This window comes from Lepidochelys kempii, chromosome 9, assembly GCF_965140285.1.
Source record: "Lepidochelys kempii isolate rLepKem1 chromosome 9, rLepKem1.hap1, whole genome shotgun sequence".
Lineage (NCBI taxonomy): Eukaryota > Metazoa > Chordata > Testudines > Cheloniidae > Lepidochelys > Lepidochelys kempii.
Genome location: NC_136388.1, coordinates 59,614,302 through 59,755,585, shown reverse-complemented (window position 1 = coordinate 59,755,585; position 141,284 = coordinate 59,614,302). Strand labels below are relative to the sequence as shown.

Below are 141,284 nucleotides of genomic sequence, written 5' to 3'. Positions count from 1 at the left end.
ACGTCCCTCTGTCTGCCCCCGCCATGCGGTCGCTAAGTAGGAGCTCTTGCACCCCCAGGAAGGGCAGAGAAACGCTGTGTCCCCCAGGACTGCTGGTGACCCCACAAAGGAGAAGCCCCCTTGCAGGGGAAAGGATGTGCTCACACTGCTGCACTTGCACTTCCCGTTTGTGCGGCGTGCCCCCACAGCGTTGTGCTACATTGACTGCTGCCCCTCAGTGCGCGGGGAGCCTCCCAGGAGACTGGCACTACGTCACGAAAGGACAGCTCAGAGAGGTCCTGCCCAGGCCAGCATCCACTGGGGCTGCCTGCTCTGTGAGTCTCCACCCAGACACCAGACAGCGCTTAGCCCACTGAGTCACCCTAGCAGCCAGCTGGGGTGCTTGTTGTAGCCAGCCTTTGTGGTGTGCCCTGGGCCAGGCTCTCTGCGTTTAACCCTAGCCATGGGGAGTTTCACAGTTGACCACTTTCCACTAACACTTTCACCGTAATACCATTACAGAAATACACCCATCTGGTTTCTTCAGGCTTCTCCCATCAGTCTCCCTCTGTCCACACCACCACTCTGAGTCCATACTCTCAAAACCCCGCAGGAGAGATTCCCAATACAAGTGGGCAGGGATGGGGGAGCTAACCAGTCTGCTAAATGGGTGAATGCTCTTATGGCCTATTGGGGAGCATTTCCAAGAGGGCCTATGTGATTTAGGAACCTACAAATTGCAGAAAGTCAGGGGGCATTAGACTCCTCCAACACATAGCCACTTTAGAAAATGTGGCCCGTTGACACTGTTTCCATTCTAGATTGTGGATCCGAGAACCAGCAACACAGATCCAAAGTGGGGATGGACACCATGACCTTCATCGCTAGAAGTCTTCAGAAAGTGCCCTGTCCTTATGCTCAGGGTTGGCCCACGCCCTGTCCGGCAGCACTGTGCTGATCATCACCTTAAAGGTTCATGTTCATCCTCCACATCTGAAGCCACAGCTCCTTTGCTAACGTTAATCCCAGCACAGTCAAGTAGCTCCTGTTAAGCAGTTGTGCCAGTGAGTGCCTTCCTGGGAGTGGATTAACCTTGCTATCAGGAGGCAGCGTCTGCCGCAGGTTGGGATTGATAACAAGAGCCTTTGATTCACTCTTCAGACCCTGGCTGAGCCTTGGCAGCTCTGAGATGGGATTAGCATGGACAGCATCCTGGTCCCCGCAAGCTGAGATCCTTACAGCCCCAGCTTCCCGAGCAGTCCTGGAGCTCCTCGTGCTCCTGCTTCAGAGAGGGCCAGATCCTCTCTGTCCGACAGCCTCCAAATGCCACAGAGGTGAGTAGGGCTGGCCACAATGCCCTGGCTCTGCTGTGCTCATGGAGGCAGCTGGGTGGCTCCAATGGCCTATTGGGCCTTCTCTCTCCAAACCCAATGCTGGCTCATTCTCTCCCTGCACCCAGGGTGTGAGGGTAAGGGTCATTGGTGGTGGCTGGAGAACAAGCCCGCCCCATGCTCATCTGGCAGATATGGCGCCTGTCCAGTGGGGCTGGGGCTGGCTCCCCACTCCAGGCTGTACTAGACGGTGACCTAGCGCACAGGATGCAGTGCCACGTCACAACGCCGAGAGTGGGGCCCCAGCCTTTCCCCAGGGAACAGGAGTCGTCCCTGCTGGGTGAGTGTGAGAACTTGCTCTCCAGCCGTCACATACACCTAAAGGCTGTTTGTGGGGGAGGGGGGGGAGGCAGGGGAGTAGTCACACCCCATCCCCACCTGTTAGCTCTGCCCCCTGCCCTGTTACACAATGTAACAGGATTGGCAACCTCAAAAGATCAAAAATCATGAGTCAGATGCCAAAAAATCATGAGATTTTAAAAATATATATTGTGGGTTTTTTGGTCTATTGTTTGATTGCTGAACTCCCCTCTGTCCCCCCGCTCTCCCAGCATGTGTGTGACAATCCGTGCTGCCCACTCTCCTACATGTATTGGGTAGGGGATTTTGACCCCTGCTGCAGGAGCTCTCACCCCACATAAGTGAGCAGCAGACACCACCGATTTGGTCAACTTAATGTACCCTCTCAACACACATGCACAATGATACATCATTTGAAAGCTTGTTATGTCTACTTTAAGTTGGGGTATGGTGTGGAGCTGTCAACTGGTGCCATTACCATAGAAAGGAGATAAACAATGACACAATCAACACATTAGAATGACCACTTTGAAATATTTGCATTAGTTTCTGTTAGTTTAATGAGCCTATGAATTATTTCAAGACATAAACATGTAACTGCTATAATATTTGTGCTTAATGCTAGTTGTGCTTGATGCATACTAATGTATTCATGACATGAATGACGCATATTATTAATATGATATATATATGCTAGCCAGCATATATTGGTCAACCTGATATTGGCTCTCCATTGTAACATGAATGGAACAAATGTGGATGATGAACCACTTCTTATATTCTTCAACAAGACCTTATTTGTGACGGTACCACTAGGGATCACTGTGCACAATCAACTGTGTCTGTAGCCAGAACAATCTTCCCTGCACAGCACTGTGTACAGGGCAATGAATACGGCAGTAACCCACACTCTCTCAACAGAGATCTTAATGATGAACAAGGTGATGATAATGATGTTGACTAGAAATGTTATCAGTGCTATTACATTTCAATGATACCTGTACACATTATTGTAAAATTTTGTTTTACCCATTAGATTGTTGTTGTGATGCTTTGAGGTCACTGCCCACTGCCTCTTGAGTACTGTACAAGCCTTGGGCTTCTTCAGCAGGTCTACTGGTGATAGATTTTGTTACTTCACCACTAGAAAAGTCTCCAGCATTGAACTGAGTCATTGAATTGTAGCTCCCTTGCTGGACAATGGCTACTGATGGGTTGCTTGACACCCCATCCAGGTGTTGGTTACTTTCCTTGCTGTTGCCTCTGGGGAACTAAAATCTGGCTGATTCCCCAATTTACAGCATGTTTCAGTGTCAACCATACAACACAATTCTCATAACTTCATATACATTAATGATATACATATATGGATAGAGAAATGACTTTCAGCAGATCATAACCTTTCCCCCGATACATATAAAGCATGCCTTGTAAGGTAAGATCATGATTATATGAAAATGAGGAATATGGGGGTTACATCATGCTCCCCCAAGGTATAGAATGTCACACCTCCCCACTTAGTTTACTGCAAAAGGGTTAGTCACTGATTAACTCAAAAACAGTTTGTATTATAGTTCTCTTGGCATCCAGCCATCAAGGCCATGAGGCGGTGTGCCTCATTTTCCCCATTCAAACACAGAAAACCAGGTTTGATATGGTTTCTCTGCTGTAATAAGCTTTAAGTCTGTTTACAGGTATTAACCGAGAAGTAGCATTATCATAAGGTTTAACATCAGTATCAGAATCCTTATTCCCAAAACTTAACATCAATACCAATTTTTTTTAATCATAGATGTGCGTTTACAAGTATCTTGATGATACCATGCCCTCTGTTCAGACAGTTTGGTTTGAGGGTTGGTTTGCTTATTACCCATGGTGTCCTTTGACTGTCTCCCATGTAATCAGTCACTGGCTTTTCTTTCCCTCCAGTGTTCCCTTCTGTCTGGGCTCTTGATTTAATCAGGTGTCTGGAATTTTGATACCTCAGGGTCTGGCAAGATAGGTGTTTAGGGGGCTCCTGCACATTGGTTGGCCCTTTGGGGATCTGTCTCCCAACCCCAGGATTGTACATATGCAAAAAATCCCGCTCCCTTTTTGTGGTTACCCTTTTTTTTCTCCCTCCCAGCACTGAGTCTTACCCTGACCCCTTTTCCTAGAGTACTGTGATCTTTGATCTCTGAGCTGGGTGTGTTTACCCTTTGATCAGATGCACCTTTCCCCAGCAGCTTTTCCATAACTGCTCTCTGTGTCTCACCAGCCTGGGGGAAAACACCCCCTTCTCTGTCAGTTGGGTCATTCGCACTCTCACAAACTACCATCTGGCAATTTCCTGGTCTCAACTCCTCTGCTACCACAGGCATTGGAGCTGCATCTTGGTTTAAAGAGACACAATAACTTTCCAAAAACTTATCAGAAATAGCATCCTGAAAAATTGGGACCTGGATTGGGGTACCATCCGCCACCCCTTTTTCTGTCCCTGAGAAGTCAGCTGTGTGACTGCTCCCCTCCAGGAGGTCAGTTACACAGTTCCTTCTCAAAACCTGGGCCACAGACTGATCAGATGCTGACTCACCCATTCGGTCCTGGGCATCCTCTCTCAAGTGACCAGTGAGGAGACATTCCTGAACTCCCACTAGTCCTTCCCCAGTTTCCTCCTCTGGGCACCCCTCTAAGACACATGTCTCTGTGCTCCCTGAGAAGGGGTCCGTCCCTTCTTCATCTGAAAAACCCTGCCTGCTCACAACTGGGAGAGTTTTCTTCATCCCTGACAACACCTCTCCTGCCCCTGAGGCATGCTGTCTTCCATTGGAAAGGAGCTAGTCTCAGCCCCTCCCATACTTGGAAGCACTCTGCTTCCCTGTTTTACAGAGTCACAGGAATCCTCACCCACCTCAGAAACAACAAGGAGTCCTTGTGGCACCTTAGAGACTAACAAATATATTTGGGCACCCACCTCGGTGGTTTCTGAGATTCCCTTCCCCTTCCCTTGGCTCCCCTCTGGGACACATTTCCCTATGCTCCCTGGAGTGGAGTCTGTCTGTAGTTCAGCTGCAATTGCTGGCAGCTAACAACCTGGACAATTCTCTCCACGGCAGGGGTGACAGTGCACTCCATATGATGTTATGAAAATATGCTAATGAGTGTGAATGAGATGTAACTGAAATATGCTTCATGCAAAAGGTCTCTTGTGAGGTATCATTACAAAGCTTATAATCTACTGAGTGTGGTCATCCTATTTGTATAAATATATCATTCTTGTATCTGAAACTAGAAATATGAACTATAACTCTGAGGGCTTATTGTAATCATTCAAAGTGTGGGCCATTAATGGTTGCTTGGAATCTTGATGGCTCCCATTAACCAGGACAACTGGTTGTAAATGGCTCTGTTTCCTTGGGGCTTGGCTATACTTACATTTTATAGCGCTGTAACTTGCTGGCTCAGGGGCGTGAAAAATCAGCCCCCTGAGCGCAGCAAGTCAGAGCACTTTAAAGCGCTAGTGTAAACAGGCTCCGAGCGCTTGGAGCTAATCCCCTTGTGGAGGTGGATTACCAGGAGAGCTCTCCCAGCGCTTGCACGCAACCACGCTCGCACTTCAAAGCACTGCCACAGGTGCGCTCCCGCAACAGCGCTTTGACGTTTCCAGCGTAGACATGCCCTGGTAAGTCTTCCTGTGCACCTGCGTGCCGGCAAGTGGGTAACGAAGTCTTACAGTGCCATGTGACCATGTCACCTGAACTAGAATCCATCTTTAACCTGGTGCTTTTCCATTCAGAAGGAGGGGTGGGAACCCAGAGAGGGACAAAGGATTCTCACCTGGTGCAAAAGATATATAAGGGGGTAGAACAGAACAAAGGGGGCTGCAGTCATGAGAAATCCCCTAGCTACCACCTGAGCTGGAACAAGGGCTGTACTAGGGGAAAGGATTGGGCCCAGACTAGAAAGAAGTCTAGTCTGTCAAAGAAGCTTATTGAAACATCTCTGAGGGTGAGATTTACCTGCATTTAGTTTCCTATTGTATTAGGCTTAGACTTGAGTGTTTTTGTTTTATTTTGCTTGATAATTTACTTTGTTCTGTCTGTTATTACTTGGAACCACTTAAATCCTACTTTCTGTATTTAATAAAATCACTTTTTACTTATTAATTAACCCAGAGTAAGTATTAATACCTGGGGGGGGGGGCAAACGGCTGTGCATACCTCTCTATCAGTGTTATAGAGGGCAAACAATTTATGAGTTTACCCTGTATAAGCTTTATACGGGGTAAAACGGATTTATTTGGTGGTTGGACCCCATTGGGAGCTTGATATCTGAGTGCTAGAGACAGGAGCACTTCTTAAGCTGTTTTCAGTTAAGCCTGCAGCTTGTGCGGGAAGTGGTTCAGACTTGGATCTGTGTTTGCAGCAAGCACGCGTGTCTGGCTCAAACAAGGCAAAGTACTGAAGTCCCAAGCCGGCAGGGAAAACGGGTTCTGAGGTAGTATAGGTACACCAGGTGGCAGTCCCAAAGGGGTTTCTGTGATCCAACCCGTCACAGCAGGCATTACACCTCCATCTTTTCCTGATGTGGTGTTGCCTCCAGCTGCAATGCAGGAGCTGGTCTCAACCACCTCCACACCTGGAAGCATGCAACTTCCCCCTGCTGCAGAGGAATCAGGGAGGCTCTCTCCCATTCTCTCAGCAGTTCCTGAGACCTTACCCTTTCCCTTGGTGGGTCCCAGCATAAAACTCCCTCCTGCTGCAGGCAAATACCTTAACCTGAGCTACATGAAAAAGATCATTACCAAGGAGCAGGTCAACTAGGAGATGTTCCATTACCCCCACAGCCAAAATGCTCTCCAAACCTTCCCACACCACATGGATTTTAACTAGTGGTACGAGGAATCTGCTTCTGCCCAACACCACAATCTCTGCCATTTGGCCAGGTAACATACTGGCCTTTGGGACCACTGTGACATTGCACGCCATATGTTCATGGAAATCTGCTTATGAGTGTGAATATGATGTAACTGAAATATGCTTTACGCAAAAGATCTCTTGTAAGGTATCATTACAAAGCTTATAATCTACTGAGTGTGGTCATCCTATTTGTATGCATGTATCATTCTTGTATCTGAAGCTAGAAATATGAAATATTGCTCTGAAGTCCTATCGTAACTATGCAAAGTGTGGGCCATTAATGGTGGCTTGGAATCTTGATGGCTCCGATTAACCAGGACAATTGATTGTAAATGGCTCTGTTTCCTTGTAAGCCTTCCTTTGTTCATGTGAGTCAGGCTGAAAAGAATGGAGGCTTGGGGTCTCACAGGATATGTGACCATGTCACCTGGTACTGGAATCTATCTTAAATCTGGTGCTTTTCCATTTAGAAGGAGGAGTGGTGACCCAGAGAGAGAAAAGATTCCCATCTTGTGCCAAAGCTATAAAAGGGGTGAAACAGAATAAAGGGGGCTGCAGTCATGAGAAATTCCCTAGTTATACCCTGAGCTGGAACTAACAAGAACTGTTGTGATACATGGAGGGGGGAAGTAGCTCCATTTGATGGACACCCAGCCAGCCAGTTAGCTGTAAAATCCCCCTTGGTCTGTTCTCTGCTTGCTTTACCTGTAAAGGGTTAACAAGCCCACTGGTAAAGGAAAAGGAGTGGGCACCAGACTAGAAGAGCCAATGGGAAGGCTAGAACTTCTTAAAATTGGGAAATAAACTATCCCTTTGTCTGTTGTTCGTTGGGCTGCAGGGACAGAGCAGCAATGCAATAAACAGGAATGCTGCGTAAGGTTTGAACCAGGTATGAAAAATTATCCTCCATACCGAGAAGGAATCATTTGGATAGGGAACGTTTAGATAAATGCGATCAGGTTTATTCTTTATTTTGGCTTGTGGATCTCCTTTGTGCTAACCCCAGATGCTTTTGTTTGCTTGTAACCTTTAAGTTGAACCTGCAAGAAAGCTATTTTGGGTGCTTAATTTTTGGAATTACTCTTTTAAAGTCTAGCAACAACCTAAATTCCAGATGTATTTTCTTTCTTTTTGTTTTAATAAAATTTATGTTTTTTAAGAAGGATTGGATTTTTGTGTCCTAAGAGGTTTGTGCATATGCTGTTTGATTAGCTGGTGGCCACAGATAATTTCCTTTGTTTTCTTTCTCAGCTCTTCCCTGGAGTGGGGGGTGGGGGGGAAGCCCAGACATTCAGCTCCATGATGGAAATGAAGGGAGTGGATGGGGGAAAGGGCACTTCCCAGAAGAGAAGGTTCAGCCTTCCCCCAACTGAGATCCCGGTGCCAGGATGGAAGGATGCCTTTAACTCAGGCCGAGTTCTAACTCGGGCAGAAAGAAATTTCTTCCTAGAGATGAAGTGTGCGGAAACAGAAGTGGAGGCAAAGCACTTGGAAGCGGAAGAGAGGAGAGAGGATAAGCGCTTGGAAATGAAGTGCTTGGAGGCGGAAATGGAGCTGAAGCACTTAGAGCTGGAAAAGGCTAAGCTGGATCAACCAAGTAACCCTAACAGTCCTTCTCAAGGTACTGCTCCCCATTTTAAGAAATTCCCCACATACAAGGCAGGCGATGATACAGAAGCCTTCTTAGAAAATTTTGAAAGGGCCTGCCTTGGGTACAACACCCCTATAGATCAGTATACGGTGGAACTAAGGCCGTACCTCAGTGGATCCTGAGCAGAGGTGGCAGCTGAAATGCCTACTGAACACATAAACAAGTATGAACTTTTTAAACAAAAGGCCAGAATTAGGATGGGACTAACACCTGAGCATGCCCATTGGCGGTTCAGAGCCCTAAGGTGGAAACCAGATGTGGCATTTTCCCGACATGCCGACCACATTGTGAAACATTGGGATGCCTGGATATCAGGAGCAAGCGTTAAATCTCTGGAAGATCTGTCTCTCCTAATGCAAATGGAGCAGTTCTTAGAGGGTGTTCCTGAGGAAATAGAAAGGTACATCCTAGATGGGAAGCCCAAAACTGTAAGCAAGGTGGGGAGATTGGAACCAAATGGGCGGAGGTGGTGGAGAAGAAGAAAGCTAGTAGCAGTTGGAGCAGAAGGGGCAACCCGAGACAACACCCCACTGTTGGGGTCAGCCCAAAACCCCACCTTGCAAGGAGGAACCCTCCACACAGCCAGGGAGACCCCAGATGCCCTCTCGTCCCACCAGCCCACTCTCCGATCACCCACCTTGTCCCAGCCCACAATCAGCTGGGTGATGCTTCAAATGTAATGAGCTGGGGCACGTGAAGGCCAACTGCCCCAAGAGCACCAGCCAACTGCAAGTCATCACCCCAGGGTCCCACCAAGAGCCTTCAGGCCCAGATGCCTCGCAAATACCCCCAGAGCGAAGGGAAATGGTGAGTGTGGGCGGGAAGAAGATTACTGTGTGGAGAGACACTGGTGCACAGGTATCAGCTATCCACCAATCCCTGGTGGGCCCCAAATTCATCGACCCAGAGGCCCAAGTGATGGTGCAACCCTTTGAGGCCAACTTTTTTAACTTGCCTTCAGCCAAGTTGCCTGTCCAGTACAAGGGCTGGTCAGGGATACGGACTTTTGCAGTCTATGACAATTATCCCATTCCCATGCTGCTGGGAGAAGACTTAGCCAATCACGTGAGGCTAACTAGTAGGTTGGAGCTTCTTGCACTGGGCTCCAGCCCCAGCCAAAGGGGCAGTTCCCTGTGCACACATGGGGCAGAACCAGTGCTGCACTGCAGCCATAGCAACTTCTGCTGCCATCCAGCCTCCCTCCAGGCTGGTGGGGGAGGGGAGCTGGGGAAAAGCACTTGTGCACCCAACAACTGAGAATCAACCGCCTGTGCCTGTCCTTCCCCCCATCTTCCCCACTGGGCCGCGCGTCCTCTGTCATGGCTACCTGTCCTTTTCCCCATGCCACATGCTCTCCCCCCCACTGCCTGCCCCCACACCAGGCCACCTGTCTTCTCCCCGAGACTGCCTGTCTGGCCCCCCATCCTCCACCTGGGCCATGTGTCCGCCCCCCAGGCCCAGGCCTGTCCCCCCACCGTCAAGCTTTCTCTCTTCCCCAGGCTGCTCCAGCCTCCCCATGGGCTTTGTCCTGAAGACCCGACATGATTTGCCCTGCTTCACCCCGCAGGGCCTGTCAGACAGTGCCCGTCTTTTGCCTCTTGTTTGTGGGGCCAGGCCCTCACCCGTTAACACCGTGGACAATGGATGGGGTGTTGCAGTCACACCACTCTGTATAATCTCCGACTGCTGCCACCTGGACTCTGAGCTCGCCTGTGCTTCCAGCCCTCAGCAGAGCACCGAGCAGCCAGCGCCCCATGGCCATGGCGACCTGGCCAGCTCTAGAATGAATGGAAGTGGCAGCTGGGTCTGGGGCACACAAAGTCCTAACTCACATGGCCATGGGAGCAATGGGCATCTAGTACTGACTGGACCAGCTGTCTGGACACCAGCATTGCAAGGGTGTTACCAGCAGCAGAGCCAGCCATGCTGCCATGCAGTCTAGAGCACCAGGGTAGGCTGGCAGCTTTTGCAGCCACGCTGCCTGGCAGGAGCTGGCAGCCCTGCCACCCAGAGCGCTGGCATCACGGCGAGCTGAGGCTGCGGGGGAGGGGGGACAGCAGGGGAGGGACCGGGGGCTAGCCTTCCCGGCCGGGAGCTCAAGGGGCGGGCAGGACGGTCCCGTGGGCCACGTGGTTTTCCCACCTCTGATTTAAAAACTGAACACTCCACCAGGAGTGCTGGAACCTCTCCTTCCCTGCCCCTTCCCTGAGTCCCCACCCCTATTCGGTTCTCTTTTCCCCTGCCCCCATCTCTTGCTGCTCTTCCCCTCTCTCCCCCACCTCTGCCTGGGTCAGGAGGGACTTTCCTGTGGAGCCAGGGTTGGGAGCTGCGATGACTCCCCACCCATCATAACCAGACTTTGGGTGTCCAGTCAGTAGATCTGACTGGACACTATCAGGTCTCCTTTTCAACCAGACTTTCCGGTCAAAAACCGTGCACCTGGCTACTCTAGCTGGCACCTGAGTCCCCTGCTGCTCTTTGATACCACTGGGAATTCGTGGTGTTGGGAGACCAGCTCCCGTCAGTGCTCTGTCCCAGGTAGGGGCTCTGGTGACTGCCCTCAGCAGGCAGGAAGTTGCACAATGCTGACCCCACCAGCCTGTTATGGAGCAGGACAAGGGGAATCCAGCCCACCCCTCCTTGCAGCTAGAGGGGGCGGGCATGGGAACCCCTGGGGACTCACAAGAATAGGGAGGGCTCTGGGATGGAGGGCGGGCTCGGAAGGGAGGAGGGAACAAGGAGGCCTGTGCTTCACCCTCAGCTAACTGGTCAGGCTAGTTCAGCTGCAGTGACCTCTACAGGGAGGCCGGGGGCAGAGGCAAGGTTGGGTTAAAAAGCAAAGGGGCTGGCTCCCTGGTCACACTCCTCCGCACACCCTTCTGCTGCCTCCGGGGGGCGATGGAGGGCCGCACGTGGCGCTAGCTCACGGAACGTTCACACTGCGAGAGGGAGGGTGAAGGGGAGAGGAAAGGCTCGCCAAGTAGGTCACAATCTCCCTCACCCTGCAGGACAGTCTAGGCTCTGAAGCGTGTGACTGAGCAGGAGGGCGCAGAGAGCTCCACAGGCCACCTGGCCTGGTTCCTCTCCAGTGCTGCAGCTAGGAGTCAGCCCCAGGGAAGGACAAATGGGCAGCATGTGCTCTGGTGCTCTACTGAGAGCTTGGGAACTGTTGTTCCAGATCAGTGCCAGCAGAGGATATTCCTTCTTCTGACCCCTCTCTGCTCAGTAGACAGTCAAGGGGCTTTTCCTCCTGGGCTGTGAGCCATCTCCATGCTCACTGGCCTCCACAGTGCTGCGCTCCTCTTCAGTGGGGTCCTGGATCAGGGGTCAAACAGCTTGAGGTCAGATTTCCAAGCCAGGATCAGTGCCAGAGGTCAGAACTTGGGTCAGGTTCCAGGTCCAGCGCAAGGAGCAGAATCCGGGGCACAGCCAAAGTGGATGCCCGGAATAGAGTCAGCCATGGCATCTTACAACAGATCCTCATTTTTGCTTAGACACTTCCTGATATGCTCCATGGGCTTTTATGGGGTCAAGGGGCCAATCTGGAGCCTCCAAGGAGACTGCCAATTGAGCCTTTCGGTCAGGACTTCCCATAGCATATATCTGCTATGGTTTGTGAGTCACAGGGAGTTACCAGTTTACAGCTGCAACTGAGTGATGTGGGGGCCTCCATGGCCTGATAGCTCTGCTGACCTGAGTCCTGCCAACCAGGGCTTAAATTCTCAGAGATTATTTCCTGGATCCCCTCTCCCCCATTAGGTGTTGGGGGGACTTGTGGCTTTACCCCACAAGCAGGGAGGTGCCAGGGCTCCCATGGATTTGAAAATATTTACTGGAGGTCTGCTCTAGACGGCTCCCGCTGAATGTAAGCCCTGCTGCCAACCCTTCCAAGGATTGTGTTGCAGACCGTGGGAACTCCTGGTCCCAACGTGCAGGGCTGTCTCCTTATCTTACTGCACACTGGGCCTAGAGCCTGCATGGTGAAGCTGGGGACAGCTATGGATGTGTGGGAAGCTGTGGATGAGCTGAGCCCTGGTGGCATGTCAAGGTGACTGCGAATGAAGCAGGCAAAGGAGTCAGCAGAGATGGTTACCCCGAGGGCCCCCACCCACCCCAAAGTGCACAGCACATGCTCCCTGGCTGCCTACAGAGTCCCACAGTTATTGTGGGTGTCTCAGTACGGTGACCATGCGCCTGCAGGCAAAAAGCTGCCCAGACCCTGCAGCCCTCGGCACCTGTAGGAAGCAGAAGAGGGAGAGCTTTTAAAAGACAAGGAGAATTGTGGCATTGGGTCCTGTGGCAGAGCTGCCCAGGATTTCCTAGGCTGGCCAGGGTGCTCCCTGCAGCCTAGGAAATCCTCCATACCAGACAGATTGTTATTATTATTGTTTGTGTTACCGCAGAGCATGAGAGCCCACCTGAGTCATGCAGGAGGACCCATCGTGCCAGGCGCTGCAGGGCAAACCCAGTGCCCCACGCACGTGTGGGATTCCCTGCGAGCTGGGGACCTGGCACCTGCAGGACATACACCAGCGCTGCACCTGGCTGTGTGCTCTGGTGCCATCTAGTGGACGTCACCACAATCGGGACCTATTGTAATAAGGAGGAGGATATGGAGGTACTGTGGGAGGGAGGGGGCGTTTTTAATTGCATGAGATTTAGAACCATCTGTAAAGGAGACACTGGTTTGCTTTCTGCTCCCTGTGGATAGCCCACTGATGCCCCTAGTAATTGCACACTCCCTCACTGTGTGCCCAGTGCTGTGCTGGTGCTCTGCAAGCAGCAAGTGTTTGGCAGCATTGTTGGTGAGGTGCTTGAAGCAACTGCACCTGTGAACTGAGCCGGGGAGCAGAGCAGGGACCCACTGTGGCCCTAACTGCAGCCTGCCAGGAGCAGCACTGGTGTGTGTTCTGTAGGTGCAAGAGTCAAGGAGCCTGCGGGGAGACTCCTGGGTGGGTCAGCATTAAACGCCTTGGGCTCTTGCTCCTGACTGTCGAATCCCTTCAGAGAGGGAGTTGGGCCCAGATGCAGACAGAGAAGCAGAGGAGAGGAGGTGTGCTGGGGAAATGGGGCTCCCATGGATGACCTGAGAGTCCCAGGATTTCCCCACTGATCCCAGGATATCGGTGGGCTCAGAAGGCCATGTCCCTGGGTTGGCTAACCCCATAGCCTTTCCTTCAGGAGGGTGAGCTAGGAAATCCAGGGCCTTCAATGCAAATTTCCTGCTTATAATGGCCCCTCCTGTGGGTGAGGACATGGGAGTTTCGCTGCCATCATCACCACCGTCATCATCCTTCGGTATCGTCACCTTCAGTCCCCTTCTTCCAGAACAGCTCTGCATGTCAGAGCCAGGCAGGTGTAGCAGGAGGCCCCAGGCCCATTGCACCATGGCTATAGCTGTTACCTAGGACAGTGCTCTCCAGACACCCCAAAAAGCCCAGTGGCCGTTATGTGTGTAACCCTTCTGCCCGTCAGAGTTGGCAGCAACAAGGGCCGGGTTCAATATCTAGGGGATCCATTCCAATAACACAATGCAAACCGGCTCGAGCCCCCACCCAGTGACCTGGGACACATATATACCAGCCCCGCTGGGCGCCTCCAAGAGGCAATACTTCCCCTCTCGCAAGCACAGAGTCTGAGTGTAGCAAAAAGCCTTTTAATAACAGAGAGAAACAATGTGGCATTATGTTGGGGAAACACCACCAATGGCATTCATAACACAACCCATGAGCAAAAAACCCACCCCAAGCAAATTGGGGCATGCCCCTTTCCCTTTGGTTCTTGAGTCCAGCAACCCCAAATCACCCAAAGTCCCAAAAGTCCAATGACCCAAAAGTCTCTGTCCCTGGTCAGGGCAGCCCCAGAGTTCAAAAGTTTATCTGCAGAGCTTTACCTCCCAACCTGGGTGGAGATGGGACGGGGGTAAGAGGCACCTTACATAATCTGAAGCTGACTGCCCCACAGCTCCATAGGCCTTCGCTTCGCCAGCCGCCCCATGAACTCCTTTGCTCAGCTCCACGGCCCACAAGCAGCTCCCACCATCCTATGAACTGCTTCACCAGCCTGTCCACCAGGCACTCCAGCCGTCCCGCAAACTGCTCCACAATCTATCTTCAGCCTCCCCCCCTACTTAACACAACACTCAGTGATTTCAGCTCTTAGTCAGTTCAGCTCTTTGGTGAATTCAGCTTGTAGTGGGGGAGTCTCAGTGCTGGTGCACCATTAGCCCAAAGTGAGCTCAGCAGCCTGTAACTAGACTCCTAATGGAATCAAAATTAGCTCTGATATTCCACAGTGGAGAGAGGAGGAAGTGCAATTAGCATGTAAGACCCTCACCAAGGGACCCATACCACCAAGTATTAATACTTATCCCTAGCCTCTTTTAATTCACAGAGTTTTAAAACCCATGACCCTTGCCTAGCGAGTGCTACTTAGTTGATGGTGAGTCCCTCCATCATAACAAAAGGCCAAGTACAGTTCTAAGCACAGTTCCCATAATCAGGGTAATAACAGTTTATTCTTCCTGCCCCAATAACAGAGACACTGGGGATCCCACAGCAGCCAAAGTGACCATTTGGGCAGCTATGGCCTCATTCTAGGCAGGGTGGGTGTGCCTATGCAAATGAGATCAGCCCCTCAAGTTCTTTTCCACAACTTGCCACACCTCACCACCAGATATCAGGGTGGAGCTCACCCTGACATTGCTTACATCTGCAAGAACATGGCTGCCTTGGTAGCTCAAGCGTAAGCAGAGACACTGGGCCAAGTTCTGCCCTCAGCTACGTCCGTGGCAGCCGGCAGGAGCAGAGACTGAATATCCCAGGGAAGAATTGGGCTCAGAGGTGTGGGATGTGAGGGGCGCCATTTAAGGAGGATCGGGGGGGAAGATACCCCCCATTTCATACCATATTTGGGTGAAGTTTGCAGCAGGAGTGAAGATGCTGCCCCTTCTCCCCCTGCTGCCCTGCTCCGCTGCTGTCTGCAGCTGCTGCACTGCCTCTTCCCCCCACACCATGGTCCGACACTAGGTACCAAGCGCCTGCCTCCTGATCTGCTGCACAAAGCCGGGCAGGGGCTGATGTTGGGGTGTTCTTCTCCCACTGCCCATCGTGTACCCAGGTGGGCAGAGCGCGCTCCTCACCCAGCCCCTCCCGCACAGAGATGGTGCCATTGAGTCAACTAGGGACAGAGCGTATGGCTGGCCACACAGCAGCAGCATCGCCTCGGACACAGCCCTTCCCTGCACCCTGAGCTACCCACCTCGCTACACACAGCACCTAGCTACCCCCTGCCTGGACCCTGAGCTACCCCCTCCCTGCACACAGCCCCCAGCTACCTTCTGCCTGTACCCTGAGCGGTTTCAAATTTTTTGAGCTGAGTTCCCCCTTGGAGTTATAATTTTGGTTGCACCCCTCCCCTGTTATCTGCAAAACCCCCGAGTTTTCAGGTGCCTAAGTAGCCTGTGGAATCACAGTTAAAATTGCCCCCCCACTCTGATATGGCCCCCCCCACAGGATGTCTGCCCTGGAGCCCCACAGCTCCATGACAGTGAGGCTGTCCAGTGCGTCTGCTCCCCCTGCCCAAACAGATGAATTCTGCTTGGTGCTGCGGAGTGGGACGGGCCCAAGATCCTGGCTAAAACCCCAGAGGGAGGGAGGGAGGGTTTCATGCCTCAGCCCAGGTTGAGAGTTTAGTGCTGGGCATGTGGCTCAAGTCACTGGTGCTACTTATGCCTCTGATCCCACTAATACCCCACAATGCTGCTGGGGACCAAGTCACTGTCCATGTTTTCCTTGTGTGCCACCTAGGATGGCTCTGCCAGCCCCTCATGGCGGAGGTGGGACTTCCTCCCTCGCCCAGGAAAACGGCCCAGTGGTGCCATCGCTCATAAGTGTATTGCGACTCCCGTTCCTGCTGTGGGAGCTCATGTGATGATCCCTGTGGGCAGCACCCACCTGCACTCAGCTGCCTCCCCCTCTTTGCTCCCTGCAGCACACACCTGCTTCCCCATTCCCCCAACCCCTTCCCTCGCGACTGCCCCCACCCCAGCCCTATTCCTGGCTCCCTTGGGCTCCTGCTTCCCCACCCTCCTGCTGGCTCAGACCTCGCTGATCATCCCCCAAACCTCACCTGATCCCAGTTCCCACCTCTCCTGTACCTCACGCTGACCCGGCCTAGGCAGGCATCTGCCATCTCCTGCAGCAGGAGCCAAAATCTTCTTACTTGCAATAACTGTGCAAGAGCTGGCAGCGTTGTGATTGTGGCCAGTGGCAGATTAATGATTTTGCCGCCCCTAGGCCCTGAAATAATTGCTGCCCCCCTACAGCAGCTCCCCGCCCCAGCTCACCTCCACTCCGATTCCGCCTCCTCCCCTGAGTGGGCCGCCAGGTCCTGCTTCTCCCTGCTCCCTGCCAGTGCTTATGCATGAAACAGGTTTGCGAAGGAGGGGGCAAGAGGGGAGAATGCAGCGCGCTCAGGAGAGGAGGCGGGGCCGGGGCGGTGATTTGGGGAAGGGGACCAATAGGGGCAGGGAGGAGGCGGAGAAGGGGTGGAGTTGGGGCGGGGCCGGGAGCGGAGGGCACGAACTGGCACCGAGGGAAGCAGCCTTTGGCTGCTATTATAAATTTGCCGCCCTTGGCCTAGGGCGTGGGCAAGGCATTCAAACATCCAAAAACAGACTAAAAACCATGGTTTGATTTTTCTCAAGAATCTCAGGATTTGGGGTGGTCCAGCTCTTGGGGCAGGCTGTACTGAAAGCTCCTCTGTGAATCTGGTCTCAGCATCAGGACAGTCTGAGGCCCAAGGGAGTCCATGTTCTCCTGCTGCTTCTCCATCTCCCAGCCTCTGGGATCCTGCCACCCCTTCTCTGCACTGTACAGGCCAATGGCACCTGGGGGTTTCAAAGCCACCACTGGCATTTTCACTCTGCAAGCTCCCATCACTCCACCAGGGATACGCCAGAGAGAGGGCTTGATGGAGGCATCCTACTTAGGGTGACCGGTGTCCCGATTTTATAGGGACAGTCCAGATATTTGGGGCTATTTTTATATGGGCTCCTATTACCCCCACCCCCTGTCCTGGTTTTTCACACTTGCTATCTGATCACCCTAATCCTGCCTCCTTGGGGGGAATCCACCATCATGACAAGATTGACTTGGACTGACTATAAGAGGGGTGTGCTAGGGATGGTGCAGTGAGCTGAGAATGTTATCTACCCCTACCCCCGACACACACTCTGCACTTTGCAGGGAGGAGGGTAACGCAGGACCTGGATCCTACCCGCCCGCCCCCCGGGTTGGTGCCTCTGGTGAGTCTGTGGGGACCATGCCGGGCACACACTCAGTGGTCAGAGGGAGGGAAGCAGCCCTAGTGCCGAGTGCAGGCAGGAAAGTCTCTCAGCTCCTCCATTACTGTGGTTCCATCTACTAACTGCAGCATCTGCATTGAGCCCCCTACCCTGCCAAGGCAGGACGATTCTCCTGGTGCAAGGGGGTGGCTGGCGGTCGGGTTGGCAGGAGCCACGCCACAGTTAAGGCTCTAGGAGTTTCTGTTAAAGCCACATTTTCAGCGGGCACTAAAATCCACACAGCTCAGGGTGAAAATGGCTTGGCCAGGTGATACCCCAGGGTAGAGCTTGGAGCAAAGTTTGAGGTCATTCAGTTAAGCAGTTTCTATGATCCAGCCCCCTCCCAAGGCCTGTTTTTAAAGAGGCCTAGTTTGCACAGAGGTAGGGGGGAAAGCACCAGACCCTGAGAGTTGGCAGCATCACCAGGCAGAACCCTGCTGATTTTGGTGGAAATTGGAAAATCAGAAATGCCCAGTTTTCACGGATCCTGCCCACTGAGTGCCCATTTGGCACAGAGGCTGCAGGGGTTCTGTATCGCCCCCTGCTGACATCTATCCATATCACAGGCAGTCGCTCAATACAGCGCTACCTCTTTTTGGGTGAGTGGCTCGGCAGTTTCCACTGACCGGAGACATTTGTACCAACGGTACAGAGTACTAAGCAACACAGCCTGGGTGGTGGGCAAGGAAGAGACAGAGGGGGCAGGAGGGGATCCAGGCAGCTGGACCTGGCTGAGATGATTCCTGTTGGCCCGGGGGCGGAAGGGTGGGTCCCCTCAGCCCCCACAGACTGGAGACTGCTCTGAACTCTCCAGCTGGCTATGATGCCATAGGGAGTCAGTGGCAGCGGAGATGAGAACACTTTGCATGGGTCGCTCTTCCCCTGCCTGGCCTCCTAGCCCCTGGAACTGAGGGCTAGAGGGAGAGGGGCCGAGCAGCTGTCTACAGCTGGGGAATTACACCAGGGGCAGAACAAGCTAGAGAAACTCACCCTACATTTCTACATTGGATTAAATTGGCATTTAAATAAAACTGCCTTCCCAGCTAATGATAACTCACAGCCTGCCCTCGATGTATTCACAGCTCTGAGCACACCAATAGCACACTGTCACGGGCTACCCTCAGCACTGGGGCGCCTCCTCGTGGCACATCTGGGGATTAGCTCTCGACTGCTCTGATGTCCCCTCCTTCAGTCGCTCGCCCTGTGGTATCTCTCTCTCTGCCACCTGTCTGTCTCCCTGACTCAGCCCTGCAGCTTGGTAACTATATAGCCCCACTTTGGGGGATCAGAGCTATTTTGTAGCTGTTCAGTGCTCTGGGAAGCAATAGTGGAGACAGAGCTGCCGGGATCCAGCCACAGTTGGCGAAGAGCTGCTTCAGAAAGGGAACACACAGTGCCTATTAGATCCCCTTAGTCCCCAGAAATCTCCAGCAGAATGGCCCTTGTGTTCGCCCTCTCCTGTCTGAGATCCCCAGGCCCCTTTCTTTTGCCCAACCTCCTACGACCTCCTCCTCTCCGATCCTGGGCTAGTCTCTGCCTGGATGTGGCTGGTTGGAGCACACAAATTCGCCTCTTCCATGTAGTTAACAGCCTCCTCTTCTCCCTCAGTGATGGTCCCTTCTCTCTCACCTGCAGCTCTGGGCAGCTCTTCAGCACCACCAACCTGTTCGGTCCCCGAACCTGCTTCTGCAGCTAAGTGGTCTTCTCTGGGTCCCTCCTGTCACAATTTTGTGCCTCCCTATTAGCCCTGTCCAAGTCCAAGGCATGGCTTCTCCTCTGGGGCAAGGACCCTTGGCTGTTACACCGCAGAAGGCCCATCCTCGGGCTTCTCTTGTCTTTTATCCCTTGTTGTCACTAGTGCACCAAGGATTCCCCCCTCTACAGCCCTGTCATCACCTTGGTTGACTTGTCTTTTATCTGTATTGACTTCCCCCTGATACCAGAGAAACTCCATCTTCCAGTCCCCAGATCCCTGGCTTCCATTTTCAATAAGCAAGAGTCATTCCACCCCAAGATGGAAGCTGCAGGTCACAAAGCACTAAATACGGAATTGGCAGGATTTTGGGAAAGCCCCATTGGCGGGGAAAAGGTGGTAAGCAATGATTCAGTAGCTTATCCCCCCTACTGTAAATAACGGTCACAGGCTATAAATAGAATTGGCAATTAGAAGCAAGTCTAAAAATAGAATCGACCATTAGGAATAAGGGCTGTGAGTTTAAAAAGAGAATTGGCAATTAGCCAAAGAAGGGAAACAAGGGTGGTGTCATGGATCTAAAAATAGAACTGAGAGACTGGTGTAAAGGTCAGCTGTCAGCGGACAGTTGAGTTGAGTTGGCAGTTGAGAAGAACAGGCAAAGGACTGCAGAGACACAGGCGGCCATGCAGGGAGAGAGGGAGAGAGAAGGAGCAGAGGCCCGAGGAGAGACAGTGCAGCACAGGCAGCATAGGATGTCTATCCGACACAGTTAGAGGTCTAGTATCGTGTTAGCGTGTATGCGTGGGGTAATAAAGATGTGTGGGTGTTAAGTGTGAAAGGAATTTATATACATAAGACCTAAAGACTATTTAAAAACTGCTGTCTGCACCCTGGGACCAACTGATCAGCGTAAGCAGGGTGCATCACTTAGGATCATCTCAACTGCATGTCATTGTGGTCTGGGGTGCTCTTTAACTTGTTGTAAGGGATTTGTGGATCATCAGGGGTTGTTATTTGCACCAATAAAAATGTGCCTTGTTTTGGAAAGAATGCTGCTTGTGTCAGTCATTCCGTGTCATCCACGTATTTCCCTAACAGCCTGGGGACCCATACCTAATGAGAACAGATTAGTTATAGACTGGGAGTACCCTAAATCTGTTTTTGGGGTAACACCCTTTCTCCACCCTCTCCGTCAGCCATGGCCAAATAAACGAATGCCTTCTTCTGACCTTCCTTCAGGATCTGAAGGTCTGCTAGAGAGAAAACGTTCTCCTGTGCACAGAGCCGTCCCTCGGTGCGTGTGGGGCCTGGGACAGATCAGCCTCCCCGTTAGACTCCTCGCCAGCCACCCGGCACACACCCCTGCCCGCCCGCCACTCTCCTCCTTGCCGTCTGCCCACCTGCCTTCCGCTTGCCTCCCCGCTAGTTTCCTCACCTGAATATTGGAACAAATGGCATCCCGATCGTACATCGCTCAGGATGCTGGACAAAGCAATAAATATTGGGACAATCCCGATTTTACCGAAGCATGGGGCCCCCCAATGCACGGGGCTCAGAGCAGTTGCCCCGATTCGCCCTACCCAAGGGACGGCTGTGCCTGTGCATCTCCAGCACATGTACAAGACTTGTCATCAGCATTTTGCAGGTTAAAATGTTAATAGGGAAGCTGTTCTTGGGTTTTGGCATAAGATGGGCCTAGTGACCTGTGATATATCAAAGACAGACAGCTAATATTTAGGGCTCCAGGTTGTGATTAAAAAGATATAAATTAGATGAGATGGAACAGCTAAAATTTAAGAGCAGGGGAGGGGAGTTAATAAATAACTTTCTAGAGAGCCATCTAGGCAGGATTTATGGATGTTCTTTAAAAAGGGAATTAATACCACCTCTGCCCAACATTAGTGCTTGAATGGTTTATCTCGTTTGCCCATCTTTGGAATGTTTTATCTGTTTAGATTGCAAACTCATTAGGGTTGGGCCCATTTCTTCTTATGTACGTTTGGATAGTGCCTAGCAGCTCGATGGGGTGGATTGGAGCCTTTGGGTGTTCCTGAAAAGCATACATCAGTAGCAGTCAGTTGTGCAAGTCTATTTCTGAACTATTAGCTAAATAAGTGAGACAGTCAAACAAAATTTTGGAGTGGTACCTCTATTTATGAGAATGTATTCTCTGCTGAGGGTTGGGGAGAGCAGCTGCACTTCCTCAAAACCCACAGGCGCTAGGGCCTGGAGTCCCAGGCCTCTCCACCTTCCTCGGGGGTGAATGAATAATACCCTCCAGGGTGTTAACAAATTGACTTTTTTTTTAAATTGTAGTAATTGATACTTTATTAATAATTTACTTATATTACAGTAATACCTCAAGGTCCAAGTCAGGTCTGGGTCCACTGTGCTAGGCACTGTACAGATTTGTAGTGATTGACAGTCCCTGCCCCAATTGAGCAGGATCTCTGTTCAACAGAATGCAAAAGGAAAAAGAAAGAAACAGAGCATATGAGGGAGTCACATAAAACAAAAGGGAAAGTGAATTTAAAAAAAACCTAAATAACAATCAAGCCAGAGAGATTTGAGCATGAAAGTGAACAAATAGAAAGGGGAAGTAAATATTCATTGGTGCTAATGATGAACAAAAGGAAACAATACTAAAAAGGATGCAGGGCATATGGAAGTCACCAACAGAGCCATGCAAAACTTTTTGTAACTACAGGAACCTTTCATAAACTAAAGCTGAATTTTTGGCAAACCAGGGTGAGGTTTTGAGTTAATCTATCAGTCCACCTACCTACACACATGGTAAATATGCCTTCGCTTTCATAAGCAATGAACCTCATAGTCTGCAGGTCCTGCCTTGAACTGGGAACTGTGTTGTGGGGGGAGGATAGCTCAAGGGTTTAAGCATTGGCCTGCTAAACCCAGGGTTGTGAGTTCAATCCTTGAGGGGGCCATTTAGGGATCTGGGACAAAAATTGGGGATTGGTCCTGCTTTGAGCAGGGGGTTAGACTAGATGACCTCCTGAGGTCACTTCCAACCCTGATATTCTATGATTCTAACTGGGAAATAACAGGAGCACCCGATGTTCTAGTGGAAACTCCCTAGCCCTTTTATTGTATTGCTGCACCAGAGCCCCCTGAGCCCAGGACAGATTGCTATGTGCTCTACCCTTTCTCTCACCTAGAGAACTTACTGGGGGATACTGGTAGTGCGCATAGGGTGTGCGTCCCAGGATTCCCTAACCAAATCTAGCCCTGGGGCTGTCTCCCAGAAAGGAGCTCAAAAATGAGAGAAACTGGTGGCACCTCCCAATGGCACACAACAGACAGGGGAGCAGTCAGGCCCAGTCTTTAGCCTCTATCCCTGCAAGCACATTTATCATTGGCTTACACATCTTGTTGAACCTTTCCACCACTGTCTGCGCTGCCAGATGGAGCTACGGAGAGGCTTTACTTTCAACTATCAGAGGGGTAGCCGTGTTAGTCTGTATCCACAAAAAAAACCGAGGAGTCCGGTGGCACCTTAAAGACTAACAGATTTATTTGGGCATAAGCTTTCGTGGGTAAAAAATCCCACTTCTTCAGATGCAACATACTTTTAACCTCTCTGAGTATTCGAGATATGAAATTAATTCCCTGGTCGGTGAGGACCTGAGGGAAGGTCAACCCTGGAAAATAGCTGGACTTGTTCCCATGCCACCACGAAAGCTGTGGTATGTTGTTAGAGAACCATCTCAGGATACCAGCTGGCATAGTTCAATGCTTCTCAATCAGAGGTATGTGTACCCCTGGGGATAGGCAGAGCTCTGCCAGGGGGTACCTCAACTCATCTAGAGATTTGCCCAGTTTTACAACAGACTACATAAAAAGCACTAGCAAAGTCAGTACAAACTAACATTTCATACAGACAATGACTTGTTTATACTGCTCTATATACTATACACTGAAAAGTAAGTACAATATTTATATTCCAATCAATTGATTTTATAATTACACGGTAAAAATGAGAAAGTCGACAATTTTTCAATAATAGTGTGCTGAGACACTTTTGTATTTTTATGTCTGTTTTTATAAGCAAGGAGTTTTTAAGTGAGGTGAAACTTGGGGTATGCAAGACAATCAGACTCCTGAAAGGGGTACAGTAGTCTAGAAAGGTTGAGAGCTACTGGCATAGTCAACCAGGACCAGGATGAACTTGTGTCCTTCGGTGCTCTTTGCTAGGGGCCTCCTATATCAATTCCCACCCTCCCAAAGGGGATTGCAAAGAGTGGGTAGGGGCATAGGTGCCGACTCTGCAGGTGCTCTGGGGTTTCCATGGGGAAAAGAAGAGAAGCAGAGGGGCTATGACCAGCTCAGTGACCACCAGAACAGATACCAGTCAGGTTAGCAAAGCCCAGGGTGCAGCAGGCTGACCTTGCACCTAGCACAAGCACTAGTGACAGCACCAGGGGCAAGAGGTGGCCTGTTTGATACTGAGAGACCAGGGTAGGAGGCTGTATGGTCTCTTAAGCAGTCTAGAGAACATTAGCCTATAGGCCTAGGCACTGGGCACTGGGGACTGTGACAGCTGGACAATTTCCTGCAATATCATAATGAAATGTATTGAATTAAGTTCCGTCTTCTTGAATTGGGTTTAATACCTTTGGGGTCCATTGTATTCAAAATGCAGTTGTGAATGTTATGGTGGAATTGTGTGTAATTCCTCTAGGAGGAGGCGCAGGGCTGGATTTCCAGTTAGGCAGAGTAGGCACGTGCTTAGGGGCACTGGCATTCTAGGGGCACCTTACCTCTCTAAAACCGTGTGCAACATGAAGGTCAGCTGTAGGTAGGGGAGGCGCTGAAGATGCTGTGCCTAGGGGCGTGTAAAGTGTAAATCTGACCCTGAGTGGGGGGTTACTAATGTAATTCCTCTGGTTATCAGCCAGGCCCGGAGAAGTTCCCATACTCTAGTTCACACTGGATTCTCCAGGGGCCAACACACAAAGAGGATTTGGGAGAAATAGTGTGAGTTTAAACTGACTCAGGGTCTTCTTTCTGATATAGCAAATAGAGAGAACCCCAGTCCATGGAGGGGCCCCGGGATGAGTTGGAAGGTCTTTGGCCAACAGAAGCCCCAAACAACTGGGTGCTTGTTCTGAACCACAAGGACACCTCTTTGGTGGGGTGCTGGACCGCTCCTCCCAGAGCCCATGTTAGGGCTGGGGTGGACGCTGGGAAGCTTATTAGCATGCGTGTTGGTTTTGATTGTTTCTAACATGTTTTCTCTCTATGTAGTGCTTTAACCTTAGGAATAAAATAGGCTTGCGTAGGAAGAGCTGTGTGGTGTCTGTAACTGCAGGCAGTCACACTGGTAGCGGTCTCTGATGGGAACCAGCAGGTATGCTTGGGTGGACTGTCTCTGCAGGAATAACCCAGTCTAGGCAGGGGATGGTGCAGCCTGGAAATACTCTGCTCAGAAGGGGGAAAGATGCGGGCATCAGAAAAACTGAGACTGGGTTCCTTTGCTGGGCCACTGTGGGGAAATACAGGTGTAGGTGCCCTGAAACCAAGGCCCCTCCATGGTAGAAGGGAACCCCAGCAGGATTTTCGCAGGCCTATGACTTGGGATTTGGGAACCATAGAACCAGATCTGGGGTGCCCTGCCCACAGCTGGATCTCTAGCCCTGTATTAGGGGAGAGGAAAACCCCTTACAAATGAACACAAAACCACACACTGGCACTAGGGGCTGGTCCCTATGACCCAAAACTGTTTCTAACTCATTGACTGGAGTTCAGGTCCAAGCTGAGGGCATCTCATTAGAGTTACCATAAAACAAGGAGAGGGAGAGGAAAGCCCTGGGGTGAAGGCACGGGAAAAGAGGTTTTCTCTGCTGGGACTCAGCACAACCAGAAGAGTGGATGAGGCAGAGGTATCAGAAAGGCTGTCCCGGGCAGCCAGAGCTGCAGATGAGGGTGTCCCAGGCTGGAAAAGGGGTTGGCTCTCCTCTGAGCTCTGCCTCCTAGTGGTGCCTGGGCAGCCACTTGCCCGCCTGGGCAGCCGGCCCATGTGGCTATGATTGAATGTATGTAGTAACTGCTCCGGTGGTTCTCCATAAGATGAACATCCCAATTTGGATGGTGAACCCTCGTTGTGATTGGACCAGAGGGAACTGCCCTGGCTAGCTGCCTGGGGACAAGGTGAGGGCCCTATATGCATGCACACACCCTGCCTGCGTCTGGCAACATCTGGGAGTCTGGATGCATTGCATTCTTGCATTGGCCAGTGGCTGCTGTGTTCTCAGCATTGCACCAGGTGGGGCTATTGCTCCAGGCTCTGCTGGTGCCTGCTCCACTCAGTGCCCAAGATATGCCTATGCTGGAGCGGGGAGATGTGTTTGCCACTCGAGGAGATGTGCCTACATGAGCTCACACGGCTGGATGGGCTCACCACCCCAAGTAGATCTCCTGTGAGCCCCTAGGGACACACCCAGAGAACTACCCAAGCAGCCGCCCGTGCCACGCAGCTACGTGTCTACTTTTAGCGCGCGAGCTCACTGAGAGCTTGAATGGGTCTGTCTCCTAGAGCTGGGAATCATACCTCCAGCTCCAGCACAGATGTACCCCAAGGAATGGGGATGCTGGCAGTGCTGAGGAGGCAGCCCCCAAGAGCCCAGCAGGGAGATCCCTGCCGGGGGAAGTGATTGGCATGTCCGTGCCTGGAGGCGGCAGCACGGGGAGGGGAACCTGGGGATGGGTACTGAAGAGGGTTACTCTGCCAAAGGGGAAGGAGAGGCCTGGGTGGGGGCAGCAGCACTGCACTGGGTGCAGGGAACACAGAGCAGGGTTTTGGAGGGAAAGGGGGATCCAGGACTCAGGTGGTGAAGAGGAAAACAGGGATGAAGAGACTCAGAATGACCCCTCCGAAGGGGCAGGGGAGAAGGGAATGGCAGTACCCCGTGGCCTTTCAGAGGGCAATGATGAAGGCAGCTGGCAGGATGATGTACCGTTTTGAGAGCTGAAAACTGTTACCTAGTCGGTGCCCCTTTCCCCTCTGTCAGCCATCCCCTGGACCCGGGGAGAGGTGAGTGCCCTGTACCCTTCTATCACCTGTCCCCTGGGCCAGGGAGAGGTGGGTGCCCTGTGTCCCCCGTCACCCATCCCCTGGGCCAGGGAGAGGTGGGTGCCCTGTGCCCTCCTGTCAGCCGTCCCTGGGCTGGGCAGAGGTGCCTTTCTGTCAACTGTCTCCTGGGCCCAGGGAGAGGTGGGAGTCCTGTGCCTTCCTGACACCCGTCCCCTGTGCCAGGGGGGAGTGGAAGCCCTTTGACCTTCTGTCGCCCATCCCCTGGGCTGGGGAGAGGAGGGAGCTTGTGCCCTCCTGTCACCCGTCCCTGCGCCGGAGGGAGGTGGGTGCCCTGTGCCCTTCTATTACCCGTTACCTGGGCCGGGGAGAGGTGGGTATCATGTGCCCTCCTGTCAGCCATCCCCTAGTCCTGGGGGGAGGTGGATGCCCTGTGCCCTTCTGTCAGCCGTCCCCTAGGCCGGGGAGAGGTGGGTGCCTTGTGAATTTTTCACACCCAGAGCAGCGTAGCTGGGTGCACTTAAGTTTTGAGTGCAAACCTGGCCTAAGTGATGTCAGCTAAACCCACAAATGTGTGGGCACAAACCAGGAGTCCATTTCATTAAAACACAAATCAAGCCCTGAGTATATTATCAATCCACAAATGCTGGTCAGATGCCTCCTAGCTGCAGGGACACTCTCCAGAAGAACAACACCCCAGCAGGTCAGAAACTTTTCCAGTAGTGACTTTTGATTTTACTACCCCTCTCTTTAAGACACAGAATTGGAGAAAAATAATTAATTTGCTGATGGTTGAAGAAGTGTCGCACTGAGTTTCCCAATTGGCCAAGTCACGGCCTTGAGGGAGTTTGAGAGAATTTTGTCTGTAGCCACCATATCTCTCTGCTGGATTCTAGAGGTGACAAGCACTTTGTCCAGAGAACAGGCTTAGGGAGGGGCAGGGAGAAATGACAGGGCGTGTGTGAAGAGAGGAGAGGAATTTTTGTAGTGCACTAAGTAACAACTTGACTATACTCAGCTAGGGTGACCAGATGTCCCGATTTTATAGGGACAGTCCTGATTTTTGGGTCTTTTTCTTATATAGACTCCTATAACCCCCGACCCCCTGTCCCAGTTTTTCACATTTGCTGTCTGGTCACCCTATACTCAGCAGAGTAGGAAATATGCAGCCCAAGCCCTAGCACAGTGGGGGACAGCAAATGGGCATACCAATAGTGAGCAGAACACAGCACTAGCAGACAGAAATAAGAGCATTGCAGTGACAGCAAATAAAGCGAGCCGGGGAATTGACTCCCAACACAGAAATTGCCTGTATGCTCTTGAGGCTCTAGCATACCTGTTTAGCATTAGTCTAACCATTACCTTGGTTAACCTCTGATCTAAGATCTGGAAAAGCAGGTGGTCTGGGAGAGAACACACTTAAAGAAGAACATCTGAATTTGCACTGCTCCAGCCCCAGATTAACTTAACTGACTCAGGGCTCCCAAATGATGTGCTGTGTAATGTTTAATACCTGGTCGGTAGCAGGTCTAGAGTTGGTCAAAGTCTCCTTTACAGATAGCAGGCCTGAGTCTCCACTCATGTACACTGGTGTAAATCAGGAGTAACATTACTGAAGTTAATGGAGTAACATTAGTGTCAAATCTGGGATGAAGGCAGAAGCAGACCATAAAATCAATACAAGTGTGGCCCATCTTTTGGTCTGAGAACCTCTCAGGGACGGGGCCTGACGCTTGTAAATACTTGCTGAGCAGTGCGCACCAGTCACTCAGAGCCTGTATGATGTGTGATACAGCATGGCCAGAGGGCAGCAGGAGCGGGCTAGAAGGGAGCCTTATTCCCTGGAGACGGAAGGAAGTTTGCTATAGATTAATTAGAGCACCTGAAGCCAGTCACATAATAAAACCCCCCTGCTTCAATCAGACAAGAGGAGGAGTTGAAGCAGAGTGGATCGGTGTTGGAGCAGAGAGCAGTTTGGAGGAGTTGAAGCAGAGTGGATCGGTGTTGGAGCAGAGAGCAGTTTGGAGGAGTTGAAGCAGAGTGGATCGGTGTTGGAGCAGAGAGCAGGTTGGAGCAGTTGAAGCAGAGTGGATCGGTGTTGGAGCAGAGAGCAGGTTGGAGCAGTTGAAGCAGAGTGGATCGGTGTTGGAGCAGAGAGCAGTTTGGAGCAGTTGAAGCAGAGTGGATCGGTGTTGGAGCAGAGAGCAGTTTGGAGCAGTTGAAGCAGAGTGGATCGGTGTTGGAGCAGAGAGCAGGTTGGAGCAGTTGAAGCAGAGTGGATCGGTGTTGGAGCAGAGAGCAGTTTGGAGGAGTTGAAGCAGAGTGGATCGGTGTTGGAGCAGAGAGCAGTTTGGAGGAGTTGAAGCAGAGTGGATCGGTGTTGGAGCAGAGAGCAGTTTGGAGGAGTTGAAGCAGAGTGGATCGGTGTTGGAGCAGAGAGCAGGTTGGAGCAGTTGAAGCAGAGTGGATCGGTGTTGGAGCAGAGAGCAGGTTGGAGCAGTTGAAGCAGAGTGGATCGGTGTTGGAGCAGAGAGCAGGTTGGAGCAGTTGAAGCAGAGTGGATCGGTGTTGGAGCAGAGAGCAGGTTGGAGCAGTTGAAGCAGAGTGGATCGGTGTTGGAGCAGAGAGCAGTTTGGAGCAGTTGAAGCAGAGTGGATCGGTGTTGGAGCAGAGAGCAGTTTGGAGGAGTTGAAGCAGAGTGGATCGGTGTTGGAGCAGAGAGCAGGTTGGAGCAGTTGAAGCAGAGTGGATCGGTGTTGGAGCAGAGAGCAGTTTGGAGGAGTTGAAGCAGAGTGGATCGGTGTTGGAGCAGAGAGCAGTTTGGAGGAGTTGAAGCAGAGTGGATCGGTGTTGGAGCAGAGAGCAGGTTGGAGCAGTTGAAGCAGAGTGGATCGGTGTTGGAGCAGAGAGCAGTTTGGAGCAGTTGAAGCAGAGTGGATCGGTGTTGGAGCAGAGAGCAGTTTGGAGGAGTTGAAGCAGAGTGGATCGGTGTTGGAGCAGAGAGCAGTTTGGAGCAGTTGAAGCAGAGTGGATGGGTGTTGGAGCAGAGAGCAGTTTGGAGGAGTTGAAGCAGAGTGGATGGGTGTTGGAGCAGAGAGCAGTTTGGAGCAGTTGAAGCAGAGTGGATCGGTGTTGGAGCAGAGAGCAGTTTGGAGGAGTTGAAGCAGAGTGGATCGGTGTTGGAGCAGAGAGCAGGTTGGAGCAGTTGAAGCAGAGTGGATCGGTGTTGGAGCAGAGAGCAGTTTGGAGCAGTTGAAGCAGAGTGGATCGGTGTTGGAGCAGAGAGCAGTTTGGAGGAGTTGAAGCAGAGTGGATCGGTGTTGGAGCAGAGAGCAGGTTGGAGCAGTTGAAGCAGAGTGGATCGGTGTTGGAGCAGAGAGCAGTTTGGAGCAGTTGAAGCAGAGTGGATCGGTGTTGGAGCAGAGAGCAGTTTGGAGCAGTTGAAGCAGAGTGGATCGGTGTTGGAGCAGAGAGCAGTTTGGAGGAGTTGAAGCAGAGTGGATCGGTGTTGGAGCAGAGAGCAGGTTGGAGCAGTTGAAGCAGAGTGGATCGGTGTTGGAGCAGAGAGCAGTTTGGAGCAGTTGAAGCAGAGTGGATCGGTGTTGGAGCAGAGAGCAGGTTGGAGCAGTTGAAGCAGAGTGGATCGGTGTTGGAGCAGAGAGCAGGTTGGAGCAGTTGAAGCAGAGTGGATCGGTGTTGGAGCAGAGACCAGGTTGGAGCAGTTGAAGCAGAGTGGATCGGTGTTGGAGCAGAGAGCAGTTTGGAGCAGTTGAAGCAGAGTGGATCGGTGTTGGAGCAGAGAGCAGGTTGGAGCAGTTGAAGCAGAGTGGATCGGTGTTGGAGCAGAGAGCAGTTTGGAGGAGTTGAAGCAGAGTGGATCGGTGTTGGAGCAGAGAGCAGTTTGGAGCAGTTGAAGCAGAGTGGATCGGTGTTGGAGCAGAGAGCAGGTTGGAGGAGTTGAAGCAGAGTGGATCGGTGTTGGAGCAGAGAGCAGGTTGGAGCAGTTGAAGCAGAGTGGATCGGTGTTGGAGCAGAGAGCAGGTTGGAGCAGTTGAAGCAGAGTGGATCGGTGTTGGAGCAGAGAGCAGTTTGGAGGAGTTGAAGCAGAGTGGATCGGTGTTGGAGCAGAGAGCAGGTTGGAGCAGTTGAAGCAGAGTGGATCGGTGTTGGAGCAGAGAGCAGTTTGGAGCAGTTGAAGCAGAGTGGATCGGTGTTGGAGCAGAGAGCAGTTTGGAGCAGTTGAAGCAGAGTGGATCGGTGTTGGAGCAGAGAGCAGGTTGGAGCAGTTGAAGCAGAGTGGATCGGTGTTGGAGCAGAGAGCAGGTTGGAGCAGTTGAAGCAGAGTGGATCGGTGTTGGAGCAGAGAGCAGGTTGGAGCAGTTGAAGCAGAGTGGATCGGTGTTGGAGCAGAGAGCAGTTTGGAGCAGTTGAAGCAGAGTGGATCGGTGTTGGAGCAGAGAGCAGGTTGGAGCAGTTGAAGCAGAGTGGATCGGTGTTGGAGCAGAGAGCAGTTTGGAGCAGTTGAAGCAGAGTGGATCGGTGTTGGAGCAGAGAGCAGTTTGGAGGAGTTGAAGCAGAGTGGATCGGTGTTGGAGCAGAGAGCAGGTTGGAGCAGTTGAAGCAGAGTGGATCGGTGTTGGAGCAGAGAGCAGTTTGGAGGAGTTGAAGCAGAGTGGATCGGTGTTGGAGCAGAGAGCAGTTTGGAGGAGTTGAAGCAGAGTGGATCGGTGTTGGAGCAGAGAGCAGTTTGGAGGAGTTGAAGCAGAGTGGATCGGTGTTGGAGCAGAGAGCAGGTTGGAGCAGTTGAAGCAGAGTGGATCGGTGTTGGAGCAGAGAGCAGTTTGGAGCAGTTGAAGCAGAGTGGATCGGTGTTGGAGCAGAGAGCAGGTTGGAGCAGTTGAAGCAGAGTGGATCGGTGTTGGAGCAGAGAGCAGTTTGGAGCAGTTGAAGCAGAGTGGATCGGTGTTGGAGCAGAGAGCAGTTTGGAGGAGTTGAAGCAGAGTGGATCGGTGTTGGAGCAGAGAGCAGTTTGGAGCAGTTGAAGCAGAGTGGATCGGTGTTGGAGCAGAGAGCAGTTTGGAGGAGTTGAAGCAGAGTGGATCGGTGTTGGAGCAGAGAGCAGTTTGGAGGAGTTGAAGCAGAGTGGATCGGTGTTGGAGCAGAGAGCAGGTTGGAGCAGTTGAAGCAGAGTGGATCGGTGTTGGAGCAGAGAGCAGGTTGGAGCAGTTGAAGCAGAGTGGATCGGTGTTGGAGCAGAGAGCAGTTTGGAGGAGTTGAAGCAGAGTGGATCGGTGTTGGAGCAGAGAGCAGGTTGGAGCAGTTGAAGCAGAGTGGATCGGTGTTGGAGCAGAGAGCAGGTTGGAGCAGTTGAAGCAGAGTGGATCGGTGTTGGAGCAGAGAGCAGTTTGGAGGAGTTGAAGCAGAGTGGATCGGTGTTGGAGCAGAGAGCAGTTTGGAGGAGTTGAAGCAGAGTGGATCGGTGTTGGAGCAGAGAGCAGTTTGGAGCAGTTGAAGCAGAGTGGATCGGTGTTGGAGCAGAGAGCAGTTTGGAGGAGTTGAAGCAGAGTGGATCGGTGTTGGAGCAGAGAGCAGGTTGGAGCAGTTGAAGCAGAGTGGATCGGTGTTGGAGCAGAGAGCAGTTTGGAGGAGTTGAAGCAGAGTGGATCGGTGTTGGAGCAGAGAGCAGGTTGGAGCAGTTGAAGCAGAGTGGATCGGTGTTGGAGCAGAGAGCAGTTTGGAGCAGTTGAAGCAGAGTGGATCGGTGTTGGAGCAGAGAGCAGTTTGGAGCAGTTGAAGCAGAGTGGATCGGTGTTGGAGCAGAGAGCAGTTTGGAGGAGTTGAAGCAGAGTGGATCGGTGTTGGAGCAGAGAGCAGTTTGGAGGAGTTGAAGCAGAGTGGATCGGTGTTGGAGCAGAGAGCAGTTTGGAGGAGTTGAAGCAGAGTGGATCGGTGTTGGAGCAGAGAGCAGTTTGGAGCAGTTGAAGCAGAGTGGATCGGTGTTGGAGCAGAGAGCAGTTTGGAGGAGTTGAAGCAGAGTGGATCGGTGTTGGAGCAGAGAGCAGGTTGGAGCAGTTGAAGCAGAGTGGATCGGTGTTGGAGCAGAGAGCAGGTTGGAGCAGTTGAAGCAGAGTGGATCGGTGTTGGAGCAGAGAGCAGGTTGGAGCAGTTGAAGCAGAGTGGATCGGTGTTGGAGCAGAGAGCAGGTTGGAGCAGTTGAAGCAGAGTGGATCGGTGTTGGAGCAGAGAGCAGGTTGGAGCAGTTGAAGCAGAGTGGATCGGTGTTGGAGCAGAGAGCAGGTTGGAGCAGTTGAAGCAGAGTGGATTGGTGTTGGAGCAGAGAGCAGTTTGGAGGAGTTGAAGCAGAGTGGATTGGTGTTGGAGCAGAGAGCAGTTTGGAGGAGTTGAAGCAGAGTGGATTGGTGTTGGAGCAGAGAGCAGTTTGGAGGAGTTGAAGCAGAGTGGATTGGTGTTGGAGCAGAGAGCAGTTTGGAGGAGTTGAAGCAGAGTGGATGGGTGTTGGAGCAGAGAGCAGTTTGGAGGAGTTGAAGCAGAGTGGATGGGTGTTGGAGCAGAGAGCAGTTTGGAGGAGTTGAAGCAGAGTGGATGGGTGTTGGAGCAGAGAGCAGTTTGGAGCAGTTGAAGCAGAGTGGATTGGTGTTGGAGCAGAGAGCAGTTTGGAGCAGTTGAAGCAGAGTGGATTGGTGTTGGAGCAGAGAGCAGTTTGGAGCAGTTGAAGCAGAGTGGATTGGTGTTGGAGCAGAGAGCAGTTTGGAGCAGTTGAAGCAGAGTGGATTGGTGTTGGAGCAGAGAGCAGTTTGGAGCAGTTGAAGCAGAGTGGATTGGTGTTGGAGCAGAGAGCAGTTTGGAGCAGTTGAAGCAGAGTGGATTGGTGTTGGAGCAGAGAGCAGTTTGGAGCAGTTGAAGCAGAGTGGATTGGTGTTGGAGCAGAGAGCAGTTTGGAGGGAAGCAGAGGAGAGTTTGGAGAAGTGCTGCGGTGGGCTAAGAAGACCAAGACCCTAGGTAAAGGGACACCTAGTTTGTGCAGAGGGAGGGCAGGAAGCCCCACAAGCTGAAGGGCAGGAGAGGGAAGTAGCCCAGGGGAAGAAATCGCTAGTTCAGGTGGTTTACCGCTATTCCTAGGGCCCCTGGGCTGGGCCCTGGAGTAGAGGGCGAGCCTGGGTCCCTCCCTCTCCACTCCCCTCCTCTAGGACGCTAGTGGGGCAGTTAATACCTCAGTTCAGGGGCAAGAAACGGTGCCCTGAACCCCCCCGCTCCAGAAGAGAAAGCGTGAGACCCATCATAGTAGTGCCAGCAATTTGCCACAGTTGTCTGAGATGTGTTCACGCTGATTAGTGTAGTCACGTTGTGGGTGGAATGTCATTGAAGTCACATGGCCTGGTTTCAACTCCTGGAGGAAAGGAGAAATATTTTATAATATAAGAATAACTCCTACTGTATAACTCTCTTCTAGTCTGAATGTTCAAACTAATAATAATTCATGCTAAAATCTGTGAAAGGGTTCCATTCTTAAATGCTTCCATGAATTCTCAGTGATTGTCCACATATGTGGGAATAACTAATAGCTGATTACATTAGCTGAGGATCTGTCCCATGGCCTGGAGAAATGTGCCAGCTGCATTGTGGGTACATGGTGGTTTGGGCAGTTGGGGCCCACAGTGGCTGTGGTTGTGTAGCTAGAGGCATTTGAAAAAAGGTGTGATGCTGCCACTCAAGTGTTTTAAAAAGGAGCATTTTTAAATGTTGCTTCTACCCAGTCAGTCAGTGCTGTTCCCAGGTGACTTTTCCAATGTTAGAAGATTCAGTTGGAGTCCAAAGCAGAATGTAGAACATGATGCCTCAATTCAGTCGCTCAGCTGTGAACAACAGATTCAAGTGAACAGGTCGGTGCAACCTTAGCTCTGGAACCCCTGCTGTGCCTTACCGGTAAAGCGCTGTGGCCCAAGGAGAGGAACAACCCAGGGGACAGCCTTTCACTTGAAAGCAAGTGTCCTGTCACCATTTTGTCTCCTGTCCCGATATCACTTTCTTTAGCCACAAGCTCTCTCATGGATAAAACGGGAGAGCTTTGGTTGGGCCTGGAAGGCTGCTGAGAAGAGATGGGGTGAAGAGAGGCTGTGGGTGATGTAAGTGCCTAAGTGACATGGGAGCCCAAGTCCCCGAGTGTCAAGGGGACTCGCTCTGGACTAGGGTGGCAAAGGTTCAGCACTCAGTTAAAAACCAGGGCAGAGAGGGTCCTGGCTAGGAACACTACCCGCACTCAGACACAAAAGGTTTCAATTTTGGCTGTGTTTGGAGTGGAGCAGAGAGAGAAGCATCACAGCCAAACCCTTTTTCACTCCACATTCCTACCCAAGGGGAGACTTTGAGTCCTTTTGGGATTTCAGGAACATTGGACAGTGTCATCCCAACAGAAAGCAGAAACCCAAGAGGCGGAGGAGAGATTCATGGTCTGGTTACCACGAGCCAGCCTAACTGCACATGGAATCCAGACCACAGAGCCACAAGGACAATGGGACCAGCCTTGGTGTGGGTACTTTATACGAACACCCCTGTTTGTTTATTTTGCTATTTTGTTTTAAACCAGCCAGCAACCCATCAAAGACTAAGCCTAATCTAGGCAGGCGTTGGGAGGTAGCACAGGGTGGAGGCAAGAGTCAGGGTCAGAGTCAGGCTGGGACTGGAGACCAGGCAAATTCTGGAGTCACAGCAGACCAAAATCTTTGTGGTTGCCCAGACACCTTCCTGGACAACCCCTGGAGTTATGTAGGATGCTAGGCCAATCAGAGGGCTGAAGAGTACTGTCACTCTCGCTCTCTGGCATGGTACTTTCTGCAGCACCTACTCTTCACAGTGCTCCCTGGCTATAGCTTTGTTGATCTCCTAGTGGCACTGTGGGAGCAGCAGCTATCACAGACCCAGGTTCCAGACCACACGCTGTTCTACCACCCAGCTCTAGTCTTGATTTCAAGTCTTTAGTTACAAAAGGTCAGTTAACAGCTAAGACCTCCCACATGCTGCTGCAGATGCTCTATTGAAATGTATAGCTATCCTCCAGACTGCCAAAAGAGGTTGAAAATGCTATAGAAGATCTTCCCTTTGAGCTTTTTTCTTCAAAGACTGATAGTGTCACACATGCCAAAGGACTCATGTACCTATTCTGGCTACCATTTACTTGCTATGTCTTTGGAATGCACCAAACAGATCATCTGAGCTTGCATTTCTCACACAACCACCAATGGTCCATAAAGGACTCAGTCATCAGATCTGTACTGCACTGATGGGGTGCCCCCCTGATTTGTTGGCAAAGAAGTCCAACAAGAAATGCAAGACCTTCTGTTCCAGGGAGATCAGAGTCCCAGTGTTCCAGTTCTCAAGGGAACACTTTCCTAATTCCTTGCCCTATTCTAAATTTATTCACCAATCCCCTTGATCCTAAAAGTATTAAGGAAAATCAAGCAGGACAAAGCTCATGTCATTCTGGTGCTCCAGCTTGGCCCACACAGTATTGTTACCTAGCTCTTAGGAGCCTATCTGTGTCCCCTCCAATCATTTCACTTCTGCTTCTGGACCTCATCAATCAGAGGAACAGGTCCATCCTTCACCCATCATTACATCTCACAGTGAGGTGACTGTCTGGTTAACAGTCTTGGGAAGATTTTGTTCCATAGGTGTGCAGAAGATTTGAGTTCAAATTAGAAAACACTGCCCAGGTATGCTGTGAAATGGAAGCATGTTCCTGTGTGGTCATCTCAGCACAATCTTTCTCGAGCAAAAGGCTTCGATTCCTGACATCCTTGAATATTGGCATTTTTTGCAAACCTCTAGCCTGCCAATACATTCACTGTAGGTTCACCTGCCTGCTAATTCGATGCATCATCCACACCACTACAAGACTACACCATTTTATTCTCATCTGCTGATGAGCAAGGTTTTAAAGGAATTTATCAGTTTTTCCTCTAATTCAAAAACCTCCTCTATCAGGGGATTTCAGTGTGGTCCTTGCCAGGTTGAAGGGTCCTCCGTTTGAACCATTGGCTTCATGTTTACTCCTTCATCTATTTCTTGTAGCAGTTACACCAGTATGCAGAGTCAATAAACTCTGATGGCTGGACCACTATACATAATCTGCCACAGGAGCTCTATCAAAGTTGGGTGATGCACCACAGAAAACTCTCTTGCTCCAGATTTGCAGCTTTGGGGGTTGGTTTTTATTTGCGTACTACTCCTGCCTCATCCTTGCAGACCGTCTGAGATAACAGAAGCCAACTGACTCTGGACTGATGGAAGGCTCAAAAGACAAGATCATCCTGAACACTGGAGGAGTCAGAGATGAGATGTACTGCAGGACCCTCCAAGCCCACCTGGGGGCCAAACTGTGCAGCTCTAACCCCCACACTTTCACCCTGTACAATTACAACCTTAGCACCAAAGAATTCCTTCACAGGAGCGCCCAGCTCTTTGTCTAGGAGGTGAGCTATTATAGGACCAACACTCCCACTGCCCTGTAAACACCTGCAGGTCCATCTTAGAAGAGGAGCTGGCTTTCTGGGAGATGAGTGATGCGTAGCTGGCACCATGCTGCTGGGTTAAGTTGAACAACTAAGAGCCAGCCAGAGTGGTTCAGTGCCTGGCATGAGAATGAGCCTGTTGCAGTCCAGATGGAAAGAAGGGATTTTGGGTGGCAGCCAAAGATCTGGCCTACCTTTGAAAAGACCTAATCTCCCCCATAGTAATTTCCCCCTACTGTTACTCACATCTTCTTGTCAACTGTTTGAAATGGGCACTCTCATTACCACTACAAAAGTGATTTTTCCTCCCTTGGTATCCTACTGTTAATTGAATGGTCTCATTAGACTGATCTCCCACTTGGTAAGGCAACTCCCATCTTTTCATGTGCTGTGTATTTATACAGGCTACTGTATTTTCCACTCCATGCATCTGATGAAGTGGGTTTTAGCCCACGAAAACTTATGCCCAAATAAATTTGTTAGTCTCCAAGGTGCCACAAGGACTCCTCGTTGTTTTTTTTCAGTCTGTGAAAGAAGCTTATTGGAACATCTCTGAGGGTGAGATATTACCTGTAATCACTTTCTTAATTTACGAGGCTTAGACTTGCATGCTTTTGCTTTATTTTGCTTGGTGACTTACTTTGTTCTGTCTGTTATTACTTGAAACCACTTAAATCCTACTTTTTAGAATTAATAAAATCACTTTTATTTATTAATAAACCCAGAATAAATGATTAACCGAATTTATTTGGAGTTTGGATCCCGTTGGGAACTGGGTGTCTGGGTGCTGGAGACAAGTAACCTGCTGAGCTGTTTTCAGATAAGTCTGCAGCTTTGGGGGTGTGGACCCGACCTTGGGTCTGTGCTGCAGCAGACTAGCGTGTCTGGCTCAACAAAGCAGGGTTCTGGAAGTCCCAGGCTGGCAGGGAAAACAGACTCAGAGGTAATTCCAGCACGTCAGATGACAGTCCCAAGGGAATCTCTGTGACCGAACCCGTCACAGAAGATTTTAGAGGCCAATAATAATAACAACAATTTGCATTTCTGTCCTGCCTTTATGGAAACTCCTCATTTATGGAGAGAGCCTCTCTACACACCGCATATTCCCATTTTGCAGCTGGAGAATCCAAGGCACCAAGAGCCACTGACTGGGCATGGTCACACAAATCTCCTGTGTCTCCCCAACAACAACCCCACCCTTCTCCCCTAAAAATCCTCCTGAGCCATGGGAGACACGCACACCCGTATTCTAGCACAGTGCTGCACTCCCACGCTTTCATGCACGCGTACACACACACACGTAATTCTTTACCTCCAGACAAGCAGATGTCATCTTGATTCAACCTTCTACAACCTTCTAATGATGGATAGGGGGCCTGAGAAAGGCAACTAAAACAACAAATCTCTCATTACTTTTCAAATTCTTCTGCTAAAGCTGTTGATATTCCCCAAACCCTTCTCCCCCCCCCCCCACCTCAGCAAATTAACCCTTCCAAAATAGACACATTCATGAGCCCAGAGATAAAGCAACAGTGCCCAGGATGTTCTTGGGGGGCTGATTTCCAAAGGAGATGGTATTTACAAGACACTGCAGGGGATCCCCTGGGTGCAGCTGGAGAACTGTGGGATGGGCACTTGGTGGGGTTGAGATGGATAAGTTGCGCCCTCCATTTTGAAAAACATGTCAGTTCTGACTCCACCGTGCTACAGCCCTAGGTCCTGGGACCCCAGAGTTTAGCGGTGCTGTCAGAGGGAACAGAGCAAGCAACTAGAAAAGGGCTTGAAAGTAAGCATCTAAAACAAATACAATTAACTGGCTGTGCTTACCAAAGAGTGCAGCTGCAGGTGTGTGTTGATCTCCAGTGCCTGAAGGTACCTGAGAGCCTGGGACAGGAATTTGTGGATGATCTGGTGGTTATTTTGTATCCAGGAAAAGAAGAGGGAAGAAATGCACAATATGAATGACACGGCACATGCCCCTTCCACAGGCAAGGGTCCAGGAAAATGAAAGCACATGGCCAGGGCTTGGAAACACCCAGTACGTGCCCACATGTGGTACCGGCACCTCTCTGAGGTTACTGCCTTGTTCCCCACAGTCTCAACTTTCATTTTTTTAAAAAAGTCTTCAGGTCTTATGGTTGTGGAGAAAAAGCTTAAAAACCCAATCTGAGTGTAACTGACACAGAAACGAGCCAGCAAACAGCCTGGAAAAACAGCTCTGTGAGATGTGAACTGCCCCATTCCTCTCCACGAGGGGTGAGTCCACGTGCCTAGAGATGATCATTTAAACATCAGCCATGTCCCTGTTTCACTGGTCATGTGTAGAAAGGGAAGCAGAAATCTCAGATCTCCACAATTTGCAGTGAGCCCTGTCTCATTTCTATGCCAGAAGCGGGTGGCGTCCGGAAGATACCATCACTTATTTTCCCCTCACTCTAGCAGAGGCCAAACTCCCAGGAGCCTAGCAGAGCCCAGGGCCTCTCCTTGGCAGACCAAGCAGCCCATGCTACCATATTACGAATAGCGGCACAAGCTACTGGAAGCAGCAATTCATTTTGGCAATTCACTTGGGTGGCACCTATTTGTGGGCGGAGCGTGGAAGGGTCCGACCACCTCCCCCCACTCTGCCCCTGACCGTGGCCCATCTATTTACTGTGGGGTATTATAATAGTCCTGTAAAGGACAGCACAGTTCTTATACCCTGAGGTCAGCTCATGAAGAGCAGCTGGCTGGGGCTGATGTGGAGTAAGACAGGTGATGCTCGTGGGCAGAGGAAAACATTTTGAAGAGTTTGCAGCTGCACTCCTGTCTCCTTTGGTGGTAGACTCACACCCACATTTGGTCAATCCGTCTGAGTTCAAGAGGCTCCTGGATTCCTGGCTGACAGTGAGCTCTCCCGTCTCAGCAACCTCAACCTACACTTCCTCCTGCCTCTGGCTGGCTAGGAGACTCCATCCCATTCTGGCAGAGGATGACCTGGCCTCAGATTTTCATGCCTTCATCACCTCTTGGCTGGACTTCAGCAGCATGATATATTTGTCCATGAAGCCTTTTGCAGTTAAGAAACTCCAGCTAGTGAGAACACTGCAGCGTGTCTCCTCAGCAACACAGGCTACTGCGAGCACATCACGCCTGTCGTCCACTCACTATCCTGGCTTCCAATAGAATACAGAATCAAGTTCAAGGTCTTGGTCTTTATCTTCAAGGTGCTCCACGGCCTGGGCCCTAGGGTGTCTAAAAGAGTCTAAAGATCCGGGATGAGACTGTGGTCAATAAAGTGGAACTCTCTGCAATAACGGTAAAGTTTGTCTGTGCAGGAGACAGAACTTTCTTTGGATTTGGTCCAAGACCATGGAATGAATTCCCCTAGGAATGAAGGACCACCCCAAACCTCCCCACCTTCGGCTCCTAGTACCTGGGGCATTTCTTTGACCTGCCTTCTCTAACGTAAATACAGAGCATCATCCGTATTATGTAGTCCTGCCTTGAGTGCAAGGGACTGGTCTAGATGACCTCTCAAGGTCATTTGCAGTCCTAGACTTCTATGATTCTATGCATATTTTTTTAAAAAAAAACTACCAAAAGAAGACTCTCCACTGCACACACTTCTCTTGGGGAGAGGATGAGAGAACAAACAACATGTGACAGATGCTAGTCACACTACTTACTCATACTGCATAATTGGAAGGTGCTTGGATATTGTGGCGGTGAGAGCGGTATAAGAACCTACAGAGAATAGAATACAATAGAATCTCTAAAAAGACAGCCTGGGTTGGGGAATCAGGCCTCTGAAAGACAGAATAAACAGGAGGAGACAACAAGCCATGTTCACCCCAGAGGTAGCTCCACCAATGTCAGTGAAGTTACATGGGGGAAAGACAGTCCCCAAGACGTTCTATAACCAAAGCAGAGGTTACCTGGTAGTGCTGGGTGAAATGAACAAGGCGAACAGGCAGTGACCAAATGGGGACAAAGCATGTCCCCTGGGTGCTCAGTGTGTGGGCTTAGAAAGGTGGTCTGGGATGGGGATGGATGACAACACCCATCAGCCCTGCAGTCGCCATGCAGTGCTAGCCAGGTACACCCAACTCATGCACAAGGCATGGCCAGACGTGCTGCAAGCACTGCCCATTGTGCCCATACAGGTTGTGGAGCATCTTCAGATGAGCCCACTGGAGAAACACTCTTCAGAGGAACAGGGACAGTTCACATCCCTGAAAAACAAGGGGAGACAAGGAGGGCTCCCCTATGAGAGCGAAGAAAGGTGCTGGGGACAGCTCATCTCCTCCTGGACGTTGTCATCCTTCATTTCCCTTCACAGGAGATGCCTAGAACTTGTTCTGCACTTGTTCTGTGACGAAGTGGGACTATTCTTAATCTTTTCTCTGAATAGTGTGGGGGTGCCTCAGTTTCCCCTATGCAGTTCTTAAATATCTAGGTGGTAGGATAAGGGTGTATGATCATTGCAGAGCCCTAGAGGGCAGGTGTGTGCAGGGGTCTGGACACTGAGAATAGCCAACACCCTGTTTCCTGGCAACTGATGGCCTGAGCCTTTCCCCCCTGCAAGGTGAGAGCTAAAGGGTTGGAGAACAAAAGAATCAGGTGACCTGCTGGCCCGGGAAAGGGACAAAGAGGAGGAGGGGCTGGAAAAAGTTTCATTTGGGGCTGGCTGGGGACGAGGAGTGAAGTGCAGACGCGGTTCTCTGGCTCACTGCCCCCCAAAATGGACCCGGCTGAGGGGTCCTGTTCTCTGTACCTACAAGCTCTGTTTTAGACCATGTTCCTGTCGTCTAATAAACCTCTGTTTTACTGGCTGGCTGAGAGTCACGTCTGACTGCGGAATTGGGGTGCAGGATCCACTGGCTTCCCCAGGAGCCCACCTGGGTGGACTCGCTGTGGGAAGCGCACGGAGGGGCAGAGGATGCTGAATGCTCCGAGGTCAGACCCAGGAAGGTGGAAGCCGTGTGAGCTTTTTGCCCTGAAGACAATCTGCTCACAGAAAGGAGACTTCACCAGAGTCCTGACTGGCTTCATAGGGAGTAGTTCCAGAGCATCGCCCAGGGACTCCGTGACAAGCTGCACATGGAGATGCAACTGAGAACTGGCTATCTCCACTGCTCAGTCCTTCTGCACAGAGAGATAGCATCGGAGGGATATTGCAAACTCTGTGGACTAAAAGGGGCCTCAGGATCATGCTGCCCTCCATGTCCCTGTTTCCCTATCAGAAGACGACAATGTCTGGCTGGGTATTGGGAGTTTGCCCAGGATCTCAAGAGAGGAAAGCAGGGCAGCCCCACCCTATTGCCAGAAGGATGTGAAGAGAGGCCAATATCTGCTGAAGGCACAGCTCAGGTCCCTGCAATAAGTGACAGATACAGGGCCCTGCTAGCTGTTGTTGTGAACTGTTGGGTTATGCAGCCAAACGCCAGTTGGAGGGATTGGCTCTCTGAAATAAATAGCCAGGCCTCTTTCCCAGAAGATGGTTATTTCCCATGTCTCCTGTTGTGTGGGAGAGGGAGTGTGACACTCGGCTTTTCATCCCAATTTGAGATGGGAGGAGGTTTTTATTTATTTATTTATTTATTTATGAAATCGTAACATTTTTTGTGAGATGAAAAATCTGTTCTCCAAACAGCTCTGAAAATAACTTTTGGGAACCCTAATGGGCCAAAGTCACCCTGTGATAGCGGAGCATCTCCACACCTGGCTAATGGGAACGAGTAGCTCAGACAGGTCAGCTCCTTTCCTGGGGAGTGGCTCTGAGCCAGCAAGGACACGGGCCTCCGCACTGCTTTTCTGGCCAAAACATCAGACATGAAGCTCGCTCCCACAATGTCTAGCTGGAAGAAAGCCAGGAAGTTATGCGATGGACTCTTCTATGAAGAGTTTGTTATTATGTCTCTCAGTCTGTAACAGGGAGCAGGGTTTAACCCTGGCTGGCTGGAGGGATGACCCAGCCTCTTAGCAGAACCCTGCAGAACCAAAGCTGCTGAGCGAGTTCTGCTGACTCCCTGGGGCAGGGGCAGTTTGTTATCCCCAGCAGGGTATTAGAGGTGGGTGTGACTCTCTGGTGCCAGGAACTAGAGGCAGGGAGGGCCTGCAGGGAACCCTAAGACCAGCCGGGACTGAGGAGAAAGCTCAGATTGAGGGCCATGTTCATTTCCTATTATTAGTGTGACCAATAAAGCCCCACCCGACCCAACACAGGACTGAGCATGCACTTACACAGCAGCTGTGTACTCTATTTGGAGAAGGGCAGGAATGTCATCTGCTCTCACGCCTTCCCAGGGGCACCAGCCAAAGCTGAAACCAGCCAAAGCTGATTCCTTTCCCTACAGAGCTTGCCTTCCTACAGCATGGATAAATCCTTCTCCCAGCTGAGAGCACCAGGGGAGGCAACGCAGTCAGACTCCCCTCAAGCTCCTGCTGCCTCTACAAGCATAGACTGAGAGCTCTGCTGTGGTCCATTGCTAACCCTGCCACTGACCCCCTGCAGCCTGGGAAAACCACTGATGCCTCTTTGTGTGTCAGTTTCCCCAGCTCTACATTGGATGTCATTCCCATCACACCAGTTGGGAGAGGGGAGATCCCTGTGGGAGCTTCAGGCAAAGGGGATACATCAATGAATTCTGCTAGGGATCTCATTACGCCAACCTCATTAACATGGGTGGTTAGGATCAGGTGGGGATGGGCACCAGCATAAACCCTGAGAGAGAAACGGAGCGTGTGCACATCTCACAAAAGTAGGGTCACAGCCAGCCTGGCTGTAAAGCACTGATGGGGGTTGGGTGAACAATACTCTGCTAGACATGAGGGAGGCTTGGTAGTTTAGTCTAGGCTGGAGAATCCATATTATGATTTTATTTTACCTGTATCCATTTATGTCCAATACTTCGCCTTGAACTCTCTGATCTATTAGATGATCGTATACTTGCTTTGGCTAGAGAGGAATGAAAGTGTTGTGAGTTAAGCGGAGCAATGATCCGAGGTGTAACTGGTATTAGAGTGTGCTCCTTCCTTACGAGCAGCAAATCTGTGACTGGGGGCTGGATGCTCCAGGCAGATGCCTGCGGGAGGGAGTTGGGCCTGCGAGACCGAGAGAGGAGGGCATGTGTTGCCGTGGCCAGTGGAGTGGGGAGCTGACCCATGGCAGGTGCAGACAAGGCTCCCTCTTATAAGGGCAGGTGTAGCCAGGTGCCAACCGCCCTGGGAAGTGTCACATGCTCCCACGCCAGCTCTGCTGATGCTCCTCAAACCCAACCTGCTATCTCACGCCAGGACTCCCCTGCACCCTACAGGCCTGCTAATCCCTCCTCATTCCTGACCTGCTGGCCTTGTGCTTAGCAGCTTCCCCCCAGAGGTACCCCCTGACTGCGGGTGTGTGATGGGCACCAGGAACTGAGACCTCCAGCTGCACACACAGCCATTTCCTCTCCAGAGGGTTTCACAGGCAATAGGGAATTCCTCTTTCTCACCTAGCCGGGAGCTGGAGCCTGGGCTGAGGAAGACAGGACCCGGTGCCATCTGCCCTGCCCCTGCCCCTGCTGGCCATCCCTCCTGCTGCAGCCCCATGTGTGCATCAGTGCCATTCAGCTCACGACTAGCACAGCACTTCACATGCTACACAGCCACCTCCCCTGGGACGGCTCTGGGGGGTGCGGGAGCAGTGTTTCAGGCAGGGTGTGCCAGGCTTGCAGGGGGAGATGCAACAATGGCACAAGGGCCTGGCACAGTGTGCTGGGTGCAGGTGCTGTGCGGTGGGTCAGGAAACCCCATGCCCATGGGCTGGGCAGCAAGCACCATGTTGAGGCGGTGGCTACGCTGCCCCAGCTCTCACGACCTCCGTGGGGCAGTACCAGGGGTGAGCACCCCCTCCAGCCCCACGTTCTGCTTTCCCACAGAGGGCGGAAAGGGCTCAGTTGCCATGGCAATGCCACAGTGCCCAGTGCTGGAAAGCTCCTTTCCCGGAGGAGAGAGATGGGCTCGTTCGGGGCAGTGCCTAGGGACTGGGGCTCAGCTGCCAGGCTTCCTCCTCTCATTCCCTGTGGCCCGTCATCGCCCCAGGAGTTTTCAGCGCCAGATAGGGACAGGGACCCCCAACCAGCTGCAGGGAGACACCGATTAAAGCCCGAAGAGCTCAGCCTGCACGGGGCATGACAGCTCCACACAGCCTCAGGGCGAAGGCACTCCGTGCCCTGTGAATCACAGTGAGATTTGGGCCCCGAGCTCTGCCCTGCCTCTGCTGAAACCCTCCTGAGGCTGAACATCCCGGGGGCCCTGTGCATGTGTGAGTGACCCAGGGCTTTGCAGTGTCATTCTCCCAGCTGGGGGGCCAGGCCTGCTTTCGTGGGAGTGCCTATTAATCAAAGGTGATCGCTCAATGAGATGAGTTGGGGGGTCTCAGGCCAGACCCTAGACACAAGTGTCTGCCCAAATCCATCACCAAATGGCCCCCACTTGGGCTGTCCCAGCAGAGAGGCCAAGAGCTAAATGGGTCACAGAGACGGAACTCCCTTCTCCGCCCTGCAGCTACCCCTCTGGGGCAGGCCTGCGGCTCAGTGGCGGGCGATGGGCCAGGGGAAGCTGGCCCTGCCAGTGCCTGTGCTGTGTGTGAGTGACGTATGAGTACAGGATTTCAGGCTCCCAGGGAGTAGGTAGTGCCAGTGGTGGGGGAAGTTAGTGTTCCTGGACAATTTCCAGGGTCGCAGACAACATTATCCAGATCGTCACAAACATTCCAGCCCCATCTCGCCCAGACTAGCTGTGGGACAGGAGACTGGACCTCAATAATCAGCTTTGCCTGAGAACATTGCCCAGGCAAGAAGTCCAGCTCCAGCCCTCCTGCTGCTGGGGAAAGGAGGGTGCTGGGTTCTGCTCCTGTTTGGGGGTTCAGCATTTCACACCTATCTAATGAGCCAAAGTGTCACCCAGCTACTAGTAGTGTAAGGATAAGGCCTTTGTGTGCAGCCATATTGTAAGGCTTGTAGCTATATTGTGAGGCCTAAAACCTAAGACCTTTGTCTGCAGCCAGATTAAAAGTGCAGCAGCCATTAGCTGAGAAGCAGGACATCAAATCCTCACATTCCGTCTAAACTACATTAAAACAATGTAATATCAGGCTGTTAAGAAGGAGACCCCATCCTAATGGCACCCACTATCACCGGATAAAGAAACAGATCTTAAGATGGTTAAAGAAAATGTAGTTTGATAGCATCCTGTCTGGCAAGAAATCACTTATCAATAGTGGTGGTTGTGAAATCCTCATTTCTTTATTGTTTTGTCATTATGGTCCCCACTTCCCTATTGTTTATCTGTATGGTCTCTGTCTGGTTCTTTGATGGTTTCTGTCTGTTACATATTAATTTTGCTAGGTGTAAATTAATTAAGGTGGTGGGGTAGGATTGGTTAGAGAGTTTTGTTACACTGTGTTAGGATTGGTTAGTAAAATTTTAGTAAAATGATTGGTTAACGTATAGCTAAGCAGGACTCAAGTTTGACTATATAAACTGGGGTCCAAAAGGAAGTTCTTTGGGAACTAAGTCCAGGACACAGCCCCAAAGATCAGAGCTGCCAGACCTCAACACTCTGCCAATGACAACGTGCAGAAATTGGAGTCCCCCAGATGGACCTGATCCTGACTGGCCAGCACGGAAAAGTTCATCTCTCTTATTGGGAGTAGTGAGCACTGTATGTGTAACATGTGCAGTCTGTTTTGGTAACTGTTAATAAATAGAGGATAAGGCTATTACTGTGTAAGGCTCTTTCACTGGTAAAGGTCTTGCAAACCCGCAGAAGGTTACGCTTGAGCCCTGGGAACAGGGTAAGTGTGTGTGCCCTAGAGTGTAAGGTTATGCCTGAGCTCTAGGAACTGGCATAGACACCGACTTCTACTGGTGCCAGTGGGTGCTTGACCCCCGTATGCTCCCAGCCCCTCCCCGACTCCACCCCTGCCCTGCCCCTCCTGCCTCCATTCCAACCCCTTCCCCAAAGTCCCTGCCCCAACTGCGCCCCCTCCCTGCCCCTATTCCGACTCCTTCCCCAAATCCCCGGCCCTGCCTCTTCCCCTGAGCATGTCACATTCCTGCTCCTCCCCCATCCCTCCCGGAGCTTGCTACAGCTGTTTTGGCGGTGGCAAGCCCTGGGAGGTAGGCGGAGGAGCGGGGACACAGCGTGCTCAGGGGAGGGTGAGGAGGCGGAGGCGGAGGGGAGGTGGGGTGGGGAGCTTGGCTGCCGGTGGGTGTAGAGCACCCACTAATTTTTCCCCGGGGGTGCTCCAGCCCCAGAGCACCCACAGAGTCAGCGCCTGTGGGAACTGGGTAAAGGTGGGTGCCCCTAGAGTGTGAGTATTACAGAGAATTTTGTGTAGGTAACAGTAGGCAGTGTCTTCTCTTCTCTCCTCTCCGGGCTTCTGGCTCTGCAGGGAGGGGAGGGGAACAGTGACTCAGCTCAGCTCTGTGTGATTTTCTGTGCAGTTTCCCCAGGGCTGGTTCGGGCCCCTCATAGTCACACGTCACCCGCAGAAAGCTGGGCTAATCCTCAATCTGCTGCAACTCACCGTTTGTTTGATTTGAAACAGGATCAAGCAAATGTATTGACCTCTCTGCCTTCTCAGGAGCAGTGTCTCCAGCAAGTGGGGAGATCCAGTGCCTTGGAGGCTAGTAGGTTCTCCCCTGGCGGTGCTGGCTCCTCAGGGCTGAGACCGGTCAAGTCGCACACTGAGCATAGTGAAGCAGCTGTGGCTGAGATGCACACAGAGCCAGGCACGACTGCGAGCGTGGTGCTGGTTTCCCCACGCTCCCGTATCAAGGTGGCACAGCCCCACTGTACCCCTAAACTAAGCACTTCTCTAGCACTTCCCTTGCCTGGAGCTCAGTGCCCTTTGCAAGGGTATCTGTTACCGAAGTGAGGTGCCAGGGCTGCACAGAGAGTCAGTGGCAGGGCTTCCTTGGCTCGAGGGTTCCTACACGGAATTAATACATTTATTATGAATAGTTTGTTCCTGCTCTGTTTCTATTTTTGCCGCCTTGGGGGCCTGCTCCTCACAGGCCTCTGTGCCAAGGCATTGCTACGCCACGTTATGGAGCATACAAAAGCAGCAGCTAAGGGCTCAGTGCAGGGTTGGCCCAGACCTTCAAAGTTATTTAGGCTCGTAACTTGAACCAGGTGGACATTAGGGGCCTAAATACCTTTGAGAGCCTGGCTATCTGTGCCTGGTTTCCAGCTTGCCTGAGTGATTTCCCCAGAGAGGAGTGGGCAGGAGTGTCGGGCTCTGATGGACCCTCCTCTTTGCAATGCTCCACCCCAGGGGGGTTCCGGTCACTCACAAGCAGCTGGTTGGTTGCCTCAAAGTGCTGCTGTCTGAGCAGAAACTATTGTGGGGCTTGAGGCTGGCTCAGGCCCCTACCCCAGACCTGCTCCATTTCCCAGGAAAAGAAAATTTGCCTTCACTGAGCCCGCTGTTCTCCCAGCCTGGGATCACTCTCAGTCAGAGCCCTGGTCTACACTAGGACTTTAGGTCGAATTTAGCAGCGTTAAATAGATGTAAACCTGCACCCGTCCACACAATGAAGCCCTTTATTTCGACTTAAAGGGCTCTTAAAATCGATTTCCTTACTCCACCCCTGACAAGTGGATTAGCGCTTAAATCGACGTTGCCGGCTCGAATTTGGGGTACTGTGGACACAATTCGATGGTATTGGCCTCTGAGAGCTATCCCAGAGTGCTCCATTGTGACCGCTCTGGACAGCAGTCTCAACTCAGATGCACTGGCCAGGTAGACAGGAAAAGAACTGCGAACTTTTGAATCTCATTTCCTGTTTGGCCAGTGTGGCAAGCTGCAGGTGCTCATCAACACAGGTGACCATGATGGAGTCCCAGAATCGCAAAAGAGCTCCAGCATGGACCGAACGGGAGGTACGGGATCTAATCGCTGTTTGGGGAGAGGAATCCGTGCTATCAGAACTCCGTTCTAGTTTTCAAAATGCCAAAACCTTTGTCAAAATCTCCCAGGGCATGAAGGACAGAGGCCATAACAGGGACCCGAAGCAGTGCCGTGTGAAACTGAAGGAGCCGAGGCAAGCCTACCAAAAAACCAGAGAGGTGAACAGCCGCTCCGGGTCAGAGCCCCAAACATGCCGCTTCTATGATGAGCTGTATGCCATTTTAGGGGGTTCAGCCACCACTACCCCAGCCGTGTTGTTTGACTCTTTCAATGGCGATGGAGGCAATACGGAAGCAGGTTTTGGGGACGAAGAAGATGATGATGAGGAGGAGGTTGTAGATAGCTCACAGCAAGCAAGCGGAGAAACCGGTTTTCCCGACAGCCAGGAACTGTTTCTCACCCTGGACCTGGAGCCAGTACCCCCCGAACCCACCCAAGGCTGCCTCCTGGACCCAGCAGGTGGAGAAGGGACCTCTGGTGAGTGTACCTTTTAAAATACTATACATGGTTTAAAAGCAAGCATGTGAAAGGATTACTTTGCCCTGGCATTCGCGGTTCTCCTAGATGTAGTCCTAAAGCCTTTGCAAAAGGTTTCTGGGGAGGGCAGCCTTATTGCGTCCTTCATGGTAGGACACTTTACCACTCCAGGCCAGTAACACGTACTCGGGAATCATTGTAGAACAAAGCATTGCAGTGTATGTTTGCTGGCATTCAAACAACATCCGTTCTTTATCTCTCTGTGTTATCCTCAGGAGAGTGAGATATAATTCATGGTCACCTGGTTGAAATAGAGTGCTTTTCTTCAGGGGACACTCAGAGGAGCCCATTCCTGCTGGGCTGTTTGCCTGTGGCTAAACAGAAATGTTCCCTGCTGTTAGCCACAGGGAGGCGGGAAGGTTGAGGGGGTAGTCACGTGGTGGGGGGAGGCAAAATGCGACCTTGTAACGAAAGCACATGTGCTATGTATGTAATGTTAACAGCAAGGTTTACCCTGAAAGAGTGTAGCCACTGTTTTATAAAATGTGTCTTTTTAAATACCGCTGTCCCTTTTTTTTTCTCCACCAGCTGCATGTGTTTCAATGATCACAGGATCTTCTCCTTCCCAGAGGCTAGTGAAGCTTAGAAAGAAAAAAAAACGTACTCGCGATGAAATCTTCTCCGAGCTCATGCTGAACTCCCACACTGACAAAGCACAGACGAATGCGTGGAGGCAAATAATGTCAGAGTGCAGGAAAGCACAAAATGACCAGGAGGAGAGGTGGCGGGCTGAAGAGAGTAAGTGGCGGGCTGAAGAGAGTAAGTGGCGGGCTGAAGACAGGGCTGAAGCTCAAATGTGGCGGCAGCGTGATGAGAGGAGGCAGGATTCAATGCTGAGGCTGCTGCAGGACCAAACCAGTATGCTCCAGTGTATGGTTGAGCTGCAGCAAAGGCAGCTGGAGCACAGACTGCCACTGCAGCCCCTCTGTAACAAACCGCCCTCCTCCCCAAGTTCCATAGCCTCCACACCCAGACGCCCAAGAACGCGGTGGGGGGGCCTCCGGCCAACCAGCCACTCCACCACAGAGGATTGCCCCAAAAAAAGAAGGCTGTCATTCAATAAATTTTAAAGTTGTAAACTTTTAAAGTGCTGTGCTTAAAGTGCTGTGTGGCATTTTCCTTCCCTCCTCCACCACCCCTCCTGGGCTACCTTGGTAGTCATCCCCCTATTTGTGTGATGAATGAATAAAGAATGCATGAATGTGAAGCAACAATGACTTTATTGCCTCTGCAAGAGGTGATTGAAGGGAGGAGGGGAGGGTGGTTAGCTTACAGGGAAGTAGAGTGAACCAAGGGGCGGGGGGTTTCATCAAGGAGAAACAAACAGAACTTTCACACCGTAGCCTGGCCAGTCATGAAACTGGTTTTCAAAGCTTCTCTGATGCGTACCGCGCCCTCCTGTGCTCTTCTAACCGCCCTGGTGTCTGGCTGCGCGTAACCAGCAGCCAGGCGATTTGCCTCAACCTCCCACCCCGCCATAAACGTCTCCCCCTTACTCTCACAGATATTGTGGAGCACACAGCAAGCAGTAATAACAGTGGGAATATTGGTTTCACTGAGGTCTAAGCGAGTCAGTAAACTGCGCCAGCGCGCCTTTAAACGTCCAAATGCACATTCTACCACCATTCTGCACTTGCTCAGCCTGTAGTTGAACAGCTCCTGACTACTGTCCAGGCTGCCTGTGTACGGCTTCATGAGCCATGGCATTAAGGGGTAGGCTGGGTCCCCAAGGATACATATAGGCATTTCAACATCCCCAACAGTTATTTTCTGGTCTGGGAATAAAGTCCCTTCCTGCAGCTTTTGAAACAGACCAGAGTTCCTGAAGATGCGAGCGTCATGCACCTTTCCCGGCCATCCCACGTTGATGTTGGTGAAACGTCCCTTGTGATCCACCAGAGCTTGCAGCACTATCGAAAAGTACCCCTTGCGGTTTATGTACTCGGCGGCTTGGTGCTCCGGTGCCAAGATAGGGATATGGGTTCCGTCTATGGCCCCACCACAGTTAGGGAATCCCATTGCAGCAAAGCCATCCACTATGACCTGCACATTTCCCAGGGTCACTACCCTTGATATCAGCAGATCTTTGATTGCGTGGGCTACTTGCATCACAGCAGCCCCCACAGTAGATTTGCCCACTCCAAATTGATTCCCAACTGACCGGTAGCTGTCTGGAGTTGCAAGCTTCCACAGGGCTATCGCCACTCACTTCTCAACTGTGAGGGCTGCTCTCATCTTGGTATTCATGTGCCTCAGGGCAGGGGAAAGCAAGTCACAAAGTTCCATGAAAGTGCCCTTACGCATGCGAAAGTTTTGCAGCCACTGGGAATTGTCCCAGACCTGCAACACTATGCGGTCCCACCAGTCTGTGCTTGTTTCCCGAGCCCAGAATCGGCGTTCCACAGCATGAACCTGCCCCATTAGCACCATGATGCATGCATTGGCAGGGCCCATGCTTTCAGAGAAATCTGTGTCCATGTCCTGATCACTCACGTGACCGCGCTGACGTCGCCTCCTCGCCCGGTATCGCTTTGCCAGGTTCCGGTGCTGCATATACTGCTTGATAATGCGTGTGGTGTTTAATGTGCTCCTAATTGCCAAAGTGAGCTGAGTGGCCTCCATGCTTGCCTTGGTATGGCGTCCGCACAGAAAAAAGGCGCGGAACGATTGTCTGCCGTTGCTCTGACGGAGGGAGGGGCGACTGACGACACGGCTTACAGGGTTGGCTTCAGGGAGCTAAAATCAACAAAGGGGGTGTCTTTACATCAAGGAGTATTTCAGACAGGACTTCACGGAGGGTTCCAATAAGAAATGGTGCACCTAAGTTATCGTTCTTATTGGAACAAGGAGGTTAGCCTGGCCTCTGATTGATACATGGCTAGATTTACCTCGCTGCACCTTCTCTGTGAGTGACTGCAGTGTGACCTAGAGGAATGAGTCCCCTAGACAGGGGAGGAGGCAAATGAGTACAAAACAAATCTGGTCTATTTCTTGTTTTGACCCACTCCATCTATCTTTTACATCTTTGGCTGGCAGCAGACGGTGCAGAAGGACTGCATGCCATCCACATCTCATGGCTGCTCGGCAGAAGATGGTACAGTACGACTGCTAGCCATCCTCATCTCTTGCCTGCCTGGCAGAAGATGGTACAATATGACTACTAGCAATCCTCATCTCTTGCCTGCCTGGCAGAAGATGGTACAGTACGACTGCTAGCAGTCTGTATCGCCTGCCTGCTCACCATAAGACGGTTCAATAGGACTGACTGCAGGACTAAAGAGAATGACCTGGTCAAGTCACTCCAAATTTAGTCCCTGCACCTATGTCTGCTCAGGCGCTCCCAGCCGACGTGGCCAGGAGCACCTCGGACACGACGAGGACGACTACCAGTCGTATTGCACCGTCTGCTGTCAGAAGGCAATGGGTTGCTGCTACTGTGTAGCAAAGCCGTACCGCATCTGCCAGCACCCAGGAGACATAGGGTGACGGTTACCTGAGCGGGCTCCATGCTTGCCGTGGTATGGCGTCTGCACAGGTAACTCAGGAAAAAAGGCGCGAAACAATTGTCTGCCCTTGCTTTCACGGAGGGAGGGAGGGAACGGGAGCCTAACGATACGTACCCAGAACCACCCGTGACAATGTTTTAGCCCCATCAGAGTGCTCCATTATGACTGCTCTGGACAGCACTCTCAGATGCCCAATTGTTTGCCGTTGCTCTGATGCAGGGAGGGGCGACTGAGGACACGGCTTACAGGGTTGGCTACAGGGAGCTAAAATCAACAAAGGGGGTGTCTTTACATCAAGGAGTATTTCAGGTAGGACTTCACGGAGGGTTCCAATAGGAAATGGTGCACCTAAGTTATCGTTCTTATTGGAACAGGAAGGTTAGCCTGGCCTCTGATTGATACATGGCTAGATTTATCTCGCTGCACTTTGTGAGTGACTGCAGTGTGACCTAGAAGAATGAGTCCCCTAGACGGGGGAGGGGGGGAAACAAATGAATACAGAACAAATCTGGTCTATTTCTTGTTTTGATCCACTCCATCTATCTTTTACATCTTTGGCTGGCAGCAGACGGTGCAGAAGGACTGCATGCCATCCACATCTCATGGCTGCTCGGCAGAAGATGGTACAGTACAACTGCTAGCCATCTTCATCTCTTGCGTACCTGGCAGAAGATGGTACAATACGACTGCTAGCAATCCTCATCTCCTGCCTGCCTGGCAGAAGATGGTACAGTACGACTGCTAGCAGTCCGTATCACCTGCCCGCTCACCATAAGACGGTTCAATAGGACTGACTGCAGGACTAAAGAGAATGACCTGGTCAAGTCACTCCAAATTTAGTCCCTGCGCCCATGTCTGTCCAGGCGCTCCCAGCCGACGTGGCCAGGAGCACCTCGGACATGACGATGACGGCTACCAGTCGTACTGCACCGTCTGCTGCCACAAGGCAAGGGGTTGCTGCTACTGTGTAGCAATGCCATACCGCGTCTGCCAGCACCCAGGAGTCATAGGGTGACGGTTACCTGAGGGGGCTCCATGCTTGCCGTGGTATGGCGTCTGCACAGGTAACTCAGGAAAAAAGGCGCAAAACGATTGTCTGCCCTTGCTTTCACGGAGGGAGGGAGGGAACGGGGGCCTGACGATATGTACCCAGAACCACCCGCGACAATGTTTTAGCCCCATCAGGCATTGGGATCTCAACCCAGAATTCCAATGGGCAGCGGAGACTGCGGAAACTGTGGGATAGCTACCCACAGTGCAACGCTCCGGAAGTCGACTCTAGCCTCGGTACTGTGGAAGCGCTCCGCCGAGTTAATGCACTTAATGCACTTAGAGCATTTTCTGTGGGGACACACACACTCGAATATATAAAACCGATTTCTAAAAAACCGACTTCTATAAATTCGACCTTATTCCGTAGTGTAGACATACCCAGAGTCTGCCCACAGAACTACCGAGCCAAGCCTGGTACCATTCCAGCCCCTGGTCGCTCACTGCCTCCTGCGGTGTGGAGTGATAGAGATACTGTCACCTTATGTGTAGTACCCACATTGGCCTGTAGGAGGCAGTAGGCCACATGCTAGAGCATGCAGGGACCCAGATTTATAGTGGCTCTTAGATAGCTTTGCTCCCAGGCGCTGAAGAGGGTGACCGGGGGGCGGGGGAGGTGGCAGAAGCAGGTGGGTGGGGTGCTCCCTCTGGTTCCCCATGTCCATTTCCCCAGGCTGCTGATCACTACACGAGCTCCCTGCCCAACATCAGGTCACATGCAAGGTCCCTGCACTGAGCTTCAAGGGCCTCAATGGCAGGGACCCCTGAACCCCCTCTTCCACTGGAGATGGCGGAGCAGGGGCAGTTGCTGCGGGGGATGAACATGAGCAGGGTCCCCAGCTTGCCCTGCCCACCCTCTCCATCTCTGCAATGGGGGAAGAGGTGACAGCTGCATCCAGAGCTGCTGATGGGAAGTAAGGCCCTACGAGACCTGAGCCAGGGTATTTCCTGAGGCATGGCTGGGCCAGGGCCAGTGCTGCCCTTTACATGAGCACCCCCAGCCACTGTGTGCATCTCGCTCCATTGCCAAGCCTGGGGTGTGGGGCACGCAGGGTAAAACACTGCCCTTATTGCTGTGAGCACTGGCAGTCTCTCCTGGCTGCAGCCCGGGGCCAGGGCAAGGCAGGCATCAGTGCAGTGAGCTGGGGGGCTGGGGGAAGCAGGAGCTGGGCCCTGGAAGAGCCAGGTGGGCCCTTCCCCCTGAGATGAGCATGGAGGACTCTGATTCACACAGCTACTGGTTCCCCCATACCGAGTGCTCCCAGCCGCTCCTCCTCATCTCCTGCCTCTGCCAAAGCTTCCCGGAGGTCACCCATGCCTGCCCTGGGCTCACCTTACCCAGGGCCCCCTGGAACCTGGGGCTAGCCCTGCGTGCAGCCTCCCCTGCTGCCTGGGTGGGCAAGAAGGGTCACTCACTCCCCAGGGCCACTTGGTGCATGCGTCCCTGCTGAGGCTGCCAGCAGCTATTGCCTGTGGGAGGGCACCCCAGCTCCTCCCCCATGGGCTGCCCAGCAGTTCCCCAAGGTCACTGCCTCCCCTGGAGGTGGGTGGACCCCTGCCCAGTGCCCCTGTCTGCTGGCTTGACAGCTATATTGCCCTCAGGTGCGAGGCTGGGGACAGGGCTGCTGCCGCGAAGTGACACACGAACACAAGATCTCTGGGACCTTGCCATAAATATCAGAGATCTCCAGGGATGGGGAAGAAGGAGCCCACTCTCCCAAAGACCCTGCAGGCCTGGTACCACTCAGGCAGGTCCCAGCCATGCACCTGGGTGGGCTCAGGCACAGGGCTGAGCGCTCTGTGCCACACTGGCTGGGATGGCCCTGAGTGAGAGCGGCAGGAGGCTGAGGGGCTGTGATGGACCCACAGGTGGGAGGCTCCTGGGGGAGGACCTGGGGGCACTTGGTGGGCTGGGCTCATCCCCGTACCACTCACCCCAAGTGAGACCCCGTTGCCGATGGCTGGGCCTGTGGAACTGACTTAGGAGAGGAGTGAGCAGCTTGCTGGGGGAGGTGGCAGGGAGCAGTCAGCGCCGTGGGAGTGTTTCGGTGGCAGGAAGTGCCGGGTACCCAGCTCCGGTGCTCCAATGTCTCAGGACAGCAGAGCCCCATCCCACCTCTGTCGCTGACCTGACTCTGTCCTGCTCCCCCCTGTGCAATGCCTTGGCCCACTGGCATCACCACAATCAGAATTGGGCCCATTGGGCAGGGACATTTGAGGGCTGATCCTGATGACATGCTCCTGGGATAAATCCAGAATGGAGCACCCCAGGTCAGTGGCATGGCCCTGGAGTGCCCCTGAGTGCAGCCTTTGGCCCTAAACTTCTATGGCTTTGACGGGCTCCACTCTCCCTGTTGCTGATCCCCCAATATGCCCCTACTCCCAGGGGCCAATGGAGCTGCCTGGGAGGACAGCCAGAGCCACTGCGGGTGCTGGGGCATCAACAGGCCCTGGGCATGAATGGCACAAAGGCTCAGGAGAGGTGAACTCGTCTTGCCAAGGCTGCAGGCCCTGGCATAATTCCAGTGCAGGGGAGAGAGCTCTCCCATTCTGCCATTTCTGGCAGCACACAAGGCCTGGGCAGTTATCCCGCCCGCTCCTGGCGGGGGCTGATGGATGACGTCAGATGCCTCCTGTGCCCAGAAGGCTGGAGGAGTAGGCAGCAGAGACAGGTGCCTCTAAATATCACGCTACTGACGGCTCCAGTTAATATTAGCAGCCAGTGCAGGCAAAGAGGGGGTTTTCCTGCTTCGCAGCATTGCTAGGATGGGCTCCCCCAGAGCAGATGGCACCATTACACAAACCACACAACAGACGCCCACTTTAAGGGGAGAGCCATGCAGTGGGGATGGGCCAGAAATGCAGCTCCCTCTTGATGCCTGGGGCTGCCGGATCCTTGTACACTCATTGCAGATGTGGGGTGGGTGGGGGTCAACTCCTCAGGCCAGTCCCAATCCCAGCCCGGCCCAGGGAGCTGCTGGGTGTGTGTGGGGGATCACTCTGGATTTACACTGAGGAAGTTGAAAGAAGGATCTGGTTCAAAGGGGATGCCTTAAACACCCCCCTTGTCCTCACAACACCTTGCCCTGCCATTCCAGAGAGGGCTCCCTACTGATGGGTGACCCACAGTGAATGGGATGAGCCCTGTGTAGTGCCCTTCACCATAAAGAAGAGCCAGGACTGAGCTGTGATGCATAGAAAGGGGCTGTGTCCTGAGACTGCTGAACACACACAGGCCCTGTCATTCCTCCAGCACCCAGCTCCCAGCCTGGCATCACCACACTCAGCAGGTCCGGAGCGCGCTGGGGCCTAATGCTACCAACCCGAACCAAACAGCCCTGGGCTGAATGCTTGGGGCCAGGCCTAGAGCTCACTTCTGTGGGGTGGGGGTGAAACTCTCAAGGCGCCCAGAACCCTGAGCCAATGTTACCCCCTTGCCTCAGCAAGAGAGAGCTTTGCTGGAGCTTAACCTGTGTGTCAGATCCCTGCCACGCCTGTCTCTCCACCTCCCCAGCAAACTCCTTGAGACTCTGCCAGGCTTCACCATGCCTTGCAGGGACCAGTCAGCAAAGCCCAGTGCCCGAGCTCCTCCAAGACGTCTGTCTCTCTGCAGCGCCAGCCCCATCACTGGACACTCACAGGAATTCCTATGGCCACTGCACAGCCTCTTAGTCTAGCTGCGAACCCCCGTGGTACTTTAATATACAGCACTGTGACTATTTATAGTAAAACTAAGAACACATTTATTAACCAAGGGCAGAGATGTCAGTGATACTGGGCTGGTTACAAACAAAAGCAACACAGCTCATTTTTTAGCAACTGACCCTTAACTCCAGCAAGCTACAGTTTGCCTCAGCAGCATTCTCACTCATCCAGCTACCAGCAATTCCAGCCCCTCAGGTGGGAGGATCCACCATTCCCAGACCCAGGGGGTGCTGATCCCTTTGTCCCATCAGCGATGGACCCAAGGAGGCCCCATCCTGCCCTTGTATTGCCCAGCAAACCTTTGAAATAGATCCTTTGAAAAGTAACCCCATACAGAGCTACTCTCCCCTACAGCTTGTTCTTTGCAGTGCAGGCGTCAAACCCCTTCTTCAGCATCTCGTCAATTGGCTTGATCACTTTGTTTATCTTAAATGCAAATGTCCCTTCACAGTCCTTTGCTTGTGATCAAGCCCTGCTGTTGTCTCATCCGCCTGTCAGCTCAAGCCAGGCAGGCAAGTAAATCCATAGACCTTTGTCTAGGCCAGGCTTGTTGATCGACTGTTGTAAGAAGATATTTCCACACATACATAACTCTTTGTACACCCCCTGTACATACACCATGCCATGCTATTCATGACCGGCGTGTGACCCGTTCATATGATACCTTACCAGGCACTGTCTGGCTACGTATTCTGACAGCAGTGTGCTGGGTGTGCCCTTTGCCCACTGGCATAAAGGGGCTTCTAGAGGGGCAGTGGATCCAGGCAGTCAGGGAGCAAAGCCTGTGAAGGGCAGGGTCTCAGGAGCTGCTGAACCAGAATGGACCCAGGCCCCACAACAGAGACACAGACATTGTGCTGTATGGCCTCTGCCACTCCAACTGCACCCCCACCACAGCTCGGCCCTGTGCACTGGGGCTGCACTCCTGTCGCTGGTGGGGGCGGTGGCCCCTCTAGCCAAAGTGACTTGCACCAGCACGAGACCTCAGATTTCAGGCCGAAAAAGTGTCACACTGACAGTGGTGCAGGGCATCTGCACACAGGGCGTGTGTGGGTGCAGCTACAGCAGCGTAAACACAGCCAGACCCAGAGTCTCTGTGAGTCAGGCCCAGATCCTCAAAGATATTTAGGTGCCTAACTCCCATTGGGTGAGGCACCTAAATACCTTTTTGGATCTGGCTCTTACTTCCTCCCCCCCTGACAAGCTCATCAGCCTTTCACCTGCATCCTCATCCCACTGCCACAGTGGTGAGCTGGAACCGGTTCTTAAATTTAGAAGCCCTTTTAGAACCGGTTGTCCCTCGCGGGACAACCGGTTCTAAAAGGGCTTCTAAATTGAACAACCAGCCAAAAGTGGCTCCTTAGGTGCCATCTCCGTGGGTGCTCCGGGGCTGAAGCACCCACAGGGAAAATTTGGTGGGTGCAGAGCACACACCGGCAGCGCCCCCCCGTGCCCGGCCCCAGTTCACTTCACCTCCACTCTGCCTCCGTCTCCTCCCCTGAATGCACCGCCCCGCTCTGCTTCTCTGCCCCCCCCAGTCCTGGCTTCCCATGAATCAGCTGTTCGCGCAGGAAGCCTGGGAGGGCTGAGAAGCAGGAGGTGGCTTTGCGCTCAGGCCCAGGGAGGCAGAGGCGGAGTGGAGGTGAGCTGGGGCGGGCGCAAGGAGGGCCGCCCGCGCCGCAGCAGGTAACCTGGGGGGCGCACAGGGGAACCACTCCCCGCCCCAGCTCACCTCCACCTCCCTGGACCTGAGTGCGAAGCCACCGCCTGCTTCTCAGCCCTCCCCGGCTTCCCGCGGGAACAGCTGATTCGCGGGAAGCCGGGGGCGGAGGGGGGTGGAGAAGCAGAGCGGGGGCGGCACATTCAGGGGAGGAGGCGGAGGCGGAGCGGAGGTGAGTTGAGGCCAGGCGCGGGGCGGGGAGCTGCCGGTGGGGGCTCTGCACCCACCAAATTCTCCCCATGGGGGCTCCAGCCCCGGAGCACCCAGGGAGTCGGTGCCTAAGGTGCCACTTTTGATGTGATTGGTGGGGGGAACGGCTGCTCCCCCTGCTCCCCCCCAGCTACGCTCCCCTGCCCCTAGGAGCCAGAGGGACCTGCCGGATGCTTCCTGGGAGCTGCCCCAGGTAAGCACCGCCGGGACTCCCCACCTTGGCCCCCGGCAGGTCCCTCTGGCTCTTAGGGGCGCAGTGGGCACCCACTACGGTTGCCCACGAGACCCTCCTGCCTGGTTCTCGGGGCAGTCAGAGGACAGGGGAGGGGGGTTGATGGGGCAAGGGTCCCGGGGGGGTGTCAAGGAACACAGGGGTTGGATGTGGCAGGAGTCCCGGGGGGCAGGGCAGGACCCCCTCGTGGGGTGAGGAGGGAACTGGTTGTTAAGATTTTGGCAGCTCATCACTGCACTGCCACCTAGGCCAGAGCAGGGCACCGAGTCTCTCAGGCTACTCCAGGCATCAGACGTCGTGTCTCCATCACTGCAGGGAAAGCAGGGACTCCTGAACTCCAGGCATGGCAGAGCAGGGCCGCGGCTGCAGGAACAAAGCTCTCATGCAGGCCTCACTCTCTCTTACCCACTCACACAAGAAATCAGTGCCAGGACCCAGGCCATTGCTGTAGCCACTGAACCATGCTACCTCTACCTGGTATCACACCTCCAACACTGTATCTCACAGAACACACATGCAAGGGGCTTCTAACGCGGCACTGGACCGGATCCTATTATTTCTTTGCAATTGAGCCCATTAGTCTGATTGGAAATCCCCACCAGATGTGATGGTGAGAGTCACCAAAGTGTTTGGACTAACAATTCTCAGACTATTGGTTGTTGGTGAATTCTTTGTGGGTGTTGGTGAATTCTTTATTTCCCGCACATGAGCCTGCGAAGAGTTAACAATGCTTAGAAGGGGGGGGGGCAATTAATCTAATAGGCCACACCTGAGGGGAATTAAACTGGCTAAGCAGCCCCCGATTGGGAATAGAGCCCAGCTGAGAAGGAGCAGGCAGGGTTATAATAAAGCCAGGGTATTGGCAGCAGATGGTGGGCTTGGGCTTACTTTCTGGGCTTTAGAGAGAGAATGGAAGAAACCCTGGGAGAGAGGAGAAGCTGTGGGACCCTGCGCCTGAGGGAATGGCATACTCGGTAGGAGAAAAATTTGAAGGCGCATAGGGAAATAGAAATAGGACTTGGGAACAAGCAGACCATGGGTGCAAGTTTCCCCCTTCCAGGCTATTCAAGTCCTAGGACACATCACTGAAGTTATTCCAACAGAGCCACACAGTTACTTGGGGGGAGCATAGCTATGTTTTCTCCAGCTTGTTTCACATAGAGCTATACCTCCCTGCGCCAGGCTGGGAGGGTGACATGACAGCAAATTCACTGATGATTTAGGGCCAGATGTTCAGCTATTGTAAATCACCATAAACTCTGCTCTGCGTGTCCCTCAGGATTAATGTCTGATGATGGAGCAGAATCTAGACCTTATGATTGGGATTTTTTGAATTTCAGTTTTTCTATTAATTTTTTTCATTAAAAATAAAATGTTTATTGATCTCCCCCCAAAATAACTTTCAATTAAAAATTTCACCAGTTTCTATGGGGTTTTGATACCCTGTAGAGCTGGTGGGAAAATTTCAAGTTTTGAAAAAAAAAAATCAAAATGTTAAAAAACAACAGCAGCAACAACAACAAAAAAACAGTATACTTTCTGAGCTGGGGGTGTGGAAGGGGGTATCTGAACTATTTTCCTGGTTTTCGATCAGCTCTGCTTGCAAGTCCATGTTTCAGATAAGGAGGTAAGAGTAGAAGACCACAATAGTCCCTTCTGGACCTATAATCTATGGAGCAATTACTGGTGTATGGTGGTGGTACAGTGCAGTGATGTGGCCAGGGCTGCATTCATAAGGGAACAGCAGAGGCTGAGGATGCAGAAGTTGCTGGCAGTGCACTCTGACTTGCTGCCCAAGATCAGCTGTCAGAGCAAAATGGTGCTACACCTCGAGCGGCTCTGTGCTTGCCACCCCATCAGCTCCAGGGCTGCAGATGCAGTGTGAGTGCCTGGGCAGTAATGGCGGCTCCTGTCTCTTCTGCCTCATGTCTGAGTGAGAGTCTGTCTACACTACCATCAGATATGTGACTGCAGCATGTGTAGATAGACCCAAGCTACCTTGGATCTAGGTAGCACCAGTAACACTAGCAATGAAGTCATGGCAGCATGGGCTAGCCACCCAAGTACATACTCAGGATCCCAGAAAGCCTGGGACAGCCTGTGGCTTTAGCTTCACTTCTCTTCTTGGAGCTAATGAGGTGAAAGCTAGCTCAGGAATATCCACGGGTGCTGCAGTCACCCCTCTGAGGCAGTGTAGACAGGCTCATCCCTGCTATTGCTGGAGCCTCAGGTCATTATATGTAAGTGTCCTCACATTTTGCTGAAGCATCCAAACTAGGTTCTTACTGGCCTATTTGTGACACTAACTCCACGGCTCCAGCAAGGGACTCCTGTTGGCCTGCCAGACACAGCGTTGGGAGAGCCTAGCCCAGCTTCCCCTCCAGGCCAGCATAATGTCCCAAGTCTGCACCATCATCACAATGATGTGGCAACATGGTGTCATGACAGCAGAAGGCAGAACATGCTGTGCCTGGAGGCGATAGCCCCATGTTCCAGGTATGCTGAACGTTCCTGCTATGCCCAGTCCCAGTGGGGGACTTGACCGCGTCGTTCCCACCCTGCAGATATTCTGTGCCGCTTGCCATGCCCTGGAGGCTCCAGGATCATCCCATCAAAATCAGGAGTCTCCCACGTAACTCAAGGTGAGGGGCAGTCCTGGGGAGCTGCCAAGGGAGCCATGGATGTGGGGTTGCACTGGGGAGGTGATGGGGTTTGAGGCATTTCTTAAGGGGAGTGGAGAACAATAGAGACAGAAAAGAAAGGGGAACACACTGGCCACTCTCAGTAAGCCCCATCCACCTGAGAGCAGCCGCACGGTTACAAACCCTCCCCATTGCCACCCGAACCTGTCCTACCCTCAGATCCAGGACAATGTCATATCAACTCTCTCCCCAAGGTGGCAGCAGCCTCCCAGAACTTCTGCAGGGAATTTGCCTCTGTCCGACACTGGTAAGAACAAGGTGCTCCCTGTGGCCAGAGGGAACCATGCCAGGCTATATACATAGGACATCCCAGAGCAAGTGACCTGAGCAGCGCACAGCCCTAGCCAGGGGCAGTAAATCAGCACCTCTCTCCCCTGTTCCCCCTGCATGACTCTCACAGGCCATTTCCCCTGGTTACAGGAACTGCTTTCCAATGGGAATTAAGATAAAACCACTCGGCTGCTTGTTCTGCTTGGAAGGCCCAGTTTGCCAGCAGCAGACTGGACAATGTGTTCTCAGCACACCCCAGCGCCACGCTCCACATGCAGAATAGGCCCAGGTGGGAGAGAGCAGGGGAGGTGACCCTGAGTTCCTCCAGCATCAGGACCTCTGCAGAGACAGCCACCAGCTTCACTTTATCTAGTGGGACCAAGCTGTCACATCCTGAGTGTGAGTGATGACATGACGTTGCCTCTCATGGAGCCGAAGCACAGATGGGAATTTGTGGAGCAGTGGGCTTTATTTTTTGCAGATGCAAATTCATGTTTAGTCCAGCCTGAGATTCCAGCCTCCCATTGCTATTCCCTGAGCTCCATAGCACCTGAACAGCCCAGCAGGGGGAATGGGACACTGGGATCTGAATCTAAATAGACAAGACAGACCCAGGGATGTGGGTGTGTGTGTTCCACAGGTGCCTGACCCTGTGTGTGTATGGGAATATATAGAATCATAGAGCTGGCAGCAACCTCGAGAAGTCATCTAGTCCAGTCCCCTATGCTCATGGCAGGACTAGGTATTATCTAGACCATCCCTGACAGTGTTTGCCCTGCCTGTTCCTTCTCAGCTGAGCTCTGTTCCCACTAAACATATATAGATTGATTACTTTGTGTGGGTGGGTGTAGACAGCTAAGGCCATGCATGCCAGGGTTCTCCTACCCATTCCGGCCAGGTTTGAGAACACCTGTTCCCCCACACACCCCAGCCTGCAGAGCAGGGAAGACGATCAGGCAGGGTTAAACTTTCATTTACTAGTGCTTTTCTCTCTCTGTGTCCCCCAAACAGTGCATCTGAGGAACATGGCAGGCAGACACCACAAGCAGAGTGTACTTGCTGTACTGGGAGTCACCACAGGAGGTGGGGGAGGGACTGCATGCAAGAATGAGTCTGTACGCGCCCCTAGACAAATGTGTGGCTGTGCATGTGAATGGGTCTTTGTACTGTGTATATATTGGGGGGGTGGGGGGTTGAAAGACTGAATATTTCTATGCTACTTAATGTGGATGGGGTTGGATATTGCTGTGAGTATATGAGGGGGCCGTGTGTGTGAATGGGTATGTAGGGTGCATGTATGGCCATGTATTTAAGTGGGTATATATGGTAAATGTATGGCAATGCATATGAATAGCTGTATAGGGTACATGGCTGGCTCTGGGTGTAGATTAATGGATTTCAAGGCCAAAAGGACCGTTAGATCATCTAGTTTGACCTCCAGCATCACACAGGCCAGAGAATTGAACCCAATTGTTCCTGTGAGGCTCCCCATAACTTGTGTTTGGCTAAAGGAGATCCTGCAGAAAAGCCTCCAGGCTGGCTCTGAAGACAGCAGGAGCTGGAGAAAGCACCACTTCCCTGAGGAGTTTGTTGCAATGTTAATTACCTTCACTGTTAAAAAGTAGTGTCTTGTTTCTAATTTGAATTTGTCCGGCTTTGAATTTTAGCCATTGGTTCTTGTTCTACGTTTTTCCACTCGCTTAAAGACCCCTTTAGCATCCAGTGTATTCGCCTGACAAAGTTCTTTATACACCATAGTCAAGTGATCTTGATCTTTTTAGAATGCTAATAGATTGAGTCTTTAAGTCTCTCACTATCCAGCATTTTCTCCAACCCCTTGAATAATTTTTGTGGCTCTTCTCCGCATACCAAAACTGGACACAGCATTCCAGTTTCAGTTGCACCAGTGCCACATACAGAGGTAAAATCACCTCCCTGCTCCTACTCCCCTATTTGTATATCCCAAGATCACTTTAGGACTCTGTGCCACAGCATCACACTGGGAACTTGTGTTCAGTTTCTTGTCCTGTATGACTCCTAAATCCTGCTTTCCAGCACACAACCACTCATCCTGTAGGAATGGTTTCCATTCTTTGGTCCTGGAGATTTGACCTTGCATTAGGCTGTATTAAGAGATATTATGTTTGAATAGGCCCTAGTTATCCAGAACGCTCTGTGCAACTGCCATGTCCTCATCATTGTTCCCTGCTCTGCCAATCTCTGGGTCAGTCACAAATGTTATTAGCAGAGATTGTACAGTTTACTTCCAGAATAGTCTTGGGCCCATACCTCTCCCTGCAACCCCATAGAAGCACCCTCATTTGATGATGATTCCTTATTGATAGCTACTTTTTGAGATCTGTCCATTAGCCAGCTCTTAATCAATTTTACATGTGTTTTATTGCTAGTTTTTTCATCAAAATGTCATGAAGTACTAAGTCAAATACCTTGCAAAAGTCTAAGTTCATTACATCTACTGGGTTACCTCTATCATCCAGACTTGTTATCTCATCACAGAATGAAATCAGGTTTGTCTGACAAGATGTATTCTCCATGAAACCATGCTAAGTGGCATTAATTATAGTCCCATCCTTCAATTCTTTATTGATTGGGTCCCATATCAGCTCTGCCATTATTTTGCCTGGGGCTGATGTCAGGCTACAGGCTAAGTGTCCTATAGTTACCTGGGTCCTCCTGCATGCTCCTTTTTAAATATTGACACAATGTAAGCACTTTCCCAAGTCAGAATTTCCCCCATATTCTAAGTTTTATTAAAAATTAACATCAGAGACCAGAGGTCCCCTCTGGCAACCCTGTGAGGACTGCTTATCCCTAGCAGATATTGTTTAACATCCTCCTTAGTTACTAATGGACTGGAAAGTATATCATCATCCTCATGTGATATCAGTACATTGTCCTCCCTCTTTCCAAATGCAGAACAGAAATATTTATTGAACACTTCTGCCTTTTCTTTATCATTTGTACAGGTCCTAGCACAATGGCATCCTGTCCCACAACCAGGACTCCTAGCCACTATGGTAATACAAATAATTTGTTTATTATTAACAATTTTACCATAATGATCTAATAATTGGCCTATACCATTTCTAGGATTTCTTTTGTTCGTGATATTCTTTTAAAAATCCCTCTTATTGTCCTTAACCCTGACAGCCATGGATTTTTCCCTGATATCTGTAGCTTCCCTTATCAATTTTCTATACTGCATAACTTTCAGCTTATATTGATTGCCATCTACTTTTTTTTTCTATTTGTTGTATATAGTTTTATATTCCTAATTGCTGCCTTCACTTCCCCCCTTAACCAGGATGGGCTTTGAAACAAAAGGTCATCTTCTTTCATGATTATGAAATTATGGCTTTTTGGCCATCTAATAAGCTCCTCTTAAACAATTTGCCCTCCCATTTTCATATTTTTCTGTCTAAATATTTCCCCTCAATCAATTTTGCTCCAAATTTTCCTCAGCATTGGGAAATTAGCCCTTAATAAGCACCAAGTGCTTATAGTGGTTAGGACTGTCTTCTATTTTCACATAAGAAATCTAATCACATCATGATCAATGGTCCCTAAGTAACCACCAGTAACTTTCAGTTCAGTGATCAGTTCATGCTTATCCCTCATGGTGAGATCCTATTGAGTTACTCCATGCTGGGTGCAATGAGTTTGGTGTTAGAAACTCATCTCTAATTTTTAGAAACTCCAATTATGTTTTACTACCAGCCAAGAAACCTCCAGCATGTCTCTCAGACTGGAGTCGTCCATGATCACAAAATTTCAGGCCCACACATTACAGATTGGTGCTTAAGGAACAACACATCCTCTCCTTTAGTTAGATTCAGTGGTCATTCCAATCCTGGCTTTTCAATAATGCCAATTATAGCTATATTCCCTCAGCAAGGATAATTTCCAATTATTCTTTCCTGTTACCTAGACTCTTATCACTGTACATAAGGAATTAAAAGATGTCTATTCTTCACCTTTGCCACCTTGGTTCAGTATATTCACAACACCCTGAGTTTGGTTCCATTTGTTCCACATTTGCCCCCTTAGCCTCCTTCTATTACACCATTAGTTTAACCCCCTCCTGGTTTCTCCAGCCAGATTACCAACCCCGCATTCTGAGATGCAGGCAGTCCTGTTCGTTCAATCCTGTCCCACTGGAATATGCCCCAGTGTTCCACCAAACCAGAACTTTCACCTTCACACCAGCCTCTTGGCCAGTGGTTCACCTCCAGCATGTTCTGCCTTCTGCTCCTGGGACCGGAAGAATGACCGAGATCACTTGGACTTTCCTCTTCTTCAGCTCCCCTTTGAGATCCCTGAAGTCTCTGGTATCTGTGGAGTTCCCTGTGATGCCCTCTTACTGGTTCCAATGTGCATCACCCTGGTGGAGACTTGCCAGTCACTTGCAGAAACGCACCCAATCTTACAGTGACTCTTGTGTCTTTACTCCAGGGAACATCACACCCTTCTGCTGTCCTTGTGTCTCTTGCTGAATTCTCTGTCATTCTTCTTAACACGGTCCCCAAGGATTGCCTGTCTGCCTAGGGGGTTCCAGGACCTCTCTTGGGCATCCTTGTGGTATAACAGAAGTAGCTGCCCTCTGAGCCCCGCAGTTCTTCATTCTCGGTCGCTGTGTGGCGGTGATTTCACACTTGTAGCCAAGTTCTCTTTCCTCTGGTGATTACAAGCGGGCAGGGAGGGTGTGCCTGTTTGTATGTGAAGTGTGAATTCCCCCTCTGTACCGGGAAGGCGAGACACCCCGCTCCGCGCTGTTACAGTCACTTCCCTGCACAGGGACCAGGGTGGCATTCGCCGCGGCTGGGAGCCTGTCGGTGCCAGGCACGCGGGGGGGGGTCCCAGAACCCCCTCCCTGCTGCCATGCCAACCTGGCTCCATGCAGAGCAGGAGGGACCGTGTCTTCCGGCAGCACCCGGAATGTCTAGCACGCAGCCTGGGGCGGCAGAGGCTGGCGGGCAAGGGCGGGGGGGTGTTTGCCTGGAGGGAGGGGCTGCCCCGGCCAAGGGGAGGCGGGCAGACGGCAGAGCTCAGCCCCATAGATGCGCTGTGTGCCGAGGAAGCCCGGAACCGCCCTGCCTGCTGCCCACCCCTCGTGGGGCCGCTGCCCCGCTCCGCCGGCAGGGCAGGGCGTGGGGGCTCGGCGCAGGGGTTGCCCTGTGCCCCGGCGGAGCTGTCCTTCCCTGCTCCCGGGCGCCCGGCCAGCGGGACTCCCGGCGGGGTGTGCGGGGGGAGGGCTCTCCGGGTGGAGGCGCCTTCGCCAATCAGCTGCCCGGGCGGGGGAGCCGCTCCCGCGGCGGGGCTGGGCGTGTGCACTGGGCTGACTGGAGCCGGGCGCTGATCAGCCGCGGTGGCTATTTTCCTCCCGTGGCGCTCGGGGCAGCAGCGGGGCGGCGCAGGGCCACTGGGGAAGCGCAGCGGGCTCGGGCGCCCAGGGAGCCGCTCCGGGCGGTGGGTGGACGGCCGCGGCCGGCTGGGTGCCCGCGATGGCCTCAGAGGAGTGCCGCTCGCCCGTGGGGCTGGACTGCTGCAGCTGCTGCCTGGACCTGGCCAACCGCAGCGGCCTGGAGGAGGGGGCCGGGGGCGAGAACAACAACCTGGGCAGCCCCACGGTGAGCAACTTCCGGCAGCTGCGGGCGCAGCTAGTGTGCGAGAACCTGAACGCCGACAAGCTGAGCAGCATCATGCGGCAGGACTCGCTGGAGCCCGTGGTGCGGGACCCCTGCTACCTGCTCAACCAGGGCATCTGCAACAGCAACATCGACCAGACCCTGCTCTCCATCCTGCTCCTCTTCCACAGGTGAGGCCGGGCGGGGCGCGCCGGGGTCCCTTCTTTGGCTGGCCAGGACGCACCGCTCCTCCCGGGGTGGGGCCCAAGGAAGCCCTGGGCCCACAGAGATTGGGGACCGCGGGCTTTGGTACATCTCCAGGGCACGGCCTGCCTCGTTAGGCACCTGCATACCTTTCAGAAAGTGCCTCTCCGTGGCCGGTGTCCGCTGAGCTGTCTCGGATCGGGGGCAGGAGCTGATCCAGCGCCCCCAGCCTGGGCTTAGCACTGTGGAAATCACTTCGGGCGGGGGGAACCGCCCAGCAGTGGGGAGGCCGCTGTCCTGGCGAGCCCGGGTGGGGGCTGAGAGTGGCGGATCTGGGCCCAGGGGTGTGAGTTGTTCACTCCGTGTTGTTAGTCGGTCCCTGGGGCGGATGCCCGGCAGCCTGGCGGCTGGGAGCGCTGGGGCATTGCGTGTATGCAGCCTCGGGTTGAGGTTACTGTCCGGCTCCCCCCTACGCACTGGCCACCTGTGTGATTCCCAGGACATGGTGCGCCTGCCTCCAGTCATGCTGCCAGGCCCACCCTGCTCCTCTGAGCTGGGCTTGGCTCTCGGACCCGCCGCTCGCCCTTTCCTAAACCTCCCCTGCGCCGCGCCTCATCACCTGCTGGGGGAGGGGGAACTGAGGCACACGGGGCGACCGCGAGAGTGAGTGGCAGAGTTGGGGGGAGAACCCAGGAGCCCAGGCTATCCCTGGCCTGCTCTGGTAGCTCGCCTGCAGCCTGTCTCTGTGCTCTCTCTGTTCTCTTCTGAAGTGGGTTATATCCCAGGAAAGCTTATGCCCAAATAAATGTGTTAGTCTTAAGGTGCTACAAGGACTCCTCCTTGTTTTCTCTGTGCTCCCTGATCAAACCGCCTTGGCCAGAGTGATGTTTCTGGGGTTTGAAAGGCGAATTCCCAGGCGGCCATGGATCCAGCTGTAGTAACTGTGTCAACCCTGAGCAAAGGTGTTTTACGGCCAGCCTGTGCGCTCCGGGGCACCGGCCTGTTGGTCTGTGATCAGGGCTCCTTGGCTGCGCAGAGATGGGGCTGACCAAGTCCCCTCCCTGTATGCGTATGGGTGCCCTGCACAACCGCATCACTGCCGCACCAGCGCAGTCACGTCACAACCCTAGGAGTTTCATCTGGTCCCATTCACCCGAGAACTGGGTGGCACCTCTGGCCGAGATGATCCTCAGAGACTGGTGTGAGAGAGGAAAATAGCTGGGGGCCGGGGGCGACACTGGGCGGGCTGTGGCTGTTTTGCAGGCTGTGTCTGAAGCCCTAGGGAAGGTGATCTGTCGTGGGGAGGTGGGGGGCAGCATTCCCTGCCATCTCTCTCTGCCAGGAGCGGGGGGAGAGCTATCTGCCCTGACTCAGCACTTCCCTCGCGGAGCATTAGCTCTTTAACCCTCCTGTGCCAGAGTTGGTTTCCTTTATACAGTCTGAGGCACAGGTAGGGCCGGTATTTGTCCGAGGTCCCAGCTGGAGACAGAGCTGGGCTGGCTCCATCAGGCCAGGCTTCTGTAACATTCCTGGGGATCTCACCTGAAGGAAAAAGGAATCAGGGCTGAACCACCTGCTTTGCTGTGTCCCCAGGGGGTGTTTAGGGGTGGACTGGGGGTGCAAGTGTGTGACATGGTGGCGTGTGGGGGGTGTTACAGCTTCCCCTGGAACCCGACAGGCCTGATCACACCCTCATTAGCAGCTGTGTTAAGGGGGGCCTGGCTTTGTGTTCATTATAAGGTCTGGGGGATGTTCCCCTCCCACAGCAACCTGTTGTGGGTAAGTCAGAGTTGGGCAATATGCACATCTGTGCTCCCGCACACCAGCATCTGGGTAGCACCTCTCCCTGCCTCTGCAGCAACCTCCCCCTCACGCCTGCTTACATCTGCATGCATATGCATTCCTGCATGTACACTTACAGGTACACACACACGCAACCCGGCATGCAGGGTTACATGCTTACACAAACACTTGTGTAAGCTTGTATCTTCATATGCACATGTCAATGTACATACGGGTGCACTGGGACACACGTGCCTGCACAACACACGCAAGCAGCCATGTGCCAAGCTGCACGTGCACATGCATGTTTCCACCTCAAACCAGTGTGCACGTGGCTCCTCATGCCTGCGCCAGTGCAGGACCAACATCTCGCTGCTGCCTGGTGGAGTTGACGGGGTTGGCAGCCAGTCAGAGACTGAGGCAGGCTGCTTGTTCAGAGCCACCCTAGTGGAGTCCCTCTTCCTGGGGCTTACATAAGTGGGGCTAGCACTCAGGTGGCAAAGGCAGGAGCTGGGCTGGGAGCCAAGGCGAGAGGCATTCCTGCCCACGCCCTAATGACCATGCCTGCGGGAGGCAGGAGCTGCCTCTCCTCCATCACAAAACCAATCAAGAGGAAAACGGCAGGGAGAAGAGTGAGTTCTCTCTCGGGGGAAACCGCCATCCCATAAACCTGTGGGCATTCTGGCTGGGGAAGGGAAATGAGACACTGCCTGGGCCCTTGGTCCTGGCGGGGCTCAGTGTAGCCCCACCATGTAAGAAGCAGGGTCTGGGCAGTGCCAGCAGCTCCTGGCATCACCTTCCTCACACTGAATATTGCTTCTACTCACTCTGCTTCATGCTCACTGCTGTTTAGATGGGAGGATGGTTGGTGGTTACTACAGGACATGCCTAGGAGCAGGACTCCTGGGTTCCATTGCTGCTCACTTACCAGCAGCCTTGGTCCAGTCCCTTATCCTCACAATACCTCAGCTTCCTCTTCTCTAACACTGGGATGATGATCTTGACTCCTCTCCCAGGGGGCTGCGAGGCTCAGTTTGTTCCTGTGTGCAGCATGTGGATGGCAGGACAAAGCATTCCTAGTGTGCACTGCCTCTCTGACCAGGCTAACATGCCGCTAACATGCCCCTGCATCATCTGAGCCAAGAGGGCTCCCTGCTGCACGCCACCCCGTTGTTCTGTGGGCACCTGGGGGTGATGTGCTTGAACAGGACGGGAACTGCCTGCATGGAGTTGAGGCCCAGTGCCCGGTGCACCACCCTTGGGCATCTAGAACTGTGCAGAGGCCCAATACCTTTGTTTGTGGCTGTTCTGCTTCAGCCTGAACTTTCTCCTCCTGGCTAATGAGCCCAGAGAACTGAGAGCCAGTAGCGTGGCAGGGCTGCCTCGGGGGTGCTGGCTGAGGGCGCGTTGATAAACCACCTGCTAGGGACACACTAGAGTTGAGGCCCACCTCCGTGGCACCTTTGCTCCCTAGAAGCACTGGATGGGTTTATGGCCTTTGGTAATGAGGATTAATTCCCATCCTGGCAGGGGACAAGAAGGCCTGTCAGCAGCAGAATATCCAGGATGATCAGTAAGGTTTATGGATACACGACGCCCACCCTTGGGTAAACTCGGGCAGGAGACAAGGTGGGTGGTGCTCGCCACAGGCACAGGAGTCAGTTGGAGTGGAGTGGAGGGGCTTGAGCAGTGGAGCTGGGATCCAGACCGTGGGGGAGGGGTTGGATCAGCTTGGGATGGAGAGAGCCCCTGCAACTGTGTCTGGAGTGGGGCAGTTCAGTTCTAAGTGTCTGCCCCCATCCATGCTCAGGACACACACACACCACACCCCACCCCGCTTTGTACAGCGCTCCGAGCCTGGCACTGGGATGGCTCTGCGCAGGCCTCTCAGCCCAGATTCTCAAAGGGAGTCTGGCTTCTTCTGGCATTGATTTCAGTGGAAGTTAGGGCCTCAATGAAATCTCTTTGAGCATCAGGGCCTACCAGCCTGGGAGGTACTGGCCAGGCCTCATCGCTCTGTCCTGGGGGTGTTGCTTCCAGAGGAAGCAGGGAAAGGCAGGCCTTCACACCTCCGCCAAGCAGATGGGGAAACCCTCCTGCCTGGAAAGTAAGCAGGGAGCCCTGATATGTTTCACGCCCATGTGCACAGGTGTGTCAGTGAGGGCACGAGGCTGTTCCCTGGCCTGTGGCTCTGAGAATGCAGGAGAAGGGAGCTCAGCAGCCAGTCGCTTCTCTGGTTCTGTGGCTCACCCCAGGATCACCCATCCCAGACCCAGCTGAGTCTGACTGCGTAGGCAGCAGCATGGAGGAGTGGAGGGGCAGCATCACCCCTTGAGACACTTATGACCACATGACTGGTGGTGGACAGTGGAGTCTTGGCCCAGCTCTGACCATTGGCTCTCTGTGAGTTGTTTCAGGTGTTTTGGGGTGAAGGGTTTAAGCTGGAGCCTGGGCGGCGGCATGGAGCTGGAAATGGGGTCCCCAGACCAGCCCTAAGCCCCACCCGATCTTGTCACAAGCCAAGCTAGTGTTTAGCACTTCTTCCCCCAGCCCCTCCGCACAGCATTGGGCTGCTGTGCCCTTTTTACCGGGGTGGGCAAGTGACCTGAGACTGCCTTTGGCCCAGTGCCTGCCCCCACCAGCTCTGCACCTCTAGAGCTCAAGGACTCTGGCAGGCCTGATTGGCTTCCCCTGGCTCTCGCAGAGGCCTGGATATGCTGTGGCTGGCTCCACTGTCTTGGCTTCTGGCTCCCACCCCAGAGCCAGGCTCTGGGCTTGGCTCTCTGAGGGCCCTGGATCTGCTCAGAGCTGTTGCGACACCCTGTTCTCGCTCCAGCTCCTTAGAGTAATTAATGCCACCTGGGCCTTTTGTAAGGAGCTAAGGGGTTGCAATGCAGCAAGAAGCAAGTGGATGCCAGTTTGGGGGCTGCGTGCACACAGTCCTCCTGTCCTGGTGCAGGGAGGGGAGTCCTTGGGGAGACGCCCATCCCAGCAGGATTGTGTGATCAGCTCTGGGCAATATGGAACCTGAAGGATAATGAGAAATGTGAGGGAATTGAGAGAGGAGCAACAAGAATGATCCAGGGGACAGAGGGACTGGAGCAGAAACCTGAAAAGAGCTAAATGCCTCAAACATGTCAAATCAGCCAGGGAGCATGAGCAGGTGTAGGTGAGTGTCTTCAGAGAAGCGGAGCATGTGAAGGTAGAGGTGCTGCCTGGTGAATCCATGGGGCTGTAATAGGATAAAGCTGTGCGAAAGAAATTGTGGCGGGGGCCAGAGTTAGATTGTGGAACTGTCTCCCAAGATCAGGGGTGGAGGCCTCCTCACTGGAGACCATACACTCTGCCCTGAACAGAGCCTGGATGATAGACTGCAGGAGAGACATAACAGGGCGTTGACATCTCCTGAGCCTAGCTTGCAGCTAAGATATAATCATTGTGTGGAGCCATTAGCCCTTAGGTCACTGGCGTTTTCCAGCCCGCCAGCCCTGTGCTAGATTAGGGCGCATTCAGTGCACATCCGCAGTCTCCAAAGGGCCGAACTGTCCATTCATGCAGCAGCACATGGGGTGCCAGTGGGCTGGGGCATCAGGTGCTCCCCTGTTGTGCTCACTGGGTGGCCAGCTGCACCACTTGCTCCCATCGCTTTTCTGCACCTTGGGTCCTACTGAGGGAAGGATGCAGGAGGAGATGGGCAGGGGTAGCAGCGTTTAAAGGGCAGCATAGAGCTGTTAGGACTGGGACAGCTACAGCAAGCACATTCCAGGAAGGCATTGGGGGGTTGGCGAACACGTGTGTGGGAATGAGCTGGAGTCTGCTGCGTTCAGTGAGCGGCGGCTGTTCCTGTTTGCTACCGAACGGCAGGAGTCTCTCCCGGCCTTGGAAAGACCCTGCGCCTCCCTACCCTGCTCCCTAACCCCAGCCCCGCCACTGCTGCGCTCCCAGTAGCCCGGCACAGCCAGCCCACTCCCGCCTCTGATCCGGCTCAGCGCCCGCTGGCAGCGGCAGCGCGGAGGGGATCGCGGGGAGCGGGTCTGGCTAGGGCCGTGCCCAGCCCGTGTGCAGCGCGGGCAGGGCTGGTTCGGGGCGGTGCCAGGCCGGGCTTCCAGACTCCAGAGATGCCAGCCCCGCCCCCCCGGCTCGTGCAGGGGCCTCTTCGGTACGGCCCGGCTGCTGGGGCTGGGCGGGGCTCCGGGCACGTGGGGCGCCAGGCGCGGAGGCTTCTTATTCAACAGGGCGGCCCCTGCCGGAGCCAGGCGCTGATTGGTGGAGGTCGGGCTGCCGGCCGGGGAGGGCGGCACGTGTACAGCATGCGGGGGCGGGGGAGGGGAGCGCTGAGGGGCGGGGCCGGCCAGTGACAGGCAGCTGGTGCTGGGGGGGATGTCAACCGTGGTTAGCGCTGTGCAGACCCCTCTACAGCCCGCTGCACCTAGCAGCACCGTGTGCATGCTGTGCACGCGCCTCCACCCGCTGCAGGGAGCAGAGCACACCGAACATGAGCAGCACACGCCACGCCCATGGCACACATAACGCAAACCACAGGGCAAACACCCCTCCACCCAACACATTATATAGCATCATGCACTGCCCATTCAACACTGCACCCTACGCACACACAGTTACATACATTACACATGCTGCCCATTACATGTGCCACGTTGCACAAAACTGCACATTCTGTGCTACACAGTGTGCCACAACGTGCAGACCCCAGTGCAGACCCAGCACAACCCACTCTGCCCATTCAACCATACCACACTGCACCAAGATACAGGAACAACTCAGGGTATGCCAAACAACACACTGCACAGTGTAAAAACTACACATACCACATTCTGCACCCACCAGGCAACACGAACCACTGGACATGACTGTAGAGACATGCGTGCACACACGCAGGATTTCAGTACACACATCGCACTCTGTACAACAGACCAAAACCAGGCCGGCATTCCACCAGCAGTCAATAGCCCTGTCATTGCAGCGATTCCATACGTACGCATCTCATGGGGCTCATCGCTGGTGGCACCTCTTCCTGGCCAAGCTCTGGTCAGGCATTGCGCCCTCCTCTGGCGACGCTGCAGCCCCTCTCACTCCAAGAACCGCAGCCTCCTCTTTGTGACGCTGCTCACTCTGGTTGGGTCACCATACGTGTTCCCTCCTTCCAGGGTATCTTGACAAACAGGCTCAGGCAGTCTTTCTGCTCACCACCCCATCAGTGCCCCTTCATCAGCAGCTGGTAGGGGGACCCAGACCCGTCCTCTACCCCCGGTCCCGGCTCAGGGGCCCTCTCATTGGCAGCCAGATTTGAGCTACTCCAGACCTTGCTGCTTTTCCCCTGAGCCTTGCCTACTACTCTGGCTCTCCTCCTTCTCTGGACTCGGCAAGCCACACTCCCTCCTCCCAGGGATTGTAGGATACTTGCCTCTAGCCCCAGGCACCCCTCCCTTCTCCCAGGGAGTGACTGAAGACTCCTTCCCTCCAGCCCCTTCTGTTGCCAGCTTCCTGGCTTGTATAGGCCCTGCCTGTTCCTGCCCAGCTGAGCCTGTTCTTCAATCCCTGCTCCCTGACTCCTTCCCCATGTGCAGTCTGGGCAGTTAATTGGCCCCCGTAGCCATCTTAGCCCCTTCAGGCCTTGCGTGGGGTGAACACCCTGTCACAATGCTCACTAAAGCAATGATGGCCCAAGGCACAGCGGGCGTGTGAGACACCTGGCTGGGGAATCTGCCACTTGTCCTTTAAATTGCCCGGGCTGCTGCAGGGGGCACCTAGTGCTCTGCTCCATAGTCCCATTTTCCTGGCCAGTGCTCTCCGGATGGAGATGCCCCTCATAGCTGGCAGAGTTGGGGCTAAGAACCAGGCCCCTGGGTAACGGTGAACAGCTGATCCTGGTTACCTAGAGGTGTGCACTGAGCCCGGCTGTTCCCCAGATCTGGGTTCTGATCTGGCCCATTATAGTCAGACGGCTCCCTGTCCCTTTGCTTAGATGGTTCTAACAATGCGTGATTCACCCTAGGGCTGGCATACACCCCCAAACTGCAGGCTGTATGCTAACGGCACGCTGTGTGCACAGCCCCCTGACACCTCATGTCCGTATGCCTTCCTGGGGCACTGAACCCATCGTGCTGTGAGGGGGAGTTCCCCGGAATAACCCAACTTCCTGTAAGGAACCCCCATCCTAGCAGGACGGGAGGAGTGTTAAAGGGCCAGCACTGTATTTGTTTTATACTTGGAAACCTTACAAAGGCCATTTGTCTCCCACCCCAGCCTGGCATTTTCCTCTGCCAGGATTCAGCTGGTTAGAATGCTGCACTCCTCCCAGCGTAACCCCAACCACTGGGGGTGTGGTGCCTGGGGATCCACGCAACAGCTCCACCAGAGAACCCCACCAACCCCAGGCATGATAGTGGGCACCTAGAGCCGTAACCACTGTGGATCCCTCTGCGAAGGTGAGACCCAGGGCGTGCAGCCAGAAGGCAGAGCGGCACGGACACCTAGGGGGGAGGAGTGATGCAGCTGTGTGCCCCTCTGCACTTGAGCAAAAAAACGACCTTTGCACACCATCCAGGGGGACAAGGGGGCTGCTATAAAGCTTTTATTGGCCCAGATCACCTGGAGGAGCTGTGAGCAAGCCATGCTGGCTAAAGTCACCCTGTCTATTTATACTACCCCTATCAAGACTGTATCTGAGCACACACAGCCATTAACTAACTTATCACCACACCACCCACGCAGCTCGCCCAAGGTCCCCCAAGGAGCCAGGAATGATCACCTCACAGCCTGTGCTGGCACTTTAGCCACAGGGACAGCCTTGTTCTCAGGTGGCCACCCTGCCTCTCCCATGCTGGGTTCCTTGTGTGCAGTTGGTCATTGTGTATTTAGATGTGTATGGGGGGCGGAGGGGGAAGGGATGAGTATACCCAGTGTGTGGGCCCAGCACATGGAGGAAATACATTGAACTAAACTAATAGCCCCTCCCTGCACCACATTGCATGGGTAACCTAGTGACGGGCGGAAGGAGAGCCTGGCACCAGACTCCACCTGGCTGCAAACTTGGGCCCTACTGTGCCCATGCCCTGCAGCTGGAAGGCTGGCCTTGGGGCTAAAGCACTGGGCTGCCATTCAAGAGCCCCAGGTGCAACTGTGGCTCTGCCACTGACTTCCCCAGTGAGTCCCTTCCCACTCTGTGCTCAGCGCCCCATGTTTTGGACATGAGAAGAAGCTGCTTCCCCTGGTGGTGGGTGCTGCGGGCTGGTCAGTGATGTCTGTGGAGAGTTCGGTCATAGAGCCATGGGGGGTCGCAGAAATGCCTAGAGGCTCATGCTGCTCTGTGGGAGCTTTGGAGGTGATGAAGCTGAGCCCTTCTGTGGGGGGCAGTGCTATGGATTCTGGTTGTATCCTCTCCAGGCACTTTGCCCGCACTAATGAACCTTGCCTTGCTGTGGCTGACATTCGGTGTCCGGAGGTCCCAGGCCGACAGCTGTCTTTGTCGCTCACTTGCTGTGAGGCCATGGCTGAGTCACATTCAGCTCCTGCGCCGTGGGCACCCCAGGGTAAGGGTGCTTTGAGATCCCTAAGTGGACAGGTGTTGTGTGTGTGGGGGGGGACATCATTCTACTCAGGTTTCACACAAGGAAATGGAGACCCAGAGAGGAAGTGACTACGATGTGTATGGGGGCATACAGTTCTGTTTCCTTATCAGCTGCGGCAGAAATCCTATCACAAAACTACTGCTGTTTGCCCATTGCCATGGTCTCTGCAGGCTGCCCCTACAGCTGCAAGGACCCATGGAAGAGGGGAATGGAGCTTTGCCAGGACTTGCACCCCGAGACAGCAGCATGCTAAGGAACTGCAGGGAGCACCGTGCAGAGTGGGGGAGTTGTCTCTGCTGCCCCAACCCACCCCTGAGCAATGAGAGGTCCTGAACTGAGCTCCTGGGGAGCCACAGGTCCCCTTCAGCTGTGCCCGGAACACGCCGGAGGAAAGAGCCCCCCAAGTCTGTCTGTCTGTGCTGGAGACATCATGGGCCTAATTCTCCACTGCTTGCATCTCGTGTGTAATGCCAGGTGGGTGTCAGTGCTGCACAGGGCTTCGCTTCCATTTTACGATGGTGCAGGGCACTGGGAAATCCGGTTCAGTACATCTAGGCCCCCCTGGCTCTCAGACTCAGCGAAGATTAATAAGAACTAGTATTTCACCTTTCCATTCCGGTAGGGTCTGGTGCTCCCTCTCAGAATTGGGACCCTATGTGCCAGGCACCGTACAAACACAGATGAAGTTCTGGCAAAGACACTGCAGAGGTCCACCAGAGAGCATGCAGAGCCAAATTCCCACCCTGGCCCATTGTTCCTTTGGCCTTTCTCTGTCTAGTTTACAGGGTTGCTTGTTGCACTTAAAGAAAATGGCTCTGGGATGCAAATCCAGGTGACACTGGTGTAAAAGGAGATCTGCCCCTCCCCCAGATTTGCATGGACGGTGCAGATTTAGGACAAGCCTATGTGATTTTTGGGGAGACATTTGTATAAAGTCAAGCTCCGGCCAGTTTGCTTTAGCTCTACTGAAAATATCCCGGAGGAAAACGGCACTGCCCAGGCCTTATGCATCAGGTTCACAGCCAGAAGGGACTTCACTTACAGGGACCCTCTTGCTTTAACACTTCTTTGTCTATGCAGTCCCTTGGCAAGTCAGGGGTGGGTGGGCTAGAGCCAGGCACAATGTAGATGCCGGTAGTGTCAGCATCTCTGAGACCTGGCAATACACCACAGGACTTGGCAGGTACGCTCCCTGTCCGGGTGCCCCCGACCCCAGCTCTGACCTGTAGCTTCCATGCTGTCCTAGGTGTTCCGCCCAGCTCTGCTGATGTCCCTAAATCCTCACCTGCAGCTCCCGCCCCCCACTATTCCAGCCCTGGCTCCCCACATACAGCTTGGCTTACAACCCTCAATCCTGATCTTCTGCATCCCCTGCTACTACAGTGCTGGGCTCCCCCATGGAGCTCTGCTGATGCTCCTCAGTCCCAGTTCCCACCCACCCCTGGCCCATGCCAGTCCTCAGCAGAGATTGCTGCCCCTGCTCAAGCATGTGGACAAACTGGCAGTTGTAAACTCGGGCGAATGGGATGACATTCGTCAGCGTTTGCAGAGGCTGCGGCCGTGCTAAGTGTTGCTATTAGTACTGGATTTCCATGCTGCTCCCCAGAGAGCTGCCACTCCTCCCAAGTCTGTCATCCTGTGTCCTGCCAACAGGGCCTGCAGCATGTTAGAGCCCTGCACTGTCTGGGACTGGTGGTGCTGTGAGAGCTTCCTAGGAGGGTGTGCCAACCCACAGCTCCACCTCCGCCCCGATGGGTCTAGAACAACACCACCACTCAGCACATCCCCTCCATAGGTGGGAGTCTACTACAGGTCGCTGCCTCTTACAGAGGGGGAAACTGAGGTATGGGGTGGGCAAAGGAACACATGGAAGGTTGCAGATCAGTGGTGGAGCCAGGAACAGAGCCAAGCAAAGCCGGCTGCCAGCCCTGTGCTTTAACTCCTAGACCATGCCTGGAAAACTTTTACTGTGGTGCTGCAAGAACCACCCTGCTGCCCCTATGGCGCAGCTTGGAAATCGCAACATGTTGCCCACCCGCACAGCTGAGACCCCTCAGCAGCAGGCCAGCTTCCGGGGGATTAGGAATTGCAGTGTCACTGAGGCTATGAATAGGGTCTAGCGTGAGCAGCGAGTGAGCCGTGGCAGCAGCCGGGCGGGGGATGTGGCTATAGATGGATCACCTTGTGCTGAGGAGTGGGAAAGTGCCGCCCCATTTGGGATGGATGTGGCTGGTACAGGCGAGTGCTAGCTAATAAATGAGTGGTCGTGTGTTAGCGCAGCTTGTCACCCATGATAGCCACTGCCACCGCCCCTGGTGCTCATCTGTTATCCTGTGAAAGAACCAGGCCACAGGCTCGCTTGGCAAGGGGAGAGGACTCTGCCCAGGAGGGCAGCGGGTGCTGGGCGTGCCGAGAACAGTTCATCTCTCTGACTTTCCGGGGACTTTGCAACTGTTTGGTTTGGCCTGTGTTGGAGGCAGGCCCCGCACAGTGGAGCTGGGCTGTGGATTGGGTACAGAGCTGCCTTCTGGGTCTAGGCATTGGCTCAGTCCCTTCTGCGTGGGGGTGGGGGTTGCTGCTAGATAGGCACAAGCTGCCCTGGTGTTGACTCCCACCTGGTACGGGGCAGGGAAGGTCCCAGACAGCATCTTTGCCTCTCCCCTCTGGGGATCCCCTCCCTGCACGTGCACCCCGGGAACGCCCTGGTCACCATGGAGGAGAGCTGGCTGCACTCCCTGGATCTGGGGCCCACTATGCAGGGGCAAGCAGCTGCCCGGCCCTGAGAACAACAAAGGACCATTTGAACAGCATGGGCCATGAACCAAGGATGGGGACGAGGTGGGGGAGGGAGATAGAGAAACTGAGACAGGCTGGCAAATGTCAGGGCCTAGACAGGGAGCCCAGGGTGTTCTGGAGAGCAGCGTGGGCAGGGCAAACCCTGTCAGGCACAGGAGGGGAAGGGTGGGGGGAGGGCATTGGCTGGGGGCTCTGGAGACTTGGGGTTGATTCCTAGCTCTGCCTCCAGGCTCCCTGTGTGATCTTGAGCCCATTACCTGTGTTGCTCTGGGCCCCAGTCCCATCTGTGCAAGGGGGAGAATGCGGCTTCCAATGCCCGGGGCTGGGTGACTGGGAAAGTCTCCCATGGGCATCAAGTGTCCTCCAACGGCTCGAATCCTGTCCCTGCTCAGGTCCTTCAAGGGAGGCCCAGGACTTGCACGCCTAAGGTGTCCAGGCTGGGAGCGACTCTCACTTCCCCGTTTTCAAGGAGCACTTTCTGTCAGTGGCAGTACACGTGTGTGCAAATGTGCTCTCCCCCAGCTACGCACGCACGCAGCCCTGGACACACGGTCACACGTAGGCACGCCCAGGGGCCTGCTCCCCAAAGGACAGCATGCAGCCTGTGGTCCGAGCTTTCCCACCCAGCCAGTAGCAGGCGTGACTGCACCTGCTCGGTCCCAGACACGTCAGGTCACTGGAGGCTGCTCTGGCAGGACGCACCAGAGATCTGAACACTTTGGCAAACCCTATGTGCCTATAAGAAACCCTTCCATGTTTGTTGGGGTTCCCCCTGACTAGTCAGCAGCGGGGGTGCTAGTCAGTACAGTGCCTTCTCTAAGCAGCTCTGTAAGGTCCATGAACGCTGCTGAAAGTGCCGGCCCCTGTTGTGACCATGGCCGCAAAGCGCCTTAGGGCACCAGCTTTCCTGCTTGGGCTCTGAGCATGGCTGTGCAAAGAGCCTTTGACTTTTGGGGGGTGTGGGTGTATGTATGCGTGCTTGCACTCGCTAGTGCTCACACCTGCAGGTGGAGTCTGTGGAGGGACTGGGGGAACCGTTCTCCGTGAACAGTTGACAGGCTGAAGGCCCCCCCTTTGCTCTGCTGAGTTATCTGCAAGCAGGTTGCATGGTTTGTAAGTTTCTCCTCTCTCCTGGCTAGGAGAGGAACAGGCTGGGTGGGGAACTGCAGCTAGTGGCATTTCTGTGATGAGGCTGCTGGTCGTGTTTGGCCATAGGTTGTTGCTTAGGGCCGCTGGTGTGGACTAAGAAGCTCCCTTTCTCTCTTTGTGATCTACCTGCTCCTAGCCCATTGATAAACCTGTTGTAGATAAATCATTGTGTGAGGGCTTCTGATGGGGTCGCCTGCAAACTTCTCTGCCCTGCTCTGGGGAAATCTCACTGTCTTCATGTGAGTGTTTGTGAATGAACAAACACCAGAGATTATGGACAACAGCGAGGGAAACTGGCAAGGTTCCTCACTTGGCAATTCACGGATACTTTGTGCTGCCTGCTCCTGGCTCTAGTGTGAGAGATACCTGTATGCAGGGTGCATGGTGTGTGCATGTGTCATTGTAGTTGTGCTGGTGCGGGTGTGTTTATGTACATGCCATGTGAATGGTGGGTGTGTATGACGGAGATGGGTGTGCAGGGCACATGTGTATCGTTCTGGTGCTGCTCCTGCAGAAGTGTTGCTCTCCCTGAGGGGCATAGTAGGTAATAAAAGGCCCAGGAGAACAGGCAGCTGTCTAGAGAACAAATAAGACCTTCCTTTATGAGTGTGTTCTATTCTGGAGATCAGAGGCGCCTCCACAGTGTTTGTTCATTAGTCATTGTTCCATGTCCAAGCAGGCGCTCGGAAAATTGCAAATCTGACAACTTCCCGCATTCACAAATCCAGCCCCAAGGAGGAGCCATGGGTAGAAAACCAAAAGCCGATCTCTTTCCGCCCTGTGCCCCTGCATCTCAAGCTGCTGTGCTAGTACATCTGATTGCCTTTCATTGGAGCCGTGGGGGCTCGGGTTTCTGGAGCAAGTCCTCTTTTGGCAGGATTACCCTTTAATCCTGCCTTTATACAGCTTGTGATCTGTCTGGGTCATCACCCATCCTGGAGCCTGCGGCATGGCCCAGAGCTGCATACCTCCTGGGCTGCCGCCCCACAGGACACTCACCGTGTGTGTGTACACGCGCAAGAGTTATTAAAAGGCTGCACGCTGTCCCCGGGCCGTAGCTCGCTGGTCGGCACGGAGGTATATTTGTGCAGAGTAGCACATTGCTGGACGCAGGACAGAAGTTTGTCATTCTCTCTCTCTAAATATATTTCAGGGGATTTTGCTGTCCCGGTAAATGATGACCCAGGGTGGGGCAGTTGAGGGAAATTACTCCACAGGCAGCTCTGAACAGCACAAATCCTGGGGCCGCATGCTGAGCCCCTCGCTCATTTTTTTGCTCTGGGCAGACTCCCACTGCATTCAGTGAGTGCTTGAACCTGAGGCGGGATACAACATTTGCCCTTTGTTTGCGGGTCCCCCAGCCGTTTAAAACACTCGCCTTCGACTGGCAGCCCTGACCTGACCAGAGTCCGTCTTGCTGTCTAGTGGGAGCCTGGAAAGCCGGTTTCCCTCCTGCATTCGTGCTGGCGTGAGGGGGCGTCTATGTCATGCTCCGTGGTTTCAGTGTTAAGTGTAGCGTTCGCCCTGCAACCTTGTGAGTGGAGGGGAAGCTGTTCGTGGGGTGCTCTGACACCGGGACACCCAGGGGTCTCTTGGCAGCTGGATGTTCACCAGTGGCAGGAGGCTTAGAAATGCCAGCGCTCGTTAAACCCGTTAGTGTGATAACCCGGCAGCGAGTGCTTTAGAGCTGTTTAGGACATTGCCCGGGTTGGGGACTGGAGCTTTATGAGGCAGCAGGGATAGAGCTGCAATCCTCTCACTCCAGAAGCTTGAGCAAGGAGAGACTCCCCATTTGCAGCCAGGGCTTGACACATGGTTGTGCAGAACCGATTGTACCCAGCAGAGGGCAGCGGTGCACACACCCTTGTCCAATACAGTTGACCATTTATGGGAAGAAATGCGCCTCGCTGGGTGACATCTGGGAACACGATGCCGAGCGGCTAGACGCAGTGCAAGGCAGCGGGGGCCAGCAGCCCGCCCCATGTGGGCTGGACCGTGGCTCTTTGCCAAGCTTGGGGCTTTCCAACAGACGCTACAGGTACAAGCCCAGCAGATGGCTTGTTGTGTTGTGTTGTTAAATGTCAGCAAGGGAAGAGTTTTAACTCAGTGTCCCAGCTTAAAATACCCAGGATTCTTTGCAAAGGCCAAGCAGGATATTAATAACCGGCTCAGCCCTGGTGCATGCAAAAGGGAAGTTTGTGCGTATCCTTGGCCGACCTCTTGCAAGGAGACTCAGCTGAGCGGGCCAGGACAATGGCCTGCGGCTCTGTCGATAGATCACAGAGCCACCTCCAATTCTGGCCAAGCTCGCTGAAGTGCCTCCAGAGGCTCAGCCTGATGGAGCCCTCAGGTGCTGGGATGAATCTCTTAGCCTGGCTCAGATTGGGCTGGAGAGGTTCTGGGAACAGGCTTTCAGACAACAAGTGAGGCTTTGATGCTGCCCAGTGGCTGGTAGCTGCCATATTGAATCAGACTGTCTCCAGCCAGTGTGGAGTCGCCATGTCCTGCATGCACTGCTGCATGGGGGGAGCCAGAGCTGAGCCTCTTGCATGCTTCATTCCTTATTTGTCCCCGCTTCTCCCTGCACAAAGGGGATTGCTGGCCACGCTGGGTGACTCATCCCCATGCTGGCAGCGGCCCAGGAAGCAGTGAGCCAGACGTTATGCAATGGGAGGACTCGTTAACAACACACCACTGGAAATACACCACTTATGAAGCGGCATGCTCCGCCCTCACACCTGCCGTGAGCCCTTCCATCCTGCTGGCCACTAGGTGCCAAGATGCACCACCTGATGCCTGGAGAGCCTCCAGGATTTGGAATCAGTGTGCTTAGCCACCCAGGGGGAGAGTCTCTTCCAGCAGGCCTCTGACCAGCGAGAGCAGTGGGCATGGCGGCGGGCGCAGGGAGGCAATCCTGAGTGCCCCTGATTAGCACTCTCTCTGCTTGGTGTGCAGCCTGTGAGGGCCCTAGTGAAACACGTCTGGTACTGGGCTGATGTCCTGGTCCGAATGAGTGTCTGCTGGTTCTGGAGAGCCTGCCACTGGGTGCAGGGGGCAGTTCCCAAATTAGAGGCCCAGGCTGGGATTCAGGGGCATCAGTGGGTGTGGGGATCCAAGGATGAAATAGTGGGGCCAGAGGGGGAGCTGTGGGGTTCAGGAACAGTGACAGAGTTGTGTGTATGGGTACCCAGGGGTGGGAACTGCAGGTTGGGATTGAGAGTGTCAGCAGAACAGTGGGGGAGCCCAAGTCTGGAGGAGCAGGGGCTGTGGATCGGGATTGAGGGGAACCAGCAGAGCTGTCTGCTTTTCCGTCCCTTTCTTTGTACAGCCTGGCACTACTGCTCCTATCTCACAGGCACCGATCTTTGCCAGACTGACTAAGAACCCCAGAGCCGCACGAAGCTGTTGCTGGTGCTTTGTGCTTGGCCATAACCTTTGAAGCATCAACAGAGGAAAGAAAGGTTTCAGAGTAGCAGCCGTGTTAGTCTGTATTCGCAAAAAGAAAAGGAGTACTAGTGGCACCTTAGAGACTAACCAATTTATTTGCGCATAAGCTTTCGTGAGCTACATCCAATGCATCCGATGAAGTGAGCTGTAGCTCATGAAAGCTTATGCTCAAATAAATTGGTTAGTCTCTAAGGTGCCACTAGTACTCCTTTTCATTTTAGAGGAAAGAAAAGAGATGGAATTTAAGGGTTTGCTTGAAAGCTGGCTGGCGTGGGCTGGGAACGCAGCAACCTGGGTTTGATCAGTGGGTTTCAGTTCCCTGTTCTCTCCCCGTGCTGGCAGCTTCCTGGCCTCTCTCTTCTCATTATATAACATGCTACCCCTCAATTAATGGCACGACTGCTCCCCGCACGCTGCAGAACAGCAGCTGCCGGCGCTAAGCGTGGCTCTGTGCCTTTGGCTTACTAGTGCAAATTGCTTGGTGGTTCCTTCCTGGGGCACCAAGGGCCCTGCCTGGGGAATGGCTTCCTCTGGGGCATGTCTTCCCTCTGGGGCAAACCAAACAGCTGAGAACCGGCCCTCTGCCTGAGAACCGGCCCTCGGGCTGCTTGGCTAGCGTCTGCTCTGTCCTAGCCCGGGGGCAACACGGGCGTTTCCCCATCACCATGCGGGGCAGGAACCTACCTAGGAATCACTGGGCCTGTAGCCTAGGGCGTGAGCAGCATGGACAGTGCTGGGAGTTTGGATTTGATCTGAGTAACAGCAGGGGGCAGTGCTCGTTCTTCATCCAAGCCTCTCCTAACACGCCACTGCCTCTCTGGATCTGACCAGGCCAGGGGGAGGCGGGTTGGACCAGCCCCCCACCTTGGCTCCCCTGCCACTGCCCCATCTGAGAACCCCTGCTCAGTGCTCCAGGAGAAGGGCCCTGCCAGTGCGGGCGAGTGACTCGCTGAGCATCTGCTCCCATTCGTGCTCCAGCATCCCACTGGGAACAAGCAAACACCCAGTTACCCCTTGGATCCTAGGCTTTCCGTGACCCCCTTGGGCTGCAGGGAGCTCAGGCCTGGGACATCCTCCAGGGAATTGCTCACCAAGCTCTTTAACCCAGGCTTAGCTTAATTTAATTTCCTCCCCATGTTGCTGACCAGCTGTTATTTGCATAAGGCCCTGTCCCTGGTGGGTCGTGGCCAGTGGGGATTGAACCTGGGACCTCCAGATCGGAATATAGGAGGCAGAGGGGGAGGGCTGGGGAAAGCCCCCATCTCAGTGTGTGACACTGTTGTGTGGAGCAGCTCTGACCTTCCCTGTTCTCGTTACATGAGATGACCCGGGTCCGGTGCGCCGCTCTCCAGGACACTGACCTTCGAAAGCAGCCTGTTCTGTTCCAAGAGTGAGATACCCGGAGTGGCGAGGAGGGTTCTGGGCAGGGTGATCCCAGGAATCTAGGGCTTGCCGTGTTCCAACAGGCAGCTGGGCATTGTGGCAGGCAGTGAGGGGGGGCAGGGCATGCTGGGGGTGCCTGGCTGAACAGTCTTGGCCGTGGGATCCCATGGGTTGTGGCCATGCTGCCAGCAGGGCTGGGAGCCCCACTGTTGACTGTGGCTCGGGGGGACATGCCCCATTGTGCTCTGGCACCATCAACCAGCGCTGCAGTGCCTGGAGGGGGCCGCCTGCATGAGACATCAGGGACCTGCTGAGTAGGGCTCACTGGCAGAGCGTGTGCCTGACCCCTGGTCCCCTCACCCGTGGCCTACCTTAATCCCCAGGGCCCTGGAGAGGCCCCAGCAACAGGGACCCTTTCCCAAAGCTCCTGACTCTGTCCCACTTTGCCCTCCTAGGCAGTGCCAGGCCCTTTCTTGAGGCCCTGGGATGAGATTCTGATTCTGTCTGAGTTTGGGCCAAAGGATCGGGTTGGTTCTGATCAGAGCCCCAGGGGTTTGCGACGTTCTGGTCTGGGGTCCCACTGCGGCCAGTATAGAGATTTTGGTATCAAGTTGTGACCCGGATCTGAGCCGCCCTGGGGGCTGGGGTCCGGCGCTCTGCTGCAGGCTCATCTTCTGGCCGGGCCAGTCGGCCTGTCGCTAGGGCCACAGTAGGAGTCAGGGCCTAGGTGTCGATGAGCCTTGGAGGATCTGGGCCTAGATGCCACACCCCTCACCCTGTGGTCCATGCCCAGGACAAACCCTCTGCCATGGGACCCAGCAGCCTCCTCCCATGTGGGATCCCCGATCCTAGGACCGGCTCTCACATGGCAGGACAGGATCCAGTCAGTTGCCTTGGGAGTCCAGTAGATGCAGGCTCAGGCTGGCAGGCGGGCGTGAAACGGCTGTGTGCTAGCAGGGCCATTAACATGCACAGCATGCCCTTCCGTCCCCACCAGGATGCTGTCGGGGGAAGGGGGGGGGAAGGAGGCTGAGGTATGGGGGGCTTCCTAGTTACAGCACCAAGAAAAGGGAAAGAGCTGGGGAGGGGAGGGGGGGTGCTGTGGGGGGAGGGCTCTGGCTGGCACAGCCACTCACCCACACCCTCTGGAGACCTAGTCCTGGAACCTGCCACCTCTCCCAGCCACAGGGGAAGCAGGGACCCCCCCTGCCCAGCAGGGGGCAGCGCGTGCATGGGGGGGCCAGGGGGGCCACTGGGAAAGTGGAAAGCAAGAGAGCAAAGCCGCAGCTCTGTGCAGGCCTGTTCTGCGCGCACATGCCAGAAAACACAGAACTGGGAGTACTGCCAAGTGCTTTATCAAAGGAAGCAGCCTGCCCAACAGCTGGAGAGGGGAGCCTGCCAGCTGTCTCGCTCCCCCTCCCACAGCCTTTCAAACACAACAGGTTGGAGAAGCCCTGGGTCTGCGGTTGGTGCCAGCCCCTTGCGATCCGCTGAGGCCGTTGGTGAGAGCGAGGCTGCCAGACTAGCAGCCCCCGCCAGCCTTGCCTGCCACAGAGCTGCCTCTGTTCCGCCGGGCAGGCGGGGGCCCTTGGCAGCCTCCCGAAGTGCATGGATGCTCTCCAGGGAGTTGCTAGACTCCCCTTGCCTGCAGCGGTGCCTGTCGCTTCAGCCATTGCATGGGTGGGGAGGGGGTGTCATTTCTCCTCCCCCAGGCCTGTACGAAGAGCTACTTAGAGCTCCTTAGCTGGATGGGTTTGCTGGTTTGTGTGTGCCACAGCTGCTTCATCACAGCTGTAAGAGATGTTGGGTAATTAGTTAATTAATTTCAATTTGTTTCTTGAATCCCGGGGGGACAAGAGAACATCACAACCTGGGTTACGGGCACTAGCTCTCCCCATGACTGCTCTGGGTTGGAGAGGCTCCTGGCCCCACTGCAACTCTCAGCAGGAGTGCTGGGGAGTAGGGGGCTCAGATTCCCCAGCCCTGCCCCTTTGCCTATATTCCCACTGAGCTTCCGGAGGCAGCTGTGCAGCACAGCCATGGGGAAGGCTGTCGGCCTGGGATTTGCAGAGGGGCCAGGAGCAGTTTCCAGGGTCTGGTGAGACTTGGACAGATTGCTGACCCAAGTCGCAGCCCGGAGTCTTCCCAATCACCGGAGCAGATGGGGTGCTGCGGGCCAGTGGCAAATGCAAAGCGCCCCCTTGCATCTCACCCGGCTGCTGCAGGCTCCAGGGTTGATGCCAGTCTCCAGGGGTTGTGTGGACACAAAGAGTTGGAGGCATTTTTGAAAATCCCACACCTATCTGGCCCAGACCTATCTGCAGCTTCAGGTGCGTATATCTCTTTAGAAGTGTGGCCCTAAGTGCCTTGCGTTAACAGCACCGCATGGACGCCGCACCCTGCCTGGCCTGCGTGTCTAGGCAGTTTCACTTCCCTACTCTCAGGCATTAGCACAGAGCCGCAGGTCCAGCTGCAGCACTGCCAGAGGTTTTCGTTAGCAGGGGCTCTGGGCTGGAAGTGGGGTTTGGACATGGTCGGGCTGTGCCCCACTGCAGGGATAGGAACACCTCTGGAATTCAGCTCCTGGCTGGACTTGCAGGAGGATCAGGATCAGGCCCTGAATTTGGCAGAGGCGTGAGGGACTCAGCCATGGTATACACTAGGAATTTACATCAGTGTACCTACGACTCTCAGGGGAGTGAAAAATCCACCCTCCCCCACCCACCTAGAAACAGGCTGTACCCACTTGCCCTCCAAGGACAAGTCATGCCTGACTAACCTAATTGCCTTCTATGATGAGATAACTGGCCCTGTGGATGAGGGGAAAGCAGTGGATGTGCTATTCCTTGACTTTAGCAAAGCTTTTGATATGGTCTCCCACAGTATTCTTGCCAGCAAGTTAAAGAAGTATGGGCTGGATGAATGGACTATAAGGTGGATAGAAAGTTGGCTAGATCGTCAGGCTCAATGGGTAGTGATCAATGGCTCCATGTCTAGTTGGCAGCCAGTATCAAGCGGAGTGCCCCAAGGGTCGGTCGTGGTGCCGGTTTTGTTCAATATCTTCATTAATGATCTGGAGGATGGTGTGGATTGCACCGTCAGCAGATTTGCAGATGACACTAAACTGGGAGGATTGGTAGATACGCTGGAGGGTTGGGATAGGATACAGGGGGACCTAGACAAATTAGAGGATTGGGCCAAAAGAAATCTGACGAGGTTCAACAAGGACAAGTGCAGAATCCTGCAGTTAGGACAGAAGAATCCCATGCACCTCTACAGACTAGGGACCAAATGACTAGGCAGCAGTTCTGCCAAAAAGGACCTAGGGGTTACAGTGGAGGAGAAGCTGGATATGAGTCAACAGTGTGCCCTTGTTGCCAAGAAGGCCAATGGCATTTTGGGCTGTATAAGTAGGGGCATTGCCAGCAGATCGAGGGACGTGATTGTTCCCCTCTATTCGGCCTTGATGAAGCCTCACCTGGAGTAGTGTGTCCAGTTTTGGGCCCCACATTACAAGAAGGATATGGAAAAATTGGAAAGAGTCCAGCGGAGGGCAACAAAAATGATTAGGGGACTGGAACACATGGCTTATGAGGAGAGGCTGAGGGAACTGGGATTGTTTAGTCTGCGGAAGAGAAGAATGAGCGGGGATTTGATAGCTGCTTTCAACTACCTGAAAGGGGGTTCCGAAGAGGATGGATCTAGACTGTTTTCAGTGGTAGCAGATGACAGAAGGAGGAGTAATGGTCTCAGGTTGCAGTAAGGGGAGGTTTAGGTTGGATATTACGAACACTATTTCACTAGGAGGGTGGTGAAACACTGGAATGCGTTACCTAGGGAGGTGGTGGAATCTCCTTCCTTAGAAAAAAGAAAAGGAGTATTTGTGCGGATACAGACTAACACGGATGCTACTCCTTCCTCAGAGGTTTTCAAGGTCAGGCTTGACAAAGCCCTGGCTGGGATGATTTAGTTGGGGATTGGTCCTGCTTTGAGCAGGGGGTTAGACTAGATGAACTCCTGAGGTCTCTTCCAACCCTGATATTCTATGATTCTTCCCCCCGGTGTAAACAGTGCTAGGGCAATGGAATAATTATTCCATCAACCTGAGTACCGCCTCTTGGAGAGGTGGAATATCTACAGTGGTGGGTAAGTGTAGACGAACCCTGAGTCTCACACGGGAATTAGAATCATAGAATCATAGAATATCAGGGTTGGAAGGGACCCCAGAAGGTCATCTAGTCCAACCCCCTGCTCAAAGCAGGACCAATTCCCAGTTAAATCATCCCAGCCAGGGCTTTGTCAAGCCTGACCTTAAAAACCTCTAAGGAAGGAGATTCTACCACCTCCCTAGGTAACGCATTCCAGTGTTTCACCACCCTCTTAGTGAAAAAGTTTTTCCTAATATCCAATCTAAACCTCCCCCACTGCAACTTGAGACCATTACTCCTCGTTCTGTCATCTGCTACCATTGAGAACAGTCTAGAGCCATCCTCTTTGGAACCCCCTTTCAGGTAGTTGAAAGCAGCTATCAAATCCCCCCTCATTCTTCTCTTCTGCAGGCTAAACAATCCCAGCTCCCTCAGCCTCTCCTCATAACTCATGTGTTCCAGTCCCCTAATCATTTTTGTTGCCCTTCGCTGGACTCTCTCCAATTTATCCACATCCTTCTTGAAGTGTGGGGCCCAAAACTGGACACAGTACTCCAGATGAGGCCTCACCAATGTCGAATAGAGGGGAACGATCACGTCCCTCGATCTGCTCGCTATGCCCCTACTTATACATCCCAAAATGCCATTGGCCTTCTTGGCAACAAGGGCACACTGCTGACTCATATCCAGCTTCTCGTCCACTGTCACCCCTAGGTCCTTTTCCGCAGAACTGCTGCCTAGCCATTCGGTCCCTAGTCTGTAGCTGTGCATTGGGTTCTTCCGTCCTAAGTGCAGGACCCTGCACTTATCCTTATTGAACCTCATCAGATTCCTTTTGGCCCAATCTTCCAATTGGTCTAGGTCCTTCTGTATCCTATCCCTCCCCTCCAGCGTATCTACCACTCCTCCCAGTTTAGTATCATCTGCAAATTTGCTGAGAGTGCAATCCACACCATCCTCCAGATCATTTATGAAGATATTGAATAAAACCGGCCCCAGGACCGACCCTTGGGGCACTCCACTTGATACCGGCTGCCAACTAGACATGGAGCCATTGATCACTACCCGTTGAGCCCGACAATCTAGCCAGCTTTCTACCCACCTTATAGTGCATTCATCCAGCCCATACTTCCTTAACTTGGTGACAAGAATACTATGGGAGACCGTGTCAAAAGCTTTGCTAAAGTCAAGAAACAATACATCCACTGCTTTCCCTTCATCCACAGAACCAGTAATCTCATCATAAAAGGTGATTAGATTAGTCAGGCATGACCTTCCCTTGGTGAATCCATGCTGGCTGTTCCTGATCACTTTCCTCTCATGCAAGTGCTTCAGGATTGATTCTTTGAGGACCTGCTCCATGATTTTTCCAGGAACTGAGGTTGTCAGCTGGATCTCTAGCCTAGTGTCCTGTTCTGACAGTGCCCATCTCCAGCTGCTTCAGAGGAAGGTACCTGATGCCCGGCATCAGGCCATTGTGGGAGAAGTTGCCCCAGGCCAAGTTCCCTCTGGACCCCTGTGGGGATGTGTCTGTCTGTCTTGAGGCAGGACAATTTGATCCCTCCCCTGGCTCTTGTTGCTGGAATCCTTCCTGTTGCAGGCAGCCCCACTGCGGGCAGGTGAGCAGGAGCCAGCCTCAGGTTGGTGCTTGCGGCTGTGGCTGGGGAGCCCTGAGGCCCATTGGCAGTGGGTAACACATGGCTGATGAGTGGAGATACCAGGCCTGGCTTGGCTCCTGCACCAGCCCCTCAGATACCTGCTGGGAAGCAGTCGCAACAGGCTGAGCACCAAGCAGTGCCAAATCATCAGTAAACAGCCCCTCCAGGACACACTGGCCCTTCAGATGAGGAAACGACAGCCAGCTGGCTTGCAGCTGGCATCCCGGTGTTCTCCCAGCATCCGGCGCCATGAGGCCATGCGCCATGCTCCTCTGCTCGGGCCTGGGCACTGGGCACACAGCCCACACCTGCACTGCAGGGGAAGCCAGGCTGCTGTTGTGCTTGGGGTGAGCTCTCCTTCACACTGGCACCAAACCTGGGCCCTGTCCTGCTGGCTGCTGATGGAGGCCCAGCCTCGTACAGGGTTGGGAGTGCTGATACTGCCGGTGGGGGGGCTCCCCCTTGCAGTCTGGGCCTGTGGGGGTCAGATGTCTGGGAAGCTGTGGGACAGGAGGCTTGTATCTGGGTGGGATGTCGTGGCCTCGGAATGGTGAGCAGATTCGCCGTTTGGAATCCCTGCCCTTCCGGATCATGTGTCCTGGGACCCTGGGGGCTGCTCTGCCCAGCTTGGGCCAGGGGAGCTCCTGCTTGCTTGGCCCTGCTCAGTCCCATCCACTGACCAGCTCTCTCAGGACACCCTTGAGGTGGGGATGGAAGAATTGTCTAGTGGTTATAACAGGGGGCTGGGAGTCAGGACTCCTGGGTTCCATTTCATGCTCTGCTGCTGCCTCAGTGTGGAGCCTTGGGCGAGTCATGAATTCAGCCCAGGTCAGCGGTGCCTGCACATGGGTCTAAGTGTGAGGGAGGCAGAAGGTGTGATGTTTGCATGGGGGGCTGGAGGGGACGGTGAAGCAGCAAAAGCAGCTGGCAGAAGGGGTCAGATGCACTCTGGAGCCTCCCACGTGTTACGGATCCAACGTCGTCTCCCCTGGGCTCCATTAGATTCCCCAGGCAGCCTGCATGCCTCCCCTCCCCCATCCCCTCTGCCTCTCATGGGGGTTCCCAGGGGGGCATCAATGACAGGCCGAAATCCCACTCTTTCAACGTGCTCCCCGTCCTGGTTTGAATTGTTGCAGGACTTTCTGGGTCATAGCACCCTGCAAAGAGAGCAGGGGAGTGCAGCATGGCCCGTGCAGCCAGGGGGGGATCCTGTCACATGGAGGGATCCTTCCCCGCAGTGCATTCCCCAGGGCTGTGGCAGTGCTGATGTTCCCCTCGATGCTCGGGGGATGGGATAATGGCATGACCAGTCAGGTGTTTTAACCATGGTAAGGCAGGGCCCTCGCCCCCCTGCCCCAGCCGCTGCAGGGCGTAGGCTAGTTACGGCTGGGTCAGGGTTCTGTGTGCATTTGTGGCGATTTTCTCCTCCTCCAGCTGCTGGTACAGCCTGTGCTGGGGCCAGGGACCAGAGAAGGCAGGCCAGCGGGTGGACCCACTCCAGTCTGCTCCTACACGCTTTCTAGGATTCAGCAGCAATGTTCCTTAGCTCCATCTTGTCCCATTGCTCCATAGTTCCATCCCCACAGATCGCTCTGAACGGCCCTCTTTGGGCTTCCCCCCTGCCCTGCAGGGCTAGGAGCTGAGTTGTCCCCTCATCAGCACTGAATTCCAGCCACCACTGGCTCGCCCACTTTCCTGCAGCCCTTCTGGTCCTTCTCTGGGCCTGGCTCGTACCCAGCATGTTCTGGCTGCTGCAATCTTCATTCATTACTAGCTAATAATACCACCTTGTCCCCTCCGTGACTCACTGCTGGGCTGAGCTGGTCATGCTCCAGCAACTTGCTGGCAGCAAGCCCGCTTACGGGGTGTGTTACGGTTACCCACAGCCCCTAAGGCGGGGGGCATCATGCTGGGTGCTGCATAGGTCTGGGGAGAGCCACTCTCTACACAGGGAGCTTCCAATCTAATAATGAGATGGAGGAAGGTTTACTGGTCCCGTTTTACAGCCCAGGGAGCTCAAGTGACTTCCCCAGGACCATAAAGGAAATCTGCCCCAGAGGGAGGGCCTGAACCTAGGACTCGTGGGTCCCACCCCAGTGCCCAGATCTCACCATCTTCATTGACCCCCACCCTCCACTGCCATCTCGTTCTCTGCCTGCCGTGAGCTCTCCAACCCACTCTGGCCAGCCAGGCTACAGGCTGCACCATTTCAGGCCATTAAAGGGGAAGTTTTCTTTGGTGGCTTTCCACTCCCCTCCTCTGTGACCCTTTTAAGCTGAAGATTTTGCCTCACTGAGCAGCCAGCATTTGCTTGGCTTAAATTCTTTCCTTTATTGCTCTCCAGTGGCTCAGAGGAAATGCAATAAACATTTCCCATGCCTTGGCCCCTCCAGAGGACCTTCCTGCCATTGAACCGAGCCCTAGGAGGAGAACAACCCAGAGCTGCTACCATGAAGCATTTAAAAGGGCCTCAAGGCAGTGAGGATCCTGCTTAGTGCATCCTTCACCCTGTGGAAAGTTACCATGTCTCCCGGCAGATCCCCCAAAATACCCATGGATCTTGGGGGAGCTGCAGGGCTAGGGCATGGAGCCCTTGGCCTTTTCCATGGAGGGCAGAGAAGTGCTCCTGCACTTGCTGCATTAGAGGCATGCGTGCGTGTACGTGCGCGTATCTATGTACATGCCTGTGCGTGCACCTGTGTTGGTTAACTAACTTGGCCTGAGGTTTGGGCTTTATCTGTATTATTTTCTCTTACAAGTGAAGCGCATGGTCTCTGCAGCCGCCTCTGAGATCTGGCTCATTAGGGAGGCCTTTTCTGGCGGGCGTCAGGCTTGCGTTCTATTCCATCTCAGCTGGTGTTATTGTTCCCAGAATAACTACAAAGTGCCCCAAATGAGCGTGAACGGGCCTCGGCTGACAAACCCAGTCAGGTTTGACACTGCAGACGTGGGCGTGAATTTGTGTTCGCTTCACAAAGCATTTGCAAAGTGACTTCTAGCTCGTCTGTCTGTCCTGCCTCATCTAATCTGTCACCATGGCATCTCGGTGCTGATAACGCAGGCCGGGTGCGCTCTGTGGGAGGCACACCGGCAACCTGCTGCTCACCAGACAGAACCAATTCCACAACCACTCACTTTTTAGGGAGAGGAAAGCAGGGGGTCCCCATAACCTGTGCACAGGGGCAGTGCCCCCCTGCCAGCGATTGCTGTAGCCCAGGAACATGAGGTCTTTGCTGGGAAAGCTGTTTCCCTATGGGGGAAGAGAGAGGGACAGACTCTCAGGGACAGTGGGCAGCATGGGGCACGCGTGGCCAGCTGTCCCCTTGTCTGTGGCAGGAAGGAGACATCTGTGCCTCAAGGCAAGGACTTTGCCCTGGGGGTATTTCCCCGAGGGGCCTCTTTGCACGGAGCCATACAGCACTGATGCATCAGACTCACCATACAGCGTAACTACAGCAGGGTGTCCATTGGACTTGTCCTAACAAATGAGTGATGCTTAGGAATGGCATGGTTCCTCTCCCAAAATGTCACAGCTCCAGCCAGGGCACAACTCAGGCGCTGCTGCTCCCACGGGATGGCCTGCTTGCCCTGGAGCGCAAGGAAAATCGCTATTAGCTCTCGGCAGTACAGGTGCTATGACACACACTCAAACCATTCTGATTCCCTCTGGCTGAGATCAGTAACACATCACAGCGCTGCCTCTGTCTCTGGTATTTGCCTGTGCTGGAAACTTTTGCATCTGAGCACATGCAGCCTGAGCCCCATGCTGGGAGATGGGACTTTTTTCAGGATGATACACCTGGGATGTCCATGGGGTGACTCCTGGAGCCGGAGATGGAAGCTTTGACTGCTCAGCTGCCCCAAAGGGCTGAGACGGCAGCCAGGGGCCAGGCAGTGTGTGGTGTTGGCCAGGGGATCCGGGCAGGAGGCCTCCAGAGCAGCAGGTCGGAAGGAGGAGAGAGGCCTAGGAGTGGGGACAGTTCCAGGAGCAGCGAATGATGGGCTGAAGCCAAGATGTGTGTGTCCTTTAAAGCAACCATGCTGCTGTGTGCTAAGAAGCCCAGCAGGCAGGGGGAGGGCGAGTGTGCTGGAGCACACAGTGGGATGATGGTGCTGGCCCTGTGTGCCCATCTGCTGGGCAGAATGTGGGGGTGTAAGCAGCAGTGGGGTGCAGCGAGTGCAGAGCTGTGGGTGGGAAAGATGAGGGACTGGATCAGAGTTGTTCTAAGCAAAAGGGAGCCAGCAAGGGGCCCGTGGGGGGTTGGAGTGATGGGAGAGGAGCACGACGTTTGCGCAGCCCACAGGGGGCTCAGGCAGTGGCCCTCTCCACTAAGATCAGACCTCTTGGTCCATGCTGGATGTTTTCTTTTCTGGTCCCCTGTGCAAACTCCCCTCCCCAAGTCCTGCCCAGGGCTCCTTCTCTGAGCCTAGCCACAGAGGGGCCCTTCTCCCCAGGGGCTGAGCACTCTGCCTGCGCGGTGCACCCAGCAAGCATCCAATGCTGCGTGCTGAGCCGGGCTCCAGCCCTAGCCAGGGGGCCACCAGGGCTGAGCCAGGCTTGGTTGCCAGTGAATGGAGGCTCCAAAGGGCCCTGTGCAGCTCCTCCAGCACGCAGGGGGCTGTGTTCAGAGAGCAGCCTCCAGCCCCAGCTTCCCTTTGCTCTTCTCCTTTACTGATGCCCCTGGTGCTGTCTGAGAAGCTGACAGGAGAAGGCCAGAGGAGAGTGGGAACCAGCCTTTGGCTGTCTTAGGAGCAGCAGGGTTTGATCCCAGCTGTGTCCTGGGAGGAAGGCGCTTCCAGGGTGCAGAGTAGAGACTCTCAAGGGGGGTGAGGAAGGGCCCCTAGCCTCCTTGCTCTCCTTTCTCCGTCTTTGCCCTCTTGAGGCATCAGCTGCCGTGCTGGGATGGGAGTTCTCCTAGCATCAGGGCTACCCACTCAGGGCCACACCTCCCCCTGGGCACGAGGACCCAGCAGCGCCTCAGCTCTGATCCAAGCCCTGGTTCCGTTCTCTCTGATCGCAGGGCCCCAGGCCAGGAACACTGGGAAGAAGCAGTTGGAAAGCAAGAGAGAAGGCGACTGTTCTCTTGCCCCAGGGCTGAAGCTGAGGGCCAGGAAGGGCTTCCCCTATGTGGGGGGCACAGTTGAGGGTTTCTGGGTGTTGCACACCCTCTTCTGAAGCAACCGGCACCGCCAGGGGCTGGGCTAGCTGAGCCAGCTCCTAGCTAGTGCAATCTGGCCCCTCTCCCTGGGACTGCACAGTCCTACCTGGCAGCAGCAGATGCTGTGCCCACTGCCAGGCAGGGTCTCCACATGACCTGTGTCGGGGAGCAGCTGACCTCACCTGCCTCTCTCTGCTCGTACCTTGCTGCACAAATGCAGCCTGACACATGTCATTCTGTACCCTCTCCCCGTGCCTTTGCTGCCCTGTGCGGGTCATGGGCCAGGCTGTCCCGGCAGGGCTCGTGAGCACGCTGCATTTGTCAGTTCTCAGATATCTCCCACCCCCCAGGTATCACCCTGTAGGCTCCATGAGAGGGAAGCTGGGACTGGGAAACCTCCCCATTGACTACCCCAAAAGGCTTCTGGGGATGGGGAAAGTCAAGGGGAAGAATGAGGAGCTCTTCCCTCAGTCTACGGTAGTACGGTCCTGCCTTTCTCATCCCTCCTGCCTCAAAGCCTTCTCTGTCTTATGGAAGATTGTATTTATCCTTATTGGTGAATATGAAAGTACCCCACATAGGAAGAAATAATCAGTTGCACACATACAACATGGGAAATGACTGCATAGGAAGGAGTACTGCAGAAAGGGATCTGGGGGTCAGAGAAGATCGCAAACTAAATATGAGTCAACAGTGCAACACTTGCAAAAAAAAAAAAAAAAGGGGCAATCCACTCTGGGATGTAGTAGTAGGAGTGTTGTAAGCAAGACAGGGGAAGTAATTCTTCCACCTTACTCCGCAATGATTAGGCCACAAATAGAGTATTGTGTCCAGTTCTGGGCACTGCGCTTCAGGAAAGATGTGGACAAATTGGAGAAAGTGCAGAGCAGAACAACAAAAATGACGAAAGATCTAGAAAACATGGCCTCTGAAGAAAGCTTGAAAAACTGTGTTTGTTTTGCCTGGAGAATAGAAGACTGAGGGGGGACATAACAGTCTTCAAGTCAGTGAAAAGTTATTATAGAGAGGAGGGTGATAAATTGTTCTCCTTAACCTTTGGACCGGACAAGAAGCAATGGGCTTAAATTGCAGGGAAGGAGGTTTAGGTTGGCCATTAGTTAAAACTTCCTAATTGTCAGGGTGGTTAAACACTAGAACATATTGCCTAGGGAGGTTGTGAATTTCTGTCACTGGAGGTTGTTAAGAGCAGGTTAGACAAACACCCATTAATGGTCTAGAACCTAGACGCTAGATAATACTTAGCCCTGTCTCAGTGCAGGGGCCTGGACTAGATGACCGATCGACGTCCCTTCCAGCCCTACACTTCTGTGGTTCTATGCTGCTGCCACCCCTAGGGGAGAGTGAATCAAATACAATGTATAGTGTCATTCCTGCAAATATGGCCAGGGGTTACCCATCCAACTGCAGCCAAGCTAGACACAAGACGTCAACTCCCTGCATTCCCAGGGAAAGCTCAACCCCTGCTAGGCCCCAGGCCCCACCCAACCTCTTCCTGGCCCCGCCCTGCCTCCCCCCATTGCCTCTTCCTGCTCCTGCCCCGCAGCATCTCCTGCACGCCATCTCCTGCACGCACGCCACTGAACAGCTGATCGTGGTGGATGGAAGGGCTGGGGGGAGGGGGAGGAGCTGATCCGCAGGGCTGCCGGTGGGTGCTAAGCACCCACTATTTTTTGCCGGTGGGTGCTCCAGCCGCAGAGCACCCACAGAGACAGTGCCTATGCGGGGCACAGTGTCATGGCAGTTAGACTGGAGGCTTGTAGTCAGGACTCCTGGGTTCTATCCCTGGCTCTGGGAGGGGAGTAGGGTCTAGTTGTTAGAGCCGGGGGGTGGGTGCCAAGGCTTCTGGGTTCTACTCCCAGATCTAGGAGGGAGTGGGGTGTAGTGGGTTAGAGCAGGCAGGCCTGGAAGTCAGAACTCCTGGCTTCTATTTCTGGCTCTGCCACTGAATCTGTGTGACCTCGAGGAGGTCACAGCCCCTGTCCGTGCCTCAGTTTTCCCATCAGTAACATGTAGCTAGAGACGAACCCCCTTTGCAGTATTGTTTCTGCACTCATACAGGGAGACTCTGCTAGGGGCTGGCGGGGCCGGGGGTCTCTGGGAGCTGCAATAGGATGGATCTGGGCAGAACGACATAGAGTGGGTGCTGTGAGACTCAGAATGGGATATGGTTGTTCTTGTTGCGGGATCTGCCTGGCTTTGTGCTTTTGTTTCATCACAGGCCAGGGAGGGTTCCCAGCCATCCCGAACTCTGTGAGATCAGCCTCGCTGCCCTGCAACGCCAGGCCCTCTTGGGAGGGGGCAGGTGCTGCGTGCTCCCACAGGAGCAGGCAGACCATCGCTGATCATCACAGCCTCCCTGCCCTCCCCTGAGCCAGAGTGGTCAGAATCTAGAGTGGGGGGCCCCTTAGGGTGAGAGGCACAGGCTGCGTGGCCGGGTCTGTACCATAGCGCTTTGAAGTGTTCCCCTGGCATGACCTAGCTGCGAAGTGCCTGGCCTTGCAGCCTGCTCTGTGATATTCTGCCAGCCGGGGGCAGCTCTTGGGAGTTGTTTTTTGAAAGTAGTTTCCTTGGGCTGGGTTTGAGGTTAAAAATAAAAATGCAAATTGTGCCCCATACAAGATCCTGCCTGGGGGGAACAGCCAGGCATTGACCTGCCTACCCCGCCAGTTGCTGGCAGAGCTACAAGCTGCTGAAAGCCAAGGGTCATGTTGGGAGGTGCCAGGGAACCTAATACTCTGCACTGCTGTCTCAGTGTGCTGGGTGGCTGGGTGCTGAGAGCTTCTGCCATTGGCTCCAGGGGAGCTGAGAACGCTCGGTCCTGGGTGGGGAATCCAAGAGATCTCCCCACAGTCCAGGAGTCGCTCCCTGGGCCAGGCATCAAGCCAGCCCCATTGAGATCCCTGCGGAGGGGCATTCACAGAAAGCAGGGCAGCCCGGTTGAGGGCGAGGTCACCGAGCGTGGGTGTGAAGCTGGTGGCCCCACAAGGGCATTTTATGTAACCTCCAGGATGTAATCCTCCATGGCTGAGGACTCCGATGTGCTCCAAGCAGCTGTGTCTTGGGAGTGTGTAACCAGGAGCGCTGCATTCCCTGCGACGGCGGCTCCGGCCCAGCAGCAGGGCTGGCCACACAATCCGCAGAGGAGAGGCTGCAGCTGGCAGAGGCAGAGTCTCCCACATGCGGCACTCGATGAATGTGGCTCAGAGGTGTGGGGGTGCTGTGGGGGATGGACTCCCCCAGCCCCCGGCTGGTATTATCCCAGCATGCCATGCTCTCACTAGCCCAAGCCAAAGCCAGACCCTCTTGTTACTGTCCATCCCTGAACACAAGAACGGCCATACTGGGTCAGACCAAAGGTCCATCTAGCCCAGTATCCTGTCTCCCTACAGCAGCCAGTTCCAGGTGCTTTAGGACAAATGAATGCAACAGGCAATCAAGTGATCCATCCCCGTCCTCCACTCCCAGCTTCTGGCAGTCAGAGGCTAGGGACACCCAGAGCATGAGGCTGGATCCCTGCCAATCCTGGCTAATAGCCATTGCTGGCCCCATCCTCCAGGAATTTATCTGTTTTTTTTTTTAACCCAGTTATAGTTTTGGCCTCACAATGTCCCCTGACAGTGAGTTCCACGGGGTGACTGTGCATGGGATAAAGCACTTCCTCTCACTTGTTTGAAGCCTGCTGCCTGTTAATCTCATCGGTTGACCCCTGTGGGCAGCAGTGGATCCTGGGAGTTGCTGGCTTCCTATTCAAAACTGTATCCCCGTTAGTAACAGAGGCTTGTTCTGCCTGATCCCTCTCTCCAGGGCCAATCTCACCTTCTGCAGTGCAGGGACCCTTTCCTGCAACAGCTGGGGCAGGGGAATATCTCTCTCCTCCACCAGCACTATTTGCAGGGCAGCGGTACCCGGTTTGCCTGGCGTGGGGGGGGGCAGCGGTGCCCGGGTTTGCCTGGTGTGGGGGGCAGTGGTGTCTGGGGTTTGCCTGGCTCAGGGAGGGGGGGCACGGGTGCCCTGGGTTTGTCTGGTGTGCGGGAGGCAGGTTTCTGTGCAGTGATCACTCCCTTGTTGGCTCATCAGTCATAGCCCCTGCCTGTGTCACGGCTTGATGGATAGCTGGTCCGGGATGGCCCTGCTCCCAATGGCATCAGGCCAGTGCTCATTAACGGTGATTCATTTCACTACAGTGACTGGCACTGATACTGAGGTGTTTACACTGACCCTGTCCCTGACAGCAACACCTTTACACACAACAGGAGCAGGGCAAATAAGAGGGGAATGGAGCTGGCCAGGTGACCAGCCCACTGGTGTCAGCTCCTACTGGAGCTGGGGGCATAGGACAGGGGAGACCATACCCAGCAGTGGCCAGGCTGGGCTTCTGTGACTCCTGGCGCCTATGCCTATGAGCGCCTATGAGACAGCTGCAGTCCTCTGCAAGAATTGCTGGCCTGCTTTTCCTGCACAGCCTGGGAGCGGGGTCTCGGCCTAGCAGCGGGGAGGCAGGGGGGAGATGGTGGCTCCTAGGAGCTAGGGGAGGGAGGAGGGACCTGTGGTTGAAGCGGGGGGTCGGGGAGACGTCTTAATCAAGCCCTTGGAGAGGGCTGGGATTTGGAGATGAGAGAGGGCTGAGACTGGGGTTGGTTCCCCCCATCCAGGCCCCCAGTGTCAGGCTGGGCTGGGCACCCCAAGGGCACCAGCCACAACGCCTGCCTCCCACTGGGGCAGGCCTGAAACAGTCAGATTTCTTGGGCCAGTGGAGCACGTGGCTCATTCTCCGGGCAGTAGCCGGGAAGGAAAGAAATGTGCGACTGGACAAGCCCCTGGGCTTGGTAACACATCTCAGTGCCGGGGCCCCCTGAGCCCCAAGTTTCACTTCCCAGACTGCTTCTCAGCTGATGTGCTGTTTCAGTCCCCTCAGCAGCAGGGCCTAGTGGATAGAGCAGTGGACCCAAGAAGCGTGGATTCTATTTCAGCTCTGCCACTTGGAGTGAGTCGCTTTGCCTCACCCAGGGGCTCAGACGGTGCCTCAGTTTCCCCATCTGCCACATGGGGATAATGATCCTGGCCTCCTTTGTAAAGTGTGTTGAGATCTCCTGATGCCAGGGCTGATGATTACAGGTGCAGTGTCCTTGTGGGCACTGTGGATGGGTCTGGGTGAGGGGGTCTATCTGGGTCGGTGACATTGACTCCCACTGCTTGCTCTGGTCCCACTGTGGCAGGCAGGGAGTCCAGGGCTGGCAGTGGTACTTGCTCCCGGCCTGAAGCTTCCTGTGTGAGGAAGCTGCTACCTCGGGCTCCCCTCCTGTTCTCTGCCCTGACCACAGCACAGGGAAACCGCGCAGACCACAGGGAGAGACCAGCTGGGCAGCACTCAGCAAAGTGGAATGGCTCTATTATCCAGCCATGAATAAGCAACTAATCAAACAGCATCACATGCTCCTTCCCAGGGTGCCCGGGCTGTGGACAGCAGCAGCCGAGCAGCTATTTAGCTATACCCCACAGAGCGGGGCCACATGAGATTCCTCCTGTTAATAAGCATGCGGGAGGAATGGGCAGTTTAAAACATTTGCTGCTGAATTCCCCCATCCTTCCCCAAGCGCCAGAAGAGGGTCAGGACAGGGCAAGCAGAACCTCCCTGCAGGGGGCTCTCTGTTTCTCAAGGGTCCCTTTGTGGGTCCCCCTGAGCCCAGCAGCACTGCCCCATACTCAGCCACAAAGGAGCTCCCAGTCTGGCTTGCAGGTCCTGTCCCTCTGTGATGGCCAGGTGTGGGGCGCAGTCAGCAGCTGCCCCAGGCTGGATCCAGAGGGAGTCTCCACAGGTGGAGGGGTGGGGTTCCCCAGCCCTCATTTGGGTTGGACCACTGGCACGATGGGCTGGTGTTTACATCGTCCAGGTGTGGGGGAGACAGGCTGTAGGTAGATGGATTGTAGCTCCCTTTGGATCAGGTGGGAAAAGCCCATTGCTCAGGTGGGAATCTCAGGATCATTATCTCCATGTTCCAGATGGGGAAACTGAGGCACGGCAAGGGGCTGCAACTGGACCAAGGTCACCCAACAGGCCAGCAGCAGGGCCGGGAATAGAACCCAGGTCTTCGGACTCCCCGTATGGTGCTCTAGGCACTACGCGCTGCCACTAGTAGAGTAGACAGGATTTGCGTTTGTAACCACTCTCATACAAAGCACAACCTTTTCCACTGCTCCAAATAGCAAAAGCCCCAGACACCCATGTAGACAGGAGCAGTGACACCCCACCCCAGGTACCCCACACCCAGGAGCAGTGACCCCGATGTCCTTGTGCGCACACAGCAGCCTGGTGCATACATCAGTGCAGCCTGTAGGCCAGGAGCTCTCCCTGTCTAGTGGGTGAAAGAACACCACCTCCCCCCCCCCCCCCGCCCTTTGGCAGCTCCCTGACACCCTTCCCCACCCCCCACCCCCCAACACACACACTCCACCTGGCCTCCTGGTGCTAGCTGCTGAGTGTATTGGCTCCAAACCCGGCCGCCATGTTGTGTTTGGCCTGGATAGCTGAGCCGACAGGCCAAGGATCACGCCACTAGCCTGCAGGGCGGCCCCAGCCAAAGGCCCAATAAAGCTCGTTTTAAATTAACACAAATGTTATTGACATTTTTGCTAGCGTGGCCTCATGAGACTGGACTGGAAGCCCAGCTCCCAGCACACATCATGGCCTCCTGAGCAGCCCAGGGCTGGGCAGACAGCCTGGGCACCTAGGGAACAGGAAGGGCTGCAGGGATCTATTTATGGAACTGTTGTCACAAAGCTCCAGGCTGCTGGGGAAAGCATTTGAGGGGGCAGCGCTCATCTGCGTTCTGCACCAGCCTCCCTGCTCTGCCCCGTCTGCGCTGGCTGCGTGGGAAACGACAGGCCGCTCACATCCCTGCTTCCACAGGCAGCTTGTTCACGTTCCTTCCACGTGGCCAAGCAAACAAGCCGCCAGACCTGCGGCATGGCCCAAATCCCAGAGCCGGGGAGACCTGCACGAGAGGTGCTCAGGGTAGGAAAAGGCACATGGCTTGTCTACAGGAGACTGAGTAACCTCTGCAGCTCCCCTCCCCACCTGCCCCGCTCCCCACCTGCTTTAGAAGGTAGCTCAGGATCACTATCCCCCACGTTACAGGTGGGAACAGCGAAACAGAGAAAGGAAGGGACTGGCTAAGGTCAGTGGTGGAGTCAGGAATAGAACCCAGGTGTCCTAGTTCCCAGCAGCGCCAAACGCACTATCAGGAAGCAAAGGTTCTGGTCTGTTCTTACTGTGGCCAAACAGTGTCATCCGTCCTTAGCGCCTTGTGTCCAAGCGTCTTGCTTGTTACTGTGTTTGGGCCACCAGCCCGGCCTGTCGCAGCAGCACTGCTTGTGAGTCCAGTGGTGTCCGTCGCCAGCCACGCTGCTCATCTGGGCGAAGCGTCGCGCCCAGCAGACTCTATCTGGACAGTGAGGGGTGCTCAGGGGTGGAGCTAATGCTGGTGGTTTGTCTCAGGCAGAAGCAGCCATGGTCTCTGGGCTCTCGGGTAGTTTGCTGGAAACAGGCCATATCACAGCAGAGCAGGAAACTCCTCAGCAGAGGGGGAATCGGGTAATCTCCCCTGAGCCTGCCAGAGCCCTTTGCTTTGTGCAGTACCCCCCCTCCCCAACACTGCCCGCTGCCCATGTGTCTCCACCCTGGCCTGGTGGGAAGGGAATTGAGTCCCTGGGGCCTATTCAGCCCTGGACCTCTCTGCTGGGACTGGCAGGCAGCACAGGGGCCAGCTGTGAGTTTAATTAATAGGAGCCCTGTTTCCTTTGTTGATTGAACAAGGGGGCTTAGAAACGGAGACATGAGGAATAATAAAGAAAGGGAGAGAAGAGCCCTCGATACTGGTCCCTGAGTGCTTTACAAAGGTGGCTCTCATTACCCCAAGGTATCAGTGAGGAAATTGAGGCACAGAGAGCCAGGGTCAGGAACAAAGCCCCTCTGCCAGCCTAGTGCTCTATCCGCTGCACAACCCGTGCCCACCTCTCTCTTATGGAGCAATGCTGGCTAAGGACTCATAGCCTGAAGTCTAGACACTTCTGAGTGCATGGCTGAGCGGCAGAGCTGGGAAGGAACGGAGGAGAAAATCCTGGTGCAGTGCTGGGGTTTGTTAAGGTATAAAGTGAATTACAGGGAAAATTGCTTTCAACGCTGGAAATCTTTCTCCCCTCTCCCCGCTCCAGGAGCGGCGCCCCTGCTGCTGTGCTCAGCCACGCACAGGGCATGATGATGGTCTGGGGGCCCCATCTGGCTCTTCCTAAGCACTGTTGCAGCAGGACATTATTGTCTGGACTCTCCTGCTCCTCTGCTGTCAGAATGTTTCAGGTTTACACCGTTTTCAAGCGGCCCAGGAGGAATTATGCCCTGGTGCAGACAAAAGCAGAGGGAGGCTGGCTGTGCCAGATGGGTGATCCCGGAATAAATGCCAGGACTGCAGTGAGCCCGAGCTCTGGGTTCCGGGCAGCATCGACCTCCTTGTCCCCTAGCTGCCCGCATGTGCTGTGCCATGGAAAGCGAGCTGCAAGCAGTGCTCTGGGACGAACCCAGCGAGGCAGCCATGCCCTTAGTGCTGCTCACGGAGGAGCTGATGGTCCAGCGAGAAGCCTGGCCAGCAGTTGGTGCTGGGCATCACCCCACCCAAACCCATGCCCCAGACATGAGTCTGAACTGCATGTTCCTGCAGCGGGGCTGGGATGTCCAGAGGCCACCAGTGTCCTCTGAGGCATCTGGCTGGAGCAGGAGCAGGCGGCCAGGAAACCCACTGAGAACTTATTCCAGGAAGGGGGCCAGGTCTCAGCTAGAGAAGCCAGATGGGGGGCACATCTCTAACCAGATCTCATGAACTTCCCACATCACTGGGTTACAGCAGAGACGAGCATAAACCAAACCCCAAGCTGTGGGGAGGCTCCAATCTGGGGATGGGGAAAGCAAATTGAACACCTAGCACACCTAGCAGTGCTGGGTTCCCAGCCTGTAGCACCTAGGGGTGCCCCGTTTAACTAGCGGTGTGGTTCCAGTTAACACACACTCACTCGCACAAGCTGAACTGCTATGAGCCAGGTTTAATGCAACATTGGAGCAGCCACACAGGGCTTTGCTCTGGTTTTGTTAAATCAGTCTCACTGTTAGGGAAGCGCAGCGTGCGGACCGGGCCTGGGACACTTTGCCCTCCTGCCTGGTGTGGCTGGTTCTCTGGCCTGAGCCTTCCAATGAGCATAAAACCAATGGGGCAAGTGAAGCAGCAGCTTTCTGAGCGTGAGGCTCTCCCAGGAGCAGGGCAGTTCGCTGTGTCCAAGAGCATGGGGCCCAGAGACCTGTAGCAGAGACAGCTGTGAAACAGACCCCTCCTGATTTCAGAGCATAGGCCGCAGTGGGCTCCTGAAATGGACGTTGATTGGATTCTTCTCAGCCACAGCCAATGTCACGATCAGGGTGTGCCGCCAGGGAAGGGTGGGGTGCAGATCCCAGAAGGGATGTGCCCATGAGGTACTTGCTGTTTGCCACCGAGGGGGTGGGCTAGTCGAGCTGGCGATGGTACATCGACGATGGTGCCTACCAAGGAACATTGCACCACGTGTGACATCTGGATACGGGGGTGAAAGACAGCAGGATGGTGACTCCAACACTGGGGACAAAAAGGGTAGGCAGTGGACAGGGTGCTTAGATCTGGGAGGGCATCATGATGGACGTGACTCTGATCCCCGGCTGGGGCTGGCTTTTCCACCACCCAGGACCCTGTGCTCCCCAGCTCTGGCCCGGGATTGGTTCTGACAGGCTGACTGCAGCCTCCCTAACCCCTCGGGTGTTAACAGAACCCGGGAGGCCGGCCTGTCTTCCACTGCTGATGTCGATCGGCTGACAGAGGAGCCAGCTTAGGTTGGCTATGAAGCGTGGAAGCCAGGAGCAGAAAAGGATCAAATATTCTTGGGGGCGGGGGGGCGGTGGTGGAAAAGGCTCTGGGGCGGCACGTAAGACCCTGCCTCCCTGTGATGCCCAGGCCTGGTCACTACAGCGGGCTGCTGCAGACAGAGAGTGTCTTCTCCCTGAGCCAGTGTGGAGGCGGCCTGTGGTATTGGTGCTGGCCCGGCTGGGCAGGTGGCTCACTGCACTGGGAGGGGGGATGTGATGGCAGAGGGCCGCGTGGCCCAGAGTGATAGGGCAGCGGCAGTGGAGTTGCGCCGGTGTATGTCAGAGGTGACATCTGCCTGTGCCTTGCCCTCCCGCCGGCAAAGCTGCTTTTGCTTGGTTTCCTGGCTGCTTTCTCTCATGCTGGGGATGTTTTTCTTTTTCTCGGGTGCCAAATGATCTTGTGACAGCGGAAAGCCAAGAAACATGGCTGGTGCATGACAGCTTGGTAAACTGGGTGCCAGCAAACAGTCCACATTTTAATAGGGCTAAATGTACATGTGTATGTCTGGGAACAAAGAATGTCAGCCATACTTACAGGGGCTCCCCCGAACTTATCCTGCTCCCTCTGAACCCAGCCTGGCCCCCAAAGCAGCTCTGAGCTCCCCCAAACTCTGCCTGCTCCCCCACAGACAGAGGGCTACAGTGGCTATATTTTGGCTAGGCAGTCTGGGATTTGTGTGTGTGTGTGCGGGGGGCACTCAGGCCCACATAATACAGTGCAGATGCTGTTGGTACCCACGGTGCAACAATTCCTAACCTGGGGTTACAAATGAGTGTAGACGCTCAAGCCTTAGGTTACCAAACCCAGGGTCTGTCAACTCGAGTTCTACTAACCCAAGGCTCACATTGCAGTGTAGATAGACCTATAAATGCCCATGCATTCTCCTTGCCTCACCCCCCAGGTGCTGTGGTGGGCCCTGCCCCCACACCAAAGCAAGGCTAAGGAGGGATCATAGAAGAGGCCTGGACCCCAGGAATACTGGAGGAGACAGTGCAGGCCGGGGTTTCAGAGGTCAGTCCCCTGTGAGGGGCAAGGGCAGTGCACAGGCTCCAGCAGCTTTACTTCTTCCCTTCTGCTTTCAGATCACATACAACCAAACCAGAACATCAGCCTGAACTAGGGTGTCCAGGTGTCCGGTTTTCGACTGGAACACCATGTCAAAAAGGGACCTTGGCGGCTCCGGTCAGCACCGCCGACTGGGCTGTTAAAAGTCTGGTCAGTGGTGCTGGGGCGCTAAGGCAGGCTAGTCCCTACCTGTCCCCGAAGTAGCCAGCAGCTCCAACTCCTAGCCACGGGGCTCCACACGCTGCCCCCACCCCAAGCACCAGCTCTAACCTGCGGGTGGTGCCTCCAGGTGAGAGCGGCACCTGGAGCCTCCTGGGCCCCCCCACCTAGGACCCAGACCTGCTGGCAGCTTCCGTGGCGTGCGCAGGATAGGCAGGCAGCCTTCCTTAGCCCCCACGCTGTGCCGCTGACCAGGAGCTGCCTGAGATAAGCCCATGCTCCAACCCCGAGCCCCAATCCCCTGCCCCAGTCCTGAGCCGAGCCCCCCACAACCCAGAGCACCCTCCTGCACCCCAGAGCCCTCACCCCCAGTCCAGAGCTCGTACCCCCTCTTGCACCCCAACCCCCTGCCTCAACACGCAGCCCCCTCCTGCACTCCAAATCACTCGGCACCACCCCCCAGCCTAGAGCCCCCTCCTGCACCCAAAACCCCTCATTCCCAGCCCCAGCCCAGAGCCTACACCTCCAGCCAGAGCCCTCACCTCCTCCCACACCCCAACTCCCTGCCCCAGCCCGGAGCCCCCTACCACACCCTGAACCCCTCATTTCTGGCCCTACCCCAGAGCCAACACCCCCAGCCCAGAGGCCTCATCCTTTCCCGCACCCCAACCCCCTCCCCAGCCCAGTGAAAGTGAGTGAGGGTCGGGGACAGTGAGCCACTGAGGGATGGGGAATGTAGTGAGTGGGGGGTGGGGCTCAGGGAAGGGCTGGGGCCAGGGTGGGGCCTTGGGGAAGGGGCAGGCCTAACCCTAGTTTTGTGTGACTAGAAAGTTGGGGACCCTACCCGGCCCGCCCTCCAGGAGCTAATGGAGCCAATTATTAACATGCCACAGTAGAGCCGACGAGGGTGGAGGGCAGGAGAGATGAGCTGATCCCCACTGATTAGAGGGGGATTCTGGGCATCTGGCAGTGATTCCCATCTCTGAACCCCAGTGGCCTCTGATCCCAAGGCCCCCTCTGATCCCTGACCATCTCCTGTGGAGGGGGATTGGCTGCCTGCAGTCTCTTTGCTGCTCGTCACTGGGTTATTTCTGCCAGCACAGGGATGCTACCAGGAACACCCTGGGCATCTCAAGGAGCAGAGAGCCAGAGTCCTGCTTGGCTTGGGTTAGCTATCTCTGTTCCTGCTGCAGGGCTCATCCTCGGGTACTTATGGCACATCCTCTGACTGTGCTATACAGGAGCTCAGTTAGTGATCACAGTGGTCCCACCTGGCCCTAGAATTGAGGTGACCCTGGGACAGCTAGTTTTGCTGGTGCATGGGCAGGTGGCCCATCCCTGTATCTGGAATCCAGCACTCCTTCCTGGCATTCTTGTCTTGGGATTTCTTCTCTCTTGGTTTCTTGTCCTAGAGCTCCACGGTAACTCCTGCCATTGTCTTTGATTCAAGGAGCACATGCAACGTGGACACTGAATTTGTGCTCCTCTGCCTGTACATCTCTGAACAGCATGCTGCGATCCCCTGACAGTGCTAAGGGCGGGTCACTTGAGACTCCTAACAATATTTTGTTAACATTGGTCATGCCTTTTCAGCTAACCTATTTGACTGTGCGTGGTTAGGGCTTGATTGGGCGGCGGCGGGGGAAGAGGGATAAGAGAGATGAGAACTGATATAGCAAAAGGATATGCTGTGATTGAGAGCCATTATCTGTTAGAATTTACCATTTATGGTGCTAGTTGATGAAAATATCCCTGTAGAGAAGTCCTCTAATAAGTGGCAATCATTCCTGTTTAATGTGCATAGATATGCGTCAGCTCGGCACCAAGGGTGATCAGAAATTGTATGCGGTTTCACTGGTTCTTTTGCATTTGGCTTCCTGCCTTGAGTATGGCTTTCACACTTGGATACCTTATCTTCAATAGCGGCATTCTTGCCGGGCCAGCATAGGACATCTTGGGTCTGTTCTTCCACTTCCCAATTAAACGTTGTGGACTCTGATCGGCATTTCTGTGTGCTAGTCTGACACAGAGACCTCTGTGGAGAACCTCGTCACATACGGTCATTTCTGCTGGATAGTCCCAGGAAGATCCAAGTGTCTGGGTTTCTTCTGCTGACCCGGATCGTCCTGGTCCATCCAGAATTTCTCTCTCGAGCTGTCGGCAGGGTGGAGCATTTTGTGTTTCTTCTTTGAGCATGTCATATTTAGCTTGGGGAATGGATCGCACTTGAGCCAAGTCAGCGTTTCTAGATGCATGTGAAGCATGTCACCGTGAGAAGCTCCTTGCTGGGCCAGTATTTCACATGGTCCAATGAGCACTGTCTGAGTTTTGCACAATAGTTTCCGTGTCCCGGCGTCTAAAGGTTTAGGATCTTGTGGGCACACCGGCTCCACCTCCCTGCCACCTAGTGTCTAGGCCTGATACTGTATGCAAACCCTGCCTTGTTTCCCCTCACCCAGGTCTAGACAGGTGTAAACCAGCCCACCTGAGCGTTAGAGCACCCTGCAGGACCTCACGTATTGATGACAAGATTAACATATCCAGAGGCAGTCCGTGTTCAGGCCCATCTCAGGGGCAATCCAATACTGTGTGGTGCTTCAGCCATGGGTACTCCAGGCCAAGCCCCACGTCGAGGGCCAGGACCCCTAGGCTGCTCCACTCCCTTCCCCTGATGAACAGCCTCTGGTTCCTCCTTTCAGGATATTCTTGGTTCCGTCACATGTTCCTTCTCTTGGGAACCTCCTAGTTCCTTTCCCTGGCCTACTCCTGGGACCACTCTCACTCCAGGGTGGCCCCTCCTGCCCCTTCTCCTCAGAGGCCGCTTCTTCCAGGGGTCCTTCTTGACTGAGCTTGGGCAGCCTGTGTGTAGGGGACAGGTTTCTTCTGGGCCAATCTGTTACCCCAGGATCCAGGGCGGCAGCTCGGCCCTGACCCCCCTCGGAGGGCTGCTGACCCCAGGACCACTCTGATTTTACCTTGAGCCATTTCTGCCCATGCACAGATTCCAGAAGCTGCTCCCAACAGATCCGGAGCCAGCCTTTTCTTCTCATCATGGGGCATTTCAGTCAGTTCTTTGGATGCCCCTGCCACTGGCCAGCCCCAGCACAGAGAATGCCATCTCCTTCAGGTTTTCCGCAGTGCCACTGGCTTCCAGGGAGGTCCAGGCTTGCAGCTGCCTTTCCTTGCCAGGATCCCTTCCAGGGTGACCAGAGATTCAGTAACAAAGGGCTGAGACCCAGGAATGCTGGGAAGGGACTGAGCTTGATCTCCTGGCCCCAGGCCCCTGCTGTGGGTCAGGGTCACCTGGCAAGGGTCAAGAGCTTTTACAGGTGCAGACTGAGCAAAGCCATGGGACCCCACGTGTGCTGTCAGGGTGGTGGAGGGATCTGTGACAGGAAGGCCAGACGATCCCTTCCACTCTCTCCTGCCATGATATGTCTCTGCTGCTCGGGACCTGCCAGGACGTTCCTGGGGCTGGGGTCCAAGGGCTAGATCCAGGCAGCCCCAGGTTCAAGGTGTCCACTGGGGGTTAGTAGGGACAGAATTAGTGCTCACATTTGTCTGAATGGCCTGGTAATGCATTAGCATACGGGAGTCCATCTGAGAGGGACAGAGTGGTCTAGTGGTAAGAGCAGGGGGGTCTAGGTGGCCTGGGTTCCATTCTTAGCTTTGGGAATTGACTTGGATCTAATGGTTAGAGCAGGGTACTGTGAGTCAGGACTCCTGGGTTCTTTTCCTAGCTCTGGGAGGGGTGTGTGGTTGGGTGATGAGAGAAAGGGTTGACCTTTGGAAATCTGGCTTCTATTCCCTGTCCTGGGAGGCAGTGTTTGCCACTGCTTAGAGCAGGGCACTCAGGCTCTATTCTCAGCTTTGCTGCTTGATCGCTCCCCTGCTCTGTGCCTCAGTTTCCCCATTTATAATGTTGGGATTATGGTCCCAGTTCCACTTCGTAAGGTGTAGCATGACCCTTGGGTGGAAGGTGTTCAAGTGATTATTCCATCCCGTGTCAGTGCGCAGCTCCCCAGGGAGGAGAAGGGGCCAGTGAGACAGATCCTGGAGCCTGCTGCATCCCAGACTGCCCTCCAGAAAGGCTGCATCTTGAATGCACCATGACCAGCCACTGGGTGCCCTCAGCTCAGCTCATTCAGAGGCAGAGACCTGGGCTCCTGGAGCCTCGCTGCTCTTCCCTGGCTGCCTTTGAAGCTTTCAAGTTCATCTGGGAATGACTGTGACCAAGCGCTGGGTCTGGAGGCGCCAATGGCAGGTGCTGGCCTGTGGAGGGAGGCAGGGCACAGAAGCTGGGAATAATCCCTAGCTCTCCGGCTGTGGGTGCCCTGAGGTTAATACCTTTCATGGGGAATGGCAGACCAGGTGGTCTCAGTGCTCTGCCAGGAGGCACTAAAAATCCAGTCAGCGGCAGCAGGGCTGCTCCAGGGAGGATTAGGCTGGGGCAGGGCAGTCCGTCTGCCGTGCAGCCTGCTGCCTGTCAGAGCTTTCCAGCCTAGCCACACCCACACTGCAGAGAGCCCTGTGCTGGGCCTGGGCTCCCACACCCCCTGGCCCAGGCTTAGCTGACCCATAGGCACCTTCCCAGCTTACACAGGGCTCTGCCCTGGAGGGCAGCTGCACAGAGAGCAGAGTCAAAGGCCCTCTGAGCATACTATTTGCTGATGCTCTGGCTGTATGTCAGCTGGTGGGGGGCAGCGTTAGGGGTGGCTCTCTGGGCCATGGCAGAGCTGCATGAGTGTCAGGGGAATGCCGGGTTCTCCTTGGAGCAGTATAGGGTCTGCTCTCTGGGCCGTGGGGAAGCTGCATCAGGCCTGGTCTCCAGGCTTTGCCAGAGCCAGCTGGTTTTTGCCCCAGCTCTGCAGAGGACGGCTGCCAAACCCCACACGGTGCTGAGGGCACCGTGCCCCCAATCACAACCTGGTCTCCCTGGCCCACTCCAAGCAGGGTCCGAGATCAGTGTCCACACCTGCTGCCTTCACCCCGATAACTGCCCCACCCTCTGGAATCCAAACAGTGGCCAGCACCCGCACCGGCCCAGCAGGCTGTGCTCACCGGCTGAGCCACCCAGATAAGGAGTCCCCATGTCCAGGAGCTGCAGGGTTGCCCCTCCGCACGAGGGAGATAGCGCCCGGGTTCTCCATGCACTGCCCATGGGGACGCTTATCTCCCCGGGGAGCCAGCAGCACCCACCTCTGCCCACGTGAGTGTGAACTGGGGTGGGGGCTGTACTGCACTGCTGCTGGGGTGTCTGGTGCTCTACTGAACCCATGAGATGTGGCCCCGGCCCTGCTGCCTTTCCCGCTCCTCGTGACCTGCTGTGGCTGTGGGGGGCCTCTGGTGGCTGTGGTAGGGACAGGCTCTTGAGCAGCTCAGGCTTGCTGGCAGCTCTAGTTTATTAGTAGAAGGCTGGCCCTGGCTCCCTGGGTGTCTGTGAAGCGCCTGGCTCCGCGGGGCCTGCTCTGAGCTATTAGGGTAGAGTGACCAGACAGCAAGTGTGAAAAATTGGGACAGGGGGTGGGGGGTATTAGGGGCCTATATAAGAAAAAGACCCAAAAATTGGGACTATCCCTATAAAATCGGGACATCTTGTCACCCTATATTAGGGGGATCCCACAGACATGGGGATAGAGGCACAGCCCTCCTCTGAACTGCAGATACCCCAGCCACTCAGACATCAGCCACTCAGAACCGCTCTAGGAAAACGCACCCATGTGCTAGCACACAGAGGCCTTGCTGGAGTGCCCGAGGAGGCCGGTTCCTGTTGGCTGGGCATGCTGTGGAACAGGGAAAGCAGAGGAGCATCCCTCGGCGCCAGGAGGGCAGAGATCCAGGAGCAGAGTGCACGTTCCCGGAAGGATGGGCTGCTGCATTCGTCCATTGCTGCTCAGGTCACTCGGTGCCGCTGGGTGCCAGAGAGCAGAGAGAAGGGAGCTAACACAGCACTATGGAGTACATGAGCAAACACATCCAAGTATGCAAAGGTCTGAGCCAAAAGCAGCCCTCTCTCCTAGCGAAAGCTGGGCTGGAAACAGCCAGCAGGCCCAGCTCGAGGGACCTCACAGAGAATTGCTGGCTGTCTGGTGAGAGGCCGAGTACCTTGGGGCAGGGACCGTACCTTGCTTGGCATCTCTGAGCCCAGTCAGCCCATTGCTCAGCATTGCTGGGAGGGTAGGGTCCCGCAAGGACACTGGGATGCAACATGTGTTATAAATATCCCCCTCTCCAGTGAGAGCTCCGATTGGGGCCTGCAGTGTAAGGAGCCCCGGGACTGCTGACAGACTGTGTAAATGTCATGCACACGCACACCGCTGAGCCGTAACCCTGCTTCTCCGACTCCACAGCCATGCCAGCTGACACGCAGGTGGTAGTAGCAGTAGTAGGCCTCTTATCCTGGGTGTGGGCCCACTGCACTAGATAGCAGCATCGTGCTCTCAGACACAGACCCACAAAGCCAGGACATTACACACTATATCTGCACAGAGCATGCTACCCTGTGGGTCCCCCACTTTAGCATGGCAGATGGAGGAGCTCAGGGTTTAGTAGCCCTACACCTGTGTTCAATACACAGGTGCAGCCCATGATTCACCACCATGATGCAAGTGTCTGTTCTGCAGGAGGAGTGACCCTATCTCTCCTCTGGCACTCATGGTACCCATCTGGTCATGGTACCCACCCAGCCCTCTTGCATGTGCAGTTCAGGGGCTCCTGGGGAAAACACGCTGGTGACAAGAGCACACTGTGGCCACCAAGGCTCTCGTCCGTTTATGCAGCCCAGAGCCTGCGCCGCTGGCTCGTATGGCCCAGAGCAGCCTGGCACAAAAGCTGCTGCCCACAGGAGCAATAACTCCTGTTGCATCCCCTTGGGGGAGCAGCATCTTCCTAAGGCTCGTCCTCTTAGGCATCTTCGGCCTGCCCATGCAGCTACCAACCGCCGGGGGTCGCTTTGCGCCCGCGAGGAAGGGAGGGAATCACCAGCAGGCGCCGTTGGAAGCTGTTGGACTCGAAAGTCAAAACATGTTTTGGTGGAAGCTTATGTAACTCTGGTTAAGAAGCGACCTACTTCTGGGGTGTAGTAGCTCCTGGGCGCTGCCTCGAGCCTGCCATTCTTCGGGCGTTATTAGCGGGAATTGGTTTGTTTCGCATGCACATTTTTACACTCGCTTTGGCCGCCGGGTTTGGCGCGCTTGCAAGCCCGGAGGGAAAGGCGAAAAGCTGTTTTATTTTCCCGATCAACAAGAGGACGGGTCGGGGCCGGGTTCGTGTGCTTTGCAGCGGGCCCCTTGAACCGGGTCTGACTGAAATATTGGAAGCTGCAGAAATCTCTGGGAGGGGGGCAGGTATTGGAATCCCGGACACTTGCGTGTCCAATGATGCAATGGTTTTGCAACGTGCAAAACGACCCTCAACATCCGTGTGTATTGGGGGTAAAACCCTCGGGGGGGGGGTGGTTAATAGCGCCGGGGGTCTACACACAGCAGCTTCAAGCAGAGAACGAGACTGCTAGCAAAGCCCTTGCAGCGGGCGGAGCTCTCCAGAGCTTGTGTGTAGGGAAAATTCTGCACGGCGGAGTTAACCCCCCTTCCCCGCATACCCTCTCCCGACGCACTGTTTGCAAGGGTGGGGGGGCGCGGAAAGCTCCCTGAGCTCGCCCCAGGGTTCAGGGCGGGGACATGGCAGAGCCGCAGCCTCGCCCCACCCAGCCGCAGCCTGACACCATGTGACGCCAGCAGGAGCCTCCTATATAAGGTGGTGGCGCTCGGAGAGCCCCCACTGGTGGCTTCAGCCCGGCTCGCGCTTGTCGTTGTGCGCTCGTCCGGCCCCTGCCCGCCCCTTGCCCTGCGCCCGGCCCGCGGTCGGCTCCGTCAGCCCCCGAGCGCCCTGCCGATCCCGAGCGGCGAGAGCCCGCTAGCCCTGCCCCTGTGCGCCGTGGCCATGAGCACCGAGCTCTACCAGTCCGCCATGGAGGTGGCCGTGTACCAGCTGCATAACTTCTCCATCTCCTTCTTCTCCTCGCTCCTCGGCGGGGACGTGGTCTCCGTCAAGCTGGACAACAGGTAGGGGCCGGGCTGGGGGGCTCCGCGCGGGGGGTGCCGGGCTGGGGGGGTGCAGCGGGGCTCGCTGCGGATCGGGCTCTGCGGATCGGGCTCGCTGCTAACTGGCCGCCGCCGCCTTGTGTCTTTCAGCGCCTCCGGAGCCAGCGTGGTGGCGATTGACAACAAGATCGAGCAGGCGATGGTGAGCACGGGCTGGGGTCACCCCGCGGCGCAGGGGCAGGGCCCCCTGGGCTGATGCAATACGTGGTCACCCCGCGGGGCAGGGGCAGGGCTCCCTGGGCTGATGCAATAGGGCTCCCGCCTGCCCCCTTCCCCGGGATCGCTGCGGGGCGCACGCCCGCCTTTGTCTGCCGCTAGCGAAGCTCGCTGACCTCTTCAGCACGCCAGGCGGGTCGGGGATCCCAAAGCGCAGGCGGGACCCACGGCGGCGTCCCGGAGCCCCAGGCCCGCGCCCTGCAGCCAGAGAGGCAGGACACGGCACCCTACCCCCCTTTCCCCTAGAGTGCCTGGGAGCTGGCAGGGGCCTTGCTGGAAAAGCAACAAGGTTCTTATCTCAGCGCCGTGGCTTCACTCCAGCCATGCCAAGGGCTGTGGCACATCAGACTCTAAAATTGTTTTTCCTCTTGCGGGGGAAAGAGCGCAGTGATCTTGCCCTGGGCTAGAGGGACGGTGTGCTTGGTAGCAGATCCCAGCCCCCGTGTGGCCGCCGAGCCCTACTGAGAAGGGCAGAGAGCTGGGCTCAGAGACCTGCAGAAGGCGCCAGGGAGTTGTTACAAAATCTGCTGCATGTTGAACGGTGTGCAGTGTCCCTGGTAGACATGCCCCTTGCTAAACTGTGCTAATAGCATCTCCTGCTTCCTGCCTGATGAGAGACCTTTAGCCAGAGCCCCATAACCACTGACCCTGCTGCAGCCAGACAGCTGGATTCAGCCGGCTTAGCTGGGAGCTCAGGCTAGCTCTGAGCATTGGTGACGGCAGCACAGAGCCCAGCTGGTCCTGGACTGCAGCCGGAGTCCATGGCTGAGCTTGGGAGTTGGGGCGGAATAGTTTGGTAACCCTGCCTTTGGTTGTCTCCTAGGATCTAGTGAAAAACCACCTGATGTATGCCGTGAGGGAGGAGGTGGAGATCCTCAAGGAGCAGATCAAAGAACTGGTGGAGAAGAACTCCCAGCTGGAGCGAGAGAACAGCCTCTTGAAAACCCTGGCCAGCCCTGAGCAGCTGGAGAAATTCCAGTCCCGGCTGCCGGCAGAGGGGCTGTCTGCAGAGGAGCAGATGGGCGGGGCAGCTGCCCCGGCCCAGCACACCGGGGGCTCTGCGGTGTAAGGTGGCTCTGTCCTCGGAGTGGGCAGAGCCACTGAACTCTTTCTACTTAATCTCCTTAAAAGTTGTTTCCTCCCTCATCTCATGTGGAGAACTTCCCAAGCTAGCGAGAGCTACGAGATGTGCCAGGGGCGCTGCCCCAGCTGCTGGGACACTGACTGGCTCTGAAGGAGCGAGGTGTCATGTTGGGACACTGCACAGCCAGACGACCCCCATGGGGGGCCTCTTTGCACGTCCGTGAGAGTGCAAGGGGCTGCACATCCGGTCATGTGCCCTTGCTGCACCGTTCAGCAGGGCTCCTGCTGCACTTGACAAAGACTGATCCTTGGAGGAAGCCAGTTGTTGCTGAGGAGAGATACAAATCTGCCCCTCCTGCCACCCTGGAATGGGCCTGGGGTAGGAACCAAAAACTGACCTCGTCAGCACCTTTGTGTTGGCGGCTGTGGACAGTGCATGGCTTGTGCACACCACAGGTTGGGGATTACAAGGAAAGCTTTGTTTCGTTAGTGCAGGGATCTTTATATCCTTAGCTGCATCTAAGGAACGTATACACACAACCACTGCTGGGGATGGCTACCGAAGCCTGGGGCTCGTGGGGGGCTCTATGGATGCTGCTGCCCATAGCTATATGCCTGGGGCCCGCTGGGGATTCCAGCCGAGTGTGGAGGCGGGCCGCTTGGATGGTGTTTGGAAATGGGTGACTGGAGCTGTCTCGCTGTGGGATAGATTTTTATACATAGCTCGGTCTGTGTACAGACCCCTCCAGGAGGGAGATTCCCCGTCCCCCAGTCCGCCCAGAGCAGGGCCACAGGACACCCACAGCAGAGATTTTATAATGAAACATGCCAATGAGACCCGCCTGCCATGGACAGGATGGCCCGGGGCCGAGAGCCGAGGTTATTTGCTCCGTGAGCGTCCCCCCCTCGAGACGGCTCTCGCGGAGGGGACAGGGCGTCACTCTCGATTTAGACTGTCAGAGCATTAACATGACTGTGTGAATCTAACTAGAAATGGCAATAAACTCTACTTTTGATAATACATGCAGAGAGGCGTGTCTTTGTAATGGGGGAGGGGCTGGGTAGTGGGAAGGGTGGGGGTGGAACAGTGTTGATGGGAGAGGATCAGTGCCCCGTGGGGAAGGGGAATGGATGGGGGGGGGACGGACTCCAAAAGCTTTGGTGGGATGTGGGCTGAGGTTCAGGCTGCGCAGGGAGGGACTCCCTGGCCCCTGTGGGCAGTGACCAGATACAGGCCAGCTGGTGACATTTGTGGTGTGGTTCTGTCAGGGAGCTCCCCCTGCCCACACCCACACATTCCTGGGCTGCTCTCCAGTGGGATGCAGCATGGGATGCAGTGCCTTCAGCCGGTCACTGGAAACTCCCTTTAGCGCTGGATGCTGCTGGCTTCCAACGTGAAGCCCCTGAGTCGGGGGATGGGGGGGGTGAGTGGGGGAGTCAGTGATCCCAGCCCCCTCTGCATTTCAGCCTAATGGGCTAAGGCTTAGAGCCTTGTAGGGGGGCCCCATCCTCACTGCAGCCTGCGAGATGAGAGCAGGGGTGAGCCAAGGGGGCCTGGAGTGTGTGGTGGGGGAGGGGACAGGTGTGCAGGGGCATTGGGTGCTGGGCTGTTACAAAAGGGAGATACGGGGGCCTGGAAAGGGACTGAAAGTGAGAGACGAGCACGGATGCATTGGAGTCCTCATTCATAGCTGTGCTGGTGCCCCTCAATCCTGACCTGCACCCTCTAGTGTCCCAGCCCTGGGCTCCCACACAGCTTTATCAGTGCCCCTCAGTCCTGACCCGCAGCCCCTGCTGTCCCAGGCCTGGGCTCCCAAACAGTTCAAATCCAGTTTGAGAGGGATTTTCAAGCCCACAGAAGGGGACTGGTGCCCCTGGAGGAAGATCCTTCAGACGGTGCGGTCAGAAGCCAGACGAGCACTGGGCTGGGCTGCAGGCGCTGCATGGAGCTGGCGTTGGGGAGAGGAGAGGGGGGCTGTATGAGGGCGCAATGAGAGGGTCACAGCTCCTGGGGTAAAACAACGAAGTAAAAGAAGCAGTGAGAGGCAAAAAGGGACCCTTTAAAAAGTGGAAGATAAGTCCTAATGAGGAAAATAGAAAAGAACATAAACATTGGCAAATGAAGTGTAAAAATATAATTGGAAAGACAAAAAAAGAATTTGAAGAACAGCTAGCCAAAGACTCCAAAAGTAATAGCAAAATTTATTTTAAATACATCAGAAGCAGAAAGCCTGCTAAACAGCAAGTTGGGCAACTGGATGATTGAGATGCTAAAGGAGACGATAAGGCCATTGCGGAGAAACTAAGTTAATTCTTTGCATCGGTCTTCACTGTTGAGGATGTGAGAGAGATTCCCAAACCTGAGCCATTCTTTTGGGGTGATAGATCTGAGGAACTGTCCCAAATTGAGGTGTCATTAGAGGAGGTTTTGGAACAAATTGATAAACTAAACAGTAATAAGTCTCCAGGACCTGATGGTATTCACCCAAGAGTTCTGAGGGAACTCAAATGTGAAATTGCAGGACTACTGACTGTAGTCTCTAACCTATCATTTAAATCAGCTTCTGTACCAAATGACTGGAGGATAGCTAATGTGACACCAATTTTTAAAAAAGGGCTCCAGAGGTGATCCCGACAATTACAGGCCAGTAAGCCTCACTTCAGTACTGGGCAAATTGGTTGAAACTATTGTAAAGAACAAAATTGTCAGATACATAGATGAACACAATTTGTTGGGATGTAGTCAACATAGTTTTTGTAAAGGGAAATCATGCCTCACCAATCTACTAGAATTCTTTGTGGGGGTCAACAAGCATGTGAACAAAGGAGATCCAGTGGGTATAGTGTACTTAGATTTTCAGAAAACCTTTGACAAGGTCCCTCACCAAAGGCTCTTAAGCAAAATAAGCAGTCATGGGATAAGAGAGAAGGTCCTCTCATGGATCAGTAACTAGTTAAAAGATAGGAAACAAAGGGTAGGAATAAATGGTCAGTTTTCAGAATGGAGAGAGGTAAATAGTGGTGTCCCCCAGGAATCTGTACTGGGCCCAGTCCTATTTAACATTCATAAAGGATCTGGAAAAAGGGGTAAACAAAATTTGCAGATGATACAAAACTACTCAAGATAGTTAAGTCCAAAGCAGACTGAGAAGAGCTACAAAAGGATCTCTCAAAACTGGGTGACTGGGCAACAAAATGGCAGATGAAATTCAATGTTGATAAATGCAAAGTAATGCACATTGGAAAACATAATCCCAACTATACATAGAAAATGATGGGGTCTAAATTAGCTGTTACCATTCAGTAAAGAGATCTTGGAGTCATTGCGGATAGTTCTCTGAAAACATCCACTCAATGTGCAGCGGCAGTCAAAAAAGCGAACAGAATGTTGGGAATCATTAAGAAAGGGATAGATAATAAGACAGTAAATATGTTGCCTCTGTATAAATCCATGGTACGCCCACCCCTTGAAGACTGCGTGCAGATGTGGTCACCCCATCTCAAAAAAGATATATTGGAATTGGAAAAGGTTCAGAAAAGGGCAACAGAAATTATTAGGGGTATAGATCGGCTTCCGTATGAGGAGAGATTAATAAGACTGGGACTTTTCAGCCTGGAAAAGAGGCGACTAAGGGGGAATATGATAGACGTCTATAAAATCATGAGTGATATAGAGAAAGTAAAAAAGGAAGTGTTATTTACGCTTTCTCATAATACAAGAACAAGGGGCCACCAAATGAAATTAGTAGGTAGCAGGTTTAAAACAAACACAAGAAAGTATTTTTTCATGCAATGCACTGTCAACCTCTGGAACTCCTTGCCAGAGGGTGTTGTGAAGGCCAATATTATAACGGGGTTCAAAAGGGAGCTAGATAGATTCATGGAAGATAGGTCCATCAATGGCTATTAGTCAGGATGGGCAGGAATGGTGTCCCTAGCCTGTTTGCCAGAAGCTGGGATTGGGTGACAGGACATGGATCGCTTGATGATAACCTGTCGGTTTATTCCCTTTGGGGCACCTTCCACTGTCAGAGGACAGGATACTGGGCTTGATGGACCTTTGATCTGACCCAGGATGGCTGTTCTTATGGGGTGAAGAATGTCCCCCTATCATCCCTTATCGGTGCTCCTCTCTAGCTGTGATCATCAGTGGATGTTGCTGGGATGAACCTGGGGGAGCCATGCCAGGATGGGTCCTGCTGGGAAGAAAGCAAAAAGACCATTGTGTGCAGGTTGGAAAGGGCTGGACTGTCCCTGTGCTGGAGCCAGGAGCCCAGGGAGGGCAGCAATCTGGGGATACAAGGGGGTGCAGGGATCAGGATGCACTGCGACTCAGGCTGATTGGGAGGCGCACCCCTGGGCAAGCTCTGAGGGATCCTATCCACCAGGGAACAACCCTGTCCTGGCCCCTGGGTGCCAAATGAGCAGCCAGGGCTTTGCCATTTCCAGAGCCCACCCCCCAACAGCCAAAGCACCCCTTCCCTTCAGTCCCCAGCGGGGGAAGGGCACCTGGCAAAGATGCTGACCCCACTTCTTCTGTTCCCAGCACCTCAGCCTCCAGTGCAGCCTCTGACCTACCTGGGGCGACAGTGCCCCAGGCCCTGCAGTGGGCTGGCTTAGCAGTGTGGTGCCCACCACTCCCCCTCCACCCGCTGCCCAACTTCCCAGCCCATGACCAGCTGGCACCTACCACGCTGCCCAGGGAGCTGCCCAGAAAGGGGCTTTCCAGCCCCAGCCACCTTCCCCCACAGCTGCTCTCAGCTTCAGGGTCAAGACGGCTCTGCTTAGCCAGGTCTGTTCGATCCCATCCCCACCCACCCTCACTCCTGCTTAGAGGCCTGGGACTCCGCACTGGCATCACTCCAGGGCAGGACTGGGCTGCAGCATCCTGCCAGACTGTCACCCAGTTGCCCCCTTCTGCACTCTACCCCCGTCCATGCTGAGCCAAGCCCCCTGCGCCATGCACACGGGGACCTGCCAGGCTGCAGCCGCACGTGGTGCCCAGAGGCTGCAGCTGTCTGTGCAGCCAGTGGCAGCCGTCCCCGCAGGGCTGGAGGGAATGCTTTGGGCACCTTCAGGAGAGCGGCTCCAGGGTAACAAATGCAGGCACGGCCACCTCTGTGCTCAGTGGGGCTTGGCTGCGGGGACACCTGGAGCGATGGGTCATGGAAAGAGGCAAGGCATGGGGTGGTGAGGCTGGGTTGGGGTAGAGGGCGAGCTTCCCAGGGAATGACAAGCAGAAAGAACCAGGGGGTGCTCTGCTGCTCCCCGGGGGGGTCACCTCCCAACGCCTATGCGCTACTCCCCTAGGCCCTCAGGGCGCGAGCCCTTTTCCTGCCACAGTGTTGCATTAGGAGTTTGTGTGCGGGTGCTTGTCCACTAGGTCCCCTAAATCCTTCCCCGTCACTGCTCTCCTGGTCCCCAGCCTAGGGGTGCAGCCTGCGCTCCTTGGTGCATGACTTGGCGTTGCATTTTGTTTGACTGGGCCCAGCTTCCCAGTGATCCTGCACCTGCTATGTGACTCAGTGCTCATTACTGCGCTGCCCAGCTTCATTTCAGCTGCAAATGGCCCATGTTGGCACTGAACACACCGAACACAGAATGGAGCCCTATGTGCCCCACTTCAACACCCTAGTTCATGATGGCTCTGCAGCAAGAACTACATGGTGAGATCTGTCAGGTCCCTAGTTCTTAATCACTACCCCACATGGGTTTAGGGCAAACTTGCAATGATCATTTTGTAAGCTGACCATTGTGCAGTACTAAATCAAATGCATTACAAAGGTCTAGTCCAGCTACATGGTCCGAATGCACCCTAGACAGACAGCAGGTTGGTTTGACAAGTCGCCGCAAAACCCTGGTCCAGCCTTAAGGCTTTTTCGATTGAATCCTATATCAGCTTTGCCATGATTTTGCCCGGGTCTGATGTCCCCTCCACAACAGAGTGACTGTAAGGGTGGGAGGCGTAACGCAGGTGGGAGTTGCAGCCCCATGGGAAACACCCCCTGAAATGCCCCACGAGGCTTGAACCCTGGTTGTGCTCGCCCTAGCGAGTGGCTGATGAAGAGTTGCAGGCATGTGGCTCATGCGTCCTCCTGCCCTTGGGCTCAGCACATGGGCGAGACAGGCTGTGCCTGCTGGAGCTGGGTTTGCAGGTGCCCCAGGGGGGGTCTCACAGACATCCCAGGTGGGTGTGTCACTCCTGATTCTCGGCCAGCCTGCATGTAGTGATGGTGGCAGGCCACACTAGCTCCCACGGCTCAGAGTGTCCCCGGCTCCAGCTGGCTTTGTTACCAGGGCCCATAGCCAGGCTGAGCCCCCCAGCTAAACTCTCCTGGCTCCCAGCTTCCCAGTCCCCTGGCTCCAGGCCTGCAGCCCCTCGAAGTGCATGGCGCTGGGAGGCAGCACATGCTCAGCCCTGCACCTGGCAGGAGGTGCTGGACAATGCAGCTGCAAATGGAGGACCCAACACAGTGGGGATGGTGCTCCCCAAGCAGCTGGTGAGCAGCCAGCCCTGCATGTCCGGGCAGGCTCCCCTTCCACTCACGCTGCGGGACAGAGGTGGCTTTGCCTTCCAGCCAATCCCATGTTCCCCTTTCCCTGTTCATGCCTGAGTGCTGTCACCCCCCATCCCGAGGTGCAGGAGCCAGCACAGCCCTGCTCAGGCTGGAGGCTGACAGCCCAGCCCCAGGTCAGGCAATTTACAGATGCCCCAAAGGTGAGGGGTCCAATGGCAGGGAACCGTAGAGCCCCTGGCTCATGAATGCCAGTCATGCATGCTGGGCACTGCCTGAGGGCTGAGCGCAATGCAGCACAGGGGCAAGTGGGCCTAGAGAGTCCCTTGCAGACAGTTTCTAATGCAAAAACACAGCACAGTGGGGGTGCAGAGGGTGTCAGTCATAGCTTGGGCAAGGCCCAAGGCTAGACTAGGGGTGGGCTGTGGGCCAGGACTGAGGGGCACCAGCAGAGGCTAGAGCTGTGTGGAGCCCAGCGCGGGGATAGCAGAGAGGTTGAGGGGCATCGGCAGAGCTCGGGGGTGCCCAGGGCTGGGTGGGCACTAGGAGTTAGAATTACATCCATTGTTATAAGCAGAGGCTGCATTTCCGAGGCTGGCTGGGGATTCACCTGTGGGGCTGGCAGTGCCCAGGCCTGGGGGCGCTGGTAGGTGGCTGGGCTCTTGCTGGCACCTGGCATCCCCTCTCCTGTTGCTGTTGGGCTCTGATGCCACATCCAGCACAGCTGGGCCCGGGGAGGTTTCAGAGCCAGCCCTGGGGAGTCAGTGATGCCAGGAGGGGAAGTGGCAGAAGAGCCACAGAGCTCCAAGATCATTAGTTCCCTGGGCAATGCTGCGCAAACAGACAAACCCAGGCCCAGCCGCGGGCATTGGGGAGGGGAGCTGCGCTCGCTGCGGATTTGGAGGGGACACTCCCCACCCGCCACTGCTCATGGCTCTGCAGCACCCAGGTGCCACACGCCAATGCAGCCTCTCCCCTGCTGCCCCCGGGCTGGTGCATCCCCGCCTCCACTGCTGCCAGCACACACACGCTGGTACTCGCACTGTGCACAAAGAGGGGTGCTAAGCCGGAGGTGCATTGTTTTGTGGGGGCTGTGGAAAGCCCCTGAACCAACAGGAGCATGGGCTGGGGCTCAGGCCTGGGATCTGCATCCTGGAGTCGTGCTGCTCGCTTGGCCAGCCTGGCCGGTTGGGGAACATGGCACGTTCTGGAGGGGTTGTGGCGCCCTCCCAGCCTGAGACTGTAACCAGCCCCCCCTCGTGTCTCCATGACCTCGAGATTCTCCGTCTGTCCATCCACACACTGTCCGTCTGTCCATCCACCCCCACACTGTCCATCTGTCCATCTACACACACACACTGTCCATCTGTCCATCCACACACACATGCTGTCCATCTGTCCATCCATACTCTTCAACTGTCCAACTGTCCATTGCTAACCCCTCCACCCCCCGCTGTCTGTCTGTCTGTCCATCCACTCACATACAGCCCCCTACAGTGAAGCCATATGGTTTGGGGGATCAGTTCAGTCACCACACTCACCCCATCAGACTTCTCTCCATCTCCCAGCACTCACTTCTTTACCCCACTGCTGCCTGTGCCCCCAACCCCTTCCTGCACCCTGTGTGTCCCTCCCACCCTCCATGCCCTCTGCACTAGCTGTTCCTCTGACTGCCGGTCCTGAGTCCCTTCCCTGCTGGGTGTTCCCAGGGCAGCAGCATCACCAGGCAGGTGCTGGCAGGACAGGACAGCCCCAGGAATGCCCTCACTGGTATTTCCAGCTGAGCCCAACCAGCTGCCTGGCCTGACACTGCCTGACCCTGCCCTGCTGCTGCCTGCGCGTGTCCCCCATGTGGCTGGCAGCTCTGCCCAGCCCCGCTGCACAGCGCTCCTGGCTCAGCCCCAGCAATGCGGCTGCTGCTTCACTGCATGGCAGGAGATGGGTAAGCGGCTGCCAGGCTCTCAGAGGCAGCAGCACTGATCCAGGGTCTAGCGTGGCCCTGCCCTCCACAGATGGAGCGCTAGCCCACAGCCCCAGGGCTGCGCGGGAGGGGGCAGAGGCTTGGCACAACATGGACTACAAGGCTGCCCAGGCTGGCCCCAGGGCTGTCAGCCTGCCCCAGATCACACTTATCTTTGAGTGGCCTCAGGGGAGCATCGGGGGCGGTGGGGGGGTCTGTGGGGGGATCTGCTCACCCCAGGGGATGGCTCCAGCAGAGCAGCCTGCAGGGGGTGTGTCTCTGTAGTGCTGCAAGGCTCTTCCCGCCTGTGCCTGCCCAGCCCGGTTTCCCGCCCCTTTCTGCCCTCTCCCCAGAATGTCCCCTGGAGACCTTGGGCTCTGGTGGTTTAGTGCTGCTCTCCACAGAGGCTGGGATATCAGCAGGCCACGAAGGGTTTACCTGCCGGCTTGGGGATGCTCAGAAGTGGCTTGATTTAGAAAACACAAGATACCCAGAGCCTGGGCAATGTTCTCCAGCCTGGCATGATGTGGCTCCAGCCAATGGTGCATGGCCCACGGAGCAGATGGCCCTCCTGCTGGCTGCACGTGTGCCCACATGCAGGTGTGCGTAGCTGAGCATGGCAGCTAGCCCCGGCTCAGCCGTCGGCTCTGGCTCACCACAGCAGGCCACGGGCAAAACGGATGGGTTTTCAGAGCTGAGCAGTGGCCAAAGCGCAGGGGCCAGGCAGGGCAGCCCTCCACGCCATGGGCAGTGCCCTCTGCCCTGAGCATCACCCCCTGGCCCAGGCGGCACTGCCCAGCTCCCAGCTCGCGCTCTGGGCATTGGCCTTACCAGCCTGCAGGGGGCCAGGACTGCCTACATGTGTCAGGGACTTTGCGTTCTGCTCCCGCCCCCCACTGTCCCATTCACAGAGCCATTGGAGACATCTGTCTGTAGTCCCCAAAATGACATCTGCCCTGTTACCAAGGGACCGCGCTGTCCTGGCACACTAGGCTAGGTAGGGTTAATGGCTGTCCCTGTGTCATTTACCAGCCCAGGCTGCAGCCACCTGTCCCTCCCAGTACCCAGGCAGCGTCCAGGCCCCGAAGGGTTAATCTGCCGTATCTGGATTCTCAGAAACGGCTTGTTTGTGAGAACACATACTTGCAGCTTGGTTGCTATTTTCCAGGCGTGGCATGACTCGGTGCCAGCCAATGGCCCATGGCGCAGCAATCCCGTCACTCTCCTGCTGGCTGCACATGTCCCCACATGAGGGTGCCGCCTGTGTGTAGCCTAGCGCTGGCAGCTGGCCCAGGAACACCACCAGGGCTGGCAACAGGAAACGAGTTCACTAAGGCGGATGCCTAAGCCAGTGCAGCCTGCGACTGCGCTCCCAGCCCTGCTGCACAGCTCCTGCTGGGGACCCGGCCTTTGCTCAGTGTCCTGGCTGTGTCCAGGCCCCCAGGGGTGAAGCAGCTGCATCTGATGTGGCTTGTTTGTGGAAACAAGAAATACCCGCAGCATTGGCGTGAGATTTTCCAGGCGTGACGTAACATGGCACCAGGCGTGGCGCCTGGCATATCAACCACCCTTCCTGCTGGCTGCACATGTCTCCCCATGAGGGTGCCACCCACGTGGAACACCAGGCTGGCTGCTCTTCCTGGCTCAAGGCATGGGCGAGGGAGCTGGAAGGAGCTAGGTTGGGTTGTTGGGACACCCTCCCACTCCCCCAGCCCCTGCACTCGCAGACATCCGTCCCTGTCTTGCCACTTTACAATGCTCCAAGTGCTGGATTCTCCCTGCAGGCACTCCCCCAGTGCTCCCATGCCAGGATGTCCCGCTCACCCCAGGGCCAGCATGTCACACCCACCTCACACGGGTGTGAATGACAACAAAGGGCAGGGCAAGGGTCAAGACAAGTGGGGATCAGGCCCATGATGTACAGGGCATCTCCTCTGCCACCAGTGAAATGCAGCCACCTCTAGGGGAGGGCTGCGGGCTGGGCACACAGTTGGCACATTTGGGGTGGAATGCTGGCACAAGCTCCATGCCTGCTCTCCAGACAGCTTCCTTGATGGGGTCTCGAAGGGCTGTGTTTCCAGCCAAACCCAGCTCTGACCCTGCTCCGGGGATTCTGGCTCAGGGTTGGCTCCATGGTGGGAAGGGGCCCATTCCTCTACCCCTCAGCCTGAGCAGGAGGAGAGCTCCTTGGACAGACTGATGCCCTGAGAGCTCTTGAAAGGCAGTAGCCAAGCTCAGCCCCTCACCACCCCCCGCAACTCCCCCAGCCGGAGCCAGGGCAGGACCCTGGGCCAGCGCTCGGGCACTTTGGAAGGGCAGGTGCTAGTGTAGGGGGAGGGGTGGGGCCAGGACTGGCATAGCAGGGGAGCTGTGGGTCAGGAGTGAGGGGCAGTGCTGAGGGAGCCCAGGGCTAGAATAGCAGTGAGGCTGCAGGTCGGGCTGGACGGGCACAGACAGAGCTGGGGGGGCCGTTGGTGCTGAGCAGGACTTGGCTGCGCCCTAAGGAATGCTTGAAGAGAGCCCAGGGGTTCGTGAACACAGGAGCCAGAGCAGGACCCCAGCCAGGCTAGCAGCTACAGACCCTATCGTACCGTGTGGGCAGGAGAACAACAGGGAGGGGCCTGGGACATGCTAGGGGTTCTGCCCATCCCAGGGCCCTGGATATAGCCCCTTCCCTACCCGGGTACCCCAGGCTGTGAGGCCCAGCAGCCCACAGAACATCCCCAGGACCAGGGGGCAGGTTCAGCAGCAACCAGTGGCAGGAGCAGGGAGCAGCTCGGCCTGAACCTGCTCCTGGCACACTGTGATATTTAACAGGGTGGGGGAGACCCTGGCAGCATGGGTGGCGAGTTCTATGGGCCCGTGGTGCCCGGGCACCAGGAATATTCCTGGCCCAGGGGTCCGCCTGACCCCCCCACTCACACGCACGTCCCCTGGCCCTGCCTGCCACCCCTGGGCTATTTAAAAGAGCCCGGGGGTTCCCGCCCCCCCCGGCAGTGCAGCGGGGCTGAGCGGCTTCCTGCATGCATGTTCCACATTATTGCCGGCACGTCCTTGCAGCCCAGGGGGGGCTGTGCCGCTGCGCGCTGCCCCCACCCTGAACGCCCCTGCAGGAGCACTGCTGGGGGGTGCTCCAGGTCAGCACCGAACTCCCAATCACTTCCAGAGCCTGCACCCACAGCCCCTCCCCCCACACACCCTCCGACCCCCAAATTTCCTCCTGCACCTCCACCCCCCGCACCTTCTCTCACCCCCAAACTCCCTCCCACAGCGTGCACCCCTCACCCCCTCTTCCACTCCCACCCCCTGCCCCAGCCCAGAGCCTGCACCCAGCACCCAAACTACCTCCCAGAGTAGAGGTGGGCAAACTACGGTCCGCGAGACCATCCTGCCCAGCCCTTGAGCTCCCATCCGGGGAGGTTAGCCCCTGGCCCCTCCCCTGCTGCCTCCCCTGCCCTGCAGCCTCACCTTGCCACGCCACCAGCGCTCTGGCCCGCCACTCCTGCCATGAAGCATGGCAGAGTGGCTGCCTCCAGACAGGCAGCGGGGCTGTGAGCTCCTGCTGCTCTGAGCGGCTTGGTAAGTGGGTGAGGGGGGAGTGAGCGAGTGAGTGAGCAAGTGGGAGGGTAGGTGGGGGTTGCATAAGGGACAGGGAGTTCCAGGGGGCAGTCAGGGGACAGAGAGCAGGGGGCGGTTGGATGGGGCAGAGGTTCTGGGGCAGGGGGGCAGTCAGGGGACAGGGAACAGAGGGGGTTGGATAGGCGTGGGAGTCCTGGGGGGCGCTGTCAGGGGAATGGGGGTGTGGACAGGGGTCAGGGCAGTCAGGGGACAGGGAGCAGGGGGGTTGGACAGAGGGTGGGGTCCTGGGGGGACAGATGGGGTGGAGGTCCTGGGAGGGGGCAGTCAGTGGACAGGGAGCAGGGGGGTTGGATGGGTCAGGAGTTCTGAGGGGGGCAGTCAGGTGGTGGGAAGTGGAAGGGGGTGGATAGGGGGCAGAGGCCAGGCTGTTTGGGGAGGCACAGCCTTTCCTACCTGGCCCTCCATACAGTTTTGCAACCCCAATGTGGCCCTCGGACCAAAAGATTTTTCCACCCCTGTCCCAGACCCTGCACCCCAATCCCCTTCCCCAGCCCAGAGCCTGCACACAAACTCCATCCCAGAGCCTGCACCCCTCATGCCCCTGGCACCCAAACTCCCTCCCAGAGTCAGGACCTCTCACCCCTCCTGCACCCAAACTCCCTCTCAGAGCCTGCACCCTACACCCCTCCTGCACCCCAATCCCCTGCCCCAGCCCAGAGCCTCTACCCAAACTCCGTCCCAGAGTCTGAAACCCAGACCCCCTCCTCCACCCAAACTCCCTCCCAGAGCCTTAGGTAGGTGCTGGGGAAGTTTTTGGGGCTGGGTTCTGGGTGTTCTGGGCACCACCAAAATTTTTACAAACCTGCCACCCCTGCCTGGCAACACGCCAGCACTTAGAATGGCACCGGTCCATCTCTGCCTCCTGAGATAGGACCCAGCCCAGACACAAACGCTCTGGCTTAGGCCATTAGAGAGAAGAGCCGAATCTCCTGCTGCCCAGGGGTTCTGACCTGCAGGGCCAGCCCCCATCTGCCCCTAGTTCCCCTCAGAGCTGCGGGCACATATGAGAGGCAGCTGGTTGGCCCAGCGCTCACCTGACATGCCCTCTGAGTGCATATGTTCTGGCATGCCAATGGAACGGGAGGCACCACTGCCAGGGCCGGGGGATGGGCTAATGGAGACACACACACTCCTATCCCCCATCTCTGCTCCCAGGTCCTGGTCTGCCATTGCAGCTGCTCAGTGAATCTGAGATGGGTGCTCCTAGGGGCAGCAGCTGCCTCTGCTCTAGTCTCTGCTGCACTGAGCATCACCTGGACTGGACCTGGATGCAGCCCCATGAATACACCTGGCAGGGCTCGCTCAGGGCATTGCAGCCTGGCCCAATGGGATCCATACATGGCAGGGGACAGTTATACCTGGGACACACCTGTGGGATCAATACCTGTGGGATCAATACATGGCAGGGGGCTATTATATCTGGGACACGCCCCTGGGATCAACACACAGCATGGGGGGCGGTTATACCTGGGGTACACTGTGACTTTATTGACATGAACTGTGACCGTATAGATCATTGTTGCAACCAAGGTCCTATAGCTGCACCAAATCTTGTACAAAGGATGTCAAGTAAGGTGTCTACAGAAAAGTTGTAATTTGCTGGTTATGATTATGCTGACTGTATGTGTGTATCATTTTTGTATTTGAAGTTATTACTATTGGCTAGGTACTTGTATCTCAACGTGTTTGATACTAAGTAGCCTCAGTGAAACATTTGGTCAGTGTCTTGGGAAAGGACTATTCTCAGCAAGTGCCCAATCAAGAAACACTTAACTGACAATGGACTTTGGGAGACGCCAATCCACATCTGAGCTTTCCTGGGAATGTTCAAACTAACATGTAAACAATGGCGTCGGCTTGCAAAAAGCTGAATAATTCATGGACATGTAACTTGTGCAGGTGGCTAAAAACTCCATCTTGTTGCTGTGATTTTGCACAGAAGAGCAAAGGGTTTTCCACCCACAAGAGAGAGAATATAAAAGGCCCTGGAAGTCCCTCCATTTTGTCTTCAGCTGACTCAAGAGATGGCCTCTCCACCCCAAAGAGATGCCTGAAATAAACTGGGACAAAGGACTGTAACTACGGGGGTGTGAGTCATTGCTGGACCCAGGCCATAAACCACAACATTGGTCCAAAAAGGATTGGGCCCAGACTAGGAAGGGGGTCTAGTCTGTGAAAGACACTTATTGGAACATCTCTGAGGGTGAGATTTACCTGTATTCAGTTTCTTACTGTATTAGGCTTAGACTTGCATGTTTTGTTTTATTTTCCTTGGTAACTTACTTTGTTCTGTCTGTTATTACTTGGAACCACTTAAATCCTACTTTTTATACTTAATAAAATACCTTTTTTGCTTATTAATTAACCCAGAGTAAGTAATTAATACCCGGGGGAGCAAACAGCTGTGCATATCTCTCTATCAGTATTATAGAGGGCAGACAATTTATGAGTTTACCCTTCATACAGGGTAAAATGGATTTATTTGGGGTTTGGATCCCATTGGGAGCTGGGTGTCTGGGTGCTGGAGACAGGAGCACTTGCTAAGCCGTTTTCAGTTAAGTCTGCAGCTCAGGGCGTGTGGATCAGACTCTGGGTCTGTGTTGCAGCAGATTAGTGTATCTGGCTCAACAAGGCAGGGTTCTGGAGGCCCAAACTGGCAGAGAAAACGGGCTCAGAGGTAATCTCAGCACACCAGGTAACAGTCCCAAGGGGGACTCATCACACCCCCCCCTGGGATCAATACACGGCGGGGGCGGTTATACCTGGGACACGCCCCTGGGACTAACACACAGCATGGGGGGGCGGTTACACCTGGGACACGCCAGAAGGGAGCAGTTACACCTGGGACACGCCTGCAGGATCAATATCTGGCAGGGGGCCTGGGACCTCCAGGCCCCGGGATCAGTACATGGCGGGGTGCACTTATACCTGGGACATGCCCCCAGGATCAATGCATGGTGGGGGGTGGTTATACCTGGCACACAAACACCCCAGGATCAATACACAGAGAGGGTTTACCCCAGTCCCCTGCACACCTGAGGCGCTGGAATGCGCGGCTGATCCAGGTTCCATCAGCTCCCAGGTGCCAGTGTTTGGAGCCGCGAGCTGTGCCGCTCGCCAGGTACACGCAGTCCTTGCAGTGAGCTGTTGCTTTCATAACACTTTTTGTGTCCCTGGTTTATAATCGCTGGTAACCAGCCCGGGCCTGTGCACTGGCTGCCTCACATCCCTGCACTGCAGGAACCTTCTCCTAGCCCGCCCTGCCAGTGAGAGCGCTGAGAATGCCCCCAGCAGGCAGCCGTGCCACCAGAAGGGCTAATCCTGAATGAGGAGCTCCCAGAGGGAGTCTGGGCAGCATAATGAACAATGCCCTGGCAGAGCATCACCCTCAATCGATCAACCGTCCCCACCCCGCTCTGAGCTAGATCATGTCCTTATCACCGTACTACAGGGGAAACTGAGGCAGGAGACAGGTGTACACATTGTTGGCTGGTCAGGGAGCTAGCCTGGGACTTGTGAGATCCAGGTTCAGATCCCTGCCCTGACAGCAATTTCCTGAGTGAGCTTGGGCAAGTCCTTTAAGCTCAGCTCCCCTAAGGTATTTAGGCTCCTATTGAAATCAGTGGGAGTTTTAGGAGCCTTAATACCTTTGTGGATCTGGGCCTTAGCCTCTCTGTTCCCCACCTGTGCAATAGTCCAGATTAAACCCTGCAGACTGCCGGTGCTCAGATGGGGCCAGAGACGTACTTGTGAAAGGGGCAGCCTGGGAGAAAGGACTTGCTCACGAGCACATGGCAGCAGAGCTGGGAAGAGGCATCCTGGCTCCCAGCCCAATGCTCTAACTACTAGTGACTCTGTCCCTGCTTAGAGTATGTGTTGTCCGGTCAGGTTTCCAGGCCAGCTGCTCTCCGCAGGCAGAGCGCAGGGGCGCTATGGATGATGCAAATGGTCTCACCCCTGCAAGCACAGGCTGCGTCACTGAGTTTACTGTTATCTCGCCTGGCTCCTATGCTGCTGGCGCTGGGATCCCCGCCTCTGCAGATGTGTTTGGCTAAAGCCAGAGCTGATCTTGTGAGGGGAGGGGCGAGCCCTGTTCCAGCAGGGTGGGGGACTCCCCATGCCGGGGCGGAGCATTCACCGCATACATTGTGTGCCTGCTGGCTGAGCAGTTTGAGGTCCCCAGTGTTGTGCCTCACACCCAGGCCACAGAGTCTGCCTCCCTCAGGAAGTGAAAAAAAACCCTGGTTGCTATGCAGCACGCCCGCAGGCAGAGCCTGGCTCCCAGCACTGTACAGAGCTAGGGGTGGCCAGCAGCTCTGTTGTCACAACACGGCGACCAGGCGTTTCAGGGCATCCTCACTCTCAGAAGCAGTAGCTTTCAGTGGGCAGGGTGCCAAGCTGAGAGGCAGGAGGCCTGGGTGACAGTCCTGATGGTGATGTTTGGCAAGTCCCTTCACTGCTCTGTGCCTCAGTTTCTCCATCTGAACCATGAAGCTGATGCTACTGACCTACCTTGGTAAGTGCCTGTGGCTGGAGAGTGCTACCCCTGTGTTAAATGCAGTCCTCTCTCTCTCTCCTTAGGAACTCCCACTCTGCTCCAGTTTCTCCTGCTGGGTGCTGGGCTGATCTCCGGTGTTGGTCTTTAGCCTAGATTCTCAAGGGGACTTGGGGGCCTAACTCTGCCTGATTCCATTCTCCCTGTGGAAAAAAAAGACACAGGTAGAGACCGTCAAATCGTGGAAGTCAACGAATGGCTACGCAGGTGGTGTCGGAGAGAAGGCTTTGGATTCTTTGACCATGGAATGGTGTTCCAAGGAGGAGGAGTGCTAGGCAGAGACGGGCTCCACCTAACGAAGAGAAGGAAGAGCATCTTCGCAAGCAGGCTGGGTAACCTAGTGAGGAGGGCTTTAAACTAGGTTCACCGGGGGAAGGAGACCAAAGCCCTGAGGTAAGTGGGGACATGTGAGATACCGGGAGGAAGCACAAGCAGGAAAGCGTAAGAGAGGAGGACTCCTGACTCATATTGAGAAAGCAGGAGAATCAGCGAGTTATCTTAAGTGCAAGAAATGCACAAATGCAAGAAGCCTGGGAAACAAGCAGGGAGAACTGGAAGTCTTGGCACAGTCAAGGAATTATGATGTGATTGGAATAACAGAGTCTTGGTGGGATAACTCCCATGACTGGAGTACTGTCATGGATGGATACAAACTGTTCAGGAAGGACAGGCAGGGGAGAAAAGGTGGGGGAGTTGCACTGTATGTAAGGGAGCAGTATGACTGCTCAGAGCTCCAGTATGAAACTGCAGAAAAACCTGAGAGTCTCTGGATTAAGTTTAGAAGTGTGAGCAACAAGGGTGATGTCATGGTGGGAGTCTACTATAGACCACCGGACCAGGGGGATGAGGTGGATGAGGCTTTCTTCAGGCAACTAACAGAATTACAGGCCCTGGTTCTCATGGGGGACTTCAATCACCCTGATATCTGCTGGGAGAGCAATACAGCAGTGCACAGACAATTCAAGATGTTTTTAGAAAGTGTAGGGGACAATTTCCTGGTGCAAGTGCTGGAGGAACCAACTAGGGGCAGAGCTCTTCTTGACCTGCTGCTCACAAACTGGGAAGAATTAGTAGGGGAAGCAAAAGTGGGTGGGAACCTTGGAGGCAGTGACCATGAGATGGTCAAGTTCAGGATCCTGACACAGGGAAGAAAGGAGAGCAGCAGAATATGGACCCTGGACTTCCGAAAGCAGACTTTGACTCCCTCAGGGAACGGATGGGCAGGATCCCCTGGGAGAATAACATGAGGGGGAAAGGAATCCAGGAGAGCTGACTGTATTTTAAAGAATCCTTACTGAGGTTGCAGGAACAAACCATCCCGATGTGTAGAAAGAACAGTAAATATGGCAGGCGACCAGCTTGGCTTAACAGTGAAATCCTTACTGATCTTAAACACAAAAAAGAAGCTTACAAGAAGTGGAAGATTGGACAAATGACCAGGGAAGAGTATAAAACTATTGCTCGGGCATGCAGGCGTGAAATCAGGAAGGCCAAATCACACTTGTAGTTGCAGTTAGCAAGGGATGTTAACAGTAACAAGAAAGGTGTCTACAGGTATGTTAGCAACAAGAAGAAGGTCAAGGAAAGTGCGGGCCCCTTACTGAATGAGGGAGGCAACCTAGTGACAGAGAATGTGAAAAGAGCTAATGTACTCAATGCTTTTTTTGCCTCTGTATTAATGAACAGAGGATACTGTGGGCAGCACAACATGGGGAAGAGGTGACCAGCCCTCTGTGGAGAAAGAAGTGGTTCGGGACTATTTAGAAAACCTGGACGAGCACAAGTCCATGGGGCTGGATGCGCTGCATCCAAGGGTGCTAAAGGAGTTGGCGGATGTGATTGCAGAGCCATTGGCCATTATCTTTGAAAACTCATGGAGATTGGGGGAGGTCCCGGATGATTGGAAAAAGGCTAATGCAGTGCCCAACTTTAAAAAAGGGAAGGAGGATCCGGGGAACTACAGTCAGCCTTACCTCAGTCCCTGGAAAAATCATGGAGCATGTCCTCAAGGAATCAATTCTGAAGCACTTAGAGGAGAAGAAAGTGATCAGGAACAGTCAGCATGGATTCAGCAAGGGCAAGTCATGCCTGACTAACCTAATAGCCTTCTATGACGAGATAACTGGCTCTGTGGATGAGGGGAAAGCAGTGAACATGTTTATACAGACAAAACTGCACAGGATCGTTTCAGGAGACAAGACAAGATGTCACATTTATATAATAACACAATTTGATTTAAAACTAATAACTAATATTTAATACCTATGTATACACACAAACACCAAATGTTCTGCAGCTGCTAGATAGTTAGCAGTCCTGAATGTAGCTTGAGTTTGTGGCTTGGGTTTGCAGCTTGTGGCGGCTAACTGGCCAAGAAAGCCGGGCACAAGGAAGAATTGGGTCTCTGTTGGGCATGCACCGATGCCCTTCTATGTTGGCAGCAGAATGTTACCCTCCAAAGTCTTCCATCTCACCCATCCTTTTTGTAGGCTTTAGTTTGAATCCAGAGTCTATAGGTCTTGCTGTGTCACGCTGCCTCTGGGTCCGGTGTGACTGATCACCCGTCAATTGCAGACATGACTTTCAGCCTAGGACCTGGCTTTGATGTTTCTTCAGTTGTACTTTTGTTCTTTTCTTTTGAGGGTGGACTCCTCTTACTTTGTCAGGTCTGTTGTCTGCATCTTCAGCTGTTGGTGTTTACACTTTATTTCATCCCGACAGGCTGGTGCTGGAGGTTGAGTCCATCATCCATACATACCTCCTTCACACATCTAAACTACACTAATCAGATTACAGCAGGGTTTTGCAAAAATGAAGTGAGCATTTTAAAATGGAGTTTGGGACAAGTTAAAATGAAGTTTAGGTTACAACATGGACAAGTGTAAGGAATGGCAAACAGTGAACAGAAGTTACAATGTTGAAGCAGTGCAAGTTTCAGTGATTTAAGCAGCAATTGGATTGAAAGTGAAACTCAATTAGCCAGTTATTGGGGTACCTGGTTTTATGAATGAATGTAGTTTCATTCATAATACTTTACTTATGAAGTTATATTAATAAAGTGAACAATTAAAAACAATTTCATTGATCAGTTCTACACGTGTTATTCCTTGACTTTAGCAAAGCTTTTGATATGGTCTCCCACAGTATTCTTGCCAGCAAGTTAAAGAAGTATGGACTGGATGAATGGACTATAAGGTGGATAGAAAGCTGGCTAGATCGTCAGGCTCAACGGGTAGTGATCAATGGCTCCATGTCTACTTGGCAGTCGGTAGCTTTTGTTCAATATCTTCATTAATGATCTGGAGGATGGCATGGATTGCACCCTCAGCAAGTTTGCAGATGACACTAAACTGGGAGGAGAGGTAGATACACTGGAGGGTAAGGATAGGATACTGAGGAACCTAGACAAATTAGAGGATTGGGCCAAAAGAAATCTGATGAGGTTCAACAAGGACAAGTGCAGAGTCCTGCACTTAGGACGGAAGAATCCCATGCGCTGCTACAGACTAGGGACTGAGTGGCTAGGCAGCAGTTCTGCCGAAAAGGACCTAGGAGTTACAGTGGACTAGAAGCTGGATATGAGTCAGCAGTGTGTCCTTGTTGCCAAGAAGGCTAATGGCATTTTGGGCTGTATAAGTAGGGGCATTGCCAGCAGATCGAGGGACATGATCATTCCCCTCAATTCGACATTGGTGAGGCCTCATCTGGAGTACTGTGTCCAGTTTTGGGCCCCACATTACAAGAAGGATGTGGAAAAATTGGAAAGAGTCCAGCAGAGGACAACAAAAATGATTAGGGGGCTGGAGCACATGAGGAGAGGCTGAGGGAACTGGGATTGTTTAGTCTGCAGAAGAGAAGAATGAGGAGGGATTTGATAGCTGCTTTCAACTACCTGAAAGGGGGTTCCAAAGATGATGGATCTAGACTGTTCTCAGTGGTACCAGATGACAGAACAAGGAGTAATGGTCTCAAGTTGCAGTGAGGGAGGTTTAAGTTGGATATTAGGAAAAACTTTTTCATTAGGAGGGTGGTGAAGCACTGGAATGGGTTATTTAAGGAGGTGGTGGAATCTCCTTCCTTAGAGGTTTTTAAGGTCAGGCTTGACAAAGCCCTGGCTGGGATGATTTAGTTGGGGATTGGTCCTGCTTTGAGCAGGGGGTTGGACTAGAAGACCTCCTGCGGTCCCTTCCAACCCTGATATTCTATGATTCTATGATATAGCACTCACGGTTCAGGTACCTGCTAGGGGCCCTCCTGCCAGACGGTCAAAGGTATTTAGGTGCCTTAAGACGTAACTAGGCACATAACTCCATTTGACTTCAATAGCACCAGGCTGCACATAAAGATGCTGTGCCAAAAGAACCAAAGTATTGGTTACTACTGTGCCCGGGCTTTGCCTACCAGCGTATGCCTCCCCCCTCCCGGGCACATTAGACGTGACCTTTGCATGTGGAGGACATTTCTCATCTCACTAGTCGCACTGTTTTCGTTGCTGCTTCATACCCAATACACCGGCCTGCTCAGGAAGCATTGCATGCTGGGACCTGTGGGATGTGAATCTGCCCTGCCCCTTGTGCCAGGGCTTGTGTCGACCACCCTGTGACAGACCAGGCTGCAGGGCATCAGCCACACACTGGCCACCTCTGCTCCATGTCCTCATTTGTTAGCCTTGCTCCTGCTGGTGCATTCTGAATCCCCACAGCTGCCTGGATCACAGGAGGGGGACATGATGGGCTCTTTGCAGATACAGAGCCAAAGCCTTTGGAAAACACACGGTGCCAGGGCAGGGCCAGCTGGTTAGATCTAAATTCTACACCCACTTCTCACTGCTGCCGGGGGACAAAAATCAGGGCCGCTCATCCCTCTGTCCCCCATTTGAGCACTGGGCTGAATTAGATGGGAACTCCTATGCCCCGAATGAGCTGGGAGGGTGGCTACCTCTCTCTCACCCAGAGATCTTGCTGCAGCTTTATCCTCATCTCCAGCCAGTCCTGAAACAGAGGGTGACTGCTTCCCACCCTTCTCTGGGTGGAGAAGGAGAGATGGATGACTGCATGAATTCAGATCCTCAATGGAGTGAAGAGCTCCAGGGAAGCATGGATCTGTGGGTCTGTCTCTTCCACTGAGTACTGTCTGTTTCCTGCCAGTGTTAGGGGCTGGCAGAGCTGCGCAGGCATAGATACGTTTCTATGTGTCCCAGAGATGAATGGCGAAGGACCCAGGCCGAGGGGGATGTAAGAATGTCAGACCATTCAACAGCCATCTCTCAGCTCATCAGAGAGGGTGGGTAGCAAGAGCCAGCAGAGCTGGGAAGCCCAGAGATTAGCCATGGCAGAGAGGCAGAGAGTGTGTTTGTGTGCCAGTAAGGGGCGGGGGGGGGGGGAGGCAAAGAGTTATTCTCAGTTCAACACTGGCCAGTGCCAAGCTGCTACAAACTGACTCCAGTTGGGCTTGTTTCACAAAGGTCCTGATTTGGCCAGGCTAAGCCGAGTCCATCCCTGCAGTCAGTGCAGTCACATCGCAGTGGCTCTGGCCCATGGCTCTGGAGAACCATGGGGTTAGAAGGCACTGCAAACCCCCTGCCCAGATGCAGGATTTCATTTCAGCCCATGCCGGCTCCGACTGAGGACAGTGGATCTCTCTGATCCGACAGCCCAGGCACAGCCAGCTGGGCACAGCCCACACGCAGCCTAGCAGCCCCTCTGGGATGAGCAGTTCCCCCGCTGCAAGAGGCTGCTCTGAGTACATGCCAGTCTCAGCCCCGTGACTTGGGATGTACCGACTGTATCCAGCTGGTCTGAGGAATAATCCCGCCGGGGGACAGAGAGAAGGTGGCTGGGATTCCAGCGCTGTAGTGCAATGGAGGTTTCCTGACAATATCACCCTAAACCGCAGGAATAAGTCCTGAGCTGCTTAGGGGCGGAAGTGATCGTTCAGTCACAGCCTCAGGAACCTCCATCGACCCTTCACTCTCCATCTCTCTTTCTCCTTCTCTTCATTAAAACTCTCTTTCTTTCTTGCTCTCCACCGTGTCCCAGAGCAGGCAGAGCCCTGCCAAAAAAAGCCAGTGGGCTGCATGCCTCTGTGCAGACAGCCCTGCCTCACACTGCATTCGTCTGCCCCCGCGAGGGATGTGCATGGAGAGAGATTCTTCTTTGGGGCCCGCTTTGCATTTGAGGCCCACGATAATCACACACGTCTGGGAGCCTTATCTGTGACGGCTGCCAAAATAACAACAAAAACTGCTGCCAAGTTTGGCAAAACAAATCTTTGGGATTTTGGCCCAGGCTGGTCTACAGACCAGTGGGGCCAGGCCCAGGGAGAATCTCTGTGCTCCAGCTGCAGCATCATCACTCC

At 54.4% G+C, this 141,284-nt stretch overlaps 1 protein-coding gene and 1 long non-coding RNA gene across 4 annotated transcripts; one reads left to right on the top strand and one right to left on the bottom strand.

Moving 5' to 3' along the window:
- The first annotated feature begins 68,061 nt into the window (after positions 1 to 68,061).
- On the top strand, positions 68,062 to 119,279 carry TSC22D3 (TSC22 domain family member 3). Of its 2 annotated transcripts, none has more exons than XM_073360608.2 (3): positions 68,062 to 68,547; positions 117,050 to 117,101; positions 117,999 to 119,279. In XM_073360608.2, the coding sequence occupies exons 1-3, from the start codon at positions 68,234 to 68,236 to the stop codon at positions 118,242 to 118,244; spliced, it is 612 nt and encodes a 203-aa protein (XP_073216709.1). In that variant the 5' UTR covers positions 68,062 to 68,233; the 3' UTR covers positions 118,245 to 119,279. The 2 variants fall into 2 exon arrangements, with proteins under 2 accessions (XP_073216709.1, XP_073216710.1); XM_073360609.2 differs by lacking the exon at positions 68,062 to 68,547 and adding an exon at positions 116,615 to 116,920.
- A 1,180-nt stretch (positions 119,280 to 120,459) lies between these two features.
- Positions 120,460 to 130,298, bottom strand: LOC140917536 (uncharacterized). Of its 2 annotated transcripts, none has more exons than XR_012160883.1 (3): positions 130,202 to 130,298; positions 127,877 to 128,041; positions 120,460 to 122,457 (listed from the first exon to the last, which is right to left on the bottom strand). It is a non-coding gene; the product is annotated as an uncharacterized LOC140917536 (long non-coding RNA). The 2 variants fall into 2 exon arrangements; XR_013636242.1 differs by having other exon boundaries at positions 120,460 to 122,454.
- Positions 130,299 to 141,284: the final 10,986 nt, after the last annotated feature.

Excerpts from the sequence above, each read along its gene's own strand:
- TSC22D3 (XM_073360608.2), top strand. The coding sequence starts at position 68,234 with ATGGCCTCAGAGGAGTGCCGCTCGCCCGTGGGGCTGGACTGCTGCAGC. Across the intron at positions 68,548-117,049 it reads ATCCTGCTCCTCTTCCACAG|CGCCTCCGGAGCCAGCGTGG; the intron begins GTGAGGCCGGGC and ends TGTGTCTTTCAG. Across the intron at positions 117,102-117,998 it reads ACAAGATCGAGCAGGCGATG|GATCTAGTGAAAAACCACCT; the intron begins GTGAGCACGGGC and ends GTTGTCTCCTAG.